The sequence below is a fragment of the Schistocerca cancellata genome, chromosome 12 (genome assembly GCF_023864275.1).
Source record: "Schistocerca cancellata isolate TAMUIC-IGC-003103 chromosome 12, iqSchCanc2.1, whole genome shotgun sequence".
Taxonomy (NCBI): domain Eukaryota; kingdom Metazoa; phylum Arthropoda; class Insecta; order Orthoptera; family Acrididae; genus Schistocerca; species Schistocerca cancellata.
In genome coordinates, this window is record NC_064637.1 from 21826091 (window position 1) to 21951747 (window position 125657).

The 125657-nt window shown below is 41.9% G+C and overlaps 1 protein-coding gene across 1 annotated transcript; it reads right to left on the reverse strand.

Annotated features, from left to right (window-relative positions):
- Window positions 1-10325: 10325 nt before the first annotated feature.
- LOC126109580 (disks large homolog 5-like) lies at window positions 10326-86968 on the reverse strand. The gene is made up of 10 exons (XM_049914615.1): window positions 86847-86968; window positions 74244-74379; window positions 69439-69571; window positions 61506-61654; window positions 52652-52894; window positions 39604-39804; window positions 26919-27107; window positions 15571-15736; window positions 15193-15358; window positions 10326-10638 (listed from the first exon to the last, which is right to left on the reverse strand). Exons 2-10 carry the CDS (start codon window positions 74340-74342, stop codon window positions 10512-10514), a joined length of 1473 nt encoding a protein of 490 aa, XP_049770572.1. The 5' UTR covers window positions 74343-74379; window positions 86847-86968; the 3' UTR covers window positions 10326-10511.
- Window positions 86969-125657: the final 38689 nt, after the last annotated feature.

The window sequence follows — 125657 nt, forward strand, 5'->3', positions numbered from 1 at the left end:
TGGGTCTGACACACCGGTGTCAATGTGTTCTTTTTTCCATTTCCAGGAGTGTATTTGCGCTTACTCAAGCCACGTTGAACACAGTAATATTATCAGGAAACTATGGAACATAGCTGTTGTGTTCCTCAACATTAGTATTATCCACACCAGCCCATCTGAAAACATCTCGACCTCTCCTTCAGTTTATCTGTATATACTTTATATGACTTCCAGATGGATGGAGATAAGGTAGCTGTCAACAGCTGTTATGTATTTGAAACAATGCATTTTCTTGCCATCAGCTGTACATTGTAACTTTATTCTCTAGTACATTCGGTTTTTTCAACCATCATGAAGGAAGAAAAGTAATACACACGGATGGTTGAAAAATACGTTGTGTAATTACTGTGTTATTATAAAATCTGCAGTGGTCAAACAGCTGATCATCAAGATTAACAAACACTGCAGATTTTATAACACAGTAATTACACAATGTATTTAAAAAATTCCTTTCCAGATGTTAATTTCTAAATTAAACTCCATGACGCCTGTGTTGTTGGTGGTCTCTGAAAAGATGACATGACGTTCATTATTTCAAAAAGCTGCTTGCCTTTCAAAATAGTTACTACATTATCTGCCTACGAAAAATTCATCATCTACCATATTGGACGGAATATTCTTACATAGAAACGTTGCGTCAGAATCAAAATGACTAGTGCGGCCATCTGAAGAAAGTTTAATTAAATTGTGTTTTTTTGTATACACAATTACAAATTTATGTTCGACAAAAGGTCCACCGCCAATCTGGAGCCTATGCTGCCTTAATGCAGCACAATATTTTCTGGTCTCTTTCTTTAGCGTGTCATATTTCTGTCGCAGCTGATCACTGGTTCTGCATGATGATGATGATCGTTAATTATAGAGATCGCATACTTTCTCCCATGCTTTGTTCTGAAATTTGGAAAGATATCTTATTAGTCAAACAATGAATACTCAATCATTTAACCAGTTTCAAGAGATATTTCATTATACACACATCACAAGCTTAGTTAAATGTTTTGACTGACCTTTTCACTACATGATACTGCATGCGTTTTCTTGTTCTCTATTATGCTTCTGAAATCGTGAACGATATCGACAAGCTTTAATATATCTTCCAGGGAATAGTTTTGGGCGCTCTATCATTTTTCACTCATTTTAATCGAGCTCTTTTTGCAGATGACTAGACGTAAATAAACTTCAAAAACGCGCGAAAATACCCTGAGTGTTCTCCCACTGTTACCAACTTAACTGAACGAGATCGCTATTCCAGGGTTAACAAACCAGAGAATAAAAAGGCATCGTACAACCATGGAGGTAAAAATAAGAGGAGTTGTTCAAATGGCTCTGAGCACTACGGGACTCAACTGCTGTGGTCATCATCAGTCCCCTAGAACTTAGAACTACTTAAACCTAACTAACCTAAGGACATCACACACATCCATGCCCGAGGCAGGATTTGAACCTGCGACCGTAGCAGAAGAGCAGCTCCGGACTGGAGCGCCTAGAACCACACGGCCGGCAAGAGGAGTTGTCATGACGTCGCAAACTTGAAGCCAACCCAAGTGAAGATCCGCCATGTTAGCTACCCCAAAGCATTCGCTTCTGGTGGTTTGATTCCGTGTAGTCGTGAAGTGTTTTGATAAAAAAAATGACGGCTACATCGCTTACGGGTGTAATAATCGTTCTAATTGCAATCTAAAGTTTAAAAAAAACACATTTCATTCGTAAGTGGACATATTTAAGCGTTATTTTCTTATATGTAGTACTTGAAATTCTGATGCACTGTAAATTTGTACAGTATGGTTTTATTTCTATGATTTGACTTTAGATTTCCTATCAATCCTACGCAAAGAGCTCTCTGGAGGTGAGCTTGGTTTTCATTATTTGGTTATTCCCAAGTAACTGAAAAGTCCTGGCAAGAAATATCCTGGAAATGGGGACTAATGTTTTAAAATGCGATAATTTAATATAAATGTAATGTAACTACATGTAGTTAATTAAATCTTCAGTAAAATGTGTGGAACACCTGTTACAGTGGTTAAATTATAAGTACTTAAAGGGTTACATACTTGTTAAAGCAAAGCTCCCTATCTAAGTCCAGGCAATTTAGATAATGACATTAATCACAGTGTTGTCGTGTTATCCTGTAAATTGCTGTTATTTGCCACACCGAATGTCACTTGGTAGGTACAATTTAAAAACCATGCAGATGTGTAAACTACAATGGGCCTGACAATCTTAAATTCCGTTCTTTTCCATCGTAATTTAACGAATCTTTCACTTTGTTGACGTGACAGCTGGCTTGTTTATATCTTCCCTGCATACATCTATGGGACTTCAAAGGAAATAAGATAAGTTTCTTGCAAATTTGGACATTTAAAATTTGCATTTGACTTGAAAATGCAACGATTACAAATCGGTGCTTCTGAACTATCAATCATTGCTTTTGGAGTTCTGGCTTTATCAATCATCGACACAAACACAATGAAAGTGAATTCAAATGGATTACGAAATCACGCTTTCCATAGTTATTCTAAGTGTATAAACAAAAAGGAATTACAGTACTGAGGACAGAAGCGTCATATTTTCGTGTCGTATTACTGTATCGAATACGCATTTAAGACCAGAAAAACGTTTAAAGTTGCGCTCCTTATGCTGTGTTGTTCACTAAAACAGGTGTAACATTTACTATATAAAATAAATATCGCGTGCACATGACAGAAATAGCGAACAAGAAGCAATTGTAAACACTCGTCTGCTTTTGTTTTGGGGGATCCAAGATGGCGGCAGGCCCCACCCACTGGCTTCGAAACAACGTACAGCGGAAGTCTGTAGCGGCATCTCCCCTTATTCCACCTCCATGCGTACAACGCGCTGTCAAAGTTATACCGTGGTTAGCTAACCTTAACCGGGCGTTGTACAACCGGCCCCCTTACAAGATATTTTTCAACCGTTATAACATACGAAGCACACAGAAAATTTAATTTACACAGAGTGAATTATATGAAACTTGGACCGCAAACATTGCAGAAATGGAAAGTGCTATTGATGTGCGATATCCACAGAACGGATTGCTAGTCAGAGGCTTGTATTGTTAGCTCGTAGAGTGTCTGTAATAATTCTTGGTAGTGTATTTTTCGTACAAACACACACTTTTTTTGAATGGAACAATGAACATTGACACCAACAAACTAAAAGTAGAGTAAATTGGAGTTTCAGTGGTGTTTGTTGAAGGATTCTAGTGCGAGTCATTTACGAGATACCATATTTTGAAAAGTTCCCACTCCATCACTTACCTAGGGTAACCAGCGTATTTTGAGTGAGGATTTGCACACGCGACATGTTGCCACTAAATTTGTCGCGCATTCCCACACGAAAAAAAAAAAAATAAATAAATAAAAAAGCGCATGAATGTGTGTCAGGACTTGAAAACAGAGAAAGTAATTAAAACTTTTTGAACAACGACATTACAGGTGATGAGAGTTGGTGTTACGGATATGACACGAAAACCCAGCAAGCGACAGTTCTGGTCGAATGTGCAGACGATGGTCATAGTACTTTTTATGTACATGAAATTGTGCATCGAAAATTTGTACTTCCTGGCAGAATGTCAGTCTTAAGTATTCTTTTCGAAGTTTTAAAACATCTGTAAGAGGATTTGTGGAGGAAGGCCTGGAACTTTGGCTATCAAGTGTCAGGTCCATTTATCATGCCAATAATTCAACTCTGCAAAGATATCACACACAACCATAGGAGCTGCCTTTATTATTTATAACTTTATTCCAATTGGCCCCAGTGCTTTCCCATTTTTCACAGGCTTCACAGCTTTACAAATTTCTTGCGAGGTTATCTGTCGTGGACATGGATATTTATCTTCTTCCATCAAGTTTAACATGTCTTGTATAAATTGGTTTCTTTTCTCTGTGAGCAGCGCTTGATAATACTTGACCCACTCCTAAGCTTATCGGAGGAATCTCAGCACTTTTCTAACCACCACCACCTTTCACACTCTGCTTGCCCTACTACCATCTAAGTTTTTGTTTATATCCTCTCTGACTTTCAGCACACCTCATTTTATGCTTTAGTAATGGCCCTTTGTGCTTCTTTCTATTTAGCTTCGTATGTTTTATGGACTTCATCAAGCCAAGTGCTGAGCTATTTATTATAGGCCTCCTTTTTCATTTTCACCAATTTCTCTCCTATATTCCACCATTGATTCTTCCTTTCCCATCCCCCCCCCCCCTTACCAGCGCTTCAAAGGCCACCTCAGGCATAATTACTTTGGCAGACCAATACATACTTTCTACAGCATCATCCTTGATGTGTAATACCCTGGCTGCCAATCTAGGTTGATAGAGGAAATGTGTTGATCTTGCTTCAGGCAGATTCTTCACAGTGTCAAGTTGCTAACATTCTACACCTAGTTACTGAATTAAAAGTAGTAAATTACCTGGCTCAGCTTGAAAAATAAGAGCCTCATTAAGTGTCATGTTTCATTTTTAGAAATAATGTGAAAATTGGAAGTTTAATGTAAACATTTTTACACTACAGTTAAAAAAATTATCAAAGTTATTTTAAAAACTAGTTGCCAAATCGAACACATGAAAGAACATATGAAATAAAAAGCAATGGCTGCTCGCTTAATTGGTCAACATAAAACAACTTTCCTCTGATAATTGTTGTTCTGCAGTCCATCAAAATGGGAGATATGTAGAATTCTCTTCATGTTACCAGAAAAATATATATGTATTACATACAAGTTAATTTTTGTATAAAGTACATAATTTAAAAAAATTGTAATCGAATGAGTGACTATACAAAAAAAGAGCAAAACCAGTCAAGTGAGATCGAGGCAAGAGAACGAGACTAGCTGAAGTGAACTGTGAACAATGTTCCACGGAATGAGACCAGACGTGACAGAAGTGAACCACGAAAGACCATCTCCTTAGTTGTTTCTTTGGACCCATTTGTTCGACTCTACTGGATGCCTTTAGACATTGCGTGCTACAGGAAATTTTGATTCCTGTGCTTAACAGAAATTTAAATTTCGTGATCCAAAGCTCAGATAATAATGCAATTTGCACCAAACTACACTCATACATATTATGTTTCAACCTCCTTTGTCATCACGGTGAACTACTATGTTCCCAGAACTGTTAGATACTACAAATAATCTTGCTGAGACACCATTTGAACTTTGTGTCTACAATCGGAAGGCAAAATATGTTACTTGCCGCACAGAAACGTTCCTTTTATTTTTCTTTCTTCACATTTTTAGACGTAACGCATATCAACAATCCCATGCCTTACAAAAGAGGCTGAAAAAATGGTTTTAATTTCCAAGGAGAAAACACTGAGGACCATCAAGAACCAGATTGACTGCTTAAGATGAAAGAAAAAGATGAAAACATTGAAAGTTTTGTTAAGCATGCTTGCTTTAATTTTATTAAGCAGGTTGATAGGGTGGAATTTTGTCTTCTATTCAATTATGAATATGCTCAGTACTTGCAATTCGTAACTGAGCAGAACTCTATTCTTTTGAGAAAAGAATTTCTGCCATATCACTGACAAATACTGAAATGAAGTAACACACTTCCAACCAAACAGTATCCAAGAAGTCTTTAATACTGATTACAAAATAGGAGATCCTGATTTCGACTTTCAGTGTACCAATATATCAACAGCAGAAGAAGAATACAATTCATTTGGAGACCACAGTGACAATAAAAGGATGCACAGCAGACTAAAATCACTGAGCTCCTATCAAGATTCCACTGAAAAGTACAGAATGCATGAAGTTTTTTTTTACTTCTGAGTATCAACTATTGAAAGAGAACTGTCACATGGATTGTGATCAACTTTTCGTTCCAACTAGTATCAATGATGACAAAAACTGGGCCGCCAAATATTATGTAAACACTAAGGGAAAGAAGAAAACCATCCTTCCAAACATAAGCATATATAAAGTTCATTAAATATTTCAGACCAAGAGTTCTTGTATATAAAAAGTATTAAGCCAACCACGTAGAACTGTATTCAAAATTGTTTACAGAAGAGGGCAGAATATTGATGGTTTCTAATTACTGGAAGACCGAGGATTTGTCCAAGCAAACATGAATATATCGTAGGCCCTACTGTTGAAATAAAACATCAGTAGAAGTATCCTAAGAAAGACAAAGGATAACCCTTGTTTATATTTTTGAAATAACGGACAACAACTGAGTGTCAAAGTTTGTATTACATGCATGCTGTGATATTAACTGACAATTCAACTTTGAAAAAATTAAAGGTGAATCTGCAGTAGATCTTCAGGACAAACAAGATAATCCTTTCTCAGTTGGCGGCAATGCTAAAAATTACATGCACACACCTATTAAATCAGTCCCATGCATTGAGAATCGTTATCTACCAACACAGAAGTCGCAGAAGTTTATAGGAGGAAGAACTATAGCAGTTATCTATGGAGACAATGCTAATCTCTCTACATTTAAAAAAGTATTCAAAATTAAATTCAATAAATCTTTGTGGCCAACACAGATTCAAGCGAGTTTGCAGAACTTACAATATCACAATAATTGACTATAAAGTGAAACAAGGAACTTTCTGTATGTGGCACGTGGAAGATGGAAGTGAAGGGAAATTTCAACACCCATGTACAAATTTATTGAAAGATGGTCAATTCACATGTAGGAGATTCTGCAGACTTTATATTTTACTCAGCCAATTCTCTCCTTTAAAAAACTAAATACTTCATGAAAGAGCATACAAGAAATGGAGATGAGTATATTTGCCAAATGAAATGGACATGAAGTGAGGAAGCAATGTCTGTTTCACATCACTGTTCAGTAGATTACAAGCATGAAGACAAATCCACAATTTCATGATGTCTTTGCATCATCATACGATTTCACTGATTTTAAAAACCTTTTGAGTAAACTAGAGAAGCATTTCATGATGAACAGAGATCTTAAAAAAAATCCTGTTGAAAATTTAAAACAGTTCATGATTCATGAAGACCACTTCAAGTAATTGTAAAATTTTTTTAGTGAAGATTATCAAGCCGCAAAAATATTCCAAAGAGAAGTCGACAGAAAGAAAATTGAGTCAAACCATGAAAGGCAGAGTAAACTGAGGAGATATTCATGAAATACAAAAATATAATCTGCTAGAAAATAGAAAATCATTTGTTACTGGAAAGCTGTGCAAGCCTCCAAAATATCAACAGAAATATCTAACAAAAATAATGACTTAATTTCTCTAGTCAATGGAAAATATGTTCCAACTCTTCATTTTAACTTTTCTGGTCTTCTCAGTGTCAACAAAAACTAATTTTTCTTATTGATTGTACAAGCAAGGTCCCAACGTCGATAGACATACAAACAAACACAAACATACGCACAAAATTCAAGCTTTCACAACAAACGGTTGCTTCATCTGGAAAGAGGGAAGGAGAGGGAAAGACGAAAGGATGTGGGTTTTAAGGGAGAGGGTAAGGAGTCATTCCAATCCCGGGAGCGGAAAGACTTACCTTAGAGGGAAGAAAGGACAGGTATACACTCTCTCTGGCGCGCGCGCGCGCACACACACACACACACACACACACACACACACACACACACACACACACTATATATTGTAAGCCTACGGTGAAGATCTCTAGTTCTTTAAGTAAGTGTCTGCAGGATGATCTTGGATGAGCTCCAACAATTATTCTGATTACACGCTTTTGTGCAATGAACACTCTTTTACTCAATTATGAGTTACCCCAGAATATGATGCCATACAAAAGCAAAGAATGAAAATAGGCGTGGTAAGATGTATATCCCCAAAATTTGCAATGACCCTAATAGCGTAAGTAGCTGAACTCAAACGTTTCAGCAGATCTTCAGTGTGTGTGTGTTTTCTAGTTCAACCCCTCATCAATGAATACACCTAGAAATTTTAAATATTCTACCTTAGCTACAGATTTCCGATCAAAGTCTATATTTATTAATGGTGTCATTCCATTTACTGTGTGGAACTGTATGTACTATGTTTTGCCAAAGTTTAATGAGACCCCATTTGCAGAGAACCATGATTTTCTGAAAAACATCGTTTACAATTTCACCACTTAATTCTTGTCTGTTGCGTGCGATAGCTATACTTGTATCATCGGCAAAAAGTATCAGCTCCGCATCTTCATGAATATAGAATGGAAAGTCATTAAATATATTAAGAACAGCAGAGGACCCAAGACCGAACCTTGCGGCGCCCCATTCTTGATTGTTCCCCAGTTTGAGGAACCACCAGTTTTTCTGCATATTACGTGAACTGCTTATTTCAACTTTCTGCACTCTTCCAGTTAGGTATGATTTAAACTATTTGAGCGCTGTCCCATTCATACCACAGTACTTGAGCTTATCTGGAAGTATTCCATGATTTACACAATCAAAAGCCTTTGAGAGATCACAAAAAATCCCAACGGGTGACTTCCAGTTATTCAGAGCATTTAATATTTCGTTAGTGAAAGTATATATAGTGTTTTCTACTGAAAATGCCTTTCTGGAAAAGAAACTTACTTAGCTCAGCCTCTACCTAGTGACCAGAGCAGTGTATATAGCGTACTTTCACGTCACCAGCAGCGAGGCTAATGTGGACTACTATGGAGAGCTTGTACCACAACACCTGGACTATCTTGAGTTGAGTAATTTTCTATTCTTTTGAGTAAAGAACCCAACTAATACTTGCACACAGTTTGTATTATAGAAGAGGATACCGGCCACCAAACAATATCCCCTCCTTGCTTCCCACGGTATGTGCCTACCGTGAGAATGAGACGACACAAAAAATTTTATTTTAACTGTTATTTTCAAACTGAGGAATTTTGTAACTTCCATATTAATATTACAAATTCTGAAAAATGGTGAGTATACTTACTTGTTACAGACGGAGAGGCCACATTGGCAAAATCGACCAGCGCTACTGTTGTATTCATGTTTAGGATAAACAGTTGTTTCATTACATTAGAAAGTCTCTCAATTATTTTGTTAAGTCCCATAGTGCTCAGAGCCATTTGAACAATTTTGAACCAATTATTTTCACATTACAATTAAAAATTTATCAGGATACTAATTTTTTTCATATTACACAGTAGTCAGAAAAACAACAATGGTCATTTGAAATTCTCTTTAATACAGTTGGGGAAATCAAGTGGTTTAGCACTTCAGCTCTTACACCATCCAAAATTTTAGTGAAACACTTACAGAGAGTTTCAAAGTTTTGTTCTGCTGAGCCTATCAATTTATTTGACGGGGAAAAGTTACAACCTCTAAAGTTTTAAACTTTAGATAATCCATCCATATTACAAAAACTTATGTATACACATATGTATATTCCACATCTCCTAAACCACTGGATCAGTTTCAACCAAATTTGGTACACACGTCCCTTACTGTCAGGCAACAATTGCTGTGTGGGTAAGAACCACCTACCTATTACAGTTCAGGAGTAAAATGCCATACACATTGAGATGGAAAAATGGTCACATCATGCATGACGTTTAAATTTATTATAACTAAATAGCTGAACAGATTTCATAAAACTTGATAACAAGATAGCTCAAATCCTGAGGAAGGACAAGCCTTATTTACAAAGTTTACAGTACAAGATACTTACCGACTTTAAGAACCTTACGTGAATTAGGGGAAGTATTTACTCTTTCACTTTAGAACTTTATCATTTTTGAGAAAATGCTTGTGTTAATCAATTTGTGCTACTTGATAAAATTGAAAGAAACGAATACAGTGCTTATACAATCTTCGATGTGTTTAATCCATACTTCCAAACTATTTGTTGCATAGCATGTAGCTACTATGATTGCTATCCAGTATTTGCCAACGGGAGTACTTAGTGACTTGCAACCAACTTTATACTAAATTTCAAACCGTTACTCAATTTTTTTCTGACTTGCAGCCCTCACAAAATTACGAGACGAAAAAAGTTATCAGATAGTACATTTTGCAGTTCATGCAGTTAAAATGTCACATCAGGGATGATGTTTAAATTTATTACTACTTTGCTGCTAACTCTATTACCAACACATTTAGCAGACAGTATTCACATTTGCTGCTGAATGTACCATAGAGGGAAGGGAGGGGGCAGACATGGACGAGGTGGAGGCGACAGATGGACGGAGAGGGGTGGGAGCATAATGGGTCGGGGAGGGGGGGGGGGGTGCATACACAGGCAATGCCACATACTCAGATACTTACATATATGAAATCACAGTTGTGCATCGGTGCATTGCAAAGACCATTACTATGTAGTAGTATAATGAAGAAAGTAGTTTATTTTAATTTACATATTGCACAAATAAACGTGTAAAAACCTATAACTCAACCAGGTTCTTGCAAGTTAACAGAGCAACATAGCTTTTGTTAAGTATTAAAACAATATGATGTTATCTATAAAAATTTGTAAATCCTAATTTTCAAATATGATTTCCCCACAACTTATTCCTTCATTTGCTTTCTTTCCACGAAAGCTGTTACACGATCCCAGTGAGCTGTATGCTGCAATATGTTCTTTCCATTTACAACCATATCTTCTGGAACACCTGTCTCAAACGGTTGTTGCCACCTAAAATATAGAAATAAAGTGCTTTTTGTGTTGATTACCCACAGCAACAAACAGTGGATGTAAGTGATACAATCAGCAAAGAACTACAAGCACAGATTCACAGGACATCACTGGCAGAAAGAGACTTATGACACTGATATCCAGCTACACATGTAACAATAAGGACAAATAAGATCAGGCATTAACTCACATGTACATGAATTTTTTATTGGATAGTCAGTTCACTAGAAAGGGAATCACATATTTAATAAACTGATAACATTCATCTACTGTTTCAAACAGACTGTCAGTAGATTAACATGTCCATTAAGTCTAAACACTATCTAATTCCTATAACGAATAACAAGTACAAATACATAAGTACTTAAGATGGATACATATTCATGTTCGGTGAGGAAAATCGACCAAATTTCACAGTAATCAACTACAGTGGAGTCGCGAGAGGAGATCACTGACAGTTGCAACTGACTTGGTGCACCTGCTTTCCGCACGTACACAGTACCTCCATGTTGTCAGTGCTCTACAGACGACTATGCTCCGATCACAATTACTCAATAGTTGACGTCTGTCACTTGCTGCTACAGTTTTGCCACATCCGTTGCCGGCTACCGCTCTGTTACAGGCGGCACAGAAACACGGCGGGCTCGCTTCTCGAATGCTGTTATTGTGTAATGTAGAGCAATGTCTGAAGCGGTTGGCACGAGATAAGACAGCAATAGGAGATGATCTGTCCACAGCCGATTTTAAGTGACACACGACTTAATTGCGCCAGAAGGATCATTGTACAGCCCTGAATTTAAACTTGTGTCCTAAACTAAACAAAACCTAATGATTTGCAATGTAGCCAACAAAGTGGCAGTCAACAATCTACAGCAGAAGCAAAAATCACAATCACTTTTTTCACGGCTATTAGAGTTAACCTCTACAAGCAAACTCTCAGACCGAAAAACTTCAGTTTCAGTGCTAAAAGCAAATTGTAAGTTCTCTCTCTCACTGATTATCTGAAACCATCCTCTTACTGCCTACACCAGCTGCCGTATTACCAACCATTGAGCAGTCCTGTTTGGCACTCAGTTGCAGCTATAGACAGCACAAGCAGATTTCAATGAAAAGGGAATGATAGGAAGAAAAACAAGTGCAAATAGATGAAAATTCTGCTTCATGCAATGTCATGCGAAGCTCGTCTAACATAAGCTCGTCTCTAGGATTATAAAAACTGTATACGTAACGCTGAATTGCGCCTCGTGTATCAGGTATACTGAAATACAAAATAAGAGGGCCAGACTCAGGTTTCGGGATCTGAAAACATCGTCAAGAAAGAAAGCGAGACAAGCACTTGGAAATGAACCAATTGCTGTGGCAGTTTGGCAACAGTGAATGTGTGCGACATTGAGCACTCCGATTTCAGGAAAGCAGGTACAAAGCCAGAAGTGTCAACTAACACATAATTTCAATCCTACTGTAGTTTCCACCAGTAGTTCCCATGGAAAGCTGGCAACAGTCCTCCCAGCAATCATCTGTTGCCAGCCACTCAATGCCTGTTGTGTGTGGTGAGCAGCACTATCTCCTTTCATATTGTCCATGTTCCATCCTGGGTTTTCTATCCTTTGAAAATTTGCTCTGACTGAGCTATTTTGCACAGATGAATTTGTATCAGGCATCAAACTGTAAGGAATCTAGCTATTACTTATACATCTTTATCCAAATGATTTGAATGTTTCTCTCTAAATTACAATCTATCCATCATACATATAAAACGCAATGTTGTGAATGACTCATCACACCCAAACCAAACTGCCAAAGACAGGATCTTTAAATCTGGAGAGACTGTCGATATTGTACTGAAGGCATTGTTTAGGAAGGGATTTTTGAAATCCCACGCATAATAGAAGGAAAGCTTTTTGAAAATATTAGCTATTAAGTCGATTTTGAAGATAGCTCTAAAGAACTCCTGAAGTTTCTTTGAAGCTACAGCTATGAAAATTGGTATTTGTTTTCTTGGTTATAGACATTTTTTTAAAAAAAAATCTGCGTTACAGTGTTTTTGGAAATTACAATGCTAATGTGGTGAAACAGAGAATGAGATTGTTTATGCAAATATTTCATTATGAAGATATTTTAAAGCTAAATCTCAAAACTGCAATTTGGCTTCTCAGTTAGAAATAAAAAAAATAGCTGTTACACTGTTGCTGGAAATTCAACTCCTTAGGGGATGAAACGAGAGATAAAAGTGTGTAAGAAAATATTTTCTTGTATTAAAAAACATTTTAACGTTAAAAATCTGAAAATTGGTATTTCACTTATCAGTTACATATAAAAAATGTGTTTTAGGGATGAACATTGCTATGGAAATGTCTCCACAAGAATGCAAAAGGCATGATTAATGCCCATCTTTGACTCCAGCTAAAAGAATCACTTTTTGGTAAGAAGTACATTTGGGAAAGACCATGCTTCTATGGCATTAATTAGCATGAAAAGTTTAGAAGTTAGTGCAATTTGTGAACAACATAAAAATTCAGTTTTAAAAAATCTGTGCAGAGCACACAGTCTGAGTGAGTGAAGCGGCAGATGCTAAGCTGGTAATCAATAAAACTAACTTTTACATGTAAATTATCTTTTCTGCAGAAGTTAGAATGGGTTAGACTTGTGAATAACTTAATCATGGGACTTTAAATTTAGATGCTTTATTACCAATATGAAAAAAATGGCAAAAAAATAAATAATTTATCCACCGAGTTTTTCCTAAATACCCAGGTTTTTCTCAACCATGTAGAAGATGTCACCAGTGTGGAGCTGGAAAGAAAGAAAAAGAGAGAGAGAGAGAGAGAGAGAGAGAGAGAGAGAGAGAGTTATGGAATTATTAGGTTAAATGGTAACCTAACAGGAAGCAAACCATAGAAGATGGTTTAAAAACCACTGAGAACAAACATGTGGGCCGGGACTGTTTAATATTAATCACATTATAAGGCTGCTGCACAACCATGCCACAATGGTTTGGAATAAATTTAGTAGAATGACAATATCAATTGGGAATTCTATCTGCTGTAGAGAAGGAATGCAAAGTTTGTAAATGTCTCGGAAAGCACTAGCACATGTTCACACAAGTAGGACCATCTAACCAGAGCTTCATAAAAGATGCATGTGAAACATGTCCTGTTACCTTTAGTTGCTACTTGCTGAGAATTTCCTCACTCACTGACAGCATTTGGGAGATTCAAATGCATTATTAGCAAGTTTCTTCTTCTGAGTGTATTGTACCAGAGTTCTTGAGAATTTTATTTTCTTACAAATAAGTGTGCATATTGTGAGTCAGAATAGCAAAATATGAGTAGAATGTGCTGTGTATCAGACAAATATTTGGAATATGGGTTCAGGGTGAAAGTGAGGTAAGTTGTGCATCCAGACCATACCTGAATAACAACTGAGAACTATAAACTGTGCAGATCCAGGTAAGGGTACACATAATTCCAACAGAACAATATACCTGTAATGGTAATAGTTTGCTACCTATGCCACTTTTGCTGAGACTATTTTAACAAACGATACTGGAAATAATGTGTTTTGGACAGATCTTTAATGTGGGATACCAATCTGCACATTTCATTATACAAAAGCACGAGTAAAAAAAAAAAAAAGCACATTATCTTCGCATACATTTCAATTCAAATTCGGCACTTAGTTGCTTCTGTCAGTCAAACACAGCACACGACATGTGATTAAAAGTAACACCACTATTTTATCACACATATAGATTGAATACATGCAATGAGCATTAAATGTGTAATTCAGGATCAAAAACTGCAAAACCTTTAAGATTGCAGCAGAGTTAACATACACTGCAAAAGATCTCTTTGAAACATTTTCCGCACAGTCTACTGCAATAAAGTGTTGAGAAATGTGCTACCTATAGATCTCATCTTGCAGTTAGGTCTTTGTATCAGTAGTTAGGAAAGCAGACACAGTCTAACTCATTTAGGGAACCCTGGAACCAAAATTACAAATGGTAAACGTCCCAAACCTTCCCTGGTGTGGCAACCGTAAGCAGCATCTGAGCTCTACTGGACGGTTTAATGATTATGTGTGTGTTCTCTTCCTGTAGTCTTGGAAACTGTCATACTATACATTGGTTATAGAATACGAGTCATGTTGTAAGAATATACTCCAATCACAAGTAAATGAGATGAACAGTGAGAGCACTCAAGATGCCACATATACCTCTCATAGAAATGAAAACAACGAACTGGTGAACAAAGGAATTCGAATCAAAACTTCCAAAACAAAATGCAAGAGTAATAATGTGTGATACTTGTGTAGAACAAATAGGATGTACATACTCCTGGAGGTCCCTTCCTCACACCTTGCTGTTTCAAATTGACATTACACCATGACACTGCAATAAATACTTCTAAATATGTATGTTACAGTTTTTATATCCTGTAACATAGTAGTCAGTCAGTCCACGAAGATATGAATTTTGTTCTTTCAATTATTTAAATCAAGATTATACACTGGACATCAATTGAAATATAGAAACATACATTTGCTGGAACTCACCATACAGCAATGAGGTCTCTTAATGATTGAACCAGTTGATCATTATTAGACAGTAAAGCATCCATATGTTGATTCCACTCACAGGTATTTGAGAATTTGTTGGAACTTTCAGATTCACGTGTTTCATCTGAGTGCATGCCAATGACATGCTCTAAACGAGGATCGTCTGAAAATTATTTTTGTTTCATAAGCCATATCAAAGTTTCATCATCCTAATGATTTTACAGGTGTCACTTTGTTCTATTTTATTAAAAATGCAGCATTTTGCAGAAATTAATTCAGCCAGACCATCGTGAACACAGTTCTTACAAAGTTCTGGCACATAAATCTAAAGACCAATCATTATTTGCAATGTTTTTCCAAGTTACCATTTCTTACCTGCGAGGATAGACATTTCAGGTAAACTTAGTGTCACATGTCTTGCCATCCTCTTTTGCGCCACAAGATCCAGTATATAGAACAAGTCATTATATGCTGTACCAAAGTCCAATGTCTCTTGTAAAGTAGAATCTCTGTTCATCAGTGATACCATGGTTTCATGCAACTGCAATCAAAGAAAGATTGGGGGCACAATTACGATATTGCAGTTCTGTCATTAACACCTCAAATAATAATAATAATAATAATAATAATAATAATAATAATAATAATAATAGAGGTGTTTTGCAGGATATGCTTCCTGCAACCACCCTAGAAGGAAAACAAAGAGAGGATGAGATGGTCAGATGAAGTTAACCGACACCTCATGTTCTGTTATTACCAAGCAACAAACCTAGGAACCAACACAACTGGATACAGATCACAAGTATACACAACATTTATTACCAGATACCCAGAATTAAAATTTTTAACAGAACAACGACTATCTGATCAGATCCGTGTAATAATAAAAAATAAAAGGACACCCCAGTCAGAATTAGAAAACATCAAACAACAAGTACAACAAATACTGGAACAAAATAATGTGCAATCAGAAGAAGAAGAAGAAGAAAATACAGTAATGGACTCAAACATCCCAGAGCAAACAAAGGACAACACGCATCAATTTTAAACAATCAGAGGAAAACAAAATCTTCAGACAGCCACCAGAACAAGCACAAATAGAACACGAAGTGACACACATGTTAGATATAGAAGATAAATTTCAGCTGACATATATAGAATACAAAGACACAAATACAGACATTAGACCATTCTTGCATAGACCGCCAACTAACCCACAAGTCGAAACAACAATAAAAACTACCAACGCAATCATACACAACAAAATAAATGAAAACACAACTATGGAAGAGTTACAACTACTGGTTTATATAGGAGCACTCACGACACTAAATATACACACTAGGCAGAGATCAGAACCAACCAACACACAGAAGAAACCCACAAAACCAGCATGGCAACACAGGCTACAGATCAGAATAGAAAAACTGAGAAAAGACATTGGACAGCTAACACAATTTATAAAAAATGAAATGTCAGAAAAAAACGAAAAAGCTTAGGTAAAATCTCACAACAAGAAGCGATAGATCAATTAGATGAAAAGAAGCAGAAATTACAAGCATTGGCCAAACGACTTAGAAGATACAAAAAATGTGAAAATAGAAGGAAACAAAACCAAACATTCAACACAAACCAAAAGAAATTTTACCAGACAATAGATAACACACACATTAAAATAGACAATCCACCAAACGTAACAGACATGGAACACTTCTGGAGCAACATATGGTCAAACCCGGTACAACATAACAGGCATGCACGGTGGATACAAGCAGAATCAGACACATACAAGATGATACCACAAATGCCTGAAGTGATAATTTTGCAACATGAAGTCACCCAAGCAATTAATTCTACACACAATTGGAAAGCCCCTGGAAAAGATAAAATAGCAAATTTTTGGCTAAAGTAGTTCACCTCAACACATTCACATCTAACTAAATTATTTAACAGTTACATTGCAGACCCATACACATTCCCTGATACACTTGCACATGGAATAACCTATCTGAAACCTAAAGATCAAGCAGACACAGCAAACCCAGCTAAATATCGCCCCATAACATGCCTACCAACAATATACAAAATATTAACTTCAGTCATCACACAGAAATTAATGACACATACAACACAGAACAAAATTATAAATGAAGAACAAAAAGGCTGCTGCAAAGGAGCACGAGGATGTAAAGAGCAACTGATAATAGATACAGAGGTGACATATCAAGCTAAAACTAAACAAAGGTCCCTACACTACGCATACATTGATTACCAAAAAGCCTTTGATAGTGTACCCCACTCATGGTTACTACAGATTTTGGAAATATACAAAGTAGATCGTAAATTGATACAGTTTCTAAACACAGTAATGAAAAATTGGAAAACCACACTTAATATCCAAACAAATTCAGATAACATCACATCACAGCCAATACAGATTAAGCGTGGAATATACCAAGGAGACTCATTAAGTCCTTTCTGGTTCTGTCTTGCTCTGAACCCACTATCCAACATGCTAAATAATACAAATTATGGATACAATATTACTGGAACATACCCACACAAAATCACACATTTGCTATACATGGATGATCTAAAACTACTGGCAGCAACAAATCAACAACTCAACCAATTACTAAAGATAACAGAAGTATTCAGCAATGATATAAATATGGCTTTTGGAACAGACAAATGTAAGAAAAATAGCATAGTCAAGGGCAAACACTAAACAAGAAGATTACATATTGGATAACCACAGCGACTGCATAGAAGCGATGGAAAAAACAGATGCCTATAAATACCTAGGATACAGACAAAAAATAGGAATAGATAATACAAATATTAAAGAAGAACTAAAAGAAAAATATTAACAAAGACTAACAAAAATACTGAAAACAGAATTGACAGCAAGAAACAAGACAAAAGCTATAAATACTTATGCTATACCAGTATTGACCTACTGATTTGGAGTAGTGAAATGGAGTGACACAGACCTAGAAGCACTCAATACACTTACACGATCACAATGCCACAAATATAGAATACATCACATACATTCAGCAACAGAAAGATTCACATTAAGCAGAAAGGAAGGTGGAAGGGGATTTATAGATATAAAAAACCTACATTATGGACAGGTAGACAATTTAAGAAAATTCTTTCTAGAACGAGCAGAAACTAGCAAAATACACAAAGCAATCACAAATATAAATACATCAGCTACACCATTGCAATTTCATAACCACTTCTACAACCCTTTAGATCACATAACATCAACAGATACAAAGAAAGTAAATTGGAAAAAGAAAACACTACACGGCAAGCACCCGTATCATCTAACACAGCCACACATAGATCAAGACGCATCCAACACATGGCTAAGAAACAGCAATATATACAGTGAGACGGAAGGATTCATGATCGCAATACAGGATCAAACAATAAACACCAGATATTACAGCAAGCATATTATTAAAGATCCCAATACCACAACAGATAAATGCAGACTTTGCAAACAACAAATAGAAACAGTAGATCACATCACAAGCGGATGTACAATACTAGCAAATACAGAATACCCCAGAAGACATGACAATGTAGCAAAAATAATACATCAACAACTTGCCATAAAACATAAACTAATAAAACAACACGTTCCCACATACAAGTACACACCACAAAATGTACTGGAGAATGATGAATACAAATTATACTGGAACAGAACGATTATAACAGATAAAACAACACCACATAACAAACCTGACATCATACTCACCAATAAAAAGAAGAAATTAACACAACTAATTGAAATATCCATACCCAACACAACAAATATACAGAAGAAAACAGGAGAAAAAATTGAAAAATACATCCAACTGGCTGAGGAAGTCAAGGACATGTGGCATCAGGATAAAGTCGACATTATCCCAATTATACTATCAACTACAGGAGTCATACCTCACAATATTCACCAGTACATCAATGCAATACAGCTACATCCAAACATATATATACAACTACAAAAATCTGTAATTATTGATACATGTTCAATTACCCGAAAGTTCCTAAATGCAATATAACATATACCATACAGTTACAAGGAAGTCACGCTTGACCGAGGTCCGCGTCACGTTCCATTTTTAACCAGACTTAAGTCTGAGAAAAAAAAGTCAATAATAATAATAGCTCCTGTATCAAAAAAAAAAATTAAAAAATGGCAGCCTCGATTCTAAGAGAGATGAAATCATTTATTACAGAAAATCTATTTCATTCACTACAGGACCCTCTTCAGTGCAAATATTAGTTTTAAAATTTGTGCAATAAAAGCACATATTATAACTTCAACATGACCTCAACACACAATAAACGTTGGATGAGGAGTATGTTGATGATTGGTTTGTGGGCTGATTAACCGCACGGTCATCAGTGCCTGTACAGTGTCCCAATCTTTACACAGTCAAATTTTAGCCATGTTCACAAATAATGATGATGTTGAAATGATGGCGCAACACAAACACCCAGTGCCTGGGCAGATAAAATGCCCTAACCAGCCGGGAATCGAACCCGGGACTCTGTGATCCAGAGGCAGCAACGCTAGCCATTAGACCACAAGCTGCGGACGGCCATGTTGAAGTTGTTAGTATGTGCTTTTATTACACGAGTCTTCAATACTTATTTTTGTACTGAAAATGGCCATGCGGTGACAAATCAATTTGCTGTAATAAATTATTTCAAATCTCTTACAACTGAGGCTGCCATTTTTCTTCTTTACAGCACTAATACTGTGGTAGTTGAGAACATGGTTTCCAGAGGAATCCAACCTCAATAAAATAATTTACAACTACAGAAACTAACTTACAAAAATGAATTTTAAAGGGGAAAAAACATTTTCTCAGCTTCCGGAATGTGTTCGGCACAATTTCATACCTTTGACAACAAAACAGGAGCATATGGAATATTGGACAAGCTGAGTGATTGGACTGAAGATTTTCTAGGTAACAGAAAACAACATGTCATTTTCAATAGAGAGAAACCTTCAGATGTACAATACATAAATGTCCTAATGTTGAAAGTACCATGAAGATATTCATGGAAAATACTGTTGTGTACAGAGATGTTGCAACACTAGGAAACTGAATCGAAATCCAACACAATCTGCAAATGATCAATGCTTGGTGCAGGGATTGGCAGGTGACCCTCAACGTAAAACAAATTTAATGAATTGCAAATAAATAGGCAGGAAGACCCACTGCTATATGGCTGAACAACTGCAGAACACTCACTGGATGCAATCACTCCCATAAAACATCTAGGAATGTACGTATGGAGCAGTTTAAAGTGGAATGAACACATGAAACTTATTGCTGCGGCTGACACCAAACAGACTCATTGGAAGATCCTGTGGAGATGGAGGCAACCCACAACGCAGGCAGCTTACAAAACCCTTGTTCAACCAATACTTTATGAACCTCATCAGGCTGGTTTCTGTATCAGACAGGAAAGACACAAGAACAAGGGCATTCAAAGAAGAGCAGCACATTTCGTTAAAGGTTCATTTAGTAAGAGAGTGAAGATGATGCTCAGCTAATCCCAGAGCGACGCTGCAAGAGAAGCATTCTGCACCACTGTGCTCTTTACTGTCAAAACTTCCAAGAGCGTACATTCCTAGAATATATATATGAAGATAGTAATTGTACTTGAGAGAACAGATACCATTGATGACTGTGCAGCTTCTCTAGAATGAATGATACTTGAAACCTTCAGCTGCCTACAGGTGTTGATATACCTCGATGGGGACAGCTGAAAATGAGCCCCCCGACCGGGACTCGAACCCGGGATCTCCTGCTTACATGGCACACACACACACACACACATTTTCAGCTGTCCCCATCGAGGTATATCAACAACACCTGTCAGCAGATAAGGGTTTTAATTAATTATCATTTATTCTAGAGAAGCTGCACGGTGATCAATGGTATCTGTTCTTTCGAGAACAATTACTATCTTCATATATATAGTTAAAGGCTATCCAGCCATTGACGTTCGTCTGTGCAAATGCGCACAGGTTGCCTGAACTCTTATGGGAATAGACAACTTGGTGTGCGCGAGTAATGAGTGGAAGGGCAAATATCTATTAGGTACATTACGTATATAGACGGTGGACAGTTGGGAATGTGGGTCTCACGGGAAGCGTGCAAGGGATAAGTCCCTGCAGTCGCACTATTCGTCTGTACCCTCGGTGGCTCAGACGGATAGAGCGTCTGCCATGTAAGCAGGAGATCCTGGGTTCAAGTCCCGGTCGGGGAACACATTTTCAGCTGTCCCCATCGACGTATATCAACAACACCTGTCGGGAGCTGAGGGTTTCAATTAATTATCATTCCTAGAAGAGTTACTAGTATATTGCTTCCTACAACATGTACAGGGTGTACATATAGTCCGGGAACACACTATTTATTGCACAAGAACCAAACATTGGACAGATATTATACATGTCATTTTGAAGAGAAACCCTGAAAGTTTTTTTTTTTTATGTATACCACCACAGCGTAGTTTGCTAAGTTGCTGATAATCAGTGCTAGTTGCAAATGTAGCGCGTTCAGGTGCAGAGCAAGCTTTCTGTGTGTTGGAATTCGAGAAAAACAAGTGTGCTACAGCTGTTCAATGATTGTTTAGAACCAAGTATGGCAAGAAGCCACCAACATGGAAGGCCATTTACCACTGGCACAACAAATTTGTTACGACGCGTTTCTTGTGCCCGACAGAGAGAGGCAGATGTCCCAGTGCAAGTGAAGTGAATGTGGAGCACGTACGAGAGACATTTGTAAAGACTCCAAAGGAATCTGCTCCAATGACAGTGTGGAAAGTCCTGTGACAGAAGCTGTCCATGAAACCATTCAAATTGGAGCTAGTGCAGAAGCTCAATGACGACAAAGACAAGTGTTTTGAGTTTTGTTTGCAGTTGCAACAATTGAATGAGGATGGGGATAGCATTGTTGATCGCTTAATTTTTAGCGATGAAGCCACTTTTCACACTAATGGGAAAGTGAACAGGCATAATTGTTGAATATGGGGTTCAAAGCATCCACATGAATGCACTGAATTTGAGCACGATTCCCCAAAGGTAAATGTTCTTTGTGCTGTGTCGCGTCAAAAACTGTACAGGCCACATTGTTCTTTGCCGAGAGTACTGTCACTGGATATTCCTACTTGGACATGTTGGGGCAATGGCTGATGCCTCAAATGCAATCAGACTCTCCGTTCATCTTTCAGCAGGATGGGGCTCCACCCCGTTTTCATTGCGAAGTTCATCGGTACCTGAACACGGAGCTGCCGCATCGATAGATCGTCCTTGCTACAAAAGGGGACAGCTGTTTCATGAAAGGGCCTTCCCGATCACCAGATCTCATTCCGTGTGACTTTTTAATGTGGGGACACATTATAGATCTGGTGTATGTACCGCCCTAGCATGTGATGTAGCAGAGCTCTGGGAGAGAATACGGGAAGCGACTGCCGCAGTCGACGATAATTTAAAGTATTCTTGAACTTTATGTACACACTATTTCGCGACAAGACCGTGGAGGGAAAATTAGAGATACCCCAGACCTCACATGAAAGCTTATCAGCAATCTTTCTTCCCACGAGTCATTTGTGAATGGAATGGGGAAGAGTGTGGGGGTGCGACATTGATACATAACGTACCATCCACCCTCACCTGACTTTGCTTTGTGGAGTATAGATGTAGATGTAGGGAATGGTGATAACCAGCTGACTGCACTTACTTCCATGATCTCATACATTACTGAAATAATTTCAACACAATTTAACCATTGTATCATAACGGAAGCGCATGATCCCTCCTCCATTCTAATATTTTTATTGAACAAATTTTCACATGTCTTCATGTAGCTTAGTCTACCAACAACAAGTAAGGCACTCCTTCCTTTCTTTGGTGTACGAGGGTGGTTTGAAAAGTTCTCGGAATCACCACAAGAGGTCAGCACCAGCACAACGAGTGTTTCACGTGATATTCATTGGACTGTTGTCTGTAAACAGGTGTCATGCTCTCGGAAGAGAGCTGTGGCTGTGACTTGGCTCTGTTGCTCCCACGTAGTGATTTGCAAAGATGGGGGGAAAAAAGGAAGAAAAAAAAAAAAATGAAAATTCAAGATTCGAGCAGAGATTAAGAACTTTGTAAAGAAATGTATGAAAGCAAAGGACATTCATGCCGATTTCCAGAATACACTAGGGGACAATGCATCTTCATATACAACTGTTGCCAAGTGGGTGAACGAATTTACATTTGGTCGAGAGATCTTAGATGATTCGCACAGTGGCCGGCCAAGACGTGTCACTACTCCAGAAATCATTGCATAAGTGCACAAAATAGGTGTGGAGGATCGCCCATTGAAAGTGCGTGAAATTGCTTACACTTGCCAGATATCATCTGAAAAGGTATATCGCATTTAAACTGAAGAATTAGAAATGAAAATATTATCTGCAAGATGGGTGCTGCGACTCTTGACATGTGCCCCCACACGTGCCAGCGGCATGGCAAAATTACGCGAACTAAGGTATAAATTCTTGTCACACCTACTTTATTCACCTGATATGGCTCTGACAGACTTCCATCTCTTCCCAAAACTAAAAATTTTTCTTGGTGGACGCAGATTCACTTCAAATGAGGAATTGATAGCTGGAATTAACAATTCTTTTGCAAGTCTGGAGGAAACTCATTTTCGAGATGGGATCAAGGCACTGGAACATTGTTGGACCAAGTGCATTAGTCTACAAGGAGACTACATTGAAAAATGAAAAAATGTTTCAGTGATGTAAGTACTTTTTTTCTATTCCATTCTGAGAACTTTTCAAACCATCCTCATATCTTAATTAAATTTCCAGCTTCTTATAAAATGCCAAGGTGTTCCTTCCACTTAGTGACACCTGCAACACTTTCTAAAATCTAACAATATTATGGAAAGGACAGCTGCTACTCATATAGCACAGGTGCCGAGTTGCAGAATGGCACAAGAAAAAAAACTGTCAGAAAATCAGCTTTCAGCCAACAAGATATTTATCAAAAATATGCTCCCCCTCCCTCTTCTCCACACACAAATACAACCTATGTTTGTGCCTATCTGCAACTCAGCATCTCCGGTATATGGTGAGAAGCAACTATCTCTTTCATAACACTGTTGCATTCCAACCTGAATTTTCCATTGTTTGACTTTCTACAATCTCTTCTTCATTAAGCACTAACCTCCATACTATTAGGTTGCTGCGTAAGTTCATAGCATTTGTACCTAAGCTTATTAAACACAACAGATACGCGTAACAAGGATTTAGTCATCACTGACATATTCTTCTTCAATGTTTACAACAGTCTGCCAATGCCAGGGTAACTTTCCAATTAAACTGTAGGAATCATGTGGCTATCAGGTGAAGAACTAGTCGAGCCATGCTCAGAGGGTGTTTCCATCTGGAAAGGGAGTACCTTGAAAGCTGTTTGATAGAGAGCAGAGAACGTGGAAATCTGAGGTCGCAAAATCAGGTGAATAAGGTGGGTGCGGAGTGACTTTCCAACCCAGCTCCAGTATTACTTTTCAGTCCTGCAGAATGCAGGAGGACATTACTGTGGAGTAGCATCACATCACGCTATCTTCCCGGTCATTGTTCTTGGATTGCATTTGCCAGACATTTCAGTTGTTGTCAGTAAATGTCAGCAGTAATGGTTACGCCTTAGCGAAGCAATTTGTAGTACACCATACCGTCATTGTTCTACCAGATGCATAACATTATCTTTTGTGGATGCATGCACGTCTTGTACAGTGAGTAGCTGCTGCGTTTTCCTTAAGTTAGCATAAAGACATCATTTCTCAACAACAACAACATACAAATGGTCGGTGTTGTTCATGAGCTAATTGATGACACAAGCGGAGATGCATATATGGCCACCCACTCAATTTTGTGATTTTGGCTTGGGCCATGTGCTACCCAAATATCTAATTTTTTTTTACCCTTCCCCACTGCATGCAAATATCTTCTTGTTGTCTTCAGTCCTGAGACTGGTTTGATGCAGCTCTCCATGCTACTCTATCCTGTGCAAGCTGCTTCATCTCCCAGTACCTACTGCAACCTACATCCTTCTGAATCTGCTTAGTGTAGTCATCTCTTGGTCTCCCTCTACTATTTTTACCATCCACGCTGCCCTTCAATGCTAAATTGGTCCTCCCTTGATGCCTAAGAACATGTCCTACCAAACGATCCCTTCTTCTAGTCAAGTTGTGCCACAAACTCCTCTTCTCCCCAATCCTATTCAATACCTCCTCATTAGTTATGTGATCAACCCATCTAATCTTCAGTATTCTTCTGTAGCACCACATTTCGAAAGCTGATATTCTATTCTTGTGGTGGTGGCTTGGCAGTGGCTTGACTGTCAAAGAGCAACCACACTCTCCAAAAATTAACACGAGAGACAGGATGGTTTTGCGACAGTTGAAATATACTGCAATCTGGACTGTCATATTGAGCCTTCAAGGCATATGTCTTATGAAAGTTGTGTTCTTCTCTAATTCGTGAATCACACTAATGAGCCGTACAACTACTCAAGGAAATATATGTCTGAAACTAGAGGACGTGCTTTTTATGATATGAGTCTAAGTTTTCTTCTTTTGCTCCAGTAACATCAGAATGTTAAGAAGTCGAGCCTTTCCTCAGCAACACACATGATTTCTGAGGCACTGATTAGCAGGACCCCGACTTCAAGAAAATCAACTGTAGCACTCGATTAAAAGGAAAAGGTAAATACTTCAGATGTTACGTCGGGTAACAGATCTTGTTAAGTGTTCTGACTCAGTTTCAAGTACAAGGTGCGAGCCAGCAGCTACACGAAACCCTAAAACACCAAGAAAAACACTTCAGTGTGCGTGCTCTTGTGAGATCAGACTGAAGTTTAACAATAAGGATGATGGGTGACCTGTTAAACACTTTCACTGTACATCAATCTTTGGCACACTAATGGTTTAGTCGAGTCATCACGTGGATTTATGAGTGGGATCCTGAGAAAAAGTGGAAAAGTAAGGAGTGGCACACACACATCTACTTGACCAAAAACAGCTCAAATAAGCAAATCAAAGATCAAAACAAAGCAAATTTGCTTTTTTGACAGTAGGGCTATCGTGCATAAAGAATTTGTTCCTCCAGGACAAACTTTCAACCAAATGTTTTACAAAGCTAAAGTTGAAAGGCTCAGGAAAGAGAGAATTATTAACTGAGACTGGACATTGCACACAAGTGGATGCTGCTTCGTGAGATCACCCCATGCCATGCGGCCACTTCCATCGTGGAATTTTTTACTTAAAAAGGCTTTCATATTGTTCTGTGGCCCACTATTCACCTGAACTGAGTCCTTTTGATTTTTTCCCCAAAATTGAAAAATGTCTTAAAATGACATTTTGGGATTCAGGAACATTCAGAAGAATGTGACCGAGAGCACTGCAACCCAGAGTGGGAACAATGACTGCCAGTGTATAGTTGCCCAAGGGAGTTCCCTTGGGCAATATTATTGACTGAAAAAATAAAAACTACGGTACATAAAAAATCAGTCTCATTACTTTTCTCCCACATCAAATATACAGAAATGATGGTGTAACTACATATGCATCATGCAACATGAAAGCTATACAAGACCCGCTTATCTGCATGGAAGAGAAGGAGTAACTTACAGCTTTAAGTTCCTCTGCTGAAGCTCTTCTCAATTGGTTCATTAGTTCTGTGAGATGATTTGGTGCTTCCTTGGCTTCTATGTCTACCTGTGAACGTTTCCTTCTAGCTTTTTCCGCTGCTTTCTCAATATTGTGCCAGCTATGAGACAAATCGCTAGCTAAATTCATTAATTCCTTCTGAGCACTTTTCTGGAAAAAAAGGGTCATACATTAAAACAATATTCATTTCAGCTGTTGCAGGTATAGAGGAACAGGAGTTATTTCTTGGCAAGTATTACATTTCTTCAGCACCAATGAATGTTGATTCTACTGCACACACAGTGTCGCCTTTGTGAGAAAGCATTAACCACAGGACAAATAGCAATCACAAACTTTACACAGTTACATAAGACATAATATGGCTGATATGATTTTACTTCATTTAAAGAGTTCTGGGCAGATTGGAAAAATCCCTATCTTAAACAATGTAATATTTATTCATATAAAAGGTACCTTTTTCAGCAATTATTGGGAATAAAAATTTGAAGAAAATATGCCTTGGGTTGCACATTTCTAGCCACTAACAAAGGTATTTCTGAAAGTATTGATTATTTTTAAGATAATGATATTTGTGAAAAGTAGACAAACTTTCCTACACCGTTCGATGTACATAAGGCTAACATCTTTGAGATTTACAAAATACGAAAATCCCCATGTTAAAATATGCACATTACTCCAATGAGTATACCCCATAATTTTGAACAAATTCTGGTTAATAGAAACTAAGAAAGTACACTTTTTTCTTGAAAAATACAACTTACAGAAAACAGCCATTAAAGTTGTCAATGCCTCCCAGCTCCATACATTGGGTTGTCTGCATCCTCTTCCATTTCATCTTGCAATATCCTTTTTCCTCCCTGTCTTTCCATTGTTTCAAAGTCTCAAACAGTTCTCAGACACAAAAAGCCTTTCTTTATCTAAATTTAACATTTGTTTTACTGCAAAATGACCAAAGGTTTCAAGCAGCCTTTTCAGTACTTCATATCTTGCAACATTTCCTTCACTGAATGTTGTCACTGCATCCAAGACACCAAAATGCAGTATACCGATTGCCACCAAAACTCTCGGGAATTCTCTCCCAGATTACACTGTTCGTGGACTCGTTAGGATTTTGGGAGTGATTTTCGTCAGTGGACTTACATCTGACAAATCCTTGGAAGTTTCTTTCAAGATTTCTACTTGCAAAAGAAATAGCTGGTTTGTAAATAGAATCACTTTCTGGAAGGCCTATGACTGGGTTTATTGTCTCTTGAAGAGGTGAAACAAAACTGCCCACACAGCTTTTCTAATATCTTCTATGCTACTGCTATGCCATAATAGTTTTGAATTCTTTCCTTGACAGATTTTTTCATGTCTATTCTTACCATCTAATCGTCAGCCATCTTCCAATTTCTTTCCCTTATATGCAGTTTTCAGTCCTCATAGCCTCATACCCATTTGCTTTTTTGCACTCCTGCTTGGTGATCGTTACGTTTTCTCCACGTAGCTTCTCTTCCTCAAGTGTTTTGAAAGCTACTGAATCACTACCTCCTAAATAATTGCTCTCAGAGGTGGGGGATTCAAAAATCAAATTTCAATCTGAGAACTATTACATACGAGGGGCATCTGAAAAGTCCGTGCAAAGTCCAAGAGATGGCACCACTGGCCCGTATCGAGGTCATGTTCAGTTAGTAGTATCTTTTCAGCCATATTGGTCTATTTCTTTGTGTTTGACATTCGCGTGAATCAAGGAAGTGGAGTGATTGTCAAACAAATGGACAAAAAAATTTCTTGTGGTGATTAAACATTACTTTATGAAAGGCAAAACACCTCAGGAGACTGAAGAGAAGCTTGATAAACACTGCTGTGACTCTGCACCTTTGATTAGAACAGTTTATAAGTGGTTACAAAATTTTCGGAGTGGCCATATGGCCACAAGTGATGCTGAACATTCTGGATGCCCTGTGGAGGTTACAATTCCAGAAATCATTGATAAAATCCATGATATGGTGATGGATGACAGAAGAGATAAGGTGCGTGAGATTGCTAGTGCTGTGGGCATCTCAAATGAATGGGTACATATTATTTTGCATAAATATTTGGACATGAGAAAGCTATCCACAAGATGGGTTCAGCGATTGCTCGCGCTTGACCAAAAACTGAATTGTGCGAAGCATTGCAAGGATGATTTGCAGCCGTTCAGGAAGAATCCACAGGACTAACTGTCGTTTCATCACTGTGGATGAAACATGGATACATTACTATACTCCTGAGCTCAAACAACAATCTAAACAATGGGTTACCAAGGGAGAATGTGCACCAAAAAAGGCAAAGACCATTCCTTCGGCCGGAAAGGTTATGGCGACTGTCTTTTGGGATTCGACTATCTGGAAAAGGTAAAACTATTACAGGTGCATATTATTCATCATTATTGGACTGTTTGAAAACCGAGCTGCAAGAAAAACGCTGGCAATTGGACCACAAAAAAGTCCTTTTTTATCACGACAATACACCTTCACACACCTCAGCAGTATGGAAATAGGATTCCAACTCATTTCACATCCCCCCTATTCTCCAGACTACTATTTGTTCCCCAATTTGAAGAAATAGCTGGCAGGACAATGATTTTATTGAAACGAGGAGGTGATTGCAGGAACTAATAGCTGTTTTGCATACGGATAATTCCTATTATTCGGAAGGGATCAACAAATTAGAATCACATTGGATGAAGTGCATAAGTCTAAAAGGAGACTATTTCGAAAAACAAAGGTTTACGCCAAACACATAAGTAGCTTTTATTTATGCACAGACTTTTCAAATGCCCCTCGTATACATGGTTACTCGCACAATGTTTTGTTGAAACAAATGAATAAACCAGAACTAAGGAGATAATACGTGTTTTATTTATTATTGGGAATGGTAAATTCTGTAGACCATGACTAGAGGGGGGGGGGGGAATGGAAATTAAGATATCAACCTGTCCGGAGCCCCCTAAAATTATGGAAATGATAATTTTCTCATGCTCCTTCAGATATCGAAAAACAGTTGTTTACTGTGTGTTAGAGGATGTACAGTCACTGACAACATATTCATTTCCAGAAAGTCATACGTGGGAAACATGATCCATAATTAATCAACAAACTGAGGTTAGTGATATAAATATTCAGGAGATTATGTATATTTATTTTGTGTGTGTGTGTGTGTGTGTGTGTGTGTGTGTGTGTGTGTGTGTGTGTAAGTAATCACAGGTTTTTCATTGTTCCACAGGTCTGTCATTAACTACTTTAAGAGAGGCTACAGGTATTATCTAATAGTTGTTTCATAATGTCCACTGGACCCTCGCCCCCTCCTCCTGACTCTTAGTTTTCCATTCCACAAACGCTCCTGCTTACACATGTCACATGCATATATGTCAATGTGTGCACGGAAGTGAATGTGGAGAACATGTGATCTGAGTAACTGTTTCTAACTCTAGAATTTTTCCATCTTCCATTTTTGTGCAGTTGCTATCTACAAATGATAAATTTGATCCATTGGTGGATTTCACACAGGACCAAAACTTATCCTTTGACAAACTGGCAATGCAGGTTTCACTTTCAAAAGCACTAAAGACATCTTGCACAGCTGGTCTTATGTCTGCATGAACCTTTTTTTGGTTATGTTGCATTGCTGGCCACGCCAACAGGAAGAGGCACACAATCAGAGCTCCACAGTTTGTTGTTTTGAAGAGGGTAAACTCAGTCCAGTGTTTTGAGCATGAAAACATGGTCCAAGTAGACTGTATTCTTTTTATTAAGCTTGGGTCATGTTCAAGCACCCATAACACGTTCAGAAATGGTGACATTGGTTTATACGTCAATTGTTGACAAGATCTTGCACATACATACACTTTATAACCCAAGTTATTTACATATCTTATGCTTCCAGCTTCTTTTCACACTCCAATACATTGTCGATACATGTGAACAGGTATGCTTCTTATTTTGGTGCGTATGTGGCACAAAGGCAATACAACAATGTATGTGATAACGTCCTTTAGCTATGTCATAGTATAGGGACAACTGTTATGGTATGACTGAAGATGTTTACGATCTTATCTGTGGATGGTCAATAACATTAAGTAAGGTACTGGTGGAATATTCACTGGCATAAGCTTTTTATTCTCTCACATGCTATCTTGTTGGAAGTAAAGGATTGAAACTCTTACATCAGATATTATGTCACGTGTAATATTAGAAATTGTGGTACAGTCCAACCACAGAAGCCTTTTAATGAGGTGTGCCAGTAAGTTTAGGAAATAAAATAATACTGATGTATTAAAATAAATATCTCTCGCTCCCTCAAACACACACACACACACACACACACACACACACACACACAGTAGGTGAATCTTTTTTCACCATGCAGTGTTATAATGAAACAGGAAAACCATAGTTGGTTGCACCATGTCATTAGTCATTTCAACAATATATTACAGTACAGATATTGGAACCTGCAAGTGTTATGTGAAGAAGGGACCTACTTTGGATTGCCTGTACGGACCACCTAAACCACACTACAACTGTTGTGACAGTGCCGCGACATTTAACAGTGCCACCACGACAGCACGCGCAAACGGCGATAGAGGCGCTCCGCAACTCGGCTGAACGCGGGAGCGCCACCTAGCTACGAACGGCGCCGGCCGCATGTCACAGCACGGCAGTCGAATGAGAGATACTGAGTTGTTATCGTGTAACTAGCTATTGTTTCTAAGTGAGTGTGTTTGAATATCCACACAATTATTGGTGATTAGAGGTTATAACACTTTTTGGCGACGAGGTCGGATATTTTCACTGCGTTGTGGATTTGTGTGTTCGTGACGGGGCAGACACGGAACAGCTTATGCAAGCACTCATTGAACAGCAAACACAGTTGACTGCTGCTATTCAGGTGTTGTCGACGTCGCTTACTCGTCGTCTGTCTTCCTCTTCTCCGCCTCCGTTCCCTCCTTACGACGAGGTCGCTGAAGACTGGGAGGATTATGAGAAGCGTTTGCGGCAACACTTCTCGGCTTTCGGCGTTGTCGACACTCCTATGTTTAATTTGTTATTTCTATCTTGGATTTCCCCACGGATCTATCAGCTGCTATCTCAGTTAGCCCCTCTGCGGGAACCTGCCTCTGTCCCTCCAAGAAATGTGTGACTTATTGTCTAACTATTACCGCAGAAACACCCACATCGTTGCCTGTTTCACAGGGGAACGAAGATGTGGCGGCGGTTCACTCACGTAAACAACGTCGCAATGGGCCGCGACGCTCGCAGCGAAAACAGCAACCGCAGAAACAGGTTCGTTCCGCACTTCCTACTCGTCCACGTTGTTTCGCACAGCATGACGGGGCCACGTGTCCGAAACGTTGGGCCACATGTAATTCGTGTAGGAAAAAAGGCCACATTGCTTCTGTATGTCGGTCCCCTAAAGTTCCTGTCGACGAGGACGAGGCATCGGACACGGATGTTAACTGTGTGCTTTCTCAAACAAATAAGTTGTTTGTTACTGTTCGTGTTCTGGATAAAGACATTCGCATGCAAGTGGACACTGGCTCTGCAGTAACTCTCATTAATTCTCGCACGTATTTGGAGTTGGGCTCCCCTCCCTTGTCTCCAGTTACGCGAAATCTGAGAACTTATAATAAACAGAAAATTAAAATAAAAATTAAAATAAAAACAGAAAATTAAAAATAAAAATAAACAGAAAATTCCTATCGTTGGCCAGTTCGATGCTTCCACTGCCTACAAGTCTGTTGTTAGGCCCCTCACGTTTTATGTGGTGGATCATGCGGGCACTGAAAACCTGTTCGGTTATGATTCTTTCCAGTTGTTCGGGTTCTCCGTTGATGATGATGAGCACCTCATCTCTGAGGATATTCCGTATCAACAGCTGGATGGATTGTGTTCTGAATTTCCGTCCGTGTTCTCTGCTGGTCTGGGTCGTGCCAAGGATTTTAAAGCCCACATTACTCTTAAACCTACAGCTCGCCCTAATTTTATCCGGGCACACCCTATTCCGGTGGCGTTGCGTGCACCTGTCGAGGTTGGGATAGACAGGTTAACAGCTTCAGGGATTCTCCTTCCTGTTACCTCCAGCGAATGGGCATCGCCAATCGTGGTGGTTTCTAAACCCAACGGGAGTCTGCAATTGTGTGACGATTTTAAAGCCACTGTCAACGCTCAGAGCCTCACTGACACTTATCCTCTTCCCCGTCCTGAGGAGTTATTTACCAAGCTCACTGGGGGCCAGCTCTTTTCCAAACTTGACTTATCGGAGGCGTACCATCAGTTGCCGTTGGATGCTTCTTCCAAGGAATTTCTCGTCATCAACACTCCTTGTGGGTTGTATCAGTACCAGCGATTACCATTTGGCGTCGTTAGCGTGCCGGCCATTTTTCAGCGGTTTTTGGAACAGCTCACGGCTTCCGTTCCCGGCTGCATCAACTATCTGGATGACATTGTTGTTACGGGGGCCTCCACTGAGGAGAACCTTCGCAATTTGCGTTCACTGTTTCGGGTTTTGCATTCGGCTGGGTTGAAGTGCAATCTGGACAAGTCACAGTTCGTCCAACCCTCCATTGTATATCTTGGTTTCCACTTGTCCCGTGAGGGTATACGTCTTCTACGTCAGCACGTTGCGGCCATTAACCCTCTACTCCGGCCGTCTACGGTCAAAGAACTTCAGGCGTTTCTAGGCAAGATTGCTTATTATCACAAATTCAATCCATCCGCAGCGGCGGTAGCTCATCCTCTGATCAGCTGTTACGCAAAAACGTCCCTTTCTGTTGGTCCGACGAGTGTGAGCAGGCTTTTGTCCGCCTGAAGGCTCATTTGCAGTCGGCGCCTTGTCTTGCCACATTCTGTCCGTGTCAGCACTTGGTTCTGGCGACTGACGCATCACAGTATGGCCTACGGGCTGTTCTCGCCCATCGGTATGAGGATGGGTCGGAACGACCCATCACCTATGCTTCCAAGACCCTCAACGATGCACAACGGCGTTACTCTCAAATCGAAAAGGAGGCGCTCGCTATCATTATGCTCTATAAAAGTTCAGCGCTTTTTTTTTTTTATGGTTCTAAGATTCACCTCATCACCGACCACAAGCCGCTAGTCTCTCTCTGTTCAGCCCATCGGCAACGCTTCCGGATAAGGCAGCTCACCGCCTGCAACGTTGGGCCTTATACTTTTCTCGTTTTCACTATGAGATTCACTATCGCCCCACGGCCCAGCACACCAACGCTGATGCATTGTCGTGATTGCCGATGGGCCCCGACCCGGTTTTCGATCGTGATGAACTACTCTGTTTCCACATTGATGAGGAAGAACGTCGTGCGGTCGAGGGTTTTCCACTTACAGGTTCGCAGGTCACGTCAGGTACTGCGCAGGACCCGGTCCTGCGTCAGGTGATCGGTTTTGTTCAACGGGGTTGGCCGGACAGGACCAAAGGCCGGGCATCGGATCCCCTTCGCAACTACCATGCCTTGCACCTTCATCTGTTCGTGATGGTGGTGGTGTTCTGGCCACGGATGGCGCATCTCCACGGGTCGTGGTGCTAGCCTCTCTTCGCAAAGATGTTCTCAAACTATTGCATGAAGGCCATTGGGGGATTTCTCGGACTAAGTCCCTGGCCCGCAGGCACGTTTATTGGCCCGGTATTGATTTGGACATCGCCCACACGATTGCTGCGTGTGGTCAGTGTGCTCAACGACTGGCTGCACCTCGTACAATGCCCTCTCCGTGGCCTGATCCGGCGCAGCCATGGGAACGGGTGCACGCTGGCTTTGCCAGCCCCTTCCTCGGTACTTATTGGCTACTGTTGATCGACGCCGTCTCGAAGTTTCCATTTGTTGTTCGGTATCCGTCACCCACCACTGCGGCGACGACGCTGGCTTTGACCAAAATCTTTGCGCTAGAAGGTCTTCCATCCACGATCGTCACGGACAATGGCCCTCAGTTCTCTTCGCAGACCTTCCGTGATTTTTGTACTGGACAAGGGATTCGTCATGTTACAGCACCGCCCTTCCATCCGCAATCGAATGAGGAGGTCGAGCGCCTTGTCCGCACTTTCAAAAGCCAGATGAAAAAATTCCTTAGTGATTTTTCCACAGATGACGCTCTGCTGCAATTTCTGAGTTCTTATCGCTTCACGCCTCTGCTGAACTCTTGCACGGCCGCCAACCGCGCACTCTACTGCACCTGCTTCACCCTGTCAGGCCTTGTGCTGTGTCCCCTAGTGCGGGAAAATACTCGGTGGGTGCCGACGTGTGGGCACGAGGGTACGGATCTCGCCCTAAATGGATTCCAGGGGTGGTCAAGGCTCTTCGCGGCCACCGGCTTTGTGAAATATGTACGGACGATGGCACGGTTGTTCGCCATTACGACCAGATGCGCCCACGAGTGGTGGCCACGCCGGTTCCACCGCCCCTTCCTTCGCCTCCACCAGCCCGAGAAGCCAGTCCTGTAGCTGCTGCCGATCTACCGTACGTGTTTATGCAGCCGACGTTTCTACCGCTTCAGAATACGCCGCCTTCTCCGGGACCCATCTCGCTGGAGCACACCCCAGGTCCACGACACCTACGGATGCTGCTCCGGAGTTTTCACCCATCATCTCGTCCAGGAGGCACGTTCCACGGACGAGCTTCCGTCCTGGACATTTTCGACCATACTCTCGTGTCTCTCCGTGGGATGTTCTCGGGGCCTCACAAGAGGCCACGGATGTCTCCTCACTGTCCATGTCTCCAAGGAAGTGAGTGCTTTTTTTTTCAAGGGGAGAAAAGTGTTGTGACAGTGCCACGACATTTAACAGTGCCGCCACGACAGCACGCGCAAATGGTGATAGAGGCGCTCCGCAACTCGGCTGAGCGTGGGAGCGCCACCTAGCTACGAACGGCGCTGGCCGCGTGTCACGGCACGGCACGGCAGTCGAATGAGAGATACTGAGTTGTTGTCATGTAACCAGCTATTGTTTCCAAGTGCGTGTGTTTGAATATCCACGCAATTATTGGCGATTAAAGCTTATAACAACAACTTTATGCGAAATGGAAGTAGTAGCTACAGTTTTGAGGAAAATATGATCCTCCTGTTAATAATTTACCAATGGAGATTTTAGCTTTTAGTGTGACTAATATGCCCCACGTCTATGCCCGGCATATTTTTAGACAATGAATGTTACATTTGTACATTTAACATGACATCATGTAAGAGCTATGAATCAGCTGGTACTACAAGACTTTCAAATATAAGCTGTAAATGAGGCTATCTTCCACAAAACAGTAGCTAATACTTTCTTTCTGCATTGACTTACCGTAATTTAGATTCCTCATACAGGCAATCTAAAGTAGGTCCCCCTCCCTCAGACAACACCTGTAGATTCCAACATCGGTACTGTCATATATTGTTGAAATAACTGTACTGGCTATGGTATATAAAATTTGTAACTGGTTCTAATGTACCATTTGTTACTTAGTATTGCTTGCACCTTGTCCCGCACCTTTCACAGAGTTGGAGTGCTGACTATCTGATTTGGCCGGAGGCTCTTCCTGCCGCCACCCCGTAACCCTCCCCCCACCCCCCCAGGACACAATCAGTGTACCCCAGCTGTCTGCATCTAGTGTAAATCATGAATGAGTGCAAACACGTTTCAAATGTCTGCGTGTCTTAACTGAGGTGGGTCGTGGGGACCAGTCTGGTTTACACCTAGAGGGATGTGGAAAACCTCCTAAAAACCACATCCAGGCTCGCTGGCACACCAGCCCTCATCGTTAATCCGTTGGGCAGATTCGATCTGGGGCTGGTGCGTCTACCTGAGCCCAGGAAGCAGCACATTAGCACTCTCTGCTAACCTGGCGGGTCATACCATTTGTTACTACATCAGTATTATTTCATTTTCTACACTGACTGGCACACCTCATTAAGAAGCCCAACATAATTTTCTGTAGATGGACTTTGTACTGTAGTTTCTAATATTACATGCAGCATGTCTTATGATGTAAGAGTTTCGATCCTCTACTTTTAGTAAGATAGCACAAGTGAGAATAACAAATATATGTCAGTGAATATTGCACTAATAGCTTACCTAATATCATTGGTCACCCACAGATCAGACTCAACATCTTTGGTCATGCCACAACAGTTGTGCCTATACTATGATGTGGCAGCTTCCCAGTTTTGTCAGCTAAGGGACCTAATCACGTACACTATTGTATTGTCTGTGCCACAAACACACAGAAATATGATACCTACCTGTCCACATGTACCAGTGATATATCAGAATGTGAAATGAAGCTGGAAGTTTATAGCAGGTAAGTATCTTGGATTAGGAAGTATATGTATTTGCAAGAGCTTGTAGAGAATTGACAGATAAACCAACGTCACCATTTTTGAATGTATTACAGGTGCTTTAAAATCACCCACGGTTGAACTTAGTCAGTTTCAAAGATGATAAGAACACAGACTACTTGGACCACGTTTCCATTCTCTGATCACATTGAGACTGTGGGGACTGTGTGTAGCTTATCTGATTTCTGTAACTTTTGAAGACTGCTGTAAATGTATTTTAATATCTGATCACTATTTAAAGATGTGATGTTGCTTAGTACATGATAGGAATTTTGTGAAAAAGGTCATTCCAAAGACTTCTAAGAATCAGCATGTACTTATTACATAACAACTGCAGTTTTATGTAACAACCAGTATAATCATTGATATGTCAGAATCAGTACTGCAAAATAAAAAGCAAATTTCCATGATTTTTCTGTTACTTTTTTAGACAGTCCCTTCTCTGGTTGGGACAAACAGTTGTGAGATGTACAAATCTCTGTTTGTTTGAGAAAATGGAGCAGTATTTTGTAAAATCTACATGAAAAATACACAGTATAAAATATACAGGTGTTTGTGAGTTAGTTAAATGCTGTCTATTACAAACCATACTCAATTCCCCCCATTATGGCTAACATGGGAATAAGTATTGAAAGGAGTAATGATACAGTAGACCTTACAAGGAATCACAAGAAGCTAAAAAGTTGAATATTTCAATATTTACAGGCACTGGATTACTCAAGTGCACGACATCATCCCAAATCTAACATTTGCCGTCTATTCAGCAGGAATGGTGAATAAATTCAAAAGTATCGGCACTGGTGCAACTAGACTCTCACCTTTGATTTCTTCTAGATTTCATAAGCAGTGTAACTGGAGTAATAAGAATGGCAACACTGTTGACGGAGCGACAACACTTTACCCTCCACCTCCCGTAACAACCAGAGGTAGCAGCACAGTGGATGAAAGAGAGAGAGAGAGAGAGAGAGAGAGAGAGAGAGAGAGAGAGAGAGAGAGAGGGGGGGTGGGGGGGGGCAATACTGACCCTACGACTTATCTCGGAAGATAAGTTAAGGAAAGGCAAACCTACATTTCTAGCATTTTTACACTTAGAGAAAGCTTTTGACAATGTTGACTGGAATACTCATTCAAATCCTGAAGGTGGCCGTGGTGAAATACAGGGAGCAAAAGGCTTTTACAATTTGTGCAGAAACCAGATGGCAGTTATAAGAGTCGAGGGACATGAAAGGGAAGGAGTGGTTGGGAAGGGGGTGAGACAGGGTTGTAACCTATCCCCAATGCTATTCAATCTGTATATTGAGCAAGCAGTAAAGGAAAGAAAAGAAAAATTCGGAGTAGGTATTAAAATCCATGGAGAAGATATAAAAACTTTAAGGTTCACAGATGACATTGTAATTCTGTCAGAGACAGCAAAGGACCTGGAAGAGCAGCTGAACGGAATGGACAGTGTCTTGAAAGGATGATTTAAGATTAACGTCAACAAAAGCGAAACAAGGATAATGGAGTTTAGTCGAATAAAATCAGGTGATGCTGAGGGAATTAGACTAGGAAACTTGAAACTAAGTGGTAGATGAGTTTTGCTATTTGCGGAGCAAAATAACTGACAATGGTCAAAATAGAGAGGATATAAAATGTAGACTGGCAATGGCAAGGGAAGTGTTTCTGAAGAAGAGAAATTTGTTAACATCGGTACAGATTTAAGTGTCAGGAAGTCTTTTTTCCTGAAAATATTCGTATGGAGTGTAGCCATGTACGGAGGTGAAACATGGACAATAAATAGTTTAGACAAAAAGAGAATAGAAGCCTACGAAATGTGGTGCTACAGAAGAATGCTCAAGATTAGGTGGGTATATCACGTAACTAATGAGGAGGTACTGAATAGAATTGGGGAGAAGAGAAATTTGTGGCACAACCTGACTAGAAGAAGGGATCAGTTGGTAGGACACCTCCTGAGGCATCACAGGATCACTAATTTAGTATTGGAGGGAAGCATGGAGGGTAAAAATCGCAGAAGGATGTAGGTTGCAGTAGTTACTCAGAGATGACGACGGTTGCGTAGGATAGAGCAGTATGGAGAGCTGCATCAAACCAGTCTCTGGACTGAAGACTGCGGCAACAACAACAACAACAACAACAACAACAACAACAACACTTTGAAAGAATAGAAGTAAGTATTTGGAAATACAGACCACTCAGTGCTTTAGTAGTTACTTACTAGAACTATGCACTGCATATGTCCAATGGTATATTATTTCAGCTTACATATGTAATGTGTATGTAGGACAAAAGCTAATACTTACATATCTTTCATCAAGTGCATTAAGTTTCTTTTCAGCATCAAGTAGAACAACACGGAGAAAGTCTCTGTCGCAACGAAGTGAGCTACCAGCCGAAATTATTTCCTTCAGTGAACGGCAGACTATATCACTAGTCTGTCTCGTAACTTGAAGCTTTGCCCATTCTCTTACAACTTCTATGTCTGCTGAATCTGATAATGCGTGCTGAAAATGGACAGAACATTTACATTGCAAAAAATTCAAGTATATAATTACAAATTGATTTGCTTTCTTTCCAGCTACCGTGCTAAATATCTGACACAGCTGCAACATCCCTGGTATAAGGACAGCTGTCACTGCCCACAAAAGTCAATCGACAACGTTATCAGTAGTATTAGTCAAACAATATTATTGCACCTGAGGGTGACGGCACTGTAGTCAGCTTATCACGAGATCTCACCGTGATATTTTGTGAGGACATGCTGAACCACTTGACAGTATATGCACAACTGTCTTAAAGCAATTCACAGTGTGATGCACTTTCCTTAATCACAACTCTAGTTGTTTACTGTAACACCACTGCACGTTTCCGGTAATGCCTACAGGAGGTCAAGTGGAACAATTTCGTGGTCAGGTAGCACAATCCTGTGAAACTACGGTAATTTTAAAAGCTCGCCAGTTATGGTGCCGACCTAAAATATATCGATACTAAATATTACCGTTTCTTGTTCTCAAAACTTAATCCACACGCACTACAATCAATCCTGTCGGAGGAACATCCACAACTGAGAATTATACCAGAGGCTGAAAATACTGCCACAGTTGCAAGGTCATTTTATTTAACACACGACCACTTTTTCAGGTGTCTTACTGAAAATAGGAAGTTATAGGAGGTAATTTTTACAAGCAGCAAACATAAAAATCCATAAATTTGAAAACATTTATAAATTGTTGGTTGGGCCAGGTGCTGTGAAACCTAAGTCAATGCCAAAGTAACACAAGACAGTACTACGGAAGACTGTCCGGGTAAAGAAATATGCACAGAATACCAGAACACTTACACTCGGTGCAGTGACTCCGAGAGCCACAGTGGCGAGTACAAGATGCCGTGTGCTACCAACGAGTGCACAGCTCGGAGTAGAGCAGGCACGAAGGAGGAAGCAAACTGGTAAACCAGAGTGGCAAAAGTACTGCCATCTATTGGCGGGAAGAAGAACGCGAGACCACTAGCCCGGCCATTCCCAATCTGAATTGGTGATTTACATTAAAAAACATTACACAAAAAATGTTAACAGTGCATTACGCACGGTAAAGAAAGATGTCGACCGAGGCAGCACAGAACTGTAGTAAAACTGAGTGGAAGCTGTGACATAAAATTTATGTAACGTATTACCTGCGCCCATCGGAAGCACACCACGTCTTCTACTCGTCCGACACGGCCCTCGGGGTCACAGTACCGAGCGTAAGTGTTCCGGTATTATTTACACATTTCTTTACCCGGGCAGTCTTCCGTAGTGCTGCCCGACGTCACTTTGGCACCGATTTACGTTTCGCGGCACCTAGCCCGACCGCCAGTTTTTAAATTTATGGATTTTTTGTTTTCTTTGTGCGTTTTCCGAGTGTAAAAATTATTTCCAGTCTCTTACTGTTTCCAGTACGACAACTGAAGATGGGCATATTAATAGCTCAAAACTGGTCGTGTGTTAAATAAAAGACTCTTACAACTGTAGCAGTATTTTCAACCACTGGCCACACGCATTAGTCACGACTGACAGTAATAATTGTTCAGTGACATGTTTTTATTATTTTATATACGATTTCTCTCGTGAATTGGTGCCGACTCAGAAGAGCAGTACACATTAATTATTAATAATACAGGGTTAGCCAAAAGTCTTAACACTTGAAAATTCAATACTTCGCAAAATAACATAGGTAGTGATGTAAAAATTTACACATGCTTGAAATGACATAGGGTTTTATTGAAACCAAAAAGTGTGCAAAATAACCAACAGATAGCACTTTGTACGATACAAAAGCAATAATTAGGTTGCTAGGCAAGCTTTCAGAGGCAGAGGCTGCTCCTATAGGCAGAAGAGCTGAAGGGGAAGGAAGAGAGGTGAAGGAAAAGGACTGGAGAGGTCCAGGAAAAGGCACAGATTTGGGGAAAATCACCCAGAACTGCGTGTCAGGGAAGACTTGACGGACGGGATGGAAAGGAAAGATGCTGTGTTCCATCTGTGTTCTGCCACTGGTTGACGAGTAAATCTTATCTATTCAATTACATTCCATTATCAAAAATTGTTTTCATTGTTATAAAAGCAATACTTAGCACAACAATCAATTTTCAGTAAAGATTATCTTTATAACAAGCACTCAAGATTAATCACATACAGTTTATGTTCCTCACCTATATCTACAGTAATGATATAGGCTGAGGCAGAAACATCAACTTACACGATGTACAGGCAGGATTAATCCCATTTCACTCACTGCCAAGGCACTATTCCAATATTGGAGAGCCTCTGCAATACTGACGCGAGTTTAGAAGTGGAATAGCAATGGGCTGAGGTGTGAACTGGAATTTGTATATGGGAGGGAGATTACAAGAGTATTCACTGCAGCTCTGGTAGCAGCGGCAACTTTGGCATAACATCAGCATGTCTGCGTAGTGAGCAGGAAACCCAGGATTCCAATTTCAGTACAGTACAAATTTTAGTTCATTGCTTTAGCCTGCAGCATTACTGTAAATGCTCAACATGTCCGCTGCTCATCAACAATACCTGTGGTTGATGGACTGTGTCGTGAACAGCACTGTACAGCAGATCAGTAGGCACGACGAGAAATTGCCATCTGATTGTACCACAGCAAGTTACGAGGGCAGTTTGAGAAGTTCTCAGAACGAAATAGAAAAAAAAAGTACTTACATCACTGAAATGTTTGTTATTTTTCAGTGTAGTCTCCTTGTAGGTTAATGCACTGGGTCCAACGATGTTCCATTGCCTTGATCCCATCTCAAAAATGAGTTTCCTACAGGCCTGCAAAACAGTTGCCAATTCCGGCCATCAATTCTTCATTTAAAGTGAAGCTTCATCCACCAAGAAAAAGTTTCAGTTTTTGTAAGATATGGAAGTCCAGTGGAGCTACATCAGGTGAATAAGGCAGGTGTGGCAACAATTAATGCCTTAGTTTGTGTAATTTTGCCATGGTGATGGTACATGTGTGCGGATGCGCATTGTCTTGAGGGAAGATCACTTTCTTCCTTGCTAACTTTCCTCCTTGGTCTTTTTGTTGCAATTTGTCCAGGATAATAGCATATTATTCTTCAGTAACTTTTTGCCCAGTGGGGAGATAATCTACAAGTACAAACAGGATCCCTTTTGCTTCCCAGAACACTAATGCCATGACCTGAAGGAGTTGCCTTTGCTTTCTTCCTGGGGTATAGTAGTGCACCCATGTTTCATCTGCGGTCACAAACCGGTGAAAAAATCCTGTTCGTTTCTCTTAAAACAGGCCAAACATTGTTCTGATATGTCCATTCTCGTGCGTTTTTGATCCAGCGTCAAGAGTCACGGCACCCATCTTGCAGATAATTCTTTCATTTCTAATTCTTCAGTTAAAATACGATATGCCCTTTCAGATGACATCTGGCAAGCGTGAGCAATTTCACACGCTTTTGCAATTACTTCTGGAGTAATGACATCTCGGCTGACCATTGCGCGGATCATCTAAGCACTCCTGACCGAATGTAAATTCATTTGTCCACTTGGCAACTGTTGTATATGAAGAAGCAGAGTCCTCCAGTGTATTCTGGAAATCGGCATCAATGCCTTTGCTTTCATACCTTTCTGTACAAAGTACTTAATAACTGCTCGAATCTCAATTTTTTACTCTTCGCAAATTACTTTGCAGGAACAACAACAGAGCCACATTACCACAACAGTTTTTTCCCCAAGAGTACTGATGTGGCACGTGTTTACAGGCAACAGTCCAATGAATATATGTGATATGTGTTGTAATAGTGCTGAACTCTTGTGGTGATTCCGAAACTTTTCAATCCTCCCTTGTATTATGAGTTGTCATCTTGCATTGAAAGCGTAGCTTGGCATGGAGCCATGAGGAGAGCAGATTTTGTTTCTCACACACTCTGGCTACTGGGCCGTGCGAGCCATGTCCTTGACTAAAGCTGCATGCAATACATTCCTCATACCCTCTACGAATCTAAGTAGTACTATTAAATATTAATCTATTTCATACTTTGTATACCAAATTCTATTGATAACACAACCATAGTGTTAAATTTTCAAATCAATAACCTCCATACTTCTGGAGATACAAACTTTTATTTAAAACAAACAGTAACGGCGCTGGCATTGTGAAACTGAATTACGGACCGTAAAGTATTCATCTTTTGTATGAACTGAAACTACAGCCGAGGGGGGATCGAGGGATCGAGGGATCGAGGGATCGAGGGATCGAGGGATCGAGGGATCGAGGGATGGAGGGATGGAGGGATGGAGGGATGGAGGGATGGAGGGATGGAGGGATGGAGGGATGGAGGGATCGAGGGATCGAGGGATCGAGGGATCGAGGGATCGAGGGATCGAGGGATCGAGGGATCGAGGGATCGAGGGATCGAGGGATCGAGGGATCGAGGGATCGAGGGATCGAGGGATCGAGGGATCGAGGGATCGAGGGATGGAGGGATCGAGGGATGGAGGGATCGAGGGATGGAGGGATCGAGGGATGGAGGGATCGAGGGATGGAGGGATCGAGGGATGGAGGGATCGAGGGATGGAGGGATCGAGGGATGGAGGGATCGAGGGATGGAGGGATCGAGGGATGGAGGGATCGAGGGATGGAGGGATCGAGGGATGGAGGGATCGAGGGATCGAGGGATGGAGGGATGGAGGGATCGAGGGATCGAGGGATGGAGCGAGAATGGCATACATAAGCTGAGAATGTGATATTTCATTAGAACTATGCAAATGTATACACGAGAAAGTTTGTGCAATACGGGAATTTGCAACTTATGTCCGAGTCAGCTTGATTTTGTGAATGGCAGAAACGCAGCCAGAAGGGGTGTTGAGTATAAAGTTTGTTAATTATTTGTTTTGTGGAAAGGGATCATATTTTGTTTTCATTAAATTTTATTTAGTTGCCACCATACAACTGCAATCTGAATGCAACCGAGTTTGCACAGGCCAAACTGAAACGACAATTCAGAGAACAAAATGTTATGAGGGATATCTCTGCTGAGAAGGGGGAAAGGGGGGGGGTTGATTTGGGGGAAGGCACCAAATAGCGAGGTCATCAGTCTCATCGGATTAGGAAAGGATGGGGAATGAAGTCGGCCATGCCCTTTCAAAGAAACCACCTCGGCATTTGCCTGAAGCGATTTAGGGAAATCTTGGAAAACCTAAATCAGGATGGCTGGACACAGGATTGAACTGTCGTCCTGCCAAATGCGAGTCCACATTGCAAACCACTATGCTACCTCGGATATCTCTGCCGGAAACATGTCAAATCTCGCCAATGCTGCCTATCAGTCTATCACCAGTGAGGGTGGGAACCTTACTGTTGAAAATGTGAGAGCTGGAGGAAGATTACTGGAGGCGCATCAGTGTGATGAAAATTGCCGTTGACAACACTGTCATTAACACGTGTCCATCCAGCACCACCGAATCTGTCCACTAGCATGGACACAACCATGGACAACTGCAGTGGAAGCAACTAGTTTTGTAAGATTTTAGTTCTACCTACACATTCCTCATTGTTTTTGGAAGTAATACTTATATTGTAGTAATAACTGTTTTCAATTACTCAAACATTAAGGTGATGCTTATTCCATTTCTTTTATAAGCTGCAGCTGTAAGCTGGCTGTCCTATGAGAAGGAGGTGGAGCTTGTCGCAACAGCCAATGTGCTACGAGCCGTATGCGAGCCTCTACTCCCAGCATTCTACAACCGGCAGCCAAGTGAAAGTTTGCGATCAGTAATTGCCTTGGTGTATAAATGCAATTTGTTTTATTTGCTGGGGATACGATCAGGTCTGGTATTATAATCTCCACAAAAAATTGCCACAATCTAGGTGGTGGTTGTTGGGATGTTTAAGGGGGACTAAACAGCGAAGGTCATCAGTCCCCCATTCCAAAATCAGGCGAGCCGAAAATCTACGGAGCAGGTAAAAACCAAAGGGGGAGGAGACGACCCCCCAGGCGCTAAAAGAACACAAATGGAGCAACAAACATTACAGACAAGAACAGGACAGAGGAACACCAGACAGAAAGAGGCAGAAGAAAGGAAGACGGCCGGAGACTGGTTGACTGACCACGAGAACAAAAAAGGGAAAGAGCCAACCATCTCACGACACAGCAGAACAGCAACAGACACAAGGACAAAAGACACAGAAAAGGAAAGGTGCAGGACCTCCCTAAATCGAACCATAAAACGGACTACCACGGATAAAATTTAAAACGGCATCAGCCATGGAGGCATCGTCAGATAAAACCAAAGCCAAAGTGCCCGGGAGATTAAAAGATTGCCGGAGTGTGCGCAGTCGAGGACACTCCAGCAAAATGTGGCCGACCGTCAGCCGGGACCCACACCGACACAGGGGGGGATCCTCCTGACGCAACAGATGGCCGTGCGTCAGGTATGTATGGCCGATGCGCAGCCGACACAGGATTACCGAGTCCCTGCGAGAAGCCCGCAGGGAGGAACGCCACACATCGGTCGTCCCCTTGACAGCCCGCAGTTTATTCGGGGATGTCATGCCACGCCACTCAGCAGCCCACATCCCAATCAGCTTACGGCGCAACACCATCTGCTGGTCGCGAGCCGTAAGGCCGACCTCCAAAGCCGGGGCGTCGATCGCCCCTTTGGCCAGCCTGTCGACACGTTCGTTCCATGGGATGCCAACATGACCGGGCGTCCAAACCAGGACCACCGAACGACCAGAACGGGCAATGGCGGAAACAGTCTCCTGAATGGAGGACACCAGAGGAGAGGAGGGATAGCAGCGGTCGATGGCCTGAAGGCTGCTCAGGGAGTCACTGCAGATGACGACGGACCTACCTGAGCAGAAACGCATATGCTCAAGAGCGCGCAATATGGCCACCAGCTCTGCAGTAAATATACTGCAGCCAGCCGGCAAGGAGCGTTGCTCAACATGAGCAGCATGAGCAAAAGAGTAGGCAGTGCGACCATCAACCAGGGAACCATCAGTGTAGACAGTCTCACAGTCCGAAAATGAGGCGAGGAGAGCAAGAAAACGGCGACGGAGGGCCACAGGCGGAACCGAGTCCTTGGGTCCCTGTGCCAAGTCCAGACGGACGGACGGCCGGGACAAACACCAGGGAGGCGTAGGTGCACGGACCCGGAAGGGAGGCAGAAGAGGGAATGAACCCAATTCCGACAGCAGGGACTGAACGCGGACAGCGACGGAAAGCCCAGACCTAGGTCGCCGTTCGGGCAGATGGAGGACCATAGCAGGGAAAAGCAGGCGACGATTGGGATGATCTGGCGAGCAATGAACGTGGACAGCATAGTCGACGAGCAGACGATGGCGGCGAATCCGCAGCGGGGGAACCCCGGCCTCCACCAGTAGACTATCCACGGGGCTGGTGCGAAAAGCGCCAGTGGCAAGCCTAACCCCACAGTGGTGTATGGGGTCTAACAACTTCAACACTGAGGGGGACGCAGACCCATAGGCCAGGCTCCCATAATCAAGCCGGGACTGCACAAGGGCTCGGTACAACCGCAGCAGCGTGCAGCGATCTGCACCCCAAGACGTGTGGCTAAGGCAGCGGAGGGCGTTGAGGTGCCGCCAGCAATTTTGCTTCAGCTGAGTAACATGAGGAACCCATGTGAGCCGGGCATCAAACACGAGTCCCAAGAAGCGGCAAGTGTCCACCACTTCAAGCAGGTGGCCGTCGAGGTAAAGTTCAGGATGAGGGTGGACCGTCCGACGCCTGCAGAAGTGCATAACTCGAGTCTTGGGTGCAGAGAACTGAAAACCGTGAGTCAGAGCCCATGATACTGCCTTGCGAACGGCGACTTGCAGCCTGCGTTCGGCGACTCCCGTAGTCGTGGAGCTAAATGAGATGCAGAAGTCGTCGGCATACAAAGGAGACACCGACGACCCCACTGCTGCAGCCAGACCATTAATAGCCACTAAAAATAAGGAGACGCTCAACACCGAGCCCTGCGGGACCCCATTTTCCTGTATGTAAGAGGAACTAGAGGTGGCACCGACTTGCACCCGGAAAGAGCGGCGCAATAAAAAGCTTTGAATAAAAGCCGGGAGCCGACCACGAAGACCCCACTCATGCAATGTGGCGAGGATGTGATGCCTCCATGTGGTGTCATACGCCTTCCGCAGATCGAAAAACACAGCAACGAGATGCTGACGTCGGGCAAAGGCCATACGGACAGCAGATTCCAGCCGCACCAAATTGTCCACTGCAGACCGGCCCCGACGGAAGCCACCCTGGGATGGAGCGAGGAGACCGCGCGACTCAAGGACCCAACACAAACGCCGCCCCACCATACGTTCGAGCAATTTGCACAAAACGTTGGTGAGGGTAATGGGACGATAGCTGTCCACCGCCAGTGGGTCCGCACCGGGCTTCAAGATGGGGACAATAACACCCTCTCGCCATTGCGACGGGAACACGTCTTCACTCCAAATGCGATTAAATATCGCGAGAATGTGTCTCTGGCAGTCCCTGGAGAGATGCTTCAGCATCTGTGCGTGGATGCAGTCCGGTCCTGGTGCTGTATCAGGGCAATCGGCGAGGGCAGCGAGGAATTCCCTCTCGCTGAAAGGAGCATTGTAAGTTTCAGAACGACGCGTGTGGAACGATAATGGCGTCTGCTCGGCCCGCTCCTTGAGAGAGCGAGAGGCGGGGGGATAAGCTGCAGTCGCAGAGCTCGTAGCGAAGTGCGCAGCAAGGTGTTCAGCAATGGCGGCAGCGTCCGTGCACACAGCACCGTCCAAAGAGATCCCAGGGACACCCGTAGGGGTCTGGTGTCCATAAATCCGCCGTATCCGGGACCACACGAGCGAGGGGGAAACACGGGAGCCCAAGGAGGAAACATACCGCTCCCAGCACTCCTGCTTACGCCGTGCAATAAGACGGCGGGCGAAGGCACGGAGCCTCTTAAAGGCGATGAGGGTCTCCAGAGACGGGTGCCGCCTATGACGCTGGAGAGCCCGCCTACGGTCGCGAATAGTCTCAGCAATCTCCGGCGACCACCAGGGGACAGCCTTCCTCCGAGGGAGGCCAGAAGAACGGGGGATGGAAGCCTCGGCCGCTGAAATGATGGACGTGGTTAAAACACGAACCACCTCGTCAGTGTCACCCTGTGGGGGAGACTCAATGGTTGCAGCGGAAGTAAAAGCTGGCCAGTCAGCCCTGTGGAGAGCCCAGCGGGGCAAGCGCCCAGAAGAATGACACTGGGGCAGTGACAAATAGATGGGAAAATGGTCACTACCACACAGATCAGGGTGCACTCTCCAGTGGAGGGATGGGAGAAGGCCAGGGCTGCAAATAGAGAGATCGATGGCCGAGAACGAGCCATGGGCCACACTGAAATGCGTGGGAGCACCGGTGTTCAAGAGGCTAAGGTCGAGCTGAGCCAACACATGCTCCACGGCCCGACCGCGAACATCGGAGACAGTCCCACCCCATAGAGGGTTGTGGGCATTGAAATCACCCAGCAGCAAAAAAGGTGGCGGCAGTTCGGCTATCAGAGCAGCCAGGACATGCTGTGCGACAACACCATCAGGTGGAAGGTAAATACTGCAGACGGTGATAGCCTGTGGCGTCCACACCCGAACAGCGACAGCCTCTAAAGCTGTTTGTAGAGGTACAAACTCGCTGTGAAGAGAGTTAAGGACATAGATGCAGACGCCACCAGACACCCTTTCATAAGCTGCTCGGTTCTTAAAATAACCCCGATACCCACGGAGGGCGGGGGTTCGCAGTGCTGGAAACCAAGTTTCCTGCAGAGCAATGCAAAGGAAAGGATGACGGCTGAGAAGTTGGCGGAGCTCAGCTAGATGGTGGAAAAAACCGCTGCAGTTCCACTGGAGGATGGTATTAGCCATGGATGGGAAAGGCGTGAAGGGACTGGGGAGGCAGATTACGCCTCCGGGGCCCCTGCTGCTACTGAGTCACCACCTGGACAACAGCTGTCTATTGCATCCGAGGGACTGGCGAGATCCATGTCCTCAGCGGACGCCAGGATCTCCACCTCATCTTCGGACGCAGAGGGAGAAGGTTGCGGTGGGACAGGTGCCACCGCAATTTCAGGATGCTTGGGAGCCTTTTTCTTCGACTGCTTTGCGCGCTGAGCCTTAGGTGGTTCTGGCTGGGAGGGCCTCACTGGGTCAGTCTCTGGGACTGAAGACGACCGTGACGCCCTACGACCAGCGACCGGTGGTTGTTTGACAACCTTGCGGGTGTCCGCTTTGGCACTGGGCAAAGCCTGGGATGGGAGGGCCCCAAGGGACCCCTTCTGAGCGAGAGGAGCCGAAGAAGGCTCACGCTTCTCCGGCTGTGGAGGGGGAACAGATGTCCCCGGTGGTTGGGGTGGTGTTGCTCCTGAAGAAGATGGAGCAGGAGCAACAGGGAGTGAAGTGCCCCCCACAACCAAGGGGGCCGGTGAATGCTGACCGAGATGAGATCGAACTGGTGTTGCAGCAGCGGCATAACTAGTTGGCATTGGCACAGGATGTAGCCGCTCAAATTTCCGCCTTGCCTCGGTGTAGGACAGGGGGTCCAGGGTCTTATATTACATTATCTTCCTTTCTTTCTGGAAGATCCTACAGTCCGGCGAGCAGGGGGAATGGTGTTCTCCGCAGTTAACACAGATAGGAGGCGGGGCACATGGAGTATCAGGATGCGAAGGACGTCCACAATCCCGACACGTGATGCTGGAAGTACAGCGAGATGACATGTGCCCGAACTTCCAGCATTTAAAACACCGCATCGGAGGAGGGATATATGGCTTCACATCACAACGGTAAACCATCACCTTAACCTTTTCGGGTAAGACATCACCCTCAAAGGCCAAGATGAAGGCACCAGTGGCTACCTGATTATCCCTCGGACCCCGATGGACGCGCCGGACGAAGTGAACACCTCGTCGTTCGAGGTTGGCGCGTAATTCATCGTCGGACTGCAGAAGAAGATCCCTGTGGAATATAATACCCTGGACCATGTTCAGACTCTTATGCGGCGTGATGTTAACTGAAACATCCCCCAACTTGTCACAATTGAGCAACCTCCGTGACTGGGCAGAGGATGCCGTTTTGATGAGCACAGAACCAGAGCGCATCTTGGACAAGCCCTCCACCTCCCCGAACTTGTCCTCTAAATGCTCCACAAAAAACTGGGGCTTGGTTGACATAAACGATTCCCCATCAACTCGCGTACACACAAGGAACCGGGGTGAATAGTCTCCACTGCCTTCTTTTGCCATACGTTCCTCCCATGGAGTGGCCAGGGAGGGAAATGATTGTGGATCGTATTTCCTGCCGTTGAGGTTAGACCTCGATCGCTTAGAGACTGCTGGTGGTGGCCCACCAGCGAGAGATGATGTACCACGCTTCATTGCGGGTCATCCGCCCTGATGCCACCTACTCCGACCAAGGGCCCTCCCCACGGGCGCCACCCAGCCACAGCAAAGGCCACCTGGCAGGATGGCCGTTGCCGGGAGTCCTGATACCCCAGGAGGATAGGCATCTACTCCTTGGCATACGTGAGGAGTTAACGGCGCAGGCATCAGTAGAGCGATCCCTGTGTTGTCAGGGGGCTACAACCAAGAGGGTACATGGCGGCCCCACCACAACGGACTGGCTACCGTGCTGGATCTTAGGTGCAAAACTGTCCAAGGTCGTCGTCGCAGTTAAAAGAAACACTGCAGAGGGCAGCGTGGTAATCGCACCCAGGGACGTATCCCCGCCCTAAAGATCGAAAACGAGCGGGACACCATTGCAACGACGTGAAAGCCGGCTAAAGGTCTAATTGCACGACGGATACAGTGCACCATGTAAGGCGCCCTTCCCCAATTGGCTCGCTCTTCGGAATAATTTAGAAAGATGGAGGTCAAACCCGAGAGGGGACCATCACATAAGGCCAAAACATGTGAGACTCCTTTTAGTCGCCTCTTACGACAGGCAGGAATACCGCGGGCCTATTCTAACCCCCGAACCCGCAGGGGGGGGCCACAATCTAGTTCACTTACATGCAATGAAGTCAAGTCATAAAACAGATGCAGGAGTATCACATTCATACTGATAGAACATGTTGTTGAAGTATGCTCTTTTCCTATGAGATTGACAATACATTTCCTATTTCAAAGAACTGCATCTGTAGTGGGATGAATGGAATAATGTGTTGTATATACTGAAGTATTCATTTCAAGACTCTAAACACATTTCTTCTGTTTATAAACAATTTGTTTCTTGTCTGGGAGAAAGTATTAAATTTTGGGGAAAAAAAGCAGTTTCCTAAGATTTAAGATAAATTTAAGGGTTGGGAAGTCTTTCCTTCTTTCCTGCAGATATTCATATGGTGTGTAGCATTGTGCAGACATATAATATGGTTTGGACGAGAAGGAAGATTATATGGGCAGATCAAATAACTAATGAACTAAATTGGAGAAACAAGAAATTTATGGCACAACTTGGCTAAAATACCAGATCAGTTGGTAGAACACATCCTGAGGCACGAAGGGATTGTCAATTTTCTAACGGAGGGAAGTGCGAGGGGTAAAAACTGTAGGAGAGAACAAGGGATGACTACAATAAGCAGGTTCAAACGGATGGAGTCCGCATCAGTTATTTAGAAATGAAGATGCTTTCATGTGATAGGCAGCTGTGGAGAGCTGCATCAAACTTATCTTTTGATTAGAGACCACAACCACAACAGCACAAACATTTAAGTAATTTTTTCAGATTTTCAGTGACAGGGTGATAACATGCTCTGTTAACATGACAACTGTCCACATTTCTTTGGGTACTATTCACAAAAAGTAATGAATCTGGGAAGTCTCGTAGTACTTACCATAGTATTCTGCACCAGACTTTCAGTGGCCAGTTCAATATTAGATTCATTCTCTTTCAACTGCTTTTTCAGGGCTACGTTGTGAACTTCTGCCTCAATCAGTTCAGCATACAATCCTACATCTTGCGTCGGTTCAGGTGGTGCCGAGATGCGAGACTCCGCGAGTTTTGCGATCACCACCTCCTGTTCTGCTATAAATTTTTCGACCATGGAAGGAGTTTCTGATGGTGAAGACTGCTGCTCCTAGTAACAGAGAGTGTAGTATTATTGTACCGTATTTACTCGAATCTAAGCCGCACCTGAAAAATGAGACTAAATAAAGGAAAAAAAAATTCCCGAATCTAAGTCTCACATGAAATTTGAGACTCGAAATTCAAGGGGAGAGAAAAGTTTTAGGCCGCACCTCCAAATCGAAACAAAGTTGGTCCATTGTAATATGAGACAATTTAGGTCAAACGAATGATGATACAGCTACAGTAGTTTGGTTCGAGTCGTAAGCTTAGCAGTTAAGCTTTACCACGTAGCCATTGCTATGAGTCAGGTGCTCCGTCTGTATTTATACGGATACCCTTCCTTTTTCACGTGCTTCGTCTGGTTTGAATCGATTGCTTATTTTGCTTATTTTGCGTTTTCTTTGTTATAGGTGTTTGCGTCACTCTTAAGATGAAAATGCATTACTGCACTGTGTCATGCATTGTTTGTCGCATTCTAAAAAAAAAACTTACACTGCTGCTTTCTTTGATAATGTTCAACAAGAATCAAATAATAGACTGCGTATGATAGAATATGTTCTGAACGAGAGTTAGGCGAAAATTTTTCTGTTTGAAAATCTTTGCGGCCGCTTCTTTATTACATCAAATTCTGCACAGAAATTAGAGTCATCTTAGATTTAAAAATCTAGTCACTTGCCGTGCTTCATTTCTGACTATCACTATTAGATATAAGAATAATACGAATATAAACATGACACGATACGTATGTTCTTCCGCATTTGCTGTTGTCTCACTCTAGTTTCGTAGTTTTAGGCAGACAGGACTTAAATGAGATAGCAGCAAACACGAAAGAATACATGGCAAAATGTTTATATTCGTACTATTCTTATGGTGAAGAGAATACTGTATGTGATTCAAATTTCATCAGGTTCCTATTAGCAACCATCTCTTCTCACAGATAGGAAAAAATTCAGAACGTAGAGTTGGCCATATTGACAAACATCCCAAACAGTCTTGCCAGTCAGATTTTCGTAGTATACTGAAATTGTGCTACATTCGAAGATGAACAATACGGAATTTGTATTTACTTCGTTGGATAATGTATGAAAATGCAGTGGTCGAAACTCGCGGCGGAGAAAAAAAGCTCGTCTTCCACTATTTTTTTTTATTTATTTACTGACGCAGAGGTTTTGGCGCCAGTATTTATCTTTGTGCCTACAAAGCATGCCTGCAAAGCGCTACATATATTCGACGGCAGAAGTTAGTTGTGGCGGCACGTACCAACATTTTTCATAACTTCCACTTGCTTTGCACTCGATTCTAAGCCGCAGGCGGTTTTTAGGATTACAAAAACCGGAAAAAAAGTGCGGCTTAGATTAGAGTAAATACGGTAATTTCACAGGATTATTAGTACGACAAGAGAGAATTTTCTTCTTATGTTACCAATTGCTCGGTTCACTTATATATAACAATGTACCAACAGAACTACGAGGGCCCTTTTACACGAGCGGTCGCCATAACTTCGGCTATCTTAACACACTTCCTGTCCGACCAAAACTCCCAGCTTGTCACACATTACTGCTATAGCAGTTGAAATTTCAGTAATATTGATAGTTCTGATGTGAATGCCATAAATGAAATGTTACCTGTGTTCTGCCTCAGTTAATTTGTAGTTAAATTAGGAATGAGTTGAAAGGGTATAAGAACCATAATACAATTACCTGAGATCCCCTTTTGCTTTGCTAAGGTTAGCTTACCTTCTTCACAAAACATTGTAATATTGATTGAATATTGCAGCAGGAAACACTTCTTTTACTACATTTCAGTCCATAAACATTAACATTGTTCACATTAAATGACCAGTCTTTCCAATTTATGGGCTAGACACAATGTATCTTATGCTTTCCTTTTTTGTTACGAGCTTCAGGGTTCTCTGGGGCAGTGCTGTCTCTGAGAAGTGGTGAATCTCCACAGAGTGCTGTATTGTGGTAACCAGTTGCTTGTGGAAACAAGATGTCCGTCCTCCCGATTTCATGCACATTTAAACAAATTCTCTACTTCTCACTTACTACCCACTTAACAAAATTCCTATGTGCTGATGACGATCACTCACTGGAAACATAGCAGTTGTATAAGTACTGTATGTCACTGGAATTTGGCTGCAATAATTACACATCTGTTTGAAACTGACTGACAATATTTCATTCAAAATAATCTCTATTGCTGTTTATACATTTCTCTCACCTCTCCAGCAGGCTATGAATGCCATGCAAAAAAAAAAAAAACAACAACAACAACAGTAGTTCTTTCGAAAAGAACCAGTCAGTGAGACATTTTCATACATTTTCATATGAATTTAAGCGTTGTTCAGTAAAAGCGTGTCCCAGTGATGCAAATAGATGATAATAGGACGAAGCCAAGTCTGAAAACTAAGCAGCATGCCCTAGTATTTCTCAACTGAATGCCTGGGTCATTTCCCTGACCCATTTTTCTGTGAGATGGGGTGTTATCACGGAGCAATACGACTTTTCTTTTTCCCTATTTTGGTCATTTTTTACTTAATTCTCGAATTAAATAGATCATTTATTGTTGGCAGTGATCAGTGTGATTGGCTTCACCAGATTTTAGCAGCTCATAATAGATGACATTCTTCTGGTCCTACCAAACAGAGTATCGTCTTTTTCCAAAGCAATTTGGTCTTACACTGGATGTCTATGGTTTGCCTGGATTCACATTTGATTTACAACACTTAGTATTCTCAAAATTATCCATTTTTCATCACCTGTCGCTATTTGATGGAGAAACGACTTTCTTTTTATCTGGTGAGTAGTATTTCCCAAGTGGTCTTTTGATCTGCTTTCCGTATTTTATTCAGTTCATGCTGAACCAATTTTCCCACTTTCTGCATCTTTCGCATAGCTTTCAACCAAAAAGAAATGGCTTTTTGAGTTCCATTCAATTGTTCTGGGGGTTCCTGTTGAGTTTGAGTATCACTGCCCATCATCCTCACCCACTCCCCATTATCTTCAAAACCTGCAATTGGTTGTCTTCTAACTTTTTTGGTGGTTTCCCACGCTCTTTTCTCACATCAAAAAAATGAATCTTGTCCGTAACTCTTAGTTTGTAAGCAAAAAACTTGACAAGTTTACAGGTTTGAAACAGATACCGATGTACGGAACTTGGATTCGTGTGCACTGACATTCGTCATCAGCCGTTTCAGGAAGCAGATGGAGCTGCAGACGCGGTCTCACAGGCCCTACACTGATGACTAACACTATCTATAGGGGAATTCCTGTTTCATACTTCTGCATCTGGTACAGGTAGTAAGTTATCACTTTTATGAAGTGATATGTTATAATAAGAAAAACATCATTAGCTTTGTCCAGTTACACTGAACTATTTTACTGACAACCTGCATTGACTCATAAATAGTCCTGTCTATGCATGGGGAGGAAACAACATTTTGGGGCACTGCTTTTTAAGACAACTGCTACACAACTGATTATTTTAACACAAAAAATTACAGTTGTCCTTATCCTACAGATTGTCTTCAACACCGTAGTGGTTTACTAGACGCGGTCCTGTTTGAGGTGGGATGCCGTTTTCTTCCTAGCGAGTCGAGGTGTGTTAAACTTCGACGCACACCATACCACTGCACAACTGGTATTTTTCCACATTAAGAGACAGTTGTCCAGAGGAGAAAGAGACAGTACGTGAAATGAAGGAAACATCAAGACTAAATGGGGATCTGTCCCATATCTTTGCATGTGAAGCAAGGAACTTACCCACAGAGCCACACCACTTGTGTGTCTAAACAAGCATTTCTCTCTTACAACTTAAATAGCATTCTCTGAGAAAATTCTCCCCGTGACAGAACTCAAAATACCAGTACAGAATGCACTAGCTCTTGCTCCACATCCACTGGCTTGCTCGAATGACTGCATGCTCCACCTGCTGCAGCCTATCCTCGACTTTCTCACTGCCTTATATTGTTTATCTGTTCTTAGTCTAGACAGCACAGAGTGAATTATTTATAGTAGTAGTAGTAGTAGTAGTAGTGGTAGTAGTAGTAGTAGTAGTAGTAGTTGTTGTTGTTGTTGTTGGTTGTTGTCTTCAGTCCTGATACTGGTTTGATGCAGCTCTCCATGCTACTCTATCCTGTGCAAGCAGCTTCGTCTCCCAGTACGTACTGCAACCTACATCCCTATGAATCTGCTAAGTGTATTCATCTCTTGGTCTCCCTCTAAGATTTTTACCCTTCACGCTGCCCTCCAAAGCTAAATTTATGGTCCCCTGATGCCTCAGAACATGTCCTACCAACCGGTCCCCCCTCCTTGTCAAGTTGTGCCACAAACTCCTCTTCTCCGCAATTCTATTCAGTATCTCCTCATTAGTTGTGTGATCTACCCGTCTAATTATCAGCATTCTTCTGTAGCACCACATTTCGAAAGCTTCTATTCTCTTCTTGTCCAAACTATTTATCATCCACGTTTCACTTCCATACACAGCTACACTCCATACAAATACTTTCAGAAACGACTTCCTGACATTTAAATCTATACTTGATGTTAACAAATTTCTCTTCTTCAGAAACGCTTTCCTTCCCATTGCCAGTCTACATGTTATATCCCCTCTACTTCGACCATCATCGGTTATTTTGCTCCCCAAATAGCAAAATTCCTTTACTACTTTGTGTGTCTTACTTCCTAATCTAATACCCTCAGCATCAACTGATTTAATTCGACTACATTCCATAATCCTCGTTTTGCTTTTATTGATGTTCATCTTATATCCTCCCTTCAAGACACCGCCCATTCCGTTCAACTGCTCTTGCTGTCTCTGACAATTACAATGTCATCGGCGAACCTCAAACTTTTTAATTCTTCTCCATGGATTTAAATACCTACTCCGATTTTTTCTTTTGTTTCCTTTACAGCTTGCTCAATATACAGATTGAATAGCATCAGGGAGAGGCTACAACCCTGTCTCACCCCCTTCCCAACCACTGCTTCCCTTTCATGTCCCTCGACTCTTATAACTGCCATCTGATTTCTGTACAAATTGTAAATAGCCTTTCACCCCCTGTATTTCACCCCTGCCGCCTTCAGAATTTGAAAGAGTATTCCAGTCAACATTGTCAAAAGCTTTCTCTAAGTCTACAATGCTGGAAACGTAGGTTTGCCTTTCCTTAATCTAGCTTCTAAGATAAGTCATAGCGTCAGTATCGCCTCACGTGTTCCGATATTTCTACGGAAACCAAACTGATCTTCCCCGAGGTCGGCTTCTACTAGTTTTTTCATTCATCTGTAAAGAATTCACGTTAGTATTTTGCAGCTGTGACTTATTAAACTGATAGTTCGGTAATTTTCACATCTGTCAACACCTGGAAAAAACTTGGTTCAGTTTTGGCCACCAGGTGTAAATCTGGCACTGTACCTTGTACGACAGTATGGCATCCGTGCTGTATTGACGAGGTGCTTTTTTTTGTAACTGACTGTGCAGTACATTCCCCAGATGGTGCTAGTGCTTGGGCTGTGTCACAAAAATTTTCTATCCCATGGTCAACAGTACGGAAAGTTTTGAGTTTTATTTTACACTAGTATCTGCACAACATCCAGACAGTGCAGTGACTGGAATCTCTGAATCAGCAGCAACATTCTGAATTTGCTCTTCGGTTTCTGGCACAGATCAAATTTTATGACATGTGGCCTGACATCATTTGAAGCAATGAGGCACATTTTACACTACAGGGTGCAGTGAATGCACAGCACAGCCGAATTTGGGGTACTGCTAAACCTTGTGTTACACTCAAGAGCCATTGTCCTTTCTGTATGAAATAGTGTAATGTGCATTCGTGAGTACCTATACAGTGACGAATTCATATTATCGAGATGTCCTCTTACAGCACGATTCCTGCTTTGGAAGACAACTCTGTGGAAGCCACTGTTTTCATGCAAGATGGAGCAACATCTCGTGTCGCTCACCCGATGAAAGATCTGCTTAATGCAACCTTCCGTGATCGTTTTATGTCTAGAGATTTTCTAGATGCATGGCCTTCGAGATATGAAACTTGGTACTGGGAAGATCTAAAATAATGTGTTTACCTGGGACACATTTGGTCTCTATGTGCTCTGAAGGCCAGTAAACAGAAATACGTTGCTCAGATTTTACCAGAACTGCTGCGGCCAACTGTCGATCGCATCATTTCACAGACACAGCATCTCGATGTCTCTGGTGCTCGTATTGAATGAATTGTGTAACAGATTAAAAATAAAAACAACGCTATGACTTTCTTGCTTGTTTGACCTTTTCTGCCCATGTCCCATTCCTAATCCATTACATATGGATACATTTCTATACATCTTTCTAACATTAACACTAGAGATGGGGGATCCGCTCTTGAACTAATTCATAGAGTTCAATCTTTCAAAGGAGTGAACAATCAGTGATTCAGAAAAAAAGAACGGTAGCTCCAAACGTTTCCCACGGCAGAGAGAGAGAGAGAGAGAGAGAGAGAGAGAGAGAGACGGAGCATATCAGCAGCGCCTCTGCTGGTCACAGCACACTGCATGCCACACAACACAGCCAGTGCCGGCCTCTGCCCTGCTTCTACCTTGGCTGCCTGCATTGTGCAGTGCCCCATTGGATTCTGTGTTTCACATATGCCGTGCCGTCTCTGTGCGTCGTCTGCCGTGTGCACTGTGCAGTGTCTGGCGCAGCTTAACTTCGCATCGCACTCTGTCGGCGATCGTTGCAGTCGCACGTCCTGCCCTCTGGGCAGTTGATGCGAGCAACAGGACAGAGAGCCACCTAGCGGATAACATAGGAACTACTTGCAAAAACCTGCTCGTAAGGGAACGGACGATTTGTCTCTGAGCGGGTGAGTTCACCGCTCCCCCCCACCCACGGAACTCGCCCGCTCGACGCTCACCCCACCATCTCGACTCTAGCCAGAGCATCGAGCAAAGCGACTCAGGTGTCACTCCGGTCTCTGCGGTCTCAGCTCACGCAGTAATACAGCTCGCGGCTCGACCTGCTCGACTCAGCGCCTCTGCATCGGAGTTCGTCCCCACTGGATATTGTTCTTCGTAGTAATACCGCTATGTATATTACATTATTATGTTATGTATACATCAATTGTTTTTATTTTATTTTTATTTGTTTAAACTGATTAGATTAGGTTCCTGATGACTCCTCTTACTATAGGATTTTTATTATGGACACTCGAATTTACGCTTTAATTACGAGCGAACCGATAAACGTATCGCAAAATGTGATACACCAATATTTTCCTTGTTTTATTCTGCGTAAGGCTATATGCAGCACTTTCGTTTTACAGTCAAATTTACATATTTTTTTCTTATTCTGGTACGGATTCTGCGATTTTAGGCGTCTTCGAAAGGAAACGTTCACTTTAAAAATATATGGCTTGCGATGTATTTGTATGAGGTTAATGAAATTTTAATACATTATAGCCAAATATATTGTTAATGTAAATCTCAAGTTACAACATTTTCCGATCACCCAAAGAACCACGATAGTGCAAAATAAATCAATAATCAAAAACTTTGTCATATCGTGGAAATTTCAATAAACAATACAAAATTCTTACTCATTATCTGTGTTACTTCAAAATAGGATCAAATAAGATCAAAATACAGGTATAGTACTGGAATAAACCAAGTTTAAAGGGCAATGTGCCTTCCATTTATTTTCTATTGTAAATGAGTGGTGAGTCATGAAAAAGAGCTAATTCATTTCAGGGAGTGAACAGTTCTGATCCAATCTCTGAAAAGAACAGTTTTGCCCATCTCTAATTAACACCACCACATTTGCGTCTGGTGGCCAAAATTTGAACTAATTTTTCCCACGCATAAATCATTCCACCTGAACATGTCTACAAAGTTTCACTGTCATATGATGATCACAGCCTACACTGGACCTCTGTGGATAGCTGCAGTTCCTCTCCTCTTGTGCTCTCAAATGGAGGTAGGGGCAAAAAACTGTTTCCGTACAAGCCCTGATTAATCTCCTCTTAGTGGCCCTTACACAAGATGTATATTGGTGGGCAGTAGGGTCATTCTCCCATTTCTCACAAATTCCAGTTCTATAATTTTTCTCAGTTGTGATTTCCTGAAAGAATGCCTCCTTGCCTCCAGGTATTGCAATCTGAGTTCACAGAACATTTGCGTAATACTTGTCTGTTAATGGACCGATGTCAAAGAATAGCTATGTAAGGTTCTACCAGTATATGAAAGCTCTCTGCAATGCTGCCTACAGTAGGATCAAGTTATATAAAAAAATGGAGAATGATACTTTCTAAGTCGAGATGAGAAGTGGCTTCCTCTGCAACACCACTAAAGTGGTTTTCGCACACAGCTTGAGAGGGAAACACTATGCCAACTTTGTGAGGAGGATTTTTCCTGTTTTTAGGAATAGTATCATAATGAAATTGCTCTATGAATCTAGAAGATATGAGAGGGGCGGGGGGGGGGGACAGATTTCTTTTATGAAAGTACCTTTGCTGGCACACTGAACGGGCAAATAACTTAATGAATGCAGCAAGGTAACACCCTCAACAACCAAATACATACAGTTACATTAACAACAAAATAAATGCTATAGTAGACCTCTTCACTTACCTGCTTAGCATTCTTGCCGTACGATGTGATGCAATTACTGTCACACATTAGCTTCATGCCATTCTCAAGCTGCTGAGATGCTGCTTTCACAGTCAAAGTTAGGTTGTTCAGCTCACGAATTTCATGTAGCAAACTTGAAGCTTTTTGATCTGAAATAAAACGGGTGTCTAATACGAGTAACTGAAAGCTGTAATACTACAAGTCCTACAACGACCACACTTCCTCCTAGACCAGGATCATCTACGCGAAGACTCTACACTCTACATGCATCAATCATGCATCACTCGTGTTGTGAATGAAATATGCTGTTGAAGGAATAGAGAGAAATGCTCTTTAACTTAGTTGCTGAACAATTGCAGGAGGAAGCAAAATTTCTTTTACACATGACAATGTTACTGTCAAATGGAGACTAAGGGAAACATTCTTGGCAGGGTAAGTTGATAATTGCAGGAAAGAGGGAATAACTAAGTTTATAACAAACAGCATCAGTATTGTATGAGGTTATTTAATAATACTAGCATAGAAAGATAATGATAACAGAACATTTCAAACATGACCTGGGTGAAAATAATGGATGTTAATCTACACAATAAGAACTGGGTTGTCATGTTCTTTTAGAAGACCTCAAACATTCCTTGAGTGTTCAAACAAATTTCGGGCTTGCAGCTGCTCGTCGTCCAATACCTCGCACGATATTTCAGCTAGACACCTGCCAGTCATCTTCAGGTGAGCCGTCGCAAACTGGCGAAAACGTCCTCCGTTCCGCAATATATAGCGTACTGTAACTATTCTGCGCATGCGCCGAAAACTTGATAGATGAACCACACTGCCCGCCGGCAGCGCCCTCCCTGGTGGAATAGTGGAACTCAGTCGCCCTCTGCATTGCCGTTTGCCACGGCCGTTGTCGCACTCTGTCGTCTTCGATTTGAGCAAATCGTGGAGATGATGGGATTCCGTGCGCTGTCCAACTGGTAGCCACTGTCACAGTTTAACAGATTTTCCGCCAGTTGTATTTCTATGGATTCTTTAATAATGGAGTCCCAGAAAGACGATGCTGTGAACAAAATCATTGTTTTCTCATACTCCATTGAATGTCCAATAGAAATACAACGTTGAGCAATAGCGGACTTGCTTGGCTGCAAAAGGCAGGTGTAACGTTGATGTTCAGTGCAGCGTTCTTTCACGGTGTGTGTGGTTTGACCTATGTAAGCCATTCCACATTGGCACGGTATCTTGTAAATTCCGGCCTTTCGTAGTAACAGACTGTCCTTAACTGATCCCACAAGGTCCGCAATCTTTGATGGTGGGCGGAAAACCACTTTTACCTGAAATTTTCGGAGGATTCTTTCTATTTTAAACGAAGTGTTGCCAACGAAAGGAAGAAAAGCTAAAGATTGTTCCGGCTTGTTCTCTTCTTTATTCACTTCCTGCTTCTTAGTTTTAACTGTTAGTGCCCTGTTAATCTGCTGGATGGGATATCCATTTTCACTGAATACTGTCTTTAGATGGGTGAGTTCTTGAGGTAAGCTATCTAGATCTGAGACAGTATGAGCTCTATGAACAAGTGTTTTAAGCAAACTCATGGTTTGCAATGGGTGATGGCAACTCGATGCTTGCAGGTACAAATCAGTACGAGTGGGATTCCGGTAAACTGAATGCCCTAGAGAACCATCATTCTTCCTTCGAACCAGGGCATCCAAGAAAGGCAAACAACAATATTTCTCTATTTCCATGGTGAACCGGTTGTTGCTATAAATGGAGTTGAGGTGATGTAGAAACTCCATTAATTTATCTTCTCCATGAGGCCACACTATGAAAGTGTCATCCACATACCACCAAAATACTGTTGGTTTCAGAGTAGCTGATTCAAGGGCTCTCTTCAAAATCCTCCATAAAAAGGTTGGCCACGAAAGAGACAGGAGGCTACCCATGGCGACACCATCAGTCTGTTCAAAATAATCTTGATTAAACATAAAATAATTTGCAGAAAGAGCGTGCCTGAACAAAGCAGTGATATCAACAGGAAACATGTTACCAATCAGTGTCAAAGAATCTGCAAGAGGAACTTTTGTAAAAAGTGAGACCACATAAAAACTTACTAGAAGGTCTACACTGCTAAGACGAAGAGCCCCCAGTCTACTGATAAAATATGTGACGTGAGCACTTGCCTACGAAAGGTCTCAGTAAGGAAGTGAGATGTTTAGCTAAATCATATGTAGGAGCTCCAATGTTGCTCACTATTGGACACAGTGGAAGACCCTCTTTATGAATCTTTGGAAGGCCATACAGTCTCGGAGGTACACAACCATGTGGTCTTAACCTCTTGATGGTCTCTTGCGGTAAGGAGGAGGAATTTAATAGTGCTGAAGTTTTCCATTGCACACGTCCTGTAGGATCGTAATCAATCCTCCTATAGGTAGAGTCACTTAGCAGACCATACCTCTAGCCTTCTAAACACCACAAGGTAACAGGGCACTAACAATAAAGAATCCTCCGAAAATTTCAGGTAAAAGTGGTTTTCCGACCACCATCGAAGATTGCGGACCTTGTGGGATCAGTTAAGGACAGTCTGTTACTACGAAAGGCCGGAATTTACAAGATACCGTGCCAATGTGGTATGGCTTACATAGGTGAAACCACACGCACCGTGAAAGAATGCTGCACTGAACATCAACGTTACACCCGCCTTTTGCAGCCAAGCAAGTTCGCTATTGCTGAACATTGTATTTCTATTGGACATTCAATGGAGTATGAGAAAACAATGATTTTGTCCACAGCAAAATCTTTCTGGGACTCCATTATTAAAGAATCCGTAGAAATACAACTGGTGGAAAATCTGTTAAACCGTGACAGCGGCTACCAGCTGGACAGTGCACAGTATCCCATCATCTCCACGATTTGCTCAAATCGAAGACAGAGTGCGTCAACGGCCGTGGCAAACAGCAATGCAGACGGCGACTGAGTTCCACTATTCCACCAGGGAGGGCGCTGCCGGCGGGCAGTGTGGTTCATCTATCAAGTTTTCGACGTATGCGCAGAATAGTTACAGTACGCTATATATATTGCGGAACGGAGGACATTTTCACCAGTTTGCGACGGCTCACCTGAAGATGACCGGCAGGTGCCCAGTTGAAATATCGTGCGAAGTATTGAATGATGACCAGCTGCAAGCCCGAGATTTGATTGAACAGTCAATTCGCCAGGAAAATTTTAAAATTCACATTCCTTGAGTACTCACCTTTCTTCATCCACATATTCTGTTCTCTCCAACTGCAGTTCTTGGTGATGTCTCTCTAATCTCTTCTCACCTTTTTTCCAACATAACCAAACACTAGACTGTCTCACTAGAGGAATTCATAGTTTTGAGCACTGGGACATTTGTCTGACTAACATCTATCTAATGTTACTGTCAAGTGACAAGCTTTTGGAACTTGGGAGAGTATGAACCACAAACTGGTTATGAAGAAAGCTATGAGTGATGAAGTGGCATGTGCTAATAACTCTTACAATGCATCTGTTTCACGGAAATGAAATCAAAAGTCATCATCATCTCCGTTATGGAACTGCCTGAAATAACTAATTGTGTTTCTTTATATGTCGTTGACATTGTTTTGAAATGTTACTATTGTCCTCTGTGATTCTGCTGGTTTATCACTAGAAGTTAGTGGAAAGTAGATGCCCAGCAAATATGACAGAATATAAAAAACAAATATCAGTTGGTGCTACAGCAAACCAATCTTCAAATTATATGTTGACAATTTTTATGCAGTGTTTCATGTTTTTCATTGTCCTGAAAACTAATGTCTTGGTACGGTCCTATTAAACAACCAGCTCCATATTGCTAACAGAAGACTTACAGTTACAATCAGAATAAGACACCGCTGCATCACCATTTTGTTACCAACTTCTGAATATTACTCTTTCATAGAGTGCTAAATATTTAGGCACTGTTTGAACAATTTTATGAGCCAGTACAAATGTAAGCTTCAACTATACAGGGAGGTCCATTGATCATGACTGGGCCAAATATCTCTCGAAATAAGCATCAAACAAAAGAACTACAAAGAACGAAACTTGTCTAGCTTGAAGGGGGAAAGCAGATGGCGCTATGGTTGGCCCGCTAGACGGCACTACCATAGGTCAAATAGATATCAACTGCATTTTTTTAAATAGGAACCCCCACTTTTTATTACATATTTGTGCAGTACGTAAAGAAATATGAATGTTTTAGTTGGACCACTTTGTGATAGATGGTGCTGTAATAGTCACAAACACATGGCTCAATTTTAGACGAACAGTTGGTAACCGGTAGGTTTTTTATATTAAAATACGGAACGTAGGTACATTTGAACATTTTATTTCAGTTGCTCCAATGTGATACATGTACCTTTGTGAACTTATTTCTGAGAATGCATGCTGTTACAGCATGATTACCTGTAAATACCACATTAATGCAATAAATGATCAAAATGATGTCAGTCAACCTCAATGCATTTGGCAATACCTGTAACAACATTCCTCTCAACAGCAAGTAGTTCGCCTTCCGTAATGTTCGCACATGCATTGACAATGCGCTGACGCATGTTGTCAGGCGTTGTCGGTGGATCACGATAGCAAATATCCTACAACTTCCCCCACAGACATAAATCCGGAGACGTCAGATCTGGTGAACGTGCGGGCCACGGTATGGTGCTTCGACGACCAATCCACCTGTCATGAAATATGCTATTCAATACCGCTTCAACCGCACGCCAGCTATGTGCTGGACATCCATCATGTTGGAAGTACATTGCCATTCTGTCATGCAGTGAAACATCTTGTAGTAACATCGGTAGAACATTACGTAGGAAATCAGCATACATTGCGCCATTCAGATTGCCATCGATAAAATGGGGGCCAATTATCCTTGCTCCCATAATGCCACACCATACATTAACCCGCCAAGGTCGCTGATGTACCACTTTTCAGAGCCTCTGTGGATTTTCCGTTGCCCAATAGTGCACATTATGCCGGTTTACGTTACCGCTGTTGGTGAATGACGCTTCGTCGTAAAATAGAACGCGTGCAAAAATCTGTCATCATCCCGTAATTTCTCTTGTGCCCAGTGGCAGAGCTGTATACGACGTTCAAAGTCGTTGCCATGTAATTCCTGGTGCACAGAAATATGGTACGGGTGCAACTGATGTTGATGTAGCATTCTCAACACAGATGTTTTTGAGATTCCCAATTCTCGCTCAATTTGTCTGCTACCCGATTCTCGCTCAATTTGTCTGCTACTGATGTGCAGATTAACCACAACAGCAGCTAAAACACCTACTTGGGCATCATCATTTGTTGCAGGTCGTGGTTGACGTTTCACATGTGGCTGAACACTAACTGTTTCCTTAAATAAGGTAACTATCTGGCGAACGGTCTGGACACTTGGATGATGTCGTACAGGATACTGAGCAGCATACATAGCACACGCCCATTGGGCATTTTGATCACAATAGCCATACGTCAACACGATATCAACCTTTTCCGCAATTTGTGAACAGTCCCTTTTAACACAGGTAATGCATCCCGAAGCAAATACCATTCGCACTGGCGGAAAGTTACGTGATACCACATACTTATACGTTTGTGACTATTACAGCGCCATCTATTACAAAGTGAAAAAAGTGGTCCAACTAAAACATTCATATTTCTGTACATACTACACGAATATGTAATAAAAATGGGGGTTCCTATTTAAAAAAACACAGTTGATATCTGTTTGACCTATGGCAGCGCCATCTAGCGAGCCAACCATAGTGCCGTCTGGTTTCCCCATTCAAGCTAAACAAGTTTCGTTCTTTGTAGTTTTTTCGTTTGACGCTCATTTCATGAGATATTTGGCCTAGTCACGATCAATGGACAACCCTGTATACACCTTTTCATTCACATAATACTGAATAATTTCCTTACTTTCAAGCTGTTAGCCCATCACGCAATGTCAACCAAGAAATAGTGAAATCACAATGTGTAGATTGCCGAGTATGACTGTTTTTACCTTCAAAATATGGCAGTTATAATGCTTTTATGGGATCAAAGGCTGTGTCTACGAAATTGCAGACAAGGCCAATACAAAAATGACAGATTACATTTCCTGAGGACAAGCTGACATTGTCACCTTTAATTCCCATGGCAAACAGACATTACCTGCTGTGTCATGCTGTGGGGAAAAGGGGAGGGGGTGGGGGGTGGGGTGGGGAGAAGACTCAGCACCATAGCCAACTGTGTGATTGTCTTTGGCACTCCTCACAAAAGTGATACTGTTTGCCTCAATGACACCTTGGAGGTGGGACTTAATTGGGCATTATATTCCGCCTGTTACTCTGCCTTTTCATTTGGCATTAGTCAAGTTTTTTCAAAGCTTTCATTTCACCAGTCAAACAGTCCTGACACTTTCTTTGGCTGTGTGCACTGCATAACCTTGACAACAATGTCACTGACAAAGTGGCTACATACAGACAAGACTTCTACCAGAACTTACAGAAAGCCCATCCTTGTCATTACTTCTGAATAATCACATCTCCCTGGAGAAATGTAGGACCATATGAGGCAATACTGATCCTGCCATTTATCTTAGAAGATTGGTTAAAGAAAGGCAAATCAGTGTTTATAGCATTTGTAGATTTACATAAATTCTTTTGACAAATTTGACTGGAATACACTATTTGAAATACTGAAAGTTGTATAATTAAAAAAGGGAGCAAAAGACTATTTACAACTTTTATAAAAACCAGAATGCAGCTGTGAGTTTGAGGACACGAAAGGGAAGCAGTGATCAAGAATGGAGTGAATCAGGTTTGTAGCCTATCCCCAATGCTATTCAATAGGTAGACTGAACAAGCAGTGGAGGACAACAGAAAAATTTGACAAAGGAATCAAAATGCAAGGAGAACAATTCAAAAATTTGACATTTGCAAGCAACACTAATTTTGTCACACATTAAAGGTCTCTGAAGAATGGTTGATCACAATGAATGTGTCTAAAAGGAGTTGTAAAATGAAGACAAAAAGTGAAACAATGATGCATTCCTGGAGCAAAGAACTATCTAGATGTTGACATGAAATCACATCTGCTACAGTGCTGCGGATCTGAGAGCAACTGTATAACTCCTATCATCTCATCGAATTGATCACGGTAGAGAAAATAGTTCAAGTATAATACACTGAAAAGGAAACATCTTTGAAATGAGTATATTTATTATGCATGTATTTTTTTATTACCAATGTACTACTAGTTCCTTTATGGTTGATCACAACAAATTGTGAAATGTTAGTTACATGTTCTTTACTGATGACCTTCAGTCTCTCTCTCTCTCTCTCTCTCTCTCTCTCTCTCTCTCTCTCTCTCTCTCTCTCTCAACCCCCCCCCCCCCCTCCTCCCCGCTCTTTCTTCAACATCATGCAACATGTGGGAATGCATAACACTGGAAATTCCTGGATGGAATAATGCATATATGTTGATGTGAAACCTTCCAAAAAGATTTTCAGATGATGTCATGTGGCTCTGCTTCTAAGAAAGATATTGGATGATTGCAGAGATGCCTATAATCTTCTGACAGAGTAGCAGCACATCAATTACACTGCAGTAAAGGAAAAACTTTCTAGCAACCATCAAAGTAGTATTTAAGCAGTCTATCCTTTTAATGGTGCCCATGTCTATATACTTTTAGCAATTCCTTTGCCTGAATTCTCATACATTTTTCTCCAACTTTAGCACTTTCTGTAGCACACTCTCAAAAACAGTTTATGACACCATTTGAATGATCACTACTGGGACTGAATTTCAGCAGTATGGTGGTATAAATATTGAAACACTACGAGTAATAGTAATATTAACAATAATTAAAATCAACTATTGCATATTACAAGGCATTAACTAACCAACATTGGAAAAGACGTACGTTTTTCTTTGATCTCTCTTTTAAGAGATTCTATCCTCTCCTTTTGTGCTAATTCCTTTGCTTTCTTTTCCTGGACTTCCATTTTTAATGCTCTGTATTCTCTTAGCAATGCTAACCTTTCTTCTTCCTTTGACTGCAAGAAATAAAATGCAGCATTATTAATAATTAGTTGTTATTTTTGTGGGTTTGGCTTCAATGTAATGACAACTGGACTGATAGACCAGTGTCAGTCATCAGATAGCTGTTTATGGAAGACAGACATACTATATAAATATTTTCAATAAATTTAGTAAACTGTCTGTCAGTGCTGAGAAATATGGAAAACAATCAACATGCAAAAAAGCTCAAGGTGATGACTCATACAATTTCTGAGATTTCCAGGTTGAAATTCCAAATTTTCCAGAAGTAATTTTTTGTTGTATGTGAGAGCAAGTTTTATTTATCTAACTTCCATGGCTGCTAATTAAACACTTTTAGTTGCCACTTGATTTAATGGTGGTTATTACACATTGAGCTAGCATTGTAAACAAGTTTGCTAAGAAATATGAATACAGGGTGTGCATCAAGACCGGGAACACTTTCAATTATTTACTGCACAAGAACCAAACACTGTACAGATATCATACATATGTCATTTTGAAGAGAAACTCAAAGTATCTCTCTTTCCCCCCCCCCCCCCCCCCACATATATATACAGCCATAGCGTAGTTTGGCAATTTGCCAATAGTCAGTGCTAGCCAAAACACGGCCGTGTTACAGAAGGGGACAGCTGCTTCATGAAATGGCTACCCCAATCGCCAAATCGCACTGTGAGAGCCTTTTTTTTCTATGGGGACAAATTAATGATCTGGTGTACGTACTGCTTCTACCACTCAACGTAGAAGAGCTCCGGGAGAATACAAGAAGTGACTGCCACACTGGTACGGGCATGGCAAGAATTCTATTACCATATTGACATCTGCCGAGTCACTCACGGTTTGCATACTGAATGCTTGCAAAAAAAACGCACCTTTCAGAGTTTCTCTTCAAAATGCAATATGCATGACATCTGTACAATATTTAGTTCGTGTGCAATAAATAATTTAAAGTGTTCCTGGACTTTATGTACACCCAGTATAATGTTCAATATGAATAGCATGTTCAATATTAATACTCTGTAACAACAGGAATATGTAATAATTTACTATATATTTTATTCATACTGAGAAAAGTTATTAGAACACAGTATGAAGGAAAGGTAAAGTAGCACACAACAAATTTACTAATGAATTTTTATTGTTCTACAGTACAAAAAATACTCGCCTCAGTATTCAAAAATAGTGTCAGCCAAAACCAAAAGAATGTCACATCAGCTTTAAACTGATTTGGAAGTAGTATTTGAAACAAAATGGTTGAGAATGTCACAATGAAAGACTATTGATTCAAAAGGCTCTAAGCACTATGTGACTTACCTTCTGAGGCCATCAGTCACCTAGAACTTAGAACTAATTGAACCTAACTAACCTAAGGACATCCTACACATCCATGCCTGAGACAGGATTCGAACCTGCGACTGTAGCGGTCGCTCGACTCCAGACTGTAGCGCCTAGAACCGCACGGCCACTCCGGCTGGCGAAAGACTATTCCAAGAAATATTTGAATGAAGGTAATTCAGACATAATATGGCACCACATTTGCTTACAAATTTTACTGAAGATAAATGAAATTAAAAAGCACTATGTTACTCTACATAACCTCCTTCACTGGACAGTGCACTTCTTAGCCTATGTGTTCATACATCGGAAGCAATTCCCTGAAGTTGTCAGTGAATTACCCCAACTACTACCACTTTCTGTAGCTCGAGCACAAGTAATTTGGCGAGTTTCGAATAGGTGCATTTCACCACTTCACTGACCCACGCACACTGGTGTGCAGTGCTACAGAGGGGGAGAAGAGAAGTGGGCAGAGGCAGATGGAGGACAGCAATTAGGGAAGATCGAGGCCTGGAGGTTATGGGAGAGTGTTCTAACTAGTGCAGCTATGATTAAAACAATTTATTACAGAATAACCATTTGACATAATAATTTACTAATATATAAGAAACTATCAGCCTTGATTGCGGTAATGAAACCAATCTTTACCTAGGTTTCAGCCCAAATAATTGACCCGTCTTCAGAATATATACCTGAATCTATAATTTGTCTAAGAGGGCATGTCTTATTTCTAGACCATGCCCTCTTAGACAAATTATAGATTCAGGTATATCTTCTGAAGAAGGCTCAATTATTTGGGCTGAAACCTAGGTAAAGGTTTGTTTCATTACCACAATCGAGGCTGATAGTGTCTTATATATTAGATTATCACAATTGCTGACTGTGCTGCTATGTTGAAAGTACATCATAATTTACATTTGATGCAGTTACGTAGTTACTAGTGTTTTTTAGACCACTTATGTTAGTAAACCTCAATGTGTGCTCCCTCGGTAGCTTGGAGAATGTTGAGGTGGTATTCACGTTCCCACCAGGTGTTTCGTAACATGTATTCTGTCACGGTATCCACAGCAACTTGTATCCTAGCCTTCAGTTCATCAATGTCAGCAACTGGTGTGACGAAGACTGTCCTCGATATAGCCCCAGAAAAAAAGGTGAAGGGGCGTAATATCTGGAGAGCAGGGTGGCCAGGGTGTTGGACCGTTCTTTGCAAGCCACCGATCCGGAAATGTTTCATCCAGGAAATCACGCACTATCAAAGCCCAATGGGGGGTGCTCCATCTTGCTGGAAAAGTATCCACGGTCTATATTCTTCTAACTGTGTGGCAATGAACTGTTGCCAAACATGGAAGTAAATGTTAGCGGTAATGGATTTTTCCGTGATGAAAAACAGACCAAAAACCTTGTTATGCATGAGGCCACACCAAACATTCATTTTTTCACTGTTTCACAGTAACTGTACAGTAGCATGTAGAGACTCTGAACCCCTTGTATGGACATTATGCCTCTTTACCATTCCACTGACACGAAAGGTGGATACATCAGTAAAGAATATGCGATTTAAGTAATCATTAGCACCATCAATCCTGTTTAGAATCTCAGCTGCAAATTCAGCATGTGTCAGCAAATCATTCGGTTGCAAGGCCTGCAAGATTTGCACTTTGTAAGCACACAACCTAAGCCTTTCACGAAGAATCTTCACCACACTTGCTTGCGATATTTGAAGTTCACAAGAAGCTCGACGAGTCGATTTAGACGGACTCTGTCAAAATGATTGTCTAACACTATCAACAGTTGCATCACTTACACAAGGCCTGCCACTTCGAGGACGATCTTCAACACTGCCCGTTTCGTTAAACTTTGCATACCTCGCTTTACCGATTTAAAGTCAGGAGGGCTGCGTCCATAGGAAGCCCGAAATTTACGCCGAACACCGACTGGTGATTTCGTTTTGTGAAAAGAAAGCACACATTGCTCTTTCACCTGCTCTGATGCCATTTCTCCAGCAATTAACGTGACCTAACAGACCGCATTGGTGTTGTGGAGCACTAGCACCATCTACTGGTCGCAACAACTAGTAACACTAGCCTATGTAACAGCATCAAATGTAACTTATTATGACAAATGGTTATTCTGTTATAATTTTTTATGATCAGGGCAAGACTTTGCGCTCACCCTGTATTTCTTCTGTAACCCAACATTTCTTTACAGTCACTTTCGTTGCCTTTATGTCTGTCCAACTTAAGTGACTGCCCTTTTTTCGAAAGTTCATTCCTCTTCAACTGAACTGCCTACTGTGAATTTTTTGTCACAGCATCTACAGCCTTAGATAACCTCAAACACATCTCGCCCATCCTCAGTGCTTCAGTATCCAACTCCTTCCACTTTGATTCTTCCAGAAGATTATCTTACACTTCTCTCTACTCTTCATTACTCAATCGTGATCCGAGTATCTGCATCTGGGTATGCCTTAAAACCCAATATCCGATTTTGGAATCTCTTCTTACGATCCAAGTGCATCTCCTCCTCTAATAAATCATTAACAGTATATTCGCTATTACCAGCTGAAATTTGTTGCAGACAGAGCTATTGAAATAATAGTCTGCTCACTCAGAACATGGCATACAGACTTATGAAAAATACCCAATCACTGAGACATGTAACATTTCACTGCCACACCGAACACTGAAGTGGAACCGAGGCTTGCAGCAGAAAGTGACTGATTACAATCTGGCAACAACCCAAGATTCTTGGATTTCCCAAATTTTAACCACACCATTATGGCTCACCTATATTACCATCGAGGGAGTACATGCAGGTTATGTAATTAACATAAGAACAATGAACAACTGGAACCAACTGAATGAAGCATTGCAGTTGTACAGACACCGACTTCATCTTCGGGAATAGTTTGCTCTGTCCTGTCGCCCAGATTTTGGCTTTTTGTCATTTTCCTAAATCACTTCAGGCAAATACCAGATATGTGCCTTCAACAAGACCACAGCTAACCAACTGTCCTAGCCTCAAAACATTCTGTGTGCATGTGTACTGGAGCTACTTGTATTCATAGTGTTATGGTGAGACATCTTACACCATCATGACAATTTCTGGGTTAAATAAGCACATACATAAAAGAGAATAAGACAGATCTGGTCTGATGCTATCTGCTCAAGTAGTCTATGAATGATAAAGTACAGAGGAAAATCACAGCTGTATCAGTAATGGTAACGCTAATGCAAAAAGAATGGATAGGAAGATCTGTTACGACTAGACCTCTAACAATATATAACAGCAAATAATCACCACAGAGACTTTTTTAAAATAGTGCAAACTTACATTTTTTTCATCAGATTCAGACTTCTTTTTCATTTCACTCATAGCCACACGTCTCCGTATCATCTTCACCTCCTCTTCTGGACGGATGCGCATCATCATCTCTTCTATGATTGGTCGTATTTGTGGATTACACACACTGGATAGTACAACATGCTGTTACGATTGGTTTGCCGTGTTAAAAATAAAAGTTAATAGTCAAAGAAATAATATAAATACAAAAGTTACAAGACATCAGAAAATATCAGGGTATTTACAAATATTTAGCAAATTACACAGCACAGTAGTGTCACCTAGTGAAATGCACAGTTACCACTGTTTTAAAGTTTTTCATTTGTTACTGTTAGAAAAAACAGCTCAGAAACAGACGAACAACTAGAATGACAACAGCACAACCAGTGTTCGGCTGTAGTGAACTGTTTAAATACAAACAAATATGAACCTAGACTATACTAGATGCCAGTCTTACAACAACCTTTACTTAGCATTCGCATTCATTGCTTTCATCAACTCGACCAAGTTATCACCTTTCACCCTAAACTAGACTTCAGGCTACTGCTACAGAACTGTGTCATCACAACCAATCAACCCCACTTCAGCACGACACCAGTTGTACCATACTCATTCTAGCAGCTCACCAGAAACTGGCTAAGGTTTTTCAGCTTGCATTTAAGGAAACTTGCGAAAAATGGAAATTGTGTGTGAGAGATTTGTTATACGACTTTACAATTTTTGTAATGGCCAAAATCAACAACCGTGCCTCAAATCCTATTGTTCAACTTTTGATAATCACCTTCACAGATGGCTGTTTACAATTCATCACAAACATGATTCTGTGAGAAGTAAATTATGTTAAGATGAGATCCGAAAGGACTGGCACATGACTTATTGTGATACATCCCAAGGCACGATGAGACTGCAACGTATTTGATTTTGCATTAAGATCTAGCTATGAAAAAGATCTGTTCCCAACAAATGCCACAAAACTTTAGTGTCAATTACTGTAAGGAAATGCTTAAAAAATTCTATCAACGGGAAGCAAGATGTCGATACAAAATCCTAACAGGAGACAAAACTGTCATAGTCCAGAAACTAAGTAACGATCACTTGTTTGTGTGTCCGAGTCAAAGTGAGACCGAAAGAGGTTTACGATAATTACTGAAGTAGAAAAAATAAATTAGAAACTAGAATGCAGATTACCATGGCTGGCTGATCATGAGAATAGAAAGGAGAAGCAAACCACTCTGTATTACATTAAAACCACCACCCTAAAAGCCGTACAGTGGAGGACACAGAGGGACAAAGGACATACCCTAAAACTCATATCAAATGATAAAACACACCCTCACAAATAGAACATAGAACTAGAGCTACTGTTGGAGCATTGTCGCCTAACACCGAAGGTAGGGTGCTGGGAAATTTAAAAGTCCGCCACAGAGCAGCAAAAAGTGGGCAGTCCAGCAAGAGGTGGACAACTGTAATTTGGAAGCCACACCGATATTGAGGTGGGTCCTCATGACGGAGGAGGTAACTAGGTGTGAGCCATGTACGGCCGATACGGAGTCGACAAAGAACAACTGATTCTATGCAAGAGGCTCGCAGGGAAGACTTCCACATATTCACAGTCTCCTTAATGACACACAGTTTGTTGTGCATACTGTTATGTCACTCCATCTCCCAAAGCTGAAAAACCTTGCGACATAAGACAGAACGCAGGGCAGTTTCATTAGAGATATCCATCTCCAGGGGAGGTTTCCGCATAGCCTGTCAACAAGTTCGTTACCTGGGATTTCAACGTGTCCTGGGGTCCACACAAACACCACTGAACAAGTGGACCGTTCCCAGGCAGACGTGGCCTCCTGCATGTTTGCTACTAAAGGATGGTGAGGGTAGCACTGGTCGGTAGCTCGTAAGCTGCTCAGGGAGTCAGAACAGAGGAAACTGCTTACCAGAACAGGAACGAATGTACTAAAGTGGATGAGATATGGCCACCAGCTCTGCAGTAAATACACTGCAGCTGGCAGGCAAGGAATGCTGTTCAATATGGTCTCTGAACATAGGCGAAGCTAACATTACCATCAGCCATCGAGTAAACAACTTCAGAGTCCCAGTACACGTCAAGAATTGAGAGGAAGCGACAGCGGAGAGCGTCGGTGTTAAAATGGTCCTTAGGGCCGTGCAAAAGGTCCAGACAACGTTTCGGCTGAGGTATACACCGTGGAGTTGTATGTGAATGGACCTCAAGCAGAGATGGTAAAGAGAAGGACTCCAGTTCAGAGAGAAGGGATCACACGCGAACCGAAATCGTGAGCCCTAATGTTGGCCGCTGATGCGGGAGGTAAACTGCTGCATGCGGGAAAAGAAGACAGTAATTCAGATGCTCAGAGGAGCTACGAATGTGTGCAACAAAACTGTCAAGCAGTTGTGCACATCAGATCCACAATCGAGGGACTCCGGCCTCCACCAGGACACTGGTCACACGACTCTTTCTAAAAGCTCCTGTCGCTAGGCAAATGCCACAGTGGTGCACTGGGTTGACTAAATGCAATGCTGAGGGCACCACCGAGCCGTAAACTGGACTCCCATAGTGAAGGCAGGATTGAACAAGGGCTCTGTAGAGCTGCAGCAGCGCAGAGCGATCTGCACCCTAGTTGGTGTTGCTCAGGGAGCGGAGGGCACTGAGATGCTGCCAGCACTTCTGCTTACGCTGACTAAGTCAATTGAGCTTCTGGATGTCCTAAGAATCACTATATCCCCACTACAGTGAGTGGATCATCAATAAGATAAAGTTCAGGTTCCGGACGAATGGTACGACGCTGACAGAAGTGCACGACACACAACTTTGCGGCAAAAAACTGGAAGCTGTGGGCTAGCGCCCATGACTGTGCCTTGTGAATGGCATCCTGCAGGTGCTGCTCAGCAACACCAGTACTGGAGGAGCAGTACAAAATGTAGAAGCCATCTGCATACAGACAAGGGGAGACCGACAGCCCTACAGCTGCTGCTAAGCCGTTGATTGGCACTACAAAATTGAGATACACACAATACGGAGCCCCGAGGAATGTCATTCTCCTGAATATGAGGGAGGGGGGGGGGGGGGGGTGGATTATGGGAGGGACCAACCTGGACACAGAGTACGGAGCTAGAGGAAGTTTTGGATAAGTGGAGACCCCACTTATACAATGTGGCAAGGATATGATGTCACCAGGTCGTGTCAAATGCTTTACGTATGTCAAAAAAGACAGCAACCAGATGTTGGTGTCTGAAAAAGGCTGTTTGGATGGCAGACTTGAGGGACACAAGATTATCAGTGGTAGAGCGACCCTGGCAGAAACCGCCCTGACATGGAGCTAGTAGGCCATGTGACTCCATCTCCCAACCCAACAACCAACACACAATATGTTCCAGCAGCTTATAAAGAACGTCGGTAGGGCCGATGGGCCGATTACTATCCGCATCAAGGGGGTTTTTACTGGGTTTGAGCAGCGGAACGACAGTGTTCTCCCGCCTTGCGATGAAAAGAGGCCATCACACCAGATCTAGTTGAAGATGATGAGGAAATGGCACTTTTAGTCAGAAGAGAGATCATCTGAATGTGGATCCAATCCGGCCCACGAGCTGTGCCGGGTCAATGTGCAAGTGCGCTGAGGAGCTCCCACTCCATAAATGGAGCGTTAAAGGGTTCACTGTGGCGTGTAGTGAATGAGAGGACTTTCCTTTCCACTCACCGTTTCAGGGTGCAAAAGGCTGGGGTGTAGTTCTCCAACGCAGAGCTTCAAACATAGTGCTCGGCATTCGCGTTTGCGTCGGTACAGAGCACGCCATTGACGGTAACACCAGGAACACCTGTTGGGGTCTGGTACCCAAAAAGACACCTGATCTTTGTCCAGACATGGGAAGGTGACATGGCACCCAATGGTCGACACCTACCTCTACCAACACTCCTGTTTCCGTCGTTTTACAAGCTGGCATACACGGGTACGGAGCCGCTTAAAGGCTATCAGATACTGTAAAGAGTGCCGCTCATGTCACTGTAGAGCTTGCCAACTAGTTGCCTCAGTAATTTCCGGCGACCACCAAGGGACTGTTTCTCGGCGGGGGGAGGGGGAGGGGGTGGGGGGGCCCCCTAAAGAGCGAGGGATCACCTGTTCAACCGTCACATCGATGTTACCATGTTAGGGAGAGTTTAAGTTAAAGTTTCCCAATCCACCTTGTTTAAAGCCCATCTGGGCAGGCATCTGTGGGCCTGACGCAGGGGCAGTGACAGGAAGATGGGGAAGTGGTCACTACCACAAAGGTCGTCACGTGATCTCCAGTGGATAGATGGGAAACGTCCTGGGCTGCGAATTGATAAATCAATTCGCAAGTAACTAACCACACTCAAATATGTGGTGGGCCCACTATTTAGGAGGCAGAGATTGAATTGCGTCAGTAAAGTTTCAACAGCTCTGCCTCGGCCAGTAACCACGGTACCACCCCACAAGGGGTTATGGGCATTAAAATCTCCCAAAAGTAGGAAAGGTTTAGGGAGTTGATAAATCAGTGCATCTAATACATTCAGGGGTACTGCACCATCTGGAGGGAGATATACGTTGCAGACAGTTATTTCCAGTGTCATCCATATTCTGACAGCCACAGCTTCAAGAGGGGTTTGAAGGCACACATTTTCACTACAGACCGAGTTTACGACATAAATGTGAACTCCACCCGACACTATTATAATAGCTACGGTTCATGTAATATCCCTTATAGTTGCAGAGGGCAGGGGTCTGCATTGCCGGGAACCAGGTTTCCTGGAGGGCAATGCAGAAAGCAGGTGTAAAGCTTAACAGTTGCCATAGCTCAGCCAGGCGGTGCAAAAAACTGCCGCAATTCCACTGGAGGATGACATCAGCGTGCGACTGGGAAGGCTTGGAACGTTCAATGAGGCAGTTTATGCCTCAGGGTCACCTGCTGCCACCGACTTTTTGCCTGAGCAGTCTATATCCATTGTGTGTGAGGGTCCAGCAGAGCTTTTAGGAAGCAGTGGTGTGGGCACCACAAGTTCCTTGTTCTTGGGGGTCTTCTTTTCTGATTTCTCGCACTGTTCCTAGGGTTTCCCTGGCTGGGAGGACTTCACTGATTTAGTCTCTGGGACTGAGGATGAGTGTGAAGCCCTACAACCAGCTGCTTTTGGGCTCTTCAGCCACTGGCAGGTGTCACCTTTCCCACTAGCAGAAACCTGGAAGAAAGTGACCAAAGGGACCCCTTCCTGGTGAGAGGAGCCGAAGAGGCCTTACGCTTCTCTGGATCAGAAGTGGAGACTGAAATCCCTGATGGTTGGGGAGGGAGGGCGGGGGGGTTGTTGCACCCGAAGTAGGTGGTGTGGGAGCACGGGCACCTCCCGGCCGCAGCAAAGGCCACCTGGCATGATGGCCATTGCCGGGAGTCCTGATGCCCCAGGGTGAGTGGCATCTACTCCTTGGCACACGTGGGGAGTTAACGGTGGAGGCATCAACCGACAGGGTACATGGCAGCCCCACCACAACGGACATGCTACAGTGCTGGATATGAGATGCAAAGAATTCCATGGTCATCATCGGTGCAGAAAACTACACTGCATAGTGGGTGGAGGAAAACAATCACAAAGGTGTCCTCACCCAAGAGATGGACGATGAGTGGGACTGCAATGCCAGAACAAGGAAGTTGGCTATATATCTCGATGCACGATGGACACGAAGCACCATGTAAGGTGCCCTTACCCAACTGGCTTGCTCGTCAGGAAAATTTTGAAAAATGGAGGTCAAACCCTACAGAGGACCATCACAAATGCCAAAAAGCATGGGACTCCTTTTAGTTGCCTCTTATGACAGGCAGTAATACCTTTGACCTATTCTAGCCCCCGGACCTGCAAGGGGGCACACACTATTCATAATAAATTATTCTTATGTTATACCATTTTCTGCTGTTGTTGGTATTACCATATACTCATCTGACCAAAAATCTTTGTCTTTTTCATTTCCCTTCACTCACCACTACTACTACTATATTTAGATTGAGCCTCTGCATTTCCCTTTTCAGTATTTTCTAGCTTCCATGCCACATTTGAACTTCTGAAATTCAATGGCCAAACTCTTAGAATGTTATCCTTTCATTGATTATTGAATCTTTTTCTCACGGTCACCTTCCCCTACGGCAATCCCCTCCCAGAGATCTGAACAGGGGACTAGTCCAGAATCTTTTGCCAATGGATAGGTCATCATGACACTCTCACTTACAGGTCACATGTCCTGAGGATACAAGTTATGTGCCTCTAATGCAGTGGTTTCCTTTGCCTTCTGCATCCTCATGCTGTTTATCATTGCTGATTTTTCTGCCTTTAAGGGCAGTTACCCACCCCAGTTGCTCTGAACCCCTGTCCACTCCTCATCCTTTTGAGAAGGCCGACCATTGAAAGAATGAGGGTGGCTTGTTATGCCGGAAGTCTTTGGCTGACAATCACGATTATTAATCAAATTTAAGTGGTGGCATGTTTCGAACCTGGGACCATGGACAGTTTGATTAGTACTCACAGGTACTACCCCTAGACCACAAGTGCACCACATATGTCCCATCATTAAGCAGACATGCCATCTTACTATTGCAATGACAAATGATTACATGTATTGTCATGTTAAAGCTTCAAGATAGAGATTCTCATGAAACAATTTGGAAGTGACAATACAGGAAATAAATTTCCTGTACAAGTCCATGATCATTGTGAATATTCCACAAATAAAAACGTCAGCATCACTTAATATATTTATTTATAATGCTATTTCAGCTAATTCCATCATAAAAACTAACTCAAATTAAAAGAACAGAATTGCATGTCCATTACAGAAAATGGTAGAAAGTAGTTGAAGGTTTCGTGACAGACTGCTGACACACAAACAGACTACTGCCGGCACACAAACAGACTACTGCCGGCACACAAACAGACTACTGCCGGCACACAGACTGCTGGGTTTGGTGTAGTTATTTCCGGTGCAGTTCTCTCGTTACTATCTGCAACAGTCATTCACTGCTGCAAGGGAATCCAGGGTCTGTTCACCTTTAAGCTTTCTTCTTTCTTGTTGAAGCTAGTGTCATGTTGCGTATTTCTATGGCGTCTCTGAACAAGGTGGTGTGATAGCTCATCTCTACACAAGTAACTTCTGTGTCAGCAAATTTTACTATGTGGCTGGTCTCATGCTCTGCCAGACAAATTTCTACACCTGCCCCAACCTGCAATGCCGCTTATTTTACGTGGTCCTGGTGTTCATTGATCATCCTGTCATTCCAATACAAACTTTTCCACATAGTACGCATTGTGTGTGACTGAGCACAGTAAAATTCATCAAAATGGAAGTTACTGCTGTAGACAAAAGCTATCACACCTGCTTCATCAGAGCAGCTACAGAAATACACAAACACGGCACTAACAAGAATGAGAAACACCTCAAGGTGAATGGATCCTGAATTCCCATGCTGCAGAACGACTGCTGCACATAGCAAGCTAAGAACCACACCGGAATTGACTATGGAAAGAGGCCCTTGGACATCAGCACACAAGGTACATAAAATCTACGGCTGCGAGCTCAACTCCACTACACTCCGCCACCAGCAATGGAGGATGAAGCTTTGACAATGCCAGCCACTTTTACTGGTAAAACATCAGAAAAATTATGAATCCTAAATCAGCTGAAGAACCAAAAACAAAAGCCAGATAGACAGCACGTCATAAAATATCATGCTACAAGGATGATATATTAGATGTTACAAATTTTTACACTACTGGCCATTAAAATTGTTACACCAAGACGAAATGCAGATGATAAACAGGTATTCATTGGACAGATATATTATACTACAACTGACATGTGATTACATTTTCAAGCAGTTTGGGTGCATAGATTCTGAGAAATCAGTACCCAGAACAACCACCTCAGGCCACAATAACAGCCTTGATACACCTGGGCACTGAGTCAAACAGAGCTTGAAAGGGGTGTACTGGTACAGCTGCCCATGCAGCTTCAACATGATACCATAGTTCATCACGAGCAGTGACTGGCGTATTGTGAAGAGCCAGTTGCTCGGCCACCATTGACCAGACGTTTTCAGTTGGCGAGAGATCTGGAGAATGTGCTGGCCAGGGCAGCAGTTGAACATTTTCTGTATCCAGAAAGGTCCGTACAGGACCTGCAACATGTGGTCATGCATTACCCTGCTGAAATGTAAGGTTTCACAGGGATCGAATGAAGGGTAGAGCCACAGGTCTTAACACATCTGAAATGTAACTTCCACTGTTCAAAGTGCCGTCAATGCGCACAAGAGGTGACCGAGACGTGTAACCAATGGCACCCCATACAATCACGCCGGGTGATATGCCAGTATGGCAATGACAAATGTGCGTTCACCACGATGTCGTCACACACGGATGCGACCACAACTAAAACACAAACCAACACAATTCCCCTCCCCTCCCCCCTCACAAACACTAACACCATCCACCCCACACTGAGCCGCAGCCACCCACCCACCCACCTACCTACCTACCCAAACCACCCTAACCAACCACTTTAGGCCTATACATTTTACTAACAGCCCTTTAAAAAACCCGAAAAACACAATAGCCCTCAGGGACACTTTTGCCAACAGTACTCATCTAAATGAGACTGAAGGTTGGAAGAGCACCTCTTCTCCTCCTCCCCCCCCCCCCCCCCACAAGAACTGACTTAATTGAATCCCCTCTCACCCAACCCACTGTATGAAGAAAATGCATCTGAAACTACTGTGGACCCCAGTTCTATGTACCCCTCAATTAACCCCACTAATTCCACCTTAGACCTCCCTTCCACAACCCTAAAAACACATTCGGAACACCCACCCCCTGGAACAACAGCCCCCCACACCCAGAGACCAGCCACAGACTTACCCCTCCCATACTTCCTTTTCCTAAACTGCAACTCGTCCACCTCCACATCAACCCCATGCCGCCCCTCTCCCCCAAGCTAACCCCTGTACTTAATAAACTCTGAACACACTTCACGGCAAAAAGAAAACCAATCAAGCACACTCCTCTCACTCACAAAAGTCTCATGCGCGCAAAAACTGTGTGAGGATCTATAACAAAAATAATAAGTCACCAGTACAACCTCGCGATTGCCCAACCTACAGTTCTCGAACCAGGAACCACGCCGTATGGAACGCCAAATGTCATCCTTTCGACAGCGCCACATTTAACCATCCCTGGTCCGAGATACCAGAACTTTAGCCAACTTCATTTCTTCGCTACAAATAGAGCACTTGACAACCCTGGCAATTAAACCAAACAGCTGCAAAAACTATCAGTTCCAAAGCAGTGTTTCCCATCATTTCCCTCAGATGCGCACTATTAATTTTATCCGTCATATCTATTCCTGAACAAAAACAACAACCAATTAATTTACTCAAATTACCACAAGACCTACAGTGAACAACACTAAATTAACCTTCACACAAAATCACTAAATCGTTAACTCACTGAAACGAATTCCACTACAAACACAGCCAACACTAACAATTCTGTATAATGAGCAAGAGCAAACTGAGCCCATTACATCACACAAACGAAAGCCCAGAACATACCACCAGAGGGCACAACAAACCACAACACGACGACATCTACAAACACACCACACTCGCAAACCAAACTCCACACCGTCATGACGTGACTCACCACAACACCCTTACGTCATGGGTCAAAGCCGACGTGTGGGATCAATTTACAGTCCTCTGAAGCAACTAACATCAGTATGCTATGCAGTTTCAGTAATAATAATTCAAGTGAGCAGTAGCTTACACATTAAAACAGATATTGGATTATCAATTCTGTCTTTATATATGGAAAATATTCCAGGAAACAAATGTACTGAATATAGTAACATCTAAGCTGCAGTAAGAGGCTATAGACATTACAACAAAGTGGAAAGAGGACTCACTGTACTGAATTGTTTATACACGAAGGAATCTTTACTGTTCCAAGTGAATAGTTTGCAAACAATGTCCTACATAAAGAGATGGACAAGCACCAAAGAAATAAGTCTTTACATGAACATGGAAAGAGATGCAGCCACCAGTTACACCTCAGCAGGAAAGAAAATAAAATCTTGTGCTGTATAACAAAATAGAGTTATGCAATTAAGTGATTTAAGACAAACATGAAATATACACTCAAAATTATTCATTAAATAGCAGTTTTGAAACTTCTGGATTACCTGAAATATGTAAATTATATAGACAACTGTACTATTATAACTACTATAACTGAGGGGCTTTTGCAATACATTCAATTGAATAGTGAAAATGCTGTACAAACATGTAACAGAGCAAATATTTCAGACCTATTTATGTAACTGTGTGTACTTGGGCACATATTTGTGACATACATACAACTTACATTGTCTACACGTGGATAAATATACAGTAGTCTAGAATAGTCAACCATCAGGTTCCCAATTCAGAAGACATCTGAATTCTCGGGTCTGCTCAGGCCAAATTCAAAACTTTGTTTGGTACAGTCAACATTACTTCACTCCTAAATCCAAGAAAGCTCTACAAATTAGGAGAAATAGTTAAGAAAAAATTTTAACCATGCTAGAAACAAGATTGCAAAGTGAGAATGCCACCACGTAGCACAGATTTTGGAAATTACAGACTATTCAAAAAGCAAAAAAGGCAAAATAACACCAATAAATATACCCCATGTGGTAGATTGTATGAACAGTTTCATAAGACATTCAGAGATCCATAATCAAAGTGAAGAACAAAATTAATGACAATTTACTTTGAATGTGCAAATAAAATTTAAACAGTAATTAATGTTAATCAGCCAAGGGGAGGGGGAACAGAAAAGCAAACATGCGATGGGGGGTGATAGAAAAATTAATCTCTAAAATTCCACAAAATCATGGGAAAATTTTGACAGTATTTTAATGATCAGTTAGTGCAAGAGAAAATGCAAGGAAATAATTTGTGACTTCCTTGCGCACAAATGGAACAAGCAAAATGGATACTTGTCTAACTGTGTAGAAATTGTAACCACAAAACTGTCAACACATTTCAAACAAAACAAAAAACACCTGACAAGAATTTAGGCGAAATCCGTACTGATCATATCACAATCTCATAGCCACATCACAAGGGGATTTTAAATATGTAGAAGTACACAAATGTCCAGATATTTACAGATCACTACCTAACCACAGTGAAACTAAATTTAAAGCCTCAAAAGTTCAGCAAACAGATACAGGTAATACCGAACATGATACTGATTAACTCCAAGCAATGCTATTAGCAAATGAACTCAAAACACAAGCACAAAACTCCAAAGAAATCTCAACAAACTTATCGAAACTACATAAACTCAAATTCCTCTACAAAGATGGAAAGAGACATCCATGGTGGAACAGACTGCGCAAGCAGTAAAATCTTGACAAAGAGCATTCAAATCATCAAATAATAAATTGAAAAAAAAAAGTGCCAAGCAACTCCAAGCAGCTTGAAAATTGAACAAAACGACATTATGAGACGTCATCTTCAGGCTTATAAAAAACAAGGGTTCTTATATGAAACACTTAAAACAAATCTAAATGGATACCAGCCCCAAAAACTGTTTCATGAAAGAAAGTGCACACTTGGCACATAACCAAGAAATAGAAAATTTAAAAAACTTCCAAACTGCCCTAAACCCAAAGAAAGATTTCTATCAGAAATTCTAAAAACCAATTCAGATTCACAAGCATCAAATGAAGGTGAAATTGCTGAACAAGAGGTTAAAAATAAGCATTTCTGAATTCAAATTCGGTGAACATCAGGAAAATTCCAGACCAAACGGATCTTGCCTGAAACAAATTTTAGCTATGAAACTAATTCTCACATCAAAACATTTATAATACGAAAGTATCTTTATAGATTTTAAGAAAGCTTATTAGAAAAAGTAATCCGAAAGTGGCGAAAACTGAAATTACAGTTTAAAATTGATGAACCAATCAAATTCAAGAGTGATTCTCAACCCAAATATATATGTTAAACTATTCAGAGACAGCTTTCTGGCTAACAAGTGACATCCGTGACAAAAAAAATGCATATCAAAATACACAAAACTGAGGCACGACAATACAGCCACAAAACAAGTCTATCTATATGGGACTGAAGGCACTGAAGAAATCCAATGTGAAAAACGAAAATAACATTTTCAGTTTGAAATCGCATTTACGAATGAAAATACTGTACATAGAAATTGAACGGGCAGAAATTGCGCTTCAGGGTACTCTTCCTGGCACAAAAATCCAATGAGACCATTACAGTTTGATGCTATGAGCGCAAAAAGGAGCTATTCTGTAAGACAACGTAATACAAACAATAAGAAAAGGTAAAACTAAACCATAAAATGGCCCTAGTTGTACATGGCGCGGTCAAGTAGGTCCCAAACGTGATAATTATTATATTACAGTAGGTTTTCGTTACAATAATGAAATTAAGTATTCAGCAGTAATCCAGCGAGAAAATAGCACTATGGTTACAGGTGGCTGTCAGGAAAAGCGGATTTAATTGAATAGCTCAAACCTTCGCAATGTTTCATCATCTGGTGCCTCTTTCAACTCGCGCAGTCGCGCACTCTTTTAAACATCAACAGTGTACAATTCGATTATCGACACTTGTTGTCGATTACATCAAGGTCGATTAAAAGTTAGCCGAAAAAATAGGCCTTTCAAAAATTGTAATACACCACCCTCGTTTCAAGTTAAATGAGGAATTAATCGCGATTAAAGTTAACTGAGGTTTTAGACTCGTTTACCTTGAATTCATCGCAGTTTTTTCCTTTATTGTCTTGGGCTGTAAATCCACGAGGAATTATACGTAGCTATTTCAACTGGCACCGATATCTCATTGGTTGGCGGTAAGAGCCAATGAGACGTAGCTGCTTGTAGGTAGATCTATGAACGCTTCGTATGATTTTCGCGGGACCTCTGTCACCATATGAATGCTGATTGTGTCTGTTAGGCTTCCCATTTCGAATGACTGATCGGAAGTAATATGTTTTCAGTCCGCGCGAATTTGGATATTACAGCTGCTTCGTAAGTTTGAAAGATAATTGCATAGCGTTGGTTTGTGATTGTGTATTTTGTTGGGTTGTACGTGTTTTGAAAGAGAAGCTCGTGATACGTAATTGTAGTCAAGAGGGAATGAGCTAACGCCTTTTAAGTGTATTGTTGGGTAAATAGCTCCGGTTTTTAGTTTGGGAACAAGTGAAGGATTAGGGGTTTTTGGATATGTATGCCTATTAACGCATTCGAACCAAAAACTACGTATTGGACCGCAGTATGAATATACGGATATTTGCTAGAATGTAAATATAACTGCGGAAAGCGCCCTATATTAAAGACTGTGTCACGACACATTCTTTGCAGTCTCATGTGTAAATTAAACCAGTTTTATTAGGATTCCTTGAAAACTTTAGAATTTGTGCATACGGTGCATATTTGAATGCAAATAAACGATACTAAACGAGAACCTGCGGTGTTCACGTGTGGAATGACAGATACTCAAATGAAACATGGTGACAAAAATAAAATTGCAATTTTAAAACCCCACAGAAAGTAAAATGCTTTTAGTAACTCCACTGCATTATTTGAGTATTATAATTATGCACAACACTGGTAGATTATTCTAAATTCGTTTTATACTGGTAATGTTTTGGTGATCATAGTTGATCTAAAATTTTACATATTCAAGGACGTGGGGGACAATGATATTAATCACATTACAGCTTCAGCCCTTCGTTTCTGATTTCAGTGATCTTCAGCTTGAAAATGTTCCATCCGATTTGTTTCAACTGTCAATAAAATTCACTTATTTTATCAAAAATTTTAATTTTGCGTGGAAAAATTGTTTTGTGTGTGTAGACTGTAGCGACTTGTTAGGTGTCACTTAATACCTTGGATTCTATTTGCTCCAGTCGGAAATCTCAGCAAAATATGCGAACTGTCTGTTGAAATGCACCACAGCTAAACGTCAGTTCACTTGCCGTTTTTGTACAGTGCTATGTACGCAATTAACGTGCAATTCTAGCCAGTTTAATTTTGCATTTCTGCCAAACTTACGAGCAAAACACGATGTAGAACGAAAACGAGTTGCTAAGTCGAAATGAGTTTATTAAATGCCGAAATTCAGATATCCTTGATATGCAAACTGCCCAATAACATCTCCCGGTGGCATATACACACAAATAACAACTCAAAATTCCACAGAAGACGCTTCACAAATAATACGTAAACCACTTATAGTACAATAAAAAGTCTTTTATTTAGTTGCATTAGACGAATCACATCCCAAGAACCTTAAAATGACTTGCTGGTACCATAAACATACCTTAGGATCATACAGTAAGTTAAACCCTGTGTGTGAAATTCCTTGGCATTTAGCTAGATAGCAAAATTAGTCAAAACAGATTAAATAACAAAGCTCAGATCACTGTTTTTGTACCTACCTAATTTCTGACTGTTCACTTGAAGACAGAGTGCTGGCTTATTTTCATAGTTTCAGCCACTTTTACCCTAAACAGTTATCCTTTGGGGCAGTGCAGCTACAAAAACGAATTAAGTATTCGTTCAGTTATTTACTACATTGTGTAGATCCCATCAAGAACCAACTTTGTGGATGCTGGAGTGAGACATTGTGTACATTAACTGAAGATAAGCAAATAATAGAAAAATCTGTATGACATATTAACAATAAATTAGTGCAAACAGTGAAAAATCCAGGTTGAAATGTAACGATATTGTGAAAAGGATAGTTCTTAATCACTATACAGCAGAGGTTCCAAGTCACAGATAGGCACAACAAAAAGAAAACAAGCTTTTGGCCAACAAAGCCTTTGTCAAAAAAAGACACATGAACACAACCACAGTCCCTCACAGCTGAAGCCAAGTAGTCTGGCTTCAGCTGTCAGAGACAAAGTCCTTGTTGGCCAGAAGCTCATTTTGGGACAGCCTTTTTGTTGTGCCTATCTGTAACTCAACATCTCCGCTATATGGTGAATTGTAACTAACCTTTTCACAATACTGTTACAATAAATTAGTGCCACTCACACTTAACTACTGAATGGAAAACTGTGCCCAGTAGCTGAGAAAAGCACCGATCACTCAGGGTAGCAGAATGATCCACCAAACTACTGTTCAGTAGCCTTGACATCCTTTTGTTGCAGAATCTTGGAACATATCGTGAGCTCAAATGTAATGAGAGATCTCAAACAGAATGACACACTCCATGCCAACCAGCATGAACTCCAAAAACATCAAACTTGTGAAACCCAGCTCTCACTTTCCTTACATGATGTCCTGAAAGCCATAGATCGAGGCAGTCAGGGAGATGCAGTATTTTTTGATTTACAGAAAGTATTTCACTGAATAAAACACCTGTGTGTATTGTCAGAACTATGATTGTGTGGAATATTGAGAGAAATTTGTGAATGGGTAGTGGATTTCTTTACCTCGGATGGAGAGTCCTTGATGCAGAAGTAATTTCAGATGAGCGCCAGGGAAGTGTGTGGGGATCTTTGCTGTTGATCTTGTGTATTAATGATCTTGCAGACAATATTAATAGCAACCTCAGAATCTTTTCAGATGATGCTGTTACCTATAATGAAGTACTGTCTGAAAATAATTAAATACAAATATTCAGTCATATCTTGATAAGGTTTCAAAGTGATGCAGATTAGCAACTTGCTTGAAGTCTTCAGAAAAGTAAAATTGTCCACTTTCACAAAATGAAAGAACCATGGTATCAAACGGTCTCAGTTGGAATCTGTCAACTTGACATTTACTTGGCTGCAGGCCAACTCTTTGTAGGAATGTGTAATGGATCACTTTGGTTCAGCTGTAGGCAAAGCTGGTGGCAGACTGTGGTTCGCTGATAGAATATTAGGGAGATGTGGTCAGTCTACAAGAGCGATTCCTTAAAAATCACTCATCTGACCTATGCGAGACTATTGCTCAAGTTAGTGCGATGCATGCAAAATAGGACTAATGGGGGACATTGAACATATTCAGAAGAGGACAGCATGAATGGTCAGAGGTTTGTTCGACTTCTCAGTGTGTCACAGAGATACCGAAGAAACTGAACTGGCAGACACTTGAAGATATATGTAGATTGTCCCTAGAAAACTTACTACAAAATTTCAAGAACCAGCTCTAAATGATGGGTCTAGGAATATACAGCATCTCCTGTAGGGATTGTGAGGGTAAGATTAGAGTAATTACAGTCTGCACAGACACATTTCAACAGAATTTTTTTCTGCATCTCTATATGTAAGTGGAATGGGAAGGAGCCCTAATAAAATGATGGGTGCAGTGGGACATTCCCTACCATGCTGTTCAGTGGTTTGCAGAGTATGGTTGTAAGTAGCAGCTAAATCGAACCAAGTAAGGAATAAAGCTGCTACTTTGAAAAACTTTTTATCAAACAGCTTTTACACACAACATAATATTTCAACAATGGAAAATCTAGGATGGAAAAATTAGAGTATCATGAAAAGGATGGATTGCTGGTGTTGAGTTGTAGACAGACAAACAATTAGACTGGTTTCTTTTTTAAGAGACAATGGTTTCCTACATGTGTAAATATTCAGCCATGGTTGCAGTTGTCACGAAGCCTCACAACACGCTGCTACTTGCCATATAGCTAACATACCTTTTAAATCTTTGAGTCTAGATATTCAGTTAATTTGTAGAAAGAATGACTAATGAGATAGTTTTTAAGTTTTCTTCTGAACTGGTTGTGATTACCCATTTTTTGCTTTGTCTGATGGGAAGTAGAATACTTTTGCACCAGGTAGAATACATTGCATGGGGGGGGGGGGGGGGGGGGAAGGGGAGAAAAAACAGTTCAGCTTCAATTTATTTTTGTCAGCAACATTGTAAATATATTGGGAAGTAAATGCAAGAATTTAGGTTTTTAAAAAGGCGTCTGCAAGATGAGCAGTTTTCTACTTAACATGCTATTCTTACTGGTCACTTCTTCTGGTCATTTCTTTAGGTACACACTCCAGAAGATAATTCCAGAAGGCAATGAGGAGTGAAAACATGTGAAACAAACCACCACAATGAGAGATGCTCCTAGCAAAACATGCAGAACTGATCATTTAGATTTGTTTATCAATATGTTGTCTCCAGTTTAACTTGTTTTCCAACAGGACTCGAAGGCATTTCACACAGGGAATTGAATGAAGGAAAAAAGTTCTAAATTTTATAAACTCCCTCTTGATTGTCAAGTCTTAAGGAGTCCAGTTAGAAGCCCAAAGCCACTGAACTTGAAGTGCCTTAGCAAATGATGTTTTGAAACTGACAGATCTAGGCTAGTTATCTGTTTGGCCCCAACAATACGGGAATATTAAGATGATAGTTGTTCTTACGTGTAAGGGGAATAGATAGGCACCAAGTATTTATTGAATCATGCTGATATGGAGGCTCTTTGATGATAGATTCCTCTTTCATTGAAGAGGCATTCATCCATGGTAAGGTATACTGTGTAGATGTAGTCATTACCAAATCAGTTGGCATAAAATAATGCATTGTCCATCTTATGGCTGGCTGTTCCAGAATGAACAACATAAAAGGAAACCATTTTGGAGGTTGACGATCACATGATCATCTTCCCTTCACACTTCTCACAGGATATCTACTATTCTATGTTGATTACATTATAGCTATGTCTAGTTGGCTCATTGTCATATTATCAGGCAAGGGGACCCATCGTATTGCCATTGTGAAGCCCCTTGTTGGTGCCCCACATTATGCTAGTGCCCCCAACTTCACTGCCCTGTGATGAACACTGGTGCTTCACAATTCTGGTCTCGGTAGGTGATGTCCAAGCTGTGGACATGGTTTTTAAACTTTAGAGAGAGTTTTTGTATTCATTTAAAGTGTGTCACCATGGTCTCATCTTATTTTTCCCCATTCTGTGATGCGAGCATTCTGCCACTATTCTGCAATGAATAAAGAGCTGTTATCAGATGAGGAAGTTGACATTCAGGTAAAAACTAGGTGCGTGAGAGGAGCAGGGGAGGTGGAGCAGTTGTGACTCTGGCTGCTTCAGATCGCCTACATCTCCTATTTCATTGCAGTTCCTTACTTTTTGATGTTTATTTTCCTCCTCCTGTTTTTCACCTCGCTCCCTGTCTCAGGTGACGCCACAAAGAAAAGAGTAAATTGGCAGTCTCTACTTTCCTTCTTCCAGAAAGTTTTTGGCGTAGATTATTAAAGAAATTAATGGGAGGTGATGACCTCAATGTTTAGTCCCTTTCAAACTCCTCAAAAATTCGACAATACTATGGGAAGGATAGATTGCTACTCACCATATAAAAGAGATGTCGAATGGCAGACGTGCGACAAAAAGACTGCTGCACATGTGAACTTGCAGCCAAAAGGCCTCCATTTAATCTAGCGAACATACGTGCATTCGTGCAAGTGCAACTAACACACAAGTGACCACTGTCTCTGGCCACTGAGTTTAGTCTTAGTCATAGCTTTGCCCTCGTGCCAAGAGTTGTCATGTGCTCAGTTATTGGCTGTGCAAACCAACTGTGTGCTCGAATACATTGTCAGGTGCTTATCTACGTGGGTTCAAAAGTTGTGCTTCCTATAGTTCAATTCGCATGAGTAATTTGTTCCACTCACGGGATTCTGTTACCCAGTTGTTACAAAGTCATCATTGGTGTTTGTAGTACCTGTAATGACCGTGTGGAGTAGCGGCGTTGTCATGCCTGCTGCAAATACTAAAACCTTCAAGAGGGATTCTGATTCAACAACATTGCAGCCAGAGATGGGTAATAGGTGTGTGGATACAATGTGAAAACAGCATGGACAATGTGTTGGAAGCATTCTTCCCAATTACTGAAAACACGTATGCCATGTGAAATAGAAAATTATAATGATATTGTGTCAGGTCAGTTCTGTAGTGCTAAAAATAAATGGTGACGAGAGAAACACAATGTGTAAAGTGTAAATGTGTCTACCCAGATTATAGTGGAACAAAAAGGACTACAAGATGGTGACCAATTTCTATGTCTCAACAACCGGAAATACGGAAGCGTCCGATCCCACCTGTCTGCTTTGACTGATGACGTCACAAATCTGGCGGAAACGACCATAAACGACAATTCCAATATGGTGCATATAAAGTCGTTACATACACATTATGAAGATGAAAATACATCGAAACACATACACACACATGTTCCACAAGAAGCCTAATGACACTAATGGTACAAATGCGGGAAATTGGGGGTTTTTGGGTGGGGTCAAACTAAATATAAACAAATTTAGACACTCACTCCCATACAAAACCACGCAAAACGACGAAAAAAATCGACGTCACAAAACTCCCCAAATACCAATAAACACAATACCATCTGGAATCGGATACTTCCCTCGACGTATGTAGCTCAAAAGCAGCTCCCAACCCCATAAGTTAGGATCGAACACTTCTCTTTACCTTGTTGTTGTTGTGGTCTTCAGTCCTGAGACTGGTTTGATGCAGCTCTCCTTGCTACCCTATCCTGTGCAAGCTTCTTCATCTCCCAGTACTTACTGCAACCCACATCCTTGTTAATCTGCTTAGTGTATTCATCTCTTGGTCTCCCTCTATGATTTTTACCCTCCACGCTGCCCTCCAATGCTAAATTGGTGATCCCTTGATGCCTCAGAACATGTCCTACTAACCGGTCTCTTCTTTTTGTCAAGTTGTGCCACATACTCCTCTTCTCCCCAATTCTATTCAATACCTCCTCATTAGTTATGTGATCTACCCATCTAATCTTCAGCATTCTTCTGTAGCACCACATTTCGAAAGCTTCTATTCTCTTCTTGTCCAAACTATTCATCATCCATGTTTCACTTACATACAAGGCTACATTCCATACAAATACTTTCAGAAGCGACTTCCTGACACTTAAATCTATACTCGATGTTAACAAATTTCTCTTCTTCAGAAACGCTTTCCTTGCCGTTGCCAGCCTACATTTTATATCTTCTCTACTTCGACCATCATCAGTTATTTTGCTCCCCAAATAGGAAAACTACTTTAATTGTCTCATTTCCTAATCTAATTCCCTCAGCATCACCCGACTTAATTAGACTACATTCCATTATTCTCGTTTCGCTTTTGTTGATGTTCATCTTATACCCTCCTTTCAAGACACTGTGCATTCCGTTCAACTGCTCTTCCAAATCCTTTGCTGTTTCTGATAGAATTACAATGTCATCGGCGAACCTCAAAGTTTTTATTTCTTCTCCATGGATTTTAATACCTACTCCGAACTTTTCTTTTGTTTCCTTTACTGCTTGCTCAATATACAGATTGAATAGCATCGGGGAGAGGCTACAACCCTGTCTCACTCCCTTCCCAACCACTGCTTCCCTTTCATGCCCCTCGACTCTTATAACTGCCATCTGGTTTCTGCACAAATTGTAAAAGCCTTTTGCTCCCTGTATTTTACCCCAGCCACCTTTAGAATTTGAAAGAGAGTATTCCAGTCAACATTGTCAAAAGCTTTCTCTAAGTCTACAAATGCTTGAAACGTAGGTTTACCTTTCCTTAATCTTTCTTCTAAGATAAGTCGTAAGGTCAGTATTGTCTCACGTTTCCAATATTTCTGCGGAATCCAAACTGATCTTCCCCAAGGTCGACTTCTACCAGTTTTTCCATTCGTCTGTAAAGAATTCGCGTTAGTATTTTGCAGCTGTGACTTACTAAACTGTTAGTTCGGTAATTTTCACATCTGTCAACACCTGCTTTCTTCGGGATTGGAGTTATTATATTCTTCTTTAAGTCCGAGGGTATTTCACCTGTCTCATACATCTTGCTCACCAGATGGTAGAGTTTTGTCAGGACTGCCTCTCCCAAGGCCATCAGTAGTTCTAATGGAATGTTGTCTACTCCCGAGGCCTTGTTTCGACTCAGGTCTTTCAGTGCTCTGTCAGACTCTTCACGCAGTATTGTATCTCCCATTTCATCTTCATCTACATCCTCTTCCATAACATTGTCCCCAAGTACATCGCCCTTGTATAGACCCACTATATACTCCTTCCACCTTTCTGCTTTCCCTTCTTTGCTTAGAACTGGATTTCCATCTGAGCTCTTGATATTCATACAAGTGGTTCTCTTTTCTCCAAAGGTCTCTTTAATTTTCCTGTAGGCAGTATCTATCTTACCCCTAGTGAGATAAGCCTGTACATCCTCACATTTGTCCTCTAGCCGTCCCTGCTTAGCCATTTTGAGACGTCTGTATTCCTTTTTGCCTGCTTCATTTACTGCATTTTTATGTTTTCTCCTTTCATCAATTAAGTTCAATATTTCTTCTGTTACCCAAGGAGTTCTACTAGCCCTCGTCTTTTTACCTACTTGATCTTCTGCTGCCTTCACTACTTCATCCCTCAGAGCTGCCCATTCTTCTTCTACTGTATTTCTTTCCCCCATTCCTGTCAATTGTTCCCTTATGCTCTCCCTGAAACTCTGGACAACCTCTGGTTCTTTCAGTTTATCCAGGTCCCATCTCCTTAAATTCCCACCATTTTGCAGTTTCTTCAATTTTAATCTCCAGTTCATTACCAATAGATTGCGTTCAGAGTCCACATCTGCCCCTGGAAATGTCTTACAATTTAAAACCTGGGTCCTAAATCGCTGTCTTACCATTATATAATCTATCTGATACCTTCTAGTATCTCCAGGATTCTTCCATGTATGCAACCTTCTTTCATGATTCTTGAACCAAGTGTTAGCTATAATTAAGTTATGCTCTGTGCAAAACTCTACCAGGCGGCTTCCTCTTTGATTTCTTATCCCCAATCCGTATTCACCTACTATGTTTCCTTCTCTCCATTTTCCTACTCTCGAATTCCAGTCACCCATGACTATTAAATTTTCGTCTCCCTTCACTACCTGAATAATTTCTTTTATTTCATCATACATTTCTTCAATTTCTTCATCTGTAGAGCTAGTTGGCTTATAAACTTGTACTACCGTAGTATGCATGGGCTTCGTATCTATCTTGGCCACAATAATGTGTTCACTGTGCTGTTTGTAGTAGCTTACCCGCACTCCTATTTTTTTTTATTCATTATTAAACCTACTCCTGCACTACCCCTATTTGATTTTGTGTTTACAACCCTGTATTCACCTGACCAAAACTCTTGTTCCTCCTGCCACCGAACTTCACTAAATCCCACTATATCTAACTTTAACCTATCCATTTCCCTTTTTAAATTTTCTAATCTACCTGCCCGGTTAAGGGATCTGACATTCCATGCTCTGATCCGTAGAACTCCAGTTTTCTTTTTCCTGATAACGACATCCTCCTGAGTAGTCTCCGCCCGGAGATCCGAATGGGGGACTATTTTACCTGTGGAATATTTTACCCAAGAGGACGCCATCATCATTTATCCATACAGTAAAGCTGCATGCCCTCGGGAAAAATTATGACCGTAGTTTCCCCTTGCTTTCAGCCGGTCGCAGCCCCAGCACAGCAAGGCCGTTTTGGTTCATGTTGCAAGGCCAGGTCAGTCAATCATCCAGAGTGTTGCCCCTGCAACTACTGAAAAGGCTGCTGCCCCTCTTCAGGAACCACACGTTTGTCTGGCCTCTCAACAGATACCCCTCCATTGTGCTTGCATCTACGGTACGGCCATCTGTATCGCTGAGGCACGGAAGCCTCCCCACCAAAGGCAAGGTCCATGGTTCCTCTCTCTCTCTCTCTCTCTCTCTCTCTCTCTCTCTCTCTCTCTCTCTCTCTCTCTCTCTCACACACACACACACACACACACACACACACACACACACACACACACACACACACACACACACCAACGAAAAAATACTCAACCAAAAGAAAAACCCGACCCACCCACACCTCAACCCCCTCCAACCAACCCAACCTCCCCCCTCAACCCCAAATAAAAATCTCACAAACAAAACCAAATGCAACATAAAAAAATCTCAATCACACACTACAACTCAACAAAAACTTCAGCAAAATAGATCCTCCACAACTAAAACACGAACAAACACACTCTTCCCCCCCCCCCCCCCCCCACCCTCGCAAACACTCTAACACAAAATAAACCACCCACCCCACCCTGAGCTGCAGCCAGCCAGTCACCCACCCACCCACCTACCTACCCAGACCACCCTAACCAACTACTTTCGGCCTATACATTTTACTCACAGCCCTTAAGAAAACCCGAACAACACAATAGCCCTCAGGGATACTCTTCTGCCAACAGTACTCATCTAAATGAGACTGAAGGTTAGAACAGCGCCTCTTCCCCCTCCCAAGAACTGCCTTAACCACCCCCCACATCCCCTCTATTGTATTGGTAGAAGCCCCCATCTCATAATTCTTGAACTCTAAGCTATGATTCACTACTAAATGATGAAATCCCCTCTCACCCAACCCCCTATATGAAGAAAAAGCATCAGAAACTACTGTGGACCCTGGCTCTATATATTCCTCAATTAACCCTACTAATTCAGCCTTAGACCTCCCTTCCACAACCCTAAAAACACATTCGGAACACCCACCCCCTGGAACAACAGCCCCCCACACCCAGAGACCAGCCACAGACTTACCCCTCCCATACTTCCTTTTCCTAAACTGCGACTCGTCCACCTCCACAACAACCCCATGCCCCCCCCTCTCCCCCCCCCCCCCAGCTTACCCCTGTACTTAGTAAACTCTGAACACACTTCACAACAAAAAGAAAACCAATCAAGCACACTCCTCTCACTCTCACCAGTCTCATGCATGCAAAAACTGTGTGGGGATCTATAACAAAAGTAATAAGTAACCAGTACTATCTCGCACATGCCCAACCTAGACTTCTCGAACCAGGTACCGCGCCGTATGGAACGCCAAATGTCGTCTTTCCTACAGCGCCACATATAACCGACCCTGGTCTGAGAGGCCGGAACTTTAGCCAACTTCATTTCTTCACGGCAAACACTGCATTTGACCACCTTGGCAATTAAGCCAAAAAGCTGCAGAAACTTAATGAGCTCTAAAGGGGTGTTCCCCATCATAGCCCTCAAACGGGAACTATTAATCTTATCTGTCATATCCATTCCTGATCAAAAAACAACAACCGATTAAATTTAATAAAAATACCACACGACGTACAGCGATCACCACTATATTAACCTTCACACAAAACCACAAAATCATTAACCACTGAAACGAATTCCACTTCAAACACACTCGAACAATACTTGACACTGAGCAACAGCTAACTGAGCCCAAAACACCAAACAAATGAAAACCCTGAACATACCACCAGAGGGCACAACAAACCACAACACGATGACATCTACAAACACGCCACACCAAACTCCGTGCCGTCATGACATCACACACCATAACACCCTTATGTCACGGGTCAAAACCGACGCGTGGGATCGGACGGTTCTGTTGACCCCAACAACCTTATCTGTAATAATGGGGACATAGATGTGGACAACAGCAGCAGAATTGGGAGAGCTTCTACAATCTTCCAACATATATTCAAAGGGTGTGTCCACAAAGCTTTGGTCGTACTATTATCATCCTTCCGATGGCCATATATGCATGTTAGATGTGGAAAATATCAGTAAAATTGATACACAAGCTCAATGTTTTATACCAACAATTCTTCAGGAAAGTTCTGAAGGTCAGTTATCACCACCACATTTCAAATGAAGAAGTGCTGAGAAGAGGTCTATCCAGCCTGCACAGTCATTGCTGAAAGAAGGCTGAAGCTTGTGGGGCATGTTCTCTGCATGAAAGATGGAACAACCCCAAATCAACATTTCTGTTGAAATAAACAGATGGATACAGCAAGATCTTGTAGCACAAAGAAATAAACTTCTGCAAAGGATCATCAGTGCATGGACATGACCTGGGAGGAAGCTGAAAACCTGGCAGCTGATGGTTCACTGGAGGATTCTTGCTGCCTTATTTGGTACTGAGCATTGGAGGAACTAACTGTAAGTCAGTGGGTGTTACCTATAACAGCTACTAAATGAAAAGGCACTAAAAGGTTAAGAAGTAACAAGCTAGTAGTCAAGTAATTCTGTACAGTTTTTGTGAGGTATTTCAGGGCAAGAGCCCAGGTCAGTGGAAGACAAGTTGCATCGCTATGATGCCCATCTGATCACAACTGAACCGTTTGTCCGAAAATTAAATTTCAGTTGTTTGCCAGTCTTCCTCTCCAGACATCATGTATTGTGACTTATTGCTGTTTTTTAAATGAAGATGCCTTTGAAAAAACCCATTTTGAAAGGAGAGTAGACAAAGTGCAATATGATGATTGATAGCACTAGATCATAATAGAAGAAATTTCTTTGATGTGTTTTAAGCATTGGAAGGTTTGATGGGTCAATGCTTTGATGTGATAGGATTCTACTCTTAGGAATACAACCCCATCACATACACCATATATTTTTCCTGCCCAAAATATTAGGTTGGAAGCATGGATTCTGAAAACATGATAATGTGAAACCCAACTAGCACTTTTCTCACATGACATACGGGAAGCTATATATCAAGGCAGTCAGGTGGACGCATTATTTCTTGATTTCCGGAAAGCATTTGACTCGGTACAATACCTTTGCTTATCATCAAAAGTTCGATCATATGTGTTATTGAGTGAAATTTGTGACTGGATTGAAGACTTGTTGATAGTAAGGACACAGTAGTTTATCTTGGATGGAGTCATTGTCAGATGTGGAAGTAACTTAAGGTGTGCCCCAGGCAAGTGTGTCAAGACCCTTTCTGTTCATGTTGTATGTTAATGACCTTCCAATATTACATTTTAAGCACTGTTCTCCTTTGTAATTTCATGCATAAATGCAATGTTTGATTATAAACTTATTAATGAGAAAATTATTTTTTAAAAATTACTTGACACATTATTTCTTTACTTTGTTTCTCGTGGAATACAATATATAGAAGTAGTATAAGTATTGTGTGTGAGTGTAAGTGTTTTGTATCTCAGGAGAAGGCCATTTTGCGTAAAGCTTGTGTGTCTAGCAGTCTTTATGTTGTGTCTGTCTGTGACTCAATGTCTCCTCCAAGTGGCGAGTAGCAATCTATTCTTTTCATAATTTATATAAAATCTTTGAAATGCTAATGAAACAAACATATAGTGGAAGCATTGGCATATCAACTGTTTGTATTTTTCAGAATTATTCTCCTTGACTCTGTAGATAATTTCCAAAACCCACAGTCCTGTAAAATGTACTATGAAAGTGCACATACTTCACTCTGTCTTTCTGTTTGTGTGTCAGCTTCATAATGGTTGAAAAATAAAAGTGCAATCTTTATTTTATCCAGCATTTGTAACACCATATTCAGTTACACATCGTGTTCAATAAATTGCATCCTGCAAATGAGTATTTAGGGATATGGAGTGAGTCAAGTTGTGTATTAGCGAGCAAAAGAGTCATTGCAGGCAACTTCTGTGAAATATACTAACCACAAATTACAACTGTCACATTGTTAGTTATGGGAATTGCTTCTAGATTATTTTGTAATGTGTTATAAATAATGGTATTATGTATGTAAAGTTGTCCTCGAACTGAAGGTTGGTTTGGACACTACAGTAGTTCAGTAGCAGGGTTCTTTGTTTGAGCTTAGAACTGATTTACCAACCAATTATAGGAGAGACATACGTTTTAATGTTGACTCAGAATCATTACACAGCTTGTAATTTTTCACATGAACTGATGATCACTTGGTAATTTACAGAAAAGTATTAGGGCCACTGTAGTGCTGAACCCCAGACCTTTGGATTTGTAGCCAGAGAGCCGCCAAGTCAGCTAATTGCTGTGTCTTAGAAGACACTTTACCTTTCATTATTTCTCACATCAGGGTGTCTCTATTGATTTCAGATAGCGATACTGGCTGTCTGTATACTGAAAAGTTGAAATCTTGTTAGGCATGTACTGAAACTTAGACTGTTGAATCTTAATACTCAGTAAGCGATAAGATGCTCTTGTATTTAATTTTTGAAAAGCTAGAGATTTCAAATCTCCTCTCTGGTTTTTACTGGCAGCCTGTTACTTTTGCACAAGAATATAAAACTACATTCTGAAACTGTAACATTTTCAATTTTAGTACTGTGGTTTTAAATTTCACTGTTCATCTTAAGTTTGATGTTCATTTCTCATCAGACTAATGTTTTTGTAACAATTGTAAATGATTATTACCTTCATCTCAGACTTGGTCATGCTTAGCCCACAGTTTTTTGTTAGAGCAATGAGAATGCATATATAGAAACCACAGTCTGAAAATTCAGGTGTGCCGTGTTTTAATTATAGGTTATGACTGGCTGTATTGCAAGGTGGGGTAGTGCAATATGTCTATAATCCTGCCAAAACAATGAGACTGGAAGTAATCTGCCCAAATAGTTAAGAAACATATTCAGTCTCTCAGTAATATGAAGAAGAGAGAAGGCTGCCCACCACATGTAGGAGACATTGAGTCAGTCTCTCTCTCTCTCTCTCTCTCTCTCTCTCTCTCTCTTTCTCTTTCTCTCTCTCTCTCTCTCACACACACACACACACACACACACACACACACACACACACACACACACACACACACACACACACACAAAATGGAAAACAGCTAAGCTTTCAGTAATTTTTGCTAAAAGATAAGCAGTCTTTTCATTGTGTCTGTCTGCAACTCAATGCCTCCTCCTATTCGATGAGTAGCAATCTATCATTTTTCATATTGTTGTTGTTCTGTACTGAACTTGCATTATTTCTTCCTGTGTCACCAAAAGACTATTTCCATATGCTTTCCTAATGTCCCGTTATTTCCTGCCCCCTTATTGTCCTGTATGTCTCTCCCCTCCCAGCAGGGCCAGTCCTTCACTATTCTACACACACACACACACACACACACACACACACACACACACACACACACACACCTTCCAAGGCATCCACTTTGTACCAAAAAACACCAAGATTTCTCAAACTAAAAACAAAAAAAAATATTTCTTTTTATTCCACACATTTTCAGTATCGGTACTCCACCTATGGAAAGTCTGTTTGATTAAGGCAGTGCTTGACATCAACACACAGAAAAAAAGCAAATAATGGAATCTTACTTATTGTGCATGTACAATGAAGTGACAAGTCATGGGATAACAATGTGCACATATATAGATGGTGGTAGTATTGTGTACACAAGGTATGAGAGGGCAGTGCATTGGCGGGGCTGTAATTTGTACTCAGGTGAGTCATGTGAAAAAGTTTCCAGCATGGTTGTGGCTGCACAGTGGGAATTAAGTCTCTGAATGTGGAGTGGTAGTTGAAGCTAGACTAATGTGACATTCCATTTAAGAAATCATTAGGGAATTCAATATTCCGTGATCTTCAGTGTCAAAAGTGTGCCGAAAATAGCAAATTTCAGGCATTACTTCTCACCATGAGTGAAGTGGTGGCCAGTGACCTTCACTTGATGACAGAGAGGTGGCATTTGTGTAGAGTTGTCAGTGTTAACAGACAAGCAACAGTGCATGCAATGACCATAGAATTCGATGTGGAACATATGATGAACGTATCCATTAGGACAGTCCAACGAAATTTGTGTTAATGAGCTATGGCAGCAGATAACTGTTGCAAGTGCCTCTGCTAACAGCATAACATCATCTGCAGTAATTCTCCTGGCTTGTGACCATATTGCATGGACACTAGATGACTTGGAAACTATGGCCTGTTCAGATGAGTTTAGATTTCAGATAATGTGGGCTTTGTTTACATGAAATGGACCAGGTTCTGTGGTCCAACCGTACCAATCATTGACAGGAAATGGTTATGTTCAGCAGCTTGAAGACCATTTGCAGCCATTCATGGATTTCAACTTCCCAAACAATTGTGGAAGGTCACAGTTCTTTGCTGTTGGTTTGAAGAACATTCTGGACAATTTGCACGAATTATTGGGCCACCAGATTCCCCGACATAAATCCCATCAAACATTTATAGGACATAAATGAGAGGTTAGTTTGTGCACAAAATCCTGCACCAGTAACACTATTTGCAGTTATGGATGGCTATAGAGACACCATGGCTCAATATTTCTGCACGGGACATCCATTGAGTCCGTGCCACATCGAGTTTCTGCACTACGCCAAGCAGAAGAAAGTCCAACATGATAGTAGGAGGTATCCCAAGACTTCTGTCACCTCACTGTGCTGTATAGTAAGAAGAATACACAATTTTGTTTGTATGTGGTTGTGGAGTATACAGGATGTGAAACGTACACAAAGCTGCCAACTGTAGCCGCAACAATGGCTCCGACCAGGCTGAGCATTGGGTTGAACTGAGATTTGACTTTAGGTATGGGTAATTCGTTCTATTCTAAAACCGTGTACCAGATCAAGACGTGAACTGAGGACCTTTGATTTTTCCGTGGCAAGTGCTCTACTGACTGAGCTACCCAAAAATACGCCTCTGTGAAGTTTGGAAGGTAGAAGACCAGATAATTATGGAAGTAAGACTTTGAGGGCTGTTCACGAGTCGTGCTTGGCGACCTCAGCCGGTAGAGTATGGGCCCGAAGAAGGCAAAGGTCCACACTTCAACTTTTGATCCAGCACACACATTTAGTATGTCAGGTAGTTTCATATCAGTCCACACTCCACCACAAAGCGAAAATTTCATTCTGGCATTCTATTCTGCTTCAGCCTTATGGCAGAGTTCATCAGTCATAGCAGCTGTTGGTTGTTGGCGTGCCAGTCTCTCAGCAAATGGCCAGGTGTTTTCAGTTGGTCGAAGTTCTGGAAAACATATTGGCCAGAGCAGTAGCAGAACAATCACTGTATCTAGGTGGGTAGGTCAGGACAGCAATGGTGACATGTGATATTAAGTTGCCTCGTTCACAGATTGTCACAGTGACTTCGGAGACTCATCTCGGCTAAGCCACTTGCCAGAAATGCAAATTATGCTGTCTGTATTAATATCTGTTGGAACCAGAAGTGATTGTGTTGAGGTGTTGTATCATGTTTTATGTAATGTAATATACCCGTGTATAAATTTCTGTTTGCCATTATAGAATTATTCATACCTAGATCGGACTAGCTGTGCAGTCTTCGTTACTGTGGACTTTATTTCCTTCTGCAACTTCTGTGCTGGAAGTTGAACAGATCTCTTACAAATCTCAAATTTCCAATAAATAATGTAGAAACGTTCTTTGTTAATATGAATACATTGATCTATTAATTACAACAGTCAAACATGTCATACATTCCTTTATGACCAAGGAGCAGTATCATTAGATTTGCTCAATACAATTACATATGACAGTAATTGACCTTTACTCTCTCTTGGATGACAGCTAACTGAACGATCTCAAAGACTCTCCAGATATTGGGGACATCATCACGACTGTCACAGACGTCCTCCTCCTGTGGATTGTACCATATCTCCAAGGTAGGAGCAGACAATGCAAAACCAACAGGTACTATGAAGCTTAGTAAGATTCCTGTTGTCATCCTGACTAGCAGATATGCTGTGTCCATTCAACTTAAACACACAGAAAGAAAACAAATTTCCAAACAGCATGCTATACTAACTCATTACTTAAATTTTTGTTGTTGCAATCATCATTCGTTGGTTTGGTAAATGTTGTGCAACACCTCTGCTTGTTAAAGTGATATGTTACCTTAGAACTTGTGAACTTGGTAGTGCCCCCATATCATCACACTAGGTGCTGGGCTCATATGACAATGTTTATACTCAGAGCTACCGCACATGATTACATCCATCACAATAGTGTATGCAGAGCTGGGACTCATCTAAACAGAATTTGTCTCGTCAGTATTAAATACAATGTTTTTGTTGCGCACACCGCTGTGATTGTGCCTCTTTCCACCGGTGTTCTTCTCACTGCCACTGTATTAGTGGATGTCACCACAGTGACAAACACACTGACAGTAGATAGTGCTCCAGACTTCGTCCCACTGACCATGTGGATACTCGTGTTACTGCAAAGTAGCCAGTTTCTTGCCATCTCTCAGGTTTTATCGGTGTGACAGATTGTGTTCTTCCAGTTATTTTGCTGAGTTGTTTCCATTTTATGCACAACATGTTGATTACTAGCCCAACTGTCTTCCTAAAGTGCTGCAAAGTTTGCTGCTGTGTGTACTCGATGCATGCACTCCGAAAGACTTGACTGTTATTATTGGTGTCATGCTGCTATTTCTAGCTGAGTTGGATTCCAGACACCTACTTTGCCCTTTGATGTGCTTGTTTTTCAGAGCTCAAGCTGAAATTCCATGAAATGCAAATTCTGTGTCCCAGCTCTGGTGAATATAATGGCCAGAGAGAACAAAATGAGTGCAGGGCCTCAAGCCTCATTGAAAATCAAGCCTTTGTCCTTGTTTGTTAGGTTTTCTAACATACTTATTGCAGTTGGCTCCTTAATTATGCTGTCCCAGAAACCTGATATTTCCACTACAAGGCTGTTCACATTATATTTCATTTCATAATTATATTCGAGGCAGTACTTAGCGATAGCTGGTTTGCCTGGTTGTTACAGTCGGATGTGTCACTGATGTGCTTTCACCTCTCCTCGAATGTCCCAATAGTCTGCCCCCACGTAAGACGTGCTATGTTCTAATGGCATTTGATATACGCCAGACTTTTGGAGACATAATTTGTAAACAGTTATAGTGAATGTTACATAGTGCAGGTCTTCACAGCGGAGATAGTGGTGAAACCACAAAAAATGACAAACTGTGAAAAAAACAATTATAATAAGAAATACAAAAACATGGGAAAACGATAGCATTTTGTAACAAGGACAAAAATAAAGCCCCACTGATGATGTTGGAACTTCAGTGAAACATGTCTGGAAGATAGAGGAAAAAATAAAATTGTGTTTTGCTCGAGGTGGACCCTCTCCAAAATCAAATCTATTTGTAAGCAAAGGTGGACAGAAGAGCTTCAACCTCAAGGTGACATATTGTCTTTAACACTGTAAAGACTACTTTTTATCTTAGTTGAAAGGAGTGAAATGCACTGTGTGCCATATTTCTATAGGAGTCTACTGATCTTTTTGAATATTTGGCCAGCATTAGATATGTAAGCAGTTGTTTGCTTCTCTTCTTCCTTCTCAGACTTAATCTTTTTCTCATTCATTCTTGATTTTGACAATCTGAGTACCCACTCCTTTGGAGCATTGCTTGTAATTCTTCAATGATGCTCTCCTTGTCTGGAAGTATCGACCAGATTTTGTAGCAACAAATTTTTGTTAGCTGATGATGACTTGAGGCATGGAGATAGGTCAGTGCATATAGGTTTGCCTTATGCATTGTGACAAAGGTGTCAACGTGTTCTCATATCATGTCAAGGAAAGGTAGCTAGTTCTCTTTTCAAAGTTGCATCATGGGTTTTATGTTACAAAGAGTTTACGTGTTCCAGAAGCTCAAGTTTTTCTGCTTGATGTGACCAAAAGACAAGTGCCGTCCATGTGCCAATAGAAACATGTTTCAGCTTGGAGGATTTTAGTACCTTTGTTTAATTGGGTTCCATGAATAGGTTTGCCATCAGGGGTTTGGTCATCATATTTTCCTTTGAAAACTTCAGAAAACACACAAAACTTTCTGTGATACAATCTTCAATGTTTTCCATGATTAGTTCCAAGGTGTCAAAGTGGAACCAGGTAAGAGGGCAATACCACTGAAACTGACCATAATATCAATATTCCGCTTCCGCAGTTGGCTTGGGGGGGGGGGGGGGGGGGAGGACTCAGCACAACACACCATTAACCAACCACACTTGGAAAGCCTGAGAAATCACCTCACTTCATTCAACAGGGAGTAAACATTTCACAATGCATATCAGTTGGAGAAGCTGTGCCAGGTGAAAGGTAGACTTCTCAGTACACAGATCTATTCGACAAGGTGTCAGGATGAAAAAGCCGTACCTACATCTGCATACATCGAACATCACATTAACACACCAGCCTTGCAAACTTGGCCCTAGTAAGAGAGAGAATTCATGAAATCCGAAGAATGCCAGAGATCACTTAAAAAAATTCTTCATCTCCATCTTTACATGTCAGCTACACACTCTGGAATTCTTGGGAATGGGGTGACAATACGGCCTTGTCACAAACAGAATCAGTGCAGTAGAAAATTACTTCGCACCAGAAAACAAAATTCAATCATTAGCACAAAAAGCCAAGACAAGGTACAGGGAAACATACTGTCATTAATCTCACCGACAATCATGTAGATGAGAATACAGTGAAGATCCTTGCTAAAGCGCTCGATTTCATACACGCTCCAAAAATTATACCAGTAGTAGATTACATCAGCTCCATGGAATATGTTGCAGCTTCTCTACCACCGGAAGCAGAAGAGGTGGTTTGTTGTAAAACCTTTAGAGCACTTATCACAGTGCCTATACTAAGATCCAGCATCTCCAAGGAAGAGCAAGCAACACTGAGAAATCTGCAAGGGGACAAGGAAATTATAGTCCTACCTGCCAATAAGGCGATCCTACAATCCTAATGTCACAAGGACTAAAATAAGATTTTTCACCTTTTCAATTATGTAGCATACAGACAAATAAATGTCGACCCTACAAGTAAAATCAAAAGGAAGTCTGACCCTTCTCAATGACTCAAGGCTCGTCATGCAACATGATGAAGGCTCTCGGAATACGCTGAAGCCAGACAGTTGTTTCACAGACGTTTTTATGCACATTGTGACATAAGTTTATCTCCTGTTCTTTGGTAACTATTATGAACAAACTAATGATGTGGTAGTGGGTAGTCCATTATTCAGTATCAGCCTATGCAAAGACCCTAATTTCGCTAATTTGTTTCTGTTGGTATATGATACATTTATGGGGTGTTAGCACTTGGAACAGAAGAGCTGAAGAGTTACTGGAACCTTTAAACTCTGTCCATCATAATACAAAATTTGTGATGGAACTGAGAGAGAGATCAAGCTACCTTTCATTGATGTGTTAGTTATGAGAAGAATCACAATGGATCTCTAGGTCACACCAAGCGAGGTGGCGCAGTGGCTAGCACACTGGACTCGCATTCGGGAGGACGACAGTTCAATCCCGCGTCCGGCCATCCTGATTTAGGTTTTCTGTGATTTCCCTAAATCACTCCAGGCAAATGCCGGGATGGTTCCATTGAAAGGGCACGGCCGACTTCCTTCTCCGTCCTTCCCTAATCCGATGAGACCGATGACCTTGCTGTTTGGTCTCTTCCCCTAAACCAACCAACCAACCCTAGGTCACAGTGTATGTAGAAAGTCTACGTATACTGACATATATCTCCAAGAATAAAGCCATTGCCATCCATCACAAAGGAATTTGATGCTAAAGAATGGTCCATGTGTAGTGGTTCCGTCTGCTTTGTTTCTTCATTTGTTGTCCTCGGTGATGACGTACTGCATTGCTACACTGGCTGAAAAATGAGTTGTGGATTCCAACACTGACTACTGTAAATAATGTAGCCGACAGGTGCACAGTTGCGCTTCACAGTACTTTAATTTCACTGTTCACAACCCGCTAATAATACACAGTTATTTGCCCAGTGCACAGTCTTTTTAATAGTTTGCAGGCAGAGCTTCAAATACTGCTACAATAGTTTACTGTTGAACATCTACGAGCAGTAAAAACCTAACCACAAAGTTCACAGTTCTTGAAGAATAGCAAGGTACATATGGAGCAGACACTGTCATTGGTTTGACACGTGGCCTAATTGTTTAACACTTATTCCACAGTTAAGTTGAAGTATTGTTGTTGTTCTAACCAACACAGATTTCTCATCTGAAATTCGGACGTGGACTGACTGACTGACTCATGACCAAAAAGTGGGCCGTTGTATATCATCAGAATAGTAGGCCCTGAAACTACACATTGTTCAATGTTTAATCTACAGAAATTACAATTAAAACTTAACTCATTAAATTAACTGAATACATCAAAAAATTGGTTCTTTTTAACAGTTTCTTCTACTACGAGATGTAGGCCGAATTATTTGTTTAAATCATGAAATTAACAAATATAAGTACACAAACAATACTTTGGACAAAACTGTTAATTACTTTGAAATTAATTAAAGGCTGGCTTTGCTAACATGTTTTTGAATAGAGCCAAATAGATACTTTAAGATTACTAGTATTTTGTCTTCCAAATCTTTACAATTATTACAGAATTTATATTTGTTTATATGTCAACAGTAGAATTTAAGTTAAGAAACAATTACTGATTTCACCCTATAATGAAAGATACTAACTAATAATAGTCAAAATAAATTAGAAAGTCAATTACACATATAAAACTAAGCACAAAATTAGATCTGGTGTTATATTCTTTAAAACTGAGGGCCAACCTTTCTGTATTATGAAAATACAGATTATACTCATGTATGTTACTGGTAATTAGTTCAAAAATGAAAAAAAAAAACAAATTTAAGTAGACAGATGGCAAAATAAGAGGGGAATTAAAAATATCCCATCTCGCTTTGTTACACTTGGAGCTCAAACACTTTCAGACAAGAAGACCCTTGCTGAAAAATTTAAAACACTTACGAATAATGTTCTGAAGGAATGGGTACTCATTATCATATGAAATCAAAATAAAGAATATGTGAGATAGAGGTTGAGACTGAGAAAGAAGAACAGGAACTAAGAATTGCTTGTCTGGCTTACGCTGACCAAATATCTGGAAAGATTGGTGGAGTCCAGTGAGAACATGGTATCTGTTGTATTTCACTCCTTTCAACTAAGATAGAAAGCACTTTTGTAATATTAAAGATGATTTAGGCCTCTGTAAGTCTGTTGTGTACTACAAGGCTGACTATCATAACAATCAAAGAGAGATGTGAGTAACATCAGTGATATACTAGACCAACACAACCAAGCGAATTGATGTTGCCAAGTATAGCAGAACCCCACTATCCACATCCTACAGGACCAGAAGCATGGTCAGACCACAAAAAGGCTGGATTATCAGAACAACACTTTTATTGACCCACATCATCATAATAAAGTACAGCACAACTTCAATGTTCAACTGGAAATACTATATGAAATATTGTTCCATATTAAAACAGCAACAAAATGAAAACATTCACACAATCAAAAATCTTACAAAAAATTGTAATGTTTAGTGGTGCGTGTGTTGTAAAATATGTCTGTATCGTACAGTAATATATTGTCTCTGTGAATGGCAGCTGAACATCGGTTCATACCTTTTTACAGTACTGCATTAACATGCAATTGATTTACACTTAACTCTTCAAAATACGAGAAATCTACAATTACATCTACACCTATACCTGTACTCTGCAAACCATCATGAAGTGCTTATTAGGATTTCTTCCCATTTCATTCACGTATGGTGTGTGGAAGGAATGATTGTTTGAATGCCTCTTTGCACACTGTAATTTTTTTAATCTCACCCTCACAATCCATATGTGTGTGATACATAGCGAATTGAAGTTTATTCCTAGAGTAATAATTAAAGCTGGTTCTTGAAACTTTGTTAGTAGATTTTCTCAGGATAGTTCACATTTATCTTCAGCAATCTGCTAGTTCAATTTCTTCAGCAACACTGTAGCACTCTCCCACACTGGTGCTCATTCTTACTGCCTTACTCTGTATGTGTTCAATATCCCCTGTTAGTCCTCTTTAGTACAGGTCCTACACACTTGTGCAATACTCCAGAACTGGTCACACGAGTCATTTGTAAACAATATCCTTTATAGACTGATTGCACTTCCCCAGTATTCTACCAACAAACCGAAATCTGTTTTACCCTCAACTGAGACCTTGTGAGCATTCCATTTCATATCACCACAAAGTGTTACATCCAAGTATTTGTATGAGTTGGCTGATTCCAACAGTGACTCATTGATACTACAGTTGTAGGATACTATGTTTGTTTTTTCTTCTTGTAAAGTGCACAATTTTTTGTTTCTGAACATTGAGAGCAAGTTGCCAATCTTTGCACCACTTTGAAATCTCATGAAGATTCGACTGAATATCTATGCAGCTTCATTCAGCACAGATAATTGTGTCATCTATAAAAAGTCTTAATATTGTGTGAAAGTTCATTGATAGACATCATGAACAGCAAGAGTCCCAGCAACTTCCCTGGGGCATGCCTGATGTTGTTTCTACATCTGATAATGACTCTCTGTGCAAGATAGCATGCTGTGTCTTCCCTGCCTAAAAGTTCCAGTCCAGCCACAAATTTCACTTAATACCTCGTATGATCGTACTTTTGACAGTAAGTGTAGGTATGGTACTGAGTTAAACACTTACCAGAAATCAAGAAATAATGCATCTACCTGACAGTCTGATCCAAATCTTTCAGTATGTTATGTGAGAAAAGTGCAAGTTGGGCTTCACATGATTGACTCTTTGGACTCCATACTGGTTGGCATTGAGGAGGTTATTCTGTTCAAGATACCTCGTTATGTTGGAGCTCAGAATAAGTTCTAAGATTCTACAACAAATTGATGTCGAGGATATTGGACGGTAGTTTTGTGGATCACTTCTTCTAGCCTCATTGTAGATGGGTTTGACCTGTGCTTTTCTCCCTGAACTGGGCAAGGTTTTTTGTTTGAAGGGTCTACAAGAGAGTATAGTTGAAAGAGGGGCTATGTTGGCCACAAATTCAGTATAGAACCTGACAGAGATTCCATCGGGTCCTACAGTTTTGTTCAATTTTAAGGATTTCTTCCCTTTCTCAACACCACTGACACATCTTTCCAATGGTAAGAGGATTAAAAACAGGGCAATTCTCCTGGGTTTTCCTTGGTAAAGGAACATTTGAAAATAGAGTTAGGCATTTCAGCTTTTGCTTTGCTACTCTGAATTTCAGTTCCTGTTTCATTCATTAGGGTTTGGACACTAACTTTGGGGCCACTAACAGCCTTTACATAGGACCGTAATTTCTTTGGGTTTTATGAACAATTGTTTGACACAGTTCAGCTATGGTAGTCATTGAAGACTTAAACCATTGTCCTCTTGACAGCCAAACCTGCTTCATTCAGCAGCTCTGTATCTATAAACCCAATGCTGTTTTTGTGGGGGAACGCTGGGCGATGCCTAACCCTAAACTTTTTCGTCAACAAAGTAATTTTTTTACGATATTGAGAACTTGGAAGAGTGCCAAAGATTTATTTCACAGGTGTAAATTTTTTATTTCATTTTTCGTGTTGGTAATTGCAATAGGAATGATACCAGTGCAGTTTTTGGTGGGAAAAGCGATGCCATTGACTGTTTCAATCAGAAAACTAACAAACTATTTTACTTGTTCTGCGTCTAAAAAACCAAAAACTGTCAATAATTCGTGTGCGAGTGAAAAGCTAGGAAGTTCATCAGTGGATGACGAAAGTGAAACTGTAAACCTGAGCATTGAACCTACGTGGAAAATGCAGTGAACGAACTAGTGCATGATAGAAAATTAAATGATCGTCCAGAGTGTTGGACTTTGGAACAAGTCTGATACCATTTTTTTGTAGTTCGACATGTTGATGACGTCACGGCTAAAAGCAGACGAGTGGTATCCCATGCTTCAGTTACAAGTAATTTTTGCTGCATTATATCCAATGTCGGAGTACCCTCAAACTTTTTTTTTTTTAGAAAAAAAGCACTGTATAAACCTATGCTTTGTTTTTACAGCTATTATTCAGTTATCTCTGTTTCTTTAGAATGACTGACAAGGGAACCTCCCCATCGCACGCCCCCTCAGATTTAGTTATAAGTTGGCACAGTGGATAGGCTTTGAAAAACTGAACACAGATCAATCGAGGAAACAGGAAGAAGTTGTATGGAACTATGAAAAAATAAGCAAAATATACAAACTGAGTAGTCCATGTCCAAGATAGGCAACATCAAGGATAGTGTGAGCTCAGGAGTCCCGTGGTCCTGTGGTTAACGTGAGCAGCTGCGGATAGAGAGGTCCTCGGTTCAAGTCTTCCCTCGAGTGAAAAGTTTACTTTCTATATTTTCGCAAAGTTACGATCTGTCCGTTCATTCATTGACGTCTATGTTCACTGTAATAAGTTTAGTGTCTGTGTTTTGCGACCGCACCGCAAAACCATTTTCGCAAAGTTATGATCTGTCCGTTCATTCATTGACATCTCTGTTCACTGTAATAAGTTCACACTGCAAAACCATGTGATTAATAGACGGAAGGACGTGCGTCTCCAATGGGAACCCGATATTTTCTATACGACACTTGTGACGGCATGTGCGTCACATGACAGGAATATGTTATCGACCCACCTAACTTGTACACTTGGCGAATGGGTAAAAAGATTCTTCTACCTTGCCCAATTTAGGTTTTTTTGTGGATGTGATAATCACTCCCAAAAAAAAGTGATGAAAACATAAGAGTTTGTCACATAAACTGAAAATAAAAAATTAAACTTTTCATTCGATGGAAGACTTGAACCGAGGACCTCTCTATCCGCAGCTGCTCGTGCTAACCACGGGACCACAGCGCTCCTGAACTCACACTATCCTTAATGTTGCCTATCTTGCGCACGGCTACTCAGTTTGTATATTTTGCTTATTTTTTTTCATAGTTCCACACAACTACTTCTGTTTTCTCGATTGATCTGTGTTCAGTTTTTCAAGGCCTATCCACTGTGCCAACTTATAACTAAATCTGAGGGGGGTGCAATTGGGAGGTTCCCTTTTGAGTACCAAGGAGAGTCTCTCTCATTATGAAATGTTCTACTAGGTACATATCTAACCAGTCCATGGTCAATTATTCTTTTTAAACTTGAGCCATGCTCATGCCCTGTGCTGAAAGTTTCAAGTTCCTCACTAAGATATGATACTACTGATTTCTTATCTATTTTATTGAACACACATATATCTTTCCTTTTTTTAGTAGTCCTTTGTACTTACGTAATCATTGTTGCCACAACTGTGTCACGGTCACCGACACTGGTTTCCATGTGGGCATCCTCGAAGAGGTCAGGTCTATTTGTTACCAATATTTCTAATATATTTACAACGTGAGTAGAGTTCTGAACTATCTGTTCTAGGCAGGTTTCAGTAATGTTTCACAGGATGTTTTATCACACACATCACTAACAAAACTGCAATTTTCCCAATTGATTAGCAGATTATTAAGGTCTCCACCAACGATTACATTATGGCCGAGGAACTTACGTGCAAATGAACTGAGGTTCTCTCCAAAGTTTTCAGTTACATCAGGAGATGAGTCAGTGGGATGATAGAAGGCTCAAATTATCATTTTATGCCCACACCTGATACTGAGTCTTGCCCAAACAGTGTCAGATGCAGCTTCAATTTCTATCTCAGTGGATTTGAGTTTCTTGTCTGCTGCAACAAATTGCATTTGCCTTTCCTTTTGATATACACTTAGATTTTCCACAAAAATCTCACTACTATCAATTTCAGGTTTCGAGCAGATTTCTGTACGTAGTGTTACGAGAGCTTCACTGATTTTCGTAAGCAATTTGAACTCTGCCACTTTTTAGTGAATGCTTCAGCAGTTAACCGTTAGGATTTTAATGCTCTCATCTGTGAGAGGCCTTTCTTTCAACCTTACACTGATACTTCTGAGTCTTGTACAGCTATTGTTATCTGGATTGGATGGAGAGTCACTTAATCTAAAAAAAACCTTGTGTACACCCCACACAGTCAGCTACCAGAGTAGCAGCATCTGATGTGGAGGCCTAGTGCACACCTTAGACCTGCTGACATGTTTAGAGGGACCCTGCAGTTCTCTAAGGCACAAGTCCAGGGAGTTGCAGCCTAGCTTGCCACAGTATCTTTGAAGTTGCTGGTTCAGTCCTTCCATTCAGCTCAGAACCAAAGTGCCACGATCAGTTTTTGGGACAATGCTGCAAATTTTGAGCTTTATTGAAATTCCTTGCGCATAGCTGGTCTTCTCAACTTTCTCTGCCAGTCACTCGATTGACCTTAGTATGACCTCGGACACCAGATAACAGCTATCATTTGTTTGAACGTGTACCATACTCTGCAATTGTTTGCACTTAGTTTCCTTAATGGCTACCAGAATAGCCTCTTCAACATGTTGAATGATGCCCTTAGATGTACCAGAATGAGTGCATGTGGTGTTCTTTCCTGCCTACTGTTGCCATTTCCCTAAGGGTTACCACAATTCGTCTTATGTATGGACTGCTGATGATAATATATCTCTACCTTTTTGCATTTGCTTCCTTTTGGCACTGTACAAAACTGATGAAACGTGTTCCACTGGCTCATGCTCAGTTTCACTTTCAGTAAAAGACAGCACCTCAGACTTGTCGGCTAGGGGGATCAATACAACACCCTGAGTCCTCCCTCACCATCCACCTTGTACAGGATGCCTAGCTCTACCATTGAAATGCCACTCGCAGTCAAGTGGGTGAGTAATACTTCTTGCAGAGGACACAGGATCCACAGAAGTGGATATTACTTCAGGTAGCTTTGGTACTGGTACCACAGATACACAACTCTCAAGAGATCTTCCAGCACAATGACTCACAGCAGCTGTTAATTGTTTGACTGTAATCATGGACATTACCAGCTGCTAATGAATGTCAACCAGTTCATTCTTTGAGAGCAGCACTCAAAGTGGGGCTGCATTTTAGCTGGTGAGATGTGTTACAGGACAGTGAACAAATAAACACTGTAAAAACAGTTGTTCCGGTCTAAAGAAGGACAAAAAAGCCTGTAATGTCCGTTTGCTTAGGAGACGACAGCTTTGATTTTGCTGCTATATTCTACCATTTCCTAATCCACAAAATGTCTGTTGTGGTAGACCTAGAACTTTGTTCGGTGTATTAAAGGGCCATATCAAATGCATTTGTAGCAATGATACCCAAGCCATAGGTTCATTGTCTTCCTCATTATCATTGGTTGTTCAAGTTACAGTGTCAGAGTTGGTAGTCAGTTAATTCTGCTTCTGTTGCGCAGTCAGCATCAGCTATACTGATAGTCACTTACGACACTGGGCCCAATGTTTGCTTGTTAAGATAGCAACACATGTTTACATTTAGTTGGTGTCATAATTTAGTTTTACACACTTTAATATGAAAGAAGTATATTATCACTGATTTATAAAAAAATGTGTGGACAGTAACTAGCTAGAAAAAAGTTAATTCATACTAAAAGTGTTGGAACTATCGCACATAGCAGCTGTCAACTGTCTATAGATCCATATTGCAGACAATTAGCCATCACCAAGTCCAGTACTGACTGTAGCAGTGGCCTGTGTAGGTGAACAAACACTGGAAATGGGATAGTCAGACTAAGTGGTTAGTTGGACCATCCGAGATTAGATTAACGAGATTCTACTGTACCACCAAGAATATAATCATGAAATGAAATGCTATAAGACTAGTCTTGTGGTGGGTTTCTGAGACTGCATAATTAAAGAGTCTATTGAAATGGCATCAGGAAACCTAATATATAGGGATGGAGGTTTCAGCCTGCTACGTAGTCAACATGTTAAATAAGGCTTGGTTGGTTGGTTGGTTTGGGAGGGGATTAAAGGGACCGGACTGCGACGGTCATCGGTCCCTTTTTCCAAAAAAAGTAAAACCACCCAAAGAGAATAAAAAACGAACAACAGGAAAGACGTCAGACGACACAGGACAAGAAATACTCCTACAGAGATCAGACGAAACAAATTAAAATCACACAGAGTGTGACAGTGGTTGGCCGACCATAGAGATAAAAAGGAAAAGCCAACCACCGAGAACACATTAAAAACTCAGCGTAAAATCGTAGGCCAATGGCCAGAATCAACACAAAAGAACAGAACAAACACTCAGAGTAAATAATAAAAACCCCCTGCCCGAATAAAACGGAAAACTAAATCAGCCATACCAGGGTCATCACATAAGAGGGCAGGGAGCGTATCAGGCAGCGCAAATGTCTGCCTGACCACAGCTAAAAGGGGGCAGGCCAACAAAATGTGGGCCACTGTCAAAGCCGCCCCGCAGTGACATGCAGGAGGGTCCTCCCGGCGCAGTAAATAACTGTGTGTCAGGTGGGAGTGGCCAATGCGGAGCCGACAAAGGACGACAGAGTCCCTGCGGTTGGCTCGTAGGGATGACCGCCACACAGTCGTCGTCTCCTTGATGGCACGGAGTTTATTGGGCATGATCCGATTGCGCCATTCAGCGTCCCAAAGCACAAAAACTTTTCGGCAGAGGACTGCCCGCAAATCAGTCTCTGGTAGGCCAACGTCCAGAGACTGTTTACTCGTGGCCTCTTTCGCCAGGCGGTCAACATGTTCATTGCCCGGGATACCGACATGACCGGGGGTCCACACAAAGACCACAGAGCGGCCGCAACGCGCAAGAGTATGCAGGGACTCATGGATAGCCATCACCAGACGAGAACGAGGAAAACACTGGTCGAGAGCTCGTAAACTGCTCAGGGAATCGCTACAGATAATGAAGGACTCACCTGAGCAGGAGCGGATATACTCTAGGGCACGAAAGATGGCGACTAGCTCAGCAGTGTAAACGCTGCAGCCAGCCGCCAAGGACCGTTGTTCGGAATGGTCCCCTAGAGTTAGTGCATACCCGACAAGACCAGCAACCATCGAACCGTCGGTGTAAACAATTCCAGAGCCCTGATACGTGGCCAGGATGGAATAAAAGCGGCGGCGGAAGGCCTCTGGAGGGACCGAGTCCTTCGAGCCCTGTGCCAAGTCGAGCCGAAGGCAAGGGCGAGGAACACACCACGGGGGTGTACGCAGAGGCGCCCGGAAAGGAGGTGGAACTGGGAAAAACCCAAGCCCGCAGAGAAGCTCCTTGATGCGTACGGCGATCGGACAACCCGACCGGGGCCGACGGTCTGGCAGATGGACGACTGACTGCGGGAACAGGACACGATAATTTGGATGCCCCGGCAAGCTAAAAACATGGGCAGCATAAGCGGCCAGCAAACGTTGGCGTCGGAACCGCAGTGGAGGTACACCTGCCTCCACTAGGACGCTGTCCACAGGGCTGGTGCGGAAAGCACCAGTGGCAAGGCGTATCCCGCTGTGGAGAATTGGGTCCAGCACCCGCAACGCAGATGGGGAGGCTGAGCCATAAGCTAGGCACCCATAATCCAGGCGAGACTGGATTAACGCCTGGTAGAGCCGCAACAGGGTAGATCGGTCGGCGCCCCAGTGGGTGTGGCTCAAACAACGCAGGGCGTTGAGATGCCGCCAACACGCTTGTTTAAGCTGTCGGATATGAGGCAGCCAAGTCAACCGGGCATCAAAAAGGACACCCAAAAACCTGTGGGTCTCCACCACAGCAAGAAGTTCGTCGGCAAGATAAAGCCGCGGCTCAGGATGGACCGTTCGGCGCCGGCAGAAATGCATAACGCGGGTCTTGGCAGCCGAAAACTGAAAACCACGCGCTACAGCCCAAGACTGCGCCTTGCGGATTGCGCCCTGTAGCTGACGTTCAGCTGCTGCAATGCTAATAGAACTATAGTAAAGACAGAAGTCGTCAGCATACAGGGAAGCGGAGACAGAATTTCCTACTGCCGCAGCGAGACCGTTTATTGCAATTAAAAACAGGCAGACACTGAGGACAGAGCCCTGGGGTACCCCGTTCTCCTGGATGAGGGAGAAACTATACGAGGCCGCGACTTGCACGCGGAAGGTACGATACGACAGAAAATTTCTGATAAAGATCGGCAGAGGGCCCCGAAGACCCCATCCATGAAGCGTAGAAAGGATGTGATGACGCCATGTCGTATCGTACGCCTTCCGCATGTCGAAAAAGACAGCGACCAGGTGCTGACGGCGGGCAAAGGCTGTACGGATGGCCGACTCAAGGCTCACCAGATTGTCGGTGGCGGAGCGGCCTTTACGGAACCCACCCTGAGACGGAGCCAGAAGGCCCCGAGACTCCAGCACCCAATTTAAACGCCGGCTCACCATCCGTTCAAGCAACTTGCAAAGAACGTTGGTGAGACTAATGGGACGGTAGCTGTCCACCTCCAGAGGGTTCTTTCCAGGTTTCAAAATGGGGATGACAATACTTTCCAGCCATTGCGACGGAAACTCACCCTCGACCCAGAGACGGTTGTAAAGGTCGAGGAGGCGTCGCTTGCAGTCCACTGAAAGGTGTTTCAGCATCTGACAGTGGATGAGATCTGGCCCGGGAGCGGTATCAGGGCAAGCGGCAAGGGCACTCTGAAATTCCCACTCACTGAATGGAGCGTTGTAGGGTTCAGAAGCGTTGGTGCGAAAAGAAAGGCTCCGACGTTCCATCCGCTCTTTAATGGAGCGGGAGGCCTGGGGGTAATTCGCAGAAGCGGAACTCATAGCAAAATGCTCTGCTAAGCGGTTTGCAATGACGTCGGAGTCAGTACAAACTGCTCCATTCAGTGAGAGCGCAGGGACGCTGGCAGGGGTCCAATAGCCGAAGACCCGTCGAATCTTGGCCCAGACCTGCGATGGAGTGACATGGAGTCCAATGGTGGACACATATCGCTCCCAGCACTCCTTCTTGCCTTGGCGGATTAGGAGGCGGGCCCGCGCACGCAGCCGTTTGAAGGCGATAAGGTGGTCCATGGAGGGATGTCGCTTGTGACGCTGGAGCGCCCGCCGGCGATCTTTAATCGCTTCGGCGATCTCAGGCGACCACCAAGGCACAGCCCTCCGTCGAGGGGACCCAGAAGAACGGGGAATGGCAGACTCGGCGGCAGTGACGATGCCGGCGGTGACCGATGTAACCACCGCATCAATGGCATCAGTTGAGAGAGGCTCAATAGCGGCAGTGGAGGAGAACAAGTCCCAGTCAGCCTTATTCATAGCCCATCTGCTAGGGCGCCCAGAAGAGTGACGCTGTGGTAGTGACAGAAAAATCGGAAAGTGGTCACTACCACACAGGTCGTCATGCACACTCCAGTGGACAGATGGTAAGAGGCTAGGGCTACAGATTGAAAGGTCAATGGCGGAGTAGGTGCCATGCGCCACACTGAAGTGTGTGGAGGCACCATCATTCAAAATCGAGAGATCGAGCTGCGACAATAAATGCTCAACGGTGGCGCCTCGACCTGTTGCCACTGACCCACCCCACAGAGGGTTATGGGCGTTAAAGTCGCCCAGTAATAAGAAAGGTGGCGGCAATTGGGCTATCAGCGCAGCCAGGACATGCTGCGCGACATCACCCTCCGGTGGAAGGTAAAGACTGCAGACGGTAAGAGCCTGCGGCGTCCACACCCTAACAGCGACAGCCTCTAAAGCTGTTTGTAGAGGGACAGACTCGCTGTGAAGAGAGTTAAGGACATAGATGCAGACGCCACCAGACACCCTTTCATAAGCTGCTCGGTTCTTAGAATAACCCCGATAGCCACGGAGGGCGGGGGTGCGCATTGCTGGAAACCAAGTTTCCTGCAGAGCAATGCAGAGGAAAGGGTGAAGGCTGATAAGTTGGCGGAGCTCAGCTAGATGGTGGAAGAAACCGCTGCAGTTCCACTGGAGGATGGTTTTGGCCATGGCTGAGAAAGGCGTGGCGGGACTGGGACGGCAGATTACGCTGCTGGGTCACCTGCTGCCTCCGATTGAGCACCCGTGCTAGTGCTATTGCTATTCACGGCATCTGAGGGACCGGCGAGATCGAGGTCCTCAGCGGACGCCAGAATCTCCACCTCGTCCTCAGACGCAAAGCTAGAAGGTAGCGATGGGGTGGCTACCACCGCGCGTTCCTTGGGCTTAGAGCTGCTCTTCTTTGATTTCTCACGCTGCTCCTTGGGTTTAACTGGCTGGGAGGGCTTCACCGATTCAGTCTCCGGGACTGAGGAGGATCGGGAAGCCCTTCGACCTGCAGATTGTGGGCACTTACGCCACTGTCGATCGTCAGCCTTCCCGCCGGTGGAAACCTGGGAAGGGAGGGACCCAAGGGACCCCTTGCGAGCGTGAGAAGCCGAAGAAGTTGGACACTTCTCCGGCTTAGAAGCGGGGACCGACGTCCCCGATGGGGGGGATGGTGTTGCTCCTGAGGTAGGTGGCACAGGAGCAACCCGGTGGGTAGAGCCCCCCACTGGCAAGGGTGCAGGAGGAGTTGTACCACTCGTCGATCCGGCCGGAAGGCGCGAAACTGATGGGGCTAGCACAGGTGTTGTAGCAGCGGCGTAGGAAGTTGTCATTCGCACTGGATGTAATCGGTCGTATTTCCGTTTGGCCTCAGTATAAGTCAGTCGGTCCAGGGTCTTATATTCCATGATTTTGCGCTCTTTCTGGAATATTCTGCAGTCTGGCGAGCAAGGTGAATGGTGCTCCCCGCAGTTGACGCAGATGGGAGGCGGGGCACATGGAGTATCGGGATGAGATGGGCGTCCGCAATCTCGACATGTGAGGCTGGAAGTGCAGCGGGAAGACATATGGCCGAACTTCCAGCACTTGAAGCACCGCATCGGGGGAGGGATATAGGGCTTGACGTCACATCGGTAGACCATCACCTTGACCTTTTCCGGTAACGTATCACCCTCGAAGGCCAAGATGAAGGCACCGGTAGCAACCTGATTGTCCCTCGGACCCCGATGAACGCGCCGGACGAAATGAACACCTCTACGTTCTAAGTTGGCGCGCAGCTCGTCATCAGACTGCAAAAGGAGGTCCCTATGGAAAATAACACCCTGGACCATATTTAAACTCTTATGTGGAGTAATAGTAACGTTAACATCCCCCAACTTGTCACAAGCAAGTAACCTGCGTGACTGGGCGGAGGATGCCGTTTGTATCAGTACTGAGCCAGAGCGCATTTTAGACAAGCCCTCCACCTCCCCAAACTTGTCCTCTAAATGCTCGACGAAGAACTGAGGCTTTGTGGAGAGAAAAGACTCCCCATCAGCTCTCGTGCAAACTAAGAATCGGGGCGAATAACTGTTACCTCCATCCTGGGACTTACGCTCTTCCCATGGCGTGGCCAGGGAGGGGAACGTTTTCGGATCGTACTTCTGAGCATTAAATTGAGCCCGAGAACGCTTAGAGACTGCTGGCGGCTGGCCGCCAGCGAGAGATGATGTACCACGCTTCATTGCGGGTCATCCGCCCTGATGCCACCTACTCCGACCAAGGGCCCTCCCCACGGGCGCCACCCAGCCACAGCAAAGGCCACCTGGCAGGATGGCCGTTGCCGGGAGTCCTGATACCCCAAGAGGATAGGCGTCTACTCCTTGGCATACGTGGGGAGTTAACGGCGCAGGCATCAGTAGAGCGATCCCTGTGTTGTCAGGGGGCTACAACCAAGAGGGTACATGGCGGCCCCACCACAACGGACTGGCTACCGTGCTGGATCTTAGGTGCAAAACTGTCCAAGGTCGTCGTCGCAGTTAAAAGAAACACTGCAGAGGGCAGCGTGGTAATCGCACCCAGGGACGTATCCCCGCCCTAAAGATCGAAAACGAGCGGGACACCATTGCAACGACGTGAAAGCCGGCTAAAGGTCTAATTGCACGACGGATACAGTGCACCATGTAAGGCGCCCTTCCCCAATTGGCTCGCTCTTCGGAATAATTTAGAAAGATGGAGGTCAAACCCGAGAGGGGACCATCACATAAGGCCAAAAATGTGAGACTCCTTTTAGTCGCCTCTTACGACAGGCAGGAATACCGCGGGCCTATTCTAACCCCCGAACCCGCAGGGGGGAAATAAGGCTTGGGGTCTGACACTCGGTTAAAGATCTTGCTGGCCATCACATCCACCAGAGCTGGGAAACACAGAGAATTTATTTTACAGAATGTAACTGTTGTGTCTGAAAACCAAGGGCATCACACGTCATAGTTTATATTGGGAATCGTACTTGTCTATAAAGAGCAGCATGAGACCAACAATAGTTCAGTCTGGTTGGGATCCAGGCAGTAAGTATACATGTCAGCAAAATTGCAGGCTTGTTCAGTTGTCAGAAAATTGTGCAGAAAATGTTAACAACTTACAGAATAACTGGTAGCATGCGATTAAGTCTATTTCTCAATGCAATGAATGTGATGTGGTTATAAAATACTGTCTGATGAACAGTATGTGTCCTCTTGGATGTTAGTCATGTGGTACTGTTGGTATGGTGCTCCTTGGTGAATATGGTCCTCAAGAACCCACTGATTGCAATTGTAGGAGTCATGGGATCCCAGGCAGTATGAGTAGCAAAATCTTTGGATGATAAACAATAGTCACAGTAGGCCACAGTCATGTTGCTTTGGTGAATTTTGTTTTATGTGTGTTAGTTGTGATCTATGGCTTACTTGCCTAGTATTTTATCTCCATTGCTGTGAACATCAACAGAGGCTATAAAGAATCAGGTGGCAGCTTAAAACTAGAACAAGATCAGCAAGCCCAACTGTTTATACATATCTGTGCAGTGGTTGGATTGAGACATCAACAGACTGCTGCCTCAGATTGTGAATCCACGTATGTTTTGGAGCTTTTAGTTGGGAAAAGTTGGCACGAGGAACCCTAGTGATTGTCATCTGGGAAATAAGGCTACATCAGCAGATCCAGATTACTCACTGGGGCGAGGCAACCACCAAATTCATTTCTCTAATATTGTGGATTTGTCAAGACCCAGTCATTACTACGTAGGAATTTACAGAGGCCATCAAAATTCTAAATCACAAAAATAACTCGAATAGATAAGGAAGATTGGATTTAGACCAGTTGTACTCCTTACTGCTAAACTCTTCCCCATTACAATTTCCACAACCCAGCTCGGCATGAATTCACAATCTCAGGTAATACTTTTCACAAACTGACAGTTACATGGATAAATATAAACATTTTGGTTTACAGAACTTATTTAAGTTTGAAACAGCTGTCCAAGCCTTTATTGCTTCTGATATGCCTCCAACTTCAGGAGGTGAAACATTACTCGGGTGTATGCTTTAAATCACAGCCTAATGTGCATAAAATAAAATTCACCAAAGACATAAACACCAGCCTTGAAATCCTTCCTTGTATCATCCTGTTGCTTTTAAATTAAGGCACATGCTGGTAAACATTTCTCTGTCTTATAGAGATATAACACCATCTTTCAGGAAACAGTCAACATCCAAATGAATGAGAAATCCTCAGCATAAAAGATCAGCAATGTAGTAGTTGTACCCGTCTAAAAATAAACAATAAAATCCACAATTCCACAATTAATGAGCATAGTTTTCATGCAGTACTGTATGTGCATGCACAAAGGTATGCACAAACACCTGACATAAGTTTGGAGACTGCATTGACTATCCTTATCAAGAGCTCACTTAAAACAACAAAGCAGGATTCTCATGTTGTTTCCAATACTGATTTATGATAGGCTTTGCAATTTGGTAAACCATAATTCACAAACTTTTATGTAAGATTCTAATGCTTGCACTTGTAACCTCTGGAACTACTGTTAAAACGGTCTATAATTTGAGACAGTTAGTGTGCTTTTCTGCTTGGTTACTTTCTCTGTGAGGCTGCTGTCATCATTATTGCTAACAATTATAACTTTTATTATTTCATGGCATTATAATTAAACTGTATTTTTTCCTTTGTGTATCTGTATATTAAAACAGTTAACTTGGTTTACAATCTGTTACAGTATGAGTGCTAAGGAGTGTGATTCATTCAAGGTTCTGAAGGAGTGTGCACGGAATATAGACAAAAAAATAGTACACTTAGAGAGAGCGCTGCTTTGCCCTAACCTCTTTGGAGATCCCCTGAAGGCTACAGCATCAGAGGAATTTGTAGACCAGCGCATTGAGGAGGTTATTGATATCAAGGTATCATTTTAACAGTTACAAAGTTACAAATATAGTGTTGCTTATGTCATTCTTTCACAACTGTGTATGCAGTTAAAAATAATGAACAGTAAGCTGATAGAAATCATGGATATTTGTTTTAAGAGGCTGGGATGAAAATAATACATGACAGATACATACAACCCAGGTTTCAGTGCTAGTGATGTGTCAGGTAATGAGTCATTTTAGAAGTTGTTTTATTCCTCACATTGTGAATGTGGTTGTTATTCTTGAGTGACCATAAACATGAGCAAGACTTGGATGCCCTTAAGAAGTACTGAAGATTAAAGAGAAACAGTCAACTACAGCTGACAATTTTCCAAGACTATGTAGGCATATCACCACAGTTTGCTATCAGTGCTGGTGGTATACGTAACATGTCGGCTGCCACAAGGCCGCTGGTGACCTCGACAGAGTCTTAGGCCTTTGGGTGCCTGTAGCAAAGCCTAATGCCCGAGGCTATGGCCCTGGCCTGGCTTGGCCTGGTGATGAAACATCCAACAATATGAATGTGACAGTCAGTATTTACACTTGCCTCGGTATGGCTCATATAAATGAAATGAACTGGTATGCTAGTAATGAGATTTGCAACAA

Coding starts and splice junctions, on each gene's coding strand:
- LOC126109580 (XM_049914615.1), bottom strand. CDS start 74,342: ATGATGATGCGCATCCGTCCAGAAGAGGAGGTGAAGATGATACGGAGA. Junction 15,737..26,918: donor CAGCAGAGGAACTTAAAGCT/GTAAGTTACTCC, acceptor CTTTGATTGCAG/TTGCATGAAACCATGGTATC. Junction 15,359..15,570: donor TGAAATGTCTATCCTCGCAG/GTAAGAAATGGT, acceptor AATAATTTTCAG/ACGATCCTCGTTTAGAGCAT.